This window comes from Mytilus californianus, unplaced genomic scaffold (genome assembly GCF_021869535.1).
Source record: "Mytilus californianus isolate M0D057914Y unplaced genomic scaffold, xbMytCali1.0.p SCAF_6, whole genome shotgun sequence".
NCBI lineage: Eukaryota > Metazoa > Mollusca > Bivalvia > Mytilida > Mytilidae > Mytilus > Mytilus californianus.
This window is the reverse complement of record NW_026262712.1, coordinates 108,638,805-108,756,291: the sequence shown is the minus strand read 5'-3', so window position 1 is coordinate 108,756,291 and position 117,487 is coordinate 108,638,805. Positions and strand designations below refer to the sequence as shown.

At 32.1% G+C, this 117,487-nt stretch overlaps 4 protein-coding genes and 3 long non-coding RNA genes across 11 annotated transcripts; 4 read left to right on the top strand and 3 right to left on the bottom strand.

Moving 5' to 3' along the window:
• The first annotated feature begins 2,938 nt into the window (after positions 1-2,938).
• LOC127704288 (V-type proton ATPase subunit C 1-A-like) lies at positions 2,939-22,527 on the top strand. The gene is made up of 13 exons (XM_052208297.1): positions 2,939-3,106; positions 9,285-9,427; positions 10,343-10,410; positions 11,180-11,265; positions 11,915-12,009; positions 13,517-13,608; positions 13,950-14,048; positions 14,896-14,964; positions 15,517-15,609; positions 17,268-17,361; positions 19,219-19,316; positions 20,034-20,160; positions 21,413-22,527. Exons 2-13 carry the CDS (start codon positions 9,296-9,298, stop codon positions 21,506-21,508), a joined length of 1,149 nt encoding a protein of 382 aa, XP_052064257.1. The 5' UTR covers positions 2,939-3,106; positions 9,285-9,295; the 3' UTR covers positions 21,509-22,527.
• Positions 22,528-26,977: 4,450 nt separating this feature from the next.
• On the top strand, positions 26,978-28,386 carry LOC127704316 (uncharacterized). The gene is made up of 2 exons (XR_007983218.1): positions 26,978-27,414; positions 27,576-28,386. It is a non-coding gene; the product is annotated as an uncharacterized LOC127704316 (long non-coding RNA).
• LOC127704315 (uncharacterized) lies at positions 28,343-30,547 on the bottom strand. Its single transcript, XR_007983217.1, has 2 exons — positions 30,037-30,547; positions 28,343-29,511 (listed from the first exon to the last, which is right to left on the bottom strand). It is a non-coding gene; the product is annotated as an uncharacterized LOC127704315 (long non-coding RNA).
• An 866-nt stretch (positions 30,548-31,413) lies between these two features.
• On the top strand, positions 31,414-32,822 carry LOC127704320 (uncharacterized). The gene is made up of 2 exons (XR_007983224.1): positions 31,414-31,850; positions 32,012-32,822. It is a non-coding gene; the product is annotated as an uncharacterized LOC127704320 (long non-coding RNA).
• LOC127704266 (dynein axonemal assembly factor 1-like) lies at positions 32,779-59,116 on the bottom strand. 2 transcript variants are annotated; one of them, XR_007983207.1, is made up of 15 exons: positions 59,043-59,116; positions 54,813-54,949; positions 51,778-51,874; positions 50,826-50,917; positions 49,152-49,373; positions 48,569-48,735; positions 48,061-48,135; positions 44,504-44,568; positions 43,411-43,496; positions 40,605-40,820; positions 39,950-39,997; positions 37,943-37,971; positions 37,550-37,612; positions 33,669-36,749; positions 32,779-33,346 (listed from the first exon to the last, which is right to left on the bottom strand). XR_007983207.1 is itself a non-coding variant. In XM_052208255.1 (14 exons), exons 2-14 carry the CDS (start codon positions 54,934-54,936, stop codon positions 36,276-36,278), a joined length of 1,758 nt encoding a protein of 585 aa, XP_052064215.1. In that variant the 5' UTR covers positions 54,937-54,949; positions 59,043-59,116; the 3' UTR covers positions 32,779-36,275. The 2 variants fall into 2 exon arrangements, 1 of the variants encoding a protein (XP_052064215.1); XM_052208255.1 differs by having other exon boundaries at positions 32,779-36,749.
• A 9,973-nt stretch (positions 59,117-69,089) lies between these two features.
• LOC127704259 (sulfate transporter-like) lies at positions 69,090-90,690 on the top strand. 4 transcript variants are annotated; one of them, XM_052208226.1, is made up of 3 exons: positions 69,090-69,233; positions 86,022-86,071; positions 87,615-90,690. In XM_052208226.1, exon 3 carries the CDS (start codon positions 87,650-87,652, stop codon positions 89,732-89,734), a length of 2,085 nt encoding a protein of 694 aa, XP_052064186.1. In that variant the 5' UTR covers positions 69,090-69,233; positions 86,022-86,071; positions 87,615-87,649; the 3' UTR covers positions 89,735-90,690. The 4 variants fall into 4 exon arrangements, with proteins under 4 accessions (XP_052064186.1, XP_052064185.1, XP_052064187.1 ...); XM_052208225.1 differs by lacking the exon at positions 69,090-69,233 and adding an exon at positions 84,602-84,690; XM_052208227.1 differs by lacking the exon at positions 69,090-69,233 and adding an exon at positions 84,602-84,690 and having other exon boundaries at positions 86,022-86,123.
• Positions 69,241-75,748, bottom strand: LOC127706718 (prestin-like). The gene is made up of 4 exons (XM_052211376.1): positions 74,439-75,748; positions 74,226-74,239; positions 69,449-69,481; positions 69,241-69,287 (listed from the first exon to the last, which is right to left on the bottom strand). Exons 1-4 carry the CDS (start codon positions 75,527-75,529, stop codon positions 69,241-69,243), a joined length of 1,185 nt encoding a protein of 394 aa, XP_052067336.1. The 5' UTR covers positions 75,530-75,748.
• Positions 90,691-117,487: the final 26,797 nt, after the last annotated feature.

Sequence of the window (117,487 nt, the reverse complement as noted above, 5' to 3'; positions counted from 1 at the left end):
AAAATGTGATTAATTTCAATGAAAAAATATCAAGTATATAGGGTCAAAGTTTAAATGATCATATTTAGTGATTCAATACATGACAGAATGCTAGATTAACTGTATACCGCCACTTGGATTGTAAAATAGAAGTCAAACAATCGGTCTAGTTCTTTGCTTAAATCTGCAAATATTTAGACAGATTGACAATCAATGTGTAAGACTGTTAGTATAAATAAAGACAAATAAGTAATTTATTGAACTATTTATACTGTTTTAAAATACAATTTTTTTTTTGATCGATGCAATTTTTCAAAGCCATATAAGGGGAGATAACTCTTATAGCGACATTTTTATACTGGAATGATAGTGAAATTTTCATTTTTTTACTTGTAGCAAGAAAATAAGTTCGGTGACCCCATCTTTTCTTTTTATTTTCTTAAAGCAAATTATAAAACCTATCTTTTCATATTTCATTTCAAAATTGTATCTCATAGATTTCTTTTTATTCGCAAAAAAAGTGTTTTTTCATGACTACTCTATGCAAAATTGGGCAATTTTGGACGACTTGTAGCTTGAAAAATAGCACGGTGACCCACACTTTTGGTTATATTTAAAAAAAAAAGTATGGCAAAGTATTCATTTTGGCAAAGTATAAGAAAATTCTATCTGAGGAAATATATAGTGATGATCACCCTTAACATCTACAAAAAGAATACTAGAAAAAAATATGAAGATATATAGATCCTATATCATGGTTATCCTCTTCGCCCTGTAAATCATCTATGATTTTATAAGAGCAGTATATGGCAATAATGTCCAGATCGAAAACCTGATTGATTTTTGTAAATTTGATTATATGTAAGAAGATGTTCATACAACTTAGAATGCACTGTGCCACACCTAAAAAAAAAATGATGATAAGGAAAAAGTACTTATATTGGTCTAGTTATAGTTCTCATGCCTACAACATCTCCTGTTCACCTGGGACTATAATATTAACTAATTACTATAATACCGGTAGTCCCAGTGTTCATCCACGGTTTTTGACGGGGTTCGTGCTTTATTTCAAATTTTCTGTGTCATGCCAGTTTCGTTGACTGCATGTTATTGTCTGTTAGTCTTTTTTTCTTGTGGCCATGGTGTTTTTTGTCGATGTTTTCGATTTTTGGTGTTTGTTTGCCCATTTTGTATATTCTCCACTTTTATAAACAGGGGTAACTCTGATGCATTCGATCTCATAAGATCTCATAAGGAAAGACTAATTTTTAAATGGAATTTTCTGCTTGTCATTAAAGAATATTTGGACTCTTTAAGGCATATTGATTTGTTGACGTTTACTCGTTTTTAAATAGTAGTTAATTATAAACGAATGAGTAATAGTCAGTACACCGAGACTGAAATAAAATTCAGTTTCGTCAACTTTGTTATCTACAACGTGAACAATATTTTGTCACAAATTCTCCTGATATGTTAAGAATTTAATTACTGTTATTTTTTTTCATTCTTGGTAATAGCAACCGAAGAAAGGATGGTACTAATTAACCCACATATTTCTGCAATAAAAGCTGTGATTCAAGTACAATGTGCAGTTCATTTCAAAGGGCCCAACCATCACTATTTGTCACGTTTATTTTTATGGCAGTGGCTATTTTGCCGGCACCGGCAAAATAGAAAATATGCTATTCTGCCGGCTCTGATTAAAATGTCTTAATTTGAGCCAGTAAAACAGCATATTTCTGTAGCAATGGCTATTTTGTCGGCTCTAGGTAAGCGGAAGCCATTTTTGCCATTTTTGCTAGTAAAAAGATTGTGTTTACAGTATGTAATTCAAAGAACTGACTATTATTTCAAAAGGAAATGTTATTAAACATTTTTGGTTTTGAAGCGATGTGATGTATTTTTTTTTACACCATACAGTTCAAAATCTGAGATTTTATTCTAATGTAATATAAGACTGTGAGTGATTAAATTTGAAGTAATTCTAACTACATGTTTCGATATGATTTCATTGCCGCGAGTACAAATGGATGCTCAATATTTTTATTTTTATGTTTTTGTTTTACAAATTCCTATTTTCACTTGGACTCATGTTTATAAACGATTATGTGTATCTCAAATATTGTTACTGCTATCTTATTCTACTATATGGGTAATAATTTGATTCTTTGAAATTGGCAATGCACATATTCGTAGTACTTTTCAAAAGTAAATATTAAAATTGACTTTTTACAAAGAACCGGCAAAATAACAAATTCGATCACTATATTGCCGGTACTGGAAACATAGCCTTTGCTATACAAATATGCTATTTTGCCGGCTAAAATTAAGATATTTTAATCAAAGCCGACAAAATAGCATATTTTCTATTTTGCTGGTGCCGGCAAAATAGCCACTGCAATAAAAATAAACGTGACAAATAGTGATGGTTGGGCCCTTTGAAATGAACTGAACATTGAACTTGAATCACAGCTTTTATTAAAGAAATATGTGGGTTACTCATTAATTAATATCATCCTTTCTTCGGTTGCTATCACCAAGAAAGAAAAAAAAACTGTAATTAAATTTCTTCACATATCAGGAGAATTTGTGACAAAATATTGTACACGTTGTAGATAACAAAGTTGCCGGCAAAATAGCCACTGCCTTATTTTATATGTGATTTGATAACATATTTTGATTTTTTGACAATTATAAGTGTTTTTGATTAAAATTTAGATATTTTACTTTCAAGCCAAACCTGTATAAAGATTTGAAACCCCAACAAAAACATCCCCTGGCCTCCCCCCCCCCCCCCCCAAAAAAAACCCAAACAAAAAACATATAAAAGCAACAACAAAAAAACTAACAAAAAAGACGTAATGACATCCCAATCATATCCGTAATTTGTTTTGTAGTTTAGCCACAGCTGTTTCGGAATACTTCGAAAGATACGTTCCAATCAATGATAAAGTCAATCATAATATTATTCCGAACATATCTTCACGTGAGAGGAATATGTTTCGAAGAATTTCTTAACCTCTAACATTTGATTTTCATGTAATTAACCTACTTGAATTGGACATTTTTCTCCAGAAGACTTTTTATTTCTTTGAAATCCGCGGAACTGTGTTAGTGTATAGCCCAGGTGAGTGTCAAAGTCAATTTATCACAATTATGCCGAAGCGGATCGGAATTTGTAGTCTTCTCGACAGGGTAGTGCATATCTTTAAAAACTGCTGCAGACAAAAGATATAGCAAGGATTGGAATATAGTGGATCTGATATTAGGTTTAGTGGTTTTGGTTCTAAATTGCATAGAATCAAGGGGATAAATTGGCGGCATACCGGTCAGCTTTGCCAATTTCTAACTTTCTGATGAGTGATGTTCTCTGCCTCTGGTGGTAACATGCAAAGTTTTTGTGTCAAAGAGACAACAACCCGACCATAGAGCAGACAACAGCTGAAGGCCACCAATGGGTCTTCAATGCAGCGAGAAACTCCCCCACCCGGAGTCGTCCTTCAGCTGGCCCCATAACAAATAAGTATACTAGTTCAGTGATAATGGACGTCATACTAAACTCCAAATTATACTCAGGAAACTAAAATTAGAAATGATACAAGACTAACAAAGGCCAGAGGGACAGGCGCAAAAATGCGGCGGGGTTAAACATGTTTTTTGAGATCTCAACCCTCCCCCTATACCTCTAGCCAATGTAGAAAAAACAAACGCACAACAGTATGCACAGTAAAACTCAGTATAAGAGAAGTCTGAGTCTGATATCAGAATAGGAAACAAAAGAAAATAAACAAAAGATACACATCTTTCAACATACATTGTAGCTAAATATATTTAAATATACACAAACCGGTCACATTATATATCAACAGATGATGGACCCAGTGATAAAAGTAAAATCTATGTAAAAGGAAACATCCACGAAAAGTCAACTATAGAAATGAGTACTTAAAATTTGTTACAAGCATTTATTTCTTACAAAATGCAAGTATAGATTTACAGTCCACTGGAGTAAGCATTGACTATTGTCAAATTGTTCTTAAGATATGGAGAAATAAAACAAAACATCAGTTATTTGTTATTACGGATGTGAAGTTGAGCATGTATTCAATTTAGGTACGCTTCATTTCTGAATCTTGTGTCGTTTAAAGGTCGGTTTGAAAAACCAATTTTTCTATGATTCAGTATGGATTAAAAATTGAATTTGTGGTACTGTCATGACTACATTTATAGGAAGAAAGGATTCATTTACAAAATAAACATAGAATGGAAACTTTTGTCTGTTTCTAAAATGTTTATAGGCAAAAAAATCCATCAAAATAGGTGCAATTTGGGTATACTCACGATATAAATATTACCATGATTACAACTAGGTGAGGGAAGTACAGTATGTTTGTGTCTCGAGCAGAAATGATCATGAAACAAACATCATGAACATAAATATGTAATTCATGAATCATACAATTATATTTATTATCAAGCCAAATATATCTTTTAACAATCACTGAATAAAATATTTTTTGTCAATAATACATTATGAGTTTGTAATTATTGTAAAAATGTGCACAGAGGACTTAGTTTAGAGCAAATGTTTAACTTTTACAAATATTTTCTCCTCTGAAACTACTGGTCCAAATTTGACCAAACTTGGCCACAATCATCATTGGGGTATCTAGTTTAAAAATTGTGTCAGATGATTCCATCCGCCAATCAAGATGGCCACCATGGCTAAAAATAGAACATAGGGGTAAAATTTCTGAAACTAAAGCATTTAGAGCAAATCTGACATGGGGTAAAATTGTTCATCAGGTCAAGATCTATCTGCCAGGAAATTATCAGACAAATCAGACAACCCGTTGTTGGGTTACTGCCCTGAATTGGTAATTTTAAGGAAATTTTGCAGTTTTTATACGACCGCAAAAAAATTTTTGTGGTCGTATATTGGTATGACGTTGGCGTCGTCGTCGTCGTCCGGCGTCGTCCGAAGACACATTGGTTTTCGCACTCTTAATTTAGTTTAAGTGAATGGATCTTTATGAAATTTTACCACAAGGTTCAATACCACAAAAGGAAGGTTGGGATTGATTTTGGGGGTTATGGTAATAACAGTAAAGGAATTAGGGGCCAAAAAGGGGCCAAAAATAAGCATTTTTGTAACTTCCAGACATAACTTGTGTGTTAGTGTATGGATCTCTCTGACATTGTACCACAAGGTTCCATATCACTAAAGGAATGCTGGGATTGATTTTGGGGGTAATTGCCTCCAAATTTTAGGAATTAGGGGCCAAAAAAGGGGCAAAAAACAAGCATTTTTCTAGTTTCATGACAATAACTTGTGTGTAAGTGTATGGATCTTTCTGAAATTGTACTACAAGGTTCCATATCACAAAGGGAAAGCTGGGTTTGAGTTTGGGGGTAATTGCCCTAAACGTTTAGGAATTTGGGGCCAAAAAGGGGCCAAAAAACACATTTTTTTCTAGTTTCCAGACAATAACTTGTGGTCAAGTGTATGGATCTCTCTGAAATTGTACTGCAAGGTACCATACCACAAAGGGAAGGCTGGGATTGAGTTTGGGGGTGATGAATCATAATGGGGGTTCACAAAATTTTGGGGGGGGATTTATTTTTTTTTCCTTTTTTTTCTTTTTTTCCTTTTTTGTTTCTTTTAAAATTTTCCATTTTAAGTTGGTTATTTCTGATTTATATTTAAAATCAAATAATAATGATATGGTAGGAGATACACACCAAACAGGATGTGTAAATTATTATATAATAAGTACATGTATTGTGCAATAGCAAGAAATTTTCAATTGCACAGTATTGCACAATAGCAAGAAATCTTCAATTGCACAGTATTGCGCAATAGCAAGAAATCTTCAATTGCACAGTATTGCGCAATAGCAAGAAATATCCAATAGCACAATATTGCGCAATAGCAAGAAATTGTCAATTGTACAGTATTGCGCAATAGCAAGAAATATTTAATAGCACAGGATTGTGCAAAAGAAGATACTTCCTATAAATTGCTTATTTCTTGACCAATTTCAATGGGGTTTTATTCTTGATTTCATGGGGTTCTTTAATATGCTGAATCTAACCGTGTATTTAGTTTTTGGATTTTGGGCCCCGTTTTTAAATTGGTCCACATTGAGGTCCAAAGGGTCCAAAATTAAACTTTGTTTGATTTCATCAAAAATTGAATTATTGGGGTTCTTTGATATGCCGAATCTAACTGTGTATTTAGATTCTTAAATTTTGGTTCCGTTTTCAAATTGGTCTACATTAAGGTCCAAAGGGTCCAAAATTAAACTTAGTTTGATTTTAACAAAAATTGAATTATTAGGGTTCTTTGATATGCTGAATCTAAACATGTATTTAGATTTTTGATTATGGGCCCAGTTTTCAAGTTGGTCCAAATCGGGGTCCAAAATTAAACTTTGTTTGATTTCAACAAAAATTGAATATATGGGGTTCTTTGATATGCTGAATCTAACCATGTATTTAGATTTTTGATTTTTGGGCCCCGTTATCAACTTTGTCCACATTGAGGTCAAAAGGGTCCAAAATTAAACTTTGTTTGATTTCATCAAAAATTGAATTATTGGGGTTCTTTGATATGCCGAATCTAACCGTGTATTTAGATTCTTAATTTTTTGGTTCCGTTTTCAAATTGGTCTACATTAAGGTCCAAAGGGTCCAAAATTAAACTTAGTTTGATTTTAACAAAAATTGAATTCTTAGGGTTCTTTGATATGCTGAATCTAAACATGTATTTAGATTTTTGATTATGGGCCCAGTTTTCAAGTTGGTCCAAATCGGGGTCCAAAATTAAACTTTGTTTGATTTCAACAAAAATTGAATATATGGGGTTCTTTGATATGCTGAATCTAACCATGTATTTAGATTTTTGATTTTTGGGCCCTGTTATCAACTTTGTCCACATTGAGGTCAAAAGGGTCCAAAATTAAACTTTGTTTGATTTCATCAAAAATTGAATTCTTGGGGTTCTTTGATATGCTGAATCTAACCATGTATTTAGATTTTGGATATTGGACCATAATAGGTGAATGTCCAATTTAAAATTTTTAAGTTCTTAGACCACATTCAATCTGTGTTAGAAACCTATGCTGTGTCAAATATTTAATCACAATCCAAATCCAAAGCTGTATCAAGCTTGAATGTTGTGTCCATACTTCCCCCAACTGTTCAGGGTTCGACCTCTGCGGTCGTATCAAGCTGCGCCCTGCGGAGCATTTTATTGGTTATTGTCTCGCCTTGACGGAGTCAAAAAGTGAGACATAGGTATGCTGTTTCCGGCGGCAGCAGCGTCAACAATGTATTAGTTTGTGATTAGGTCTAGTTTGAGGTGAACCACTAGTGGTTGGTTAATGATATTCGGTATGCAGTTGTATTAGCACTGGCACATCTCATTTCAATGGAGATTATTTGGCCCTGCCCCCTCAGTCGTGGTCTATTGACTGAAACTTTTGCTTAGTTTACATGTATTAGTTTGTGATTAGGTCAGTTTATGGGGAACCACTAGTGGTAAGTCAATGATATTTGGTATGCAGTTGTATAAGCATTGGCATATCTCATTTCCATGGAGAATATTTGGTCCCGCCCCCGCAGTCATGGTCTATTGCATTGAGTGAAACTTTTGCTTAGTTTGTGATTATGTCAGTTCAAGGGGAACCATTAGTGGTAGGCCAATGTTAATTGGTATGCAATTGTATAAGCATTAGCATATCTCATTTCCATGGAGAGTATTTGGTCCCACCCCCTCAGTCATGGTCTATTGACTTTGAAACTGTTGCGAAGTTTACATGTATTAGTTTGTGATTAGATCAATTTAAGATGAACTGCTAATGTTAAGTCAATGATATTTGGTATGCAAATTTATTGGCATTTGCAACTCTTGTTTCCATGGAGATTATGTAGCCCCACCCCCTCATCATGGTTCATTGACTTTGAAACTTTTACATAGTTTACAAGTCAATGTTTGTGTTTAGGTTTGTTGAAAGGGAACGACTTATAAGTCTATGGTATTTGGTATGCAGTTGTATTAGCATTGGCACATCTCATTTCCATGGAGATTGTTTTGCCCTGTACCTTCAGTCATGGTTCATTGACTTTGAATATTTGCATAACCTACATGTTAAAGAATTGCTATTTTAATTTCAACTATTGCATTATCAAAAGTACAAAAAGGCGAGACATATCTCTGTGTTAACAGTTTATTATCTTGAATATTATTATAGATGGAGATAAACTGTAAACAGCAATAATGTTCAGAAAAGTAAGATCTACAAATAAGTCAACATGACCAAAATGGTCAATTGACCCCTTATGGAGTTATTGCCCTTTATAGTCAATTTTTAACAATTTTTTGTCAATTTTTGTAATCTTTTACCAAAATCTTCTCCTGAAACTACAGAGACAAATTTTACCAAACTTGGCCACAATCATCATTAAAGTATCTAGTTTAAAAAATGTGTCTGATGAGTGATGACCCCGCCTACCAACCAACATGGCAGACATGGCTAAAAATAGAACATAGGGGTAAAATGCAAGTATATTTTTTTTTTAACCATTATGAATAGAGAAAATCTCAAAGGAGCAAAATGTTCAGAATAATGAGCTCTACCAATTGTCCATATACGTTGAAACTGTTAGACAAATTCTTATAGGAGTTATTGCCCATAAATGACAAATTTTACCATTTTTTTTCATTTTTGCGTATTATCATGAAAACTATGATATTTTAATAGAGAGAAACCTTTTTTTTTCCGTTATGCCTTATATGATTTAAATTATAATAGATAAATAAACGCTTTTAATCACAAAAATGATCAGCAAGGCAAGATCTATTAAAAAGTCAAATTTTGCCGATATAGTTAGTAGACTGTCACTCTTCATAGGAGTGATTACCCTTAAATGAGGATTTTTTTTACCCTCTTTTGTGTTTTGAGCAAAAACTAAAGAAGATAGAGAGAAACTAAACAGACTAAAAGATCAGTAATACAAGATCAACAAGATAGAGATTTTTGTCATGAAGTCTATTCTCGTCTACAATGTTGGAGCATGTCCATTGTTTGATATGCACATAGACCAAGGTGAGCGACACAGGCTCTTTAGAGCCTCTAGTTTATATTACAAATACATTGTGTAAGGGTTATTACAACTTATATCAACAAAAGAGAAAAGGAGATAACAGAAAAATATTCTTTTAATAAGTAACAAATAATTCCTGATATTGTCGTAATAATTTTCATTACAGATCGTTAGAAATTTTTTTTTTACTTTTTCAGTTGAGTGAACCATGGCAGAGTTTTGGTTGGTATCAGCCCCTGGAGATAAAACATGTCAACAAACTTTTGACAAATTATGCATGGCAACAGCTAATCAGAATATGCTATCTACAAACTATAAATTTGCTATTCCTGATCTAAAGGTATAATATTATAAATTGCATTAAATAAATGTACATTTGTAGGGACAACTCGCTGTATTTTTAATCCTTCAGTGTTCTCAGGACAGTGGGAGGTGTTTGGTTGACTGCATGGCTGTATTACATGTACACCAATGAGTTATCTCCCTGCAAAATACATTATACATATCTGCATGGTCAGTTAAAGGAAAGAGCAAAGACTGATCTGATTTGTTACCTTGTGACCTACCTTGTGGCATAATAACCTAGTTAGTTAGTCTAGTAAAAAGCGGGTTATATAAGGTTATGTGGTTTTTGATACTCTCAAATGTTTTGCATGGCATGTATTTGAATTTCCAAATTTTTAATTTCCAATGTTCCAGATTTCAGTTACTCCTGAAATATGTGTCATATGAAAATAAGAAGATTGGGTATGATTGCCAATGAGAGAACGCTCCACAAGAGACCAAATGACATAGAGGTTAACAAGTAATAACAACTATGCAGTTGTGGGTCACCGTACGGCCAACAACAATGAGAAAAAACCCATACCGCATAGTAAGCTATAAAGGTGTCATGCACACTGAGATTAGTATTATACAATTATATCAGTATAAGCAATACCCTTGAGTCTTATAGATATACTCAAAGCTCTGAAAACAACACTTATAAGAAAGCCAATTACATTGTTTTCTATTCTAAATGCTAAGTAGAAAATATTAATACATAGATTAAAAGTCATTGTTGCATGTACATGATATACATTGTAATTATATTCAGCAGTTTGAAAAAGTGTCACTTATTCTAAATGGTTGACACTTTCCATATACATATAATCCTTTCATCATAAATATTTAATCTCTTTGAATTTTTTAATAATTTTATTTAATTTGTTGTCAACTCAAATTTATTCTTTTTAATAGTTTTTTTTCTCAACAGGTTGGTACTTTAGACATATTAGTTGGTTTATCAGATGACCTTGGAAAGTTGGATGCCTACTGTGAAAGGTGATTTTTTTTTATTAAACATTGTATTGACACCTTCAGCATGCTCTGTACTTTTCACTATTATAACTTCCATTCATCAATGTTAGAATTAAACTGCTGGTGTACTGTTAATCCTGAAGTGTTATTTACTGTGTTCTTATTATATATTTATATACTATATTCAATCTAGGTGATGATAAATTTTCCAAGGTAGCGTTTCAGTACCTTATAAACATAGGTGTAAGACTTTCAAATTTAAAAACAAAAAGATCTCCCTCTTAGGAAAATTTAAATTGGGAGATTGTCTTTGGATCCTATTTCATATTTTTATCAATTATAAATTTATATTCGAAGCCATTCAGTAATTAATATATAAGAATTTTTTAATCAGCATTGATTTGATTGAAATAATCTATTGATTACACACAAAAAAAAACTCTGTATAGTGTAATAAGGCAAATGTTTGAACAGTGATTTGTCAATTTTTACAGGAAAAACAACTTTTTAAAGATATATTTTACAAAGTGGTAAATTTAACCTTCTTCCTAAAAAAATGGTCACCATAGAATAATTTAATTTAAAAGAAATGAACAGCGACAGATATGATAGTTGGAGTAAATACTTATAGCAAAAGACCTAAGTCTCAACACAAATATTTGTTCCTGACATGTCTCCAAACTTTGTTTTATTCGACAAAATAACAAAGCTTATATTTTGATTTTTTTATTGAAAAATTTTAAGCTAAAATTTTAACCATTTTCAGTACATGTCTTTACTGTTTGTTTTACAGTGTAACCAAGAAAATAGCACAGTATTTAGGAGAAGTATTGGAAGCACAGAGAGACAAACTTCAGGAAAATTTAGTAGCAAATGGAGGTCAGTGGCTGATGATCAATAAAGATAGCATAGCATGAACTACATGTATTCTTCTAATGATATGAAATTCAAAGCTTTCAAGAACAAAATATTTCGCAAAGTATAACATTTCAACAAATATTGATCAATAATGGGTGGTAAAGGGAGACACATGTGCATGGCATAATGTGAAATAAATGATTAATTTCACAATGAATGGAAAATAATTTTTAACCTTGAACTCTACATTTTCTATTTTCATGAAACATAGCAAATACTGATCTTTCAGCACGAAAAGTTGTAAAAAAAAAAGTGACTAACAAATTGAACAAAATGTACCCTTTACATCCTTAATAGTCATAAGTTAATACTGCTGATCGACTAAATGATCAGGTATTATGTTTATTAGTTTTACAGTGTAACTAGGAAGCTAACTACTAACCCTATATGGGATATATATCATCAGGTCATACACTCATTTTAATGATAAGCAAATAAGAAAAAAGTCATTCTTTGAATATATACAAAATGTATAATTGACTTAAGAGTTGTAAATGATTTGAAATTAACATGACTATTTCTAAGCAAGTATATTTAGTATATTTGCATGTCTTAAATTTGCCTTTAAGAGTTAAAATATTATGTTGACATTTGCATTTCTTAATTACAGTTGACCTTGTAACTTATTTGACAAGATTTCAGTGGGATCTAGCCAAATATCCCATTAAACAGTCACTAAAGAATATTGCAGAAATTATTGGAAAGGTATGTAATGAACTACATTTGCCATAGGTCATTTGTGAAGAAACCAAGCATGAATCGGTAAGGTATGTAACGATCTACATTTGCCATAGGTCACTTGTGAAGAAACCAAGCATGACTTGGTAAGGAATGTAACGAACTACCTTTGCCATAGGTCATTTGTGAAGAAAACAAGCATGACTAGGTACTAATTGGTTGCTAAGTAAAATGGTAAGACAAAAGTTAAAGTGGTTTTTTTTTAAGACCAAGGACAGAAAAAGAGCAGTGGTGAAGTTTCATTTTAGCTTGCTTGTTGAATTATTAGCTATAACCCACACTTGTACTCTTATGTTTTTGGTTTTCTGTTGACTCTGCATATTATCCTCTTTTCCTTTGAAAGTGCTCTGACAGCCATATTTGAATCAAAATTTGGCAATAATAATTATGAATGTCTTATATGAAATTATTTTTCTCACCAATCTTGCAAAAACTGATTTATATACATTAATTCAAGTTTTGAGGGACGGTTTATATATATTAAAGGGGCACTAGCTACGAGATATATAAAAAATCTAATATATGATTTTTTTTTTTGTTCAATCATTAATGAAAGTGAAATAGTGAAATAATTATTCACTTTTAGCCACCAGTATGGTTCAATTTTGTCAAAATAAGCTAAGAAACATTGATGATGAATTATTCACTTGCAAGTGAATAATTTGACCTCATTGAATCCGTATTCATGTGAACTTCAATTTAACCCCTTAGCTAGAGATGGATAACACGTGAATTGTATGTGTAAAGTTATTTAAAGGAAAAGAATGTCAACATTGAAAGTGAAACAAAGGTAAATCATTTGATACAGGTAAAAACGATGATAAACATATATTTTTAATCTATAATATGAAATCAATTAGACCTAGAAAAATCCAATAGCACGAGTTTATATCTTTATTTATGTTTACATCCCTTATATGGTCATCGAATGAATTTGGAGGTCAACTCGATAGTTAATTAGATGGCGTTGAGACTAAAATACACACGAAACGAAGCTGCGTGTTATCATGCCCATAACCTGTAAACTGTTTATTTTAGACTTTTAATATTTTGGATACATGTTTTACATTGTTATAAATCAAATATCAGAATTTGAGTCAAATCGGTGAACATGAATTTGACAGCTAATGCCCCTTTAATTCATGTTTTGGGGGACATCATTTTGGGGAAAAAGATGGCTTTTAAGAATATATTTATAGAATTTCAAGTTAACATGAAGTAAACTTACCAAACACTAAACCAAATATGATAGGAAGAAAAAAGTTACTGATTATATGATTGCTTCATGATCAAGATCTCATTTATTTAAAAAAATGAATTGACACATGTAGAATAACTTATTTTATATAAACCAAATATGCATGCAACAGTAAGAAAATGATTGCTGATTATATGATTGCTTCATGATCAAGCCTCATTTATTTAAAAAAGGAATTTACACATCTAGAATAACTTTTGTTATATATATTGACAGCAAGTGTCCCAGATAGAAACAGATCTTAGAACCAAATCCCAGGCATACAACAGTTTAAAGGGAAATCTACAGAACTTAGAAAGAAAAGCGACGTAAGTAAAACTATCTTTATATTAGGAGAGATTGTCTCTTGAAAGTATATGTATTTTGTTGTAGTAATGATGAGGCTTTTATGTGAATGTATAAGGCCAAAGCAAATCTTTTTTTTAGCCAAAATATTACATTGCTTAATCTTAACAACTGCTGATTAAATGAAGCGTAAAAAATTGTTTGTTTTCTGAATAAATCTCAATTACAAGCATATGTTTTGTACAAAAGTTAAACAAGTTATATGTGGAATTTTGGAAATGCAATTAACTATACTGAATTGAAGTAATGCTTTATACACTTTTTTTTAAAAAAAGGTCTGACACTTTCTATGGTATTGTTTCAGTGGAAGTTTACTAACCAGAAACTTGGGAGACTTGGTGAAGAAGGAGGACTTTGTACTAGACTCTGAATATTTACAGACACTATTGGTGGTAGTTCCAAAGTAAGATATTGTACAAAGCTTAAAGTATAGGTCATTCCCATAATATTTCAATGGACAATGAAATGATAGGGCACTTTAATATGAGACACTGACAGACATGGTTGTTCCGAGATCATGATATGTAAAGGATAACTTTACTATTTCATTAGAGTGAAGATAGCTGTATTTTGTTATACAGTTATGATTATGTTACCTGTATGGACAAAAATCCAAGGTTGATTGTTGTGACTTTAAGAAATTCAGCATAAAAGTAATGCTATCAAAGTTTTAAATAAATGTCAGTTTTTTTTTATTCTTGCAAAATCTATCCCATTGGTACTTTTGCAATTATGAAAACCTGTCAATAAATTCTTTATTTACTGTATATGACTAAAAATTTAATAACCAAGAAATTTATTAAAATTAATATATTATCTATTTCTTTCATCTATCTTAGAACTTGTCAAGACTATAACCCTGTTGTGAACAACATCCTTAAGAAGAATTATGTCTCAGTCATGTAACGTCATTGTTTACACAGGTTCATTGGAAAGTTTGCTTCACATTTGACTTGGTGTCAAAAATTTAATTTTTTTAGTTAGAATTGATCACAAATTAACATTAATTTTGTTGTTGGTCTGATGCTTTTAATATTTCCATAACATAACAAAAAAGAAGTTTCCTGATATCACAAAATTTAATTTCGGATTTTATCCTTTCTTGAAAAATCGCAATAATAAATGCATGCAATAATTTCTGAATTTACAGTAGAACTATATATAGACTGGAGTGGTAAAACCTTTAGAATTAGTTCATCATACATGATATAATAAGGAATATTTAGTAAACATGTCACTATTTTTTTCAGATCATTTCACCATGAATGGGCAGCTAAATATGAGCAGCTGACTGACATGGTGGTACCAAGATCATCCAGGTAAAACTACCTTTTTCCTTGCTTGGATGTTATGCACTTTTGGCTGTTGCACGCAAAATTGCTTTTCTGTATATTGTTGGCATGAAGAAATATTAACTGATCCAGAATAGTTTCCACTGACAGCAATATCCTTATTCAGTAATTATTAAATGATTAAGTAGCTAATTTTACCAAGATATAATTGTATGTGCCTGTCCCAAATGAAGGTTTTAATCAGTGGTTAAAATTTAATAAAACATCAATAACCTTATCAAATCTTTATGGCATTTTATGAAAATTAGAAACTTTTTATGATCAAAAGACACTGTCAAAAGCAAAATTTTTAAAATATTTAATTTTTTTTTTTCTTTTTTCATTTTCCTGTATTTTGTTGATAAATGTACTTTATACTTTTTGGCAGCCAACATTACCCTTTACTCTGACAGCAGCAATAGCAGTTGACACCCAGGGTTCCATGGAGACCTTTGCACATTTATATGATGTGATGTGTAGCTTCAAGAAAGACCTAAGCATATGTTCCATGTTCATTCAGTTGATATTTATTTTTTACAGGGTTCTATATGAGGATGATGAGAATTGCTTAGTATCTGTAACTTTGTTCAGAAGAGTTGTTGATGAATTCAGACACAAATGCAGAGAAAACAAGTAAATATAGACAAAATACTAAAACATTGAATCACTATTTAGAGTCCTTTTGTGAGCAATGTTTGTTTATTTGTTCTTCCCTCCATTTGCTCTTTGTATGCTCCTAAACTAGTTATTTTATATCATTGAAACTTAATAATATCTTCACTATTTGATAATACTGCGTTTTTCATATTTTAAAATTGGATTCCAGTGATTTTGGGGTTTCTCATGGCAAAAAACAATAAAATGCTCCACTTGGGCGCAGCTTGATACAACCGCAGAGGTCGAACCCTGAACAGTTGGGGCAAGTATGGACACAACATTCAAGCTTGATACAGCACTGAATTTGGATTGTAATTAAATATTTGACACAGCATAGGTTTCTGACACAGAATGAAAGTGGTCTAAGAACTTAAAAATTTTTAATTTACCTATTCAAACCATATCATTATTATTTGCTTTTATATATAAATCAGAAATAACCAATTTAAAATGGAAAATTTTAAAGAAAAAAAAAGGGAAAAAAAATCCCCCCCCCAAATTTTTTGAACCCCCTTATGATTCATCACCCCCAAACTCAATCCCAGCCTTCCCTTTGTGGTATGGTACCTTGCAGTACAATTTCAGAGAGATCCATACACTTGAACACAAGTTATTGTCTGGAAACTAGAAAAACGCTTGTGTTTTGGCCCTTTTTTGGCCCCAAATTCCTAAATGTTTAGAGCAATTACCCCCGAACTCAAACCCAGCTTTCCCTTTGTGATATGGAACCTTGTAGTACAATTTCATAAAGATCATACACTTACACACAAGTTATTGTCATGAAACTAGAAAAATGCTTGTTTTTTGCCCCTTTTTGGCCCCTTATTCCTAAAATTTGGAGGCAATTACCCTCAAAATCAATCCCAGCATTCCCTTTGTGATATGGAACCTTGTGATACAATGTCAGAGAGATCCATACACTTACACACAAGTTATTGTCATGAAACTAGAAAAATGCTTCTTTTTGGCCCCTAATTCCTAAAATTTGGAGGCAATTACCCCCAAAATCAATCCCAGCATTCCCTTTGTGACATGGAACCTTGTGGTTCAATGTCAGAGAGATCCATACACTTACACACAAGTTATGTCTGGAAGTTACAAAAATGCTTATTTTTTGCCCCTTTTTGGCCCCTAATTCCTTAACTGTTGGTACCATAACCCCCAAAATCAATCCCCACCTTCCTTTTGTGGTATTGAACCTTATGGTAAAATTTCATTGAGATCCATTCACTTAAACTAAAGTTAAAGTGCGAAAACTAATGTGTTTTCGGACGACGCCAACATCATACCAATATACGACCACAAAAATTTTTTTGTGGTCGTATATAAACCACCAAAAGACGAACAATAATCTACAAGAGACCTGGTGGAAAGGTGATATAAAACTTTAAGTTGATGGTCTTTTGCTTAGGCTAGTTTATGTTTTTTTCACAGTATCGAGGGTTAAAATTAGACATCAGATGTATTAATGGATTAAGATGGACACTTTGTAGACAGGAGTTGATGTAAGGGTACTTCAGTATGCAAATTCAACTATTATCTTAAGCATAACCTCCTTGCGTTGATTTGAAATCATGAAAATCAATCTCATTTGCTTTAAGTCTTTTCATTGATACAGAAATATTTACTTGCAGATTTAATGTTCGTGATTTTCAGTACAGTGAGACTGAAATGGCTGCTGGTAAAACTGAAATCAATAAATTAGAAGCTGATAAGAAAAAGCAATATGTAAGTTTAAAATAATGATATCATCATGCACTATAATTTGAGTATAAATTTCTGTTCTGTATTGAATACAATGAAATCATCACAATTAGCAGGAGCTTGTCCTACAAAAATTCTGTTGGAATTTTCCATTGCTCAAAAGGTACGCGTGTTTATGAAAACATTTCGATCTTCTCGGCGTTTATCCAATTAGCGTTTGTCTTGTAGTCATATTTTTTTCGAAATTGCTCGGGATTTATCATAACATACAATGAATTAAAACCAAAGTAAATATCCGATAAAAATATTGAATAGAAGCATGTTTTCAGCTTCTTTTTGATACTTTAGGGAAAGTTATTATGATGATAACAAGACCTGTTTGCGTACCTTAACGAGAACATTGCTAGAACGATAAACACGGGGTTTTGTCAAGAACGAAATCAGTTGGAAAAAGTGAAAGGCCAAATCAATTATGAAATGATATATGTAGTTGGAAAGCATCAGAAACCAAAAGTTCTAATCAGTTGGGACAACTTAACCCAGATTTATGTAAATTAAATTAAACAAAAACATTCAAGTATAATTTTAGTTTATATATTATTTTTTTCATTTTAGTTCATGAGTGAATACGCATATCCATTTTTTACGTCCATGCATTTTGACACTTTCTTTGTTTTGGTCTTATTGTTCTGTATGCTTATGATAGTTGTCTTATTGGCAAGTGCAGTTTAACATTGTCATTTATTTATTTGATGTTGCAGAATTATTTGTAAATTTAACTCTGTAAATTTAAGTTGAATGTGGTCTCCGTCATTAAACCTATAAAGCTGGTCAAGGTTTTGGGGTATATCTTAAATCTGTGAACTACTTATTATTTTTATTTAAAAGTAGATCTGGCAAATAGGTTAAAGGACTGGCAAAACTTTCTTACAGCACCTAAATTTCACATATATTACATAAAAATCTAAACACTTAGCCACGCCTACCCCAACTAAACAGTAGGGTGATCATATGGGATCTAGAAAGGTAATTAGTAACTGTCCAACTAGTGACACCAGCTGCAGTTTATATAAGTTGTGAGAAAATACAAAACTGGCAGAACGTTTAAAATCGGACACAAATTAAACGTACAATTGCTCGTCAGTGAATAAACCAAATAAAACAGCTAGCATATATACAAAGAAAGAAACACATTTAAGATGGAAAAACATCTGCATGGGGTTGATATAATGTGATTATAACATGCCTAAACATTCAATATTGTGTTGATGAAAAAACCCAATACATTAAGGAGCTTGGTGGTGAAAAACCCAATTTGATATTTGCTTGAGGGGTGAATTGGAATTGATAATGCAATTTAAAAACTTTATCACCCAATTACATAAAAAAATGGTGGGTAAAAACCCCAATTTGTGAATTCTTATCTGGAGCTCTGACGAACCCCACCAAAAACTGGGGTGATCTCAGTAACATGTCAACCTTATTTTGAACCCTAGGTAACAAACATGGTCCAGAAGGTCAATAACTTGTGCTTCCTTTGTGTTATCTTTAAAGGAATCATGGTAAAGGTCCTGTAAAGAAAATCAAGAATAAGCAAATATATCTATGATATCCCAAAGAAGTTGTTTAGTTTGTGTGTTTCTTTTAACTTTATGTAATATTTACAGAATTTAAAAACTCTGTTTATACTTTTATGAATAAGGACAATGCTATATTGATTGTAGCTTTTTATCAAGGGCTGTTCAGTTATAATGTAATAATGGAACCTTGGAAAATTGTTTTGAATATTGAGTTGAAATTTCATTTTTTTTTGCAGATTTTCAATTGTAAATAACATAAGCATTTGAAAAAAGTAATGATTTTAACTGGTTATTTTTGCAGGGACCATTGGTTAAGTGGTTGAAAGTAAACTTTGGAGAATGTTTTACTGCTTGGATACATGTCAAATCTTTAAGATTGTTTGTAGAATCGGTCTTAAGGTAATATATGATTATCTTAAAAATATAAGCAGATTGTGCATTGTCACAAAAATACAAGCAGATTGTGCATTGTCACAAAAATACAAGCAGATTGTGCATTGTCCCAAAAATACAGCAGATTGTGCATTGTCACAAAAATACAAGCAGATTGTGCAGATTGTTTTATATCAAATTCTGTTTAAAAAAAACATTCTTCCACTGCAAAACATAGATTAAAATAAAACTGATATGTTAGTGCTAATATGAAATCCAAGATGGATGTCACTGCCAAAAATAGTTAAATATTGGACCTCACAGATACATGATTACTTTTTTGAAAACCATTCCTGGTATTTAAGTAAGATGATACAATGGTTTTTCCTCAAAGATTGTATGATCATGATTTTAATCCTAGATAGTGTTTGTTCATGAAGCATGGTTTAAATAAATTTTACGATAAAATACTAGTCAGAAACCTTAATATCATCAGCATATGAGAGAACCTTCATTATGTGAAAATAAGGAATTTTCATTTCACTTAAAACATGTCTTCAAAGTGATTGATACATGCTCAGTTTTAGTTATTTCTATTACAGGACAAATACCATTCCACAATCTTACTAAGTCTAACATCTTAACGTTTCTTTAAGTGCAACTTTAACATTTTTTTTTAGTTTCTTATTATGTATCTAAGACTTGAAAAGGTTATAACTAATTAATATGTTTATTTATTATAAGATATGGTTTACCAGTGAATTTCCAAGCTATGTTATTATTACCACATAAGAAATCAGTGAGAAAGTTACGAGAAGTTTTAAATGATTTATATAGTCATCTTGATAACAGTGCAATGTCAGGGGATATGGTAAGTGAAATATTTAAAATTATCTGTTTAACTGCATTGATCTAAAGTAAATTTCCATTCAATCCTAAAAACTTACAAAAGAATGCTCAAGTGTTTGAGCTGGTCTATTCAAACTTGGATAATATATAAAATCTTTAAAAAAAAACCAACAGTACCAACAAATCTTTATTTTTCAGTGATGAAATTTTGATAATTTACTTATGTAGAAGCCAATGTATTTTTTTATGCCCCTGCCGTAGTCGACGAGGGCATTAAGTGTTACCCTTGACCATCCCATTTTCTTTTGTTTGAAGCTTGAGCGGTGGCTTCTTGTCTTCAAACACATTCTTTTTTTTTAGTAGTTAACTTGAGATTGATTTTCTTCAGAATAAAAAATAAACAAGTTTGTTGTTAACAACACATTTTGATTTGTTAACTCTGTTAACACCTATAGAAAAATGATTGCTGTTTTTTTATATACTCTGACTTCTATCCAATATAAAAAAATATATTATACCAATGCTGAATGGTTTGAAGAAGAATAATACAGAGAAATGTTGATTGTTACTATAAATACATTTTATTTCTATTTCATCATAATAGTATATTATTAGTAGTCAAGTTTTGTAAAAAGTGTGCTTGATATTTTTAAATCTGTAATGTGAAAGGGAACTAGCAAAAGCATAATCACAACTCATTTTTGGGTGAAGATTGCATGTAATGCAATCAAAACCATATGGTACTGACTTGATATTTAAATCTTCCATGGTTTATCACTACCTTTGGTGAGTATCCAGTCAATGTCAAGCAATTTGTTAATGATATGATATAATTAGACAATCAAGTTACAATATGATGTGTATTTGAATTACTGTATTTGTCAAGAAAACATTTCTTTATTGAAAATTGCATAAGTAATGCATTGCCTATGAATCTGTTATAAAAATAGAATCAACTACAATGTACACTCATGAACAAAGGAAGATAACTCCAACTCAAATTTATCATTTGCCTAGCCAAATACATTATATACAATTCAATGTTTTATTTTAAATTGCAAAATGAAAGCAATCTTTACCCTTTCAGTGCTCTCAAGCACTTTGATTTTAATAGAGCAGTATTTTATTATACTTAAGAGGAATCATTTGGTGGTATAGTTAGGCATATAACCGTAAATAACATCGGAATTTAGAATTTTTGCAAAATTTAAAAAATTTATACTTTTTTAAGATCAATTATGTAGAAAATAACTTATACTTGTTGATATTTTCAGGCTGGACATATGGACATCCCAGGACTTATGATGGGAAATGTAGACTATTATCCTTATGTATTTTACAAAATTACTACTGACCTTATAGAGAAATAGGCTAGCAGATATCAGTTTACATACAGTTTAGAACATTCCACATTATTTATGTAAATGTTGTACATTGCAATAAATTAGGAACTCCATATGTATTTAATGTTGGATATATTTAGTGGTATAATTTGCTGACATTTTATTCAAAAGGAGGAAGTTATATTATTGATAGCATAGTCGTGTACGAAAGTAGGACATGAAAGGTTAAAGTTCAAAGATTGCTGATATTTCAAATATTAATCAGATATGTGTTCTTTCATGTGATGTCATAAAGTATTGTAGCATATATTTAGTTTTCAAAAACCAAATTTTATGAATAAACCTTCAAGATATTCATTTCTGATAGGATCAGGCTAAATCATTACAGGGTCAGCTTAACCTCATGGGAATTCACCTTTCTTTATCAATCTATAGCCATCTGGGTAATATTTTTAAAAGTGCACACTAAAACGCTGAGATTGGTTAAAAACATCCTATACAATGAAAATTCAACCAATGGGTGAAGTTATCATAACTTTGGTGTAGGACCATTAATGAAATTACCCATGATCCTTTAGATTCTGAAGAGGTGAATTGTCCTAGGGAGAATTCTAATTTAAAATATTCTGCTATGTGGAAACTGCTGTTTAAATTATGCTAATCTCAACTTATGATATAATTCCAAAATGAAGGAGAAAAAAAAGATTTATAAAAATAAGAAAAAAAAAGATGATGGCACTTAAGTTGATGTAATGGAATGAATTGTTTAACAGCAATGTTGCTTTCTCATTTACTGAAAAACACGAAGAAAGATTGGAATTTTGACAGTATGTTGTTTTAATCACGACATATTTTCTACTGTAAATTTTTTGAGTTTCACAATTTAAGGAGTTTAAATAGAATATTTTAACAGTGTACAAATGTGTATATAAGATTTTTGAATAACCAAGACCATGCTAGTCAATATTGTGAGAAAAGTGTGATATGCAGATGTAGATAGGCAGTTTAAGACTGTAATTGTATAAATAAAATATTATCTATTATAACAGTTGTACATTTTTCAGCATCGACCAGTTTTTAGACAACCGCAAAAAGTATGTTGGTATGACATTGGCGTTGTCGTCGTCCAAAGACACATTGGTTTTCGCACAATAACTTTAGTTTAAGTGAATGGATCTCTATGAAATTTTACCATAAGGTTTAATACCACAAAAGGAAGGTTGGGATTGATTTTGGGGGTTATGGTACCAACAGTTAAGGAATTAGGGGCCAAAAATAAGCATTTTTCTAGTTTCCAGACAATAACTTGTGGAGTGGTGTATGGATCTCTCTGAAATTATACCACAAGTTTCCATACCACAAAGGGATGGTTAGGATTTGCTTTGGGGGGTTATGGCTCAAACCGTTTTGGAATTAAGGACAAAAAAGGGGGAAAAACAAGGGTGTCCTGGTTAATGGACAAATACTTTAGTACAAAACATAATTTAAAGCAGTGCAAGGGAGGTAATAATTACCTATGGTTAATGAACAATTAAGACAATTTAAAAGCAGTGTAAGGGAAGTAATCCAAATACAACGTTTTGATTACCTCCCTTACACTGCTTTCAAATTATGTTTAAAGAAATGCATATTTATAAAGGAAGACCAGTAAAAATATCTGCAAATGTTGCATCTTTTTTTTTTACAAAAAAATCCATATGAAAGATTTGACACCATATTTTAAATTCTATTATTAAATAGATTAAGTTAGCACTATGGTAAATTTAAATGGGTAATTATGGTTGCAAACTCCATTGGAAATTTGAATTGAGATTATGACCATATCTTGAGGGAAAGAATTTTTTTTGGGGGGGGGGGAAAAGAAATTGTGGGGGTTCAATTTTTTCTCATTTCAGATTTCAGAAGTTAAAAAGAAATTTTCTTGAAATATTTTTTTTGCAAAAAAAGTGTGTGTGTGTGTGTTTGGGGGGGGGGGGGGGGGGGTTTAATACGCAACAGCATAGTGTATTGCACAAATGCAAAAAAAAAATTGAATATAAATTCAAATCATATAACCAATTCTAAGTTATTTGACTACAGTTATTCTGTGTCAGAAACCTTTTATGTGTCAAATATTTAATTACAATCCAAATTCAGACCTGTATCAAGCATGAATATTGCGTCCATTTTTGCCCTAACTGTTCAGGGTTGGACGTCTGCGGTCGTATCCAGCTGCGCTCGGCGAAGCAATTTATTTAGAAAAGCAGTAAATAAGTAAATCCTACAACAGTCATTGTTAGACTTAAGATTTTTGTAATGCCTGCTACAAAATTTGTTAGTATGCTTGACATAGGGATGCTATTCCTGCATTAGCGTAAACTATTTATTTACTTCATACCTTGTATACAAATGCTTTATATGTTTATATGAAGTTTGAGTCTGTCATATGTTCATATTCCTTGACCTCCTTTTCTTGTTTCAAGGATTGCTTCAAAAACTTTTTTTTTATCACATTAATTTCTCACTTATTATGAGAGATAGGATAACTCATTTGGCAAATTGAATCCATGTAAGGTCTACCTGTTTTTCAGGCTGGACTCACCTGACCGTGACATTATTTTTATGGTTCATTGTTAGTAGTTTCAGAGGGTTGTTTCGCCAATACTGTAAGCAAAAGGTCAAATTATTTGGTGTTTGGAATGATTGTATTTTTGGGTGTGAATGTCCTGACATACAAGGTCAGACTGAAATCAAGGTTATAGGAATAATGTCAACAAAAAGACTTAGTTAATGCCCATAAGAAGATGATGAATGGTTGTTTAACATCCAATAGCCAATTAATGCATATTCAGGACGAGGACATGTTATAAAACATGAAACGAATATAAAGTGTGCCTTGTAAATTTTACTAGACCGACTCACTGAGCTAGATTTAAACCCTGCTAGTTCACAAGGTAACAGTCTGGAGGAAGACATTTCACCCTATCAGAACACATTATTCTGACTGAGCCAACCAGTCTTTGAATATACTTCAAAATGGATTGTTCTCGGAAGAGAAGAAGCAATTACCAATTTTCAATTCTTTAGTTTGACATATTCAGAAATCGAACCACCCACCTCCTGCATTCATGGAGACCACAAGACAGATGTTGATTCTGTTATGCCCATAAGATAGAATAAAATGCTTCGCTGGGGCGCAGCTTGATACGACCGCAGAGGTCGAACCCTGAACAGTTGGGGCAAGTATGGACACAACATTCAAGCTTGATACAGCTCTGAATTTGGATTGTTATTAAATATTTGACACAGCATAGGTTTCTGACACAGAAAGAATGTGGTCTAAGAACTTGATTTTTTTTAATTTACCTATTATGGTCTAATGTCCAAAATCAAAATACATGGTTAGATTCAGCATATCAAAGAACCCCATATATTCAATTTTTGCTAAAATCAAACAAAGTTTAATTTTGGACCCTTTGGACCTCAATGAAGACCAATTTAAAAAACAGGACCCAAATTAAAAATCTTAAAACACCGTTAGATTTGGCATATCAAAGAACCCCAATAATTCAATTTTTGATGAAATCAAACAAAGTTTAATTTTGGACCCTTTTGACCTCAAAATGAACCAATTTGATAGCGGGGCCCACAAATAAAAAATATAAATACATGGTTAGATTCGGCATATCAAAGAACCTCATATATTCAATTTTTGTTGAAATCAAACAAAGTTTAATTTTGGACCCCAATTTGGACCAACTTGAAAACTGGGCCCATAATCAAAAATCTAAATACATGTTTAGATTCAGCATATCAAAGAACCCCATATATTCAATTTTTGTTGAAATCAAACAAAGTTTAAATACTGGACCCTATCTTGGACCAACTTGAAAACTGGGCCCATAATCAAAAATCTAAACACATGTTTAGATTCAGCATATCAAAGAACCCCAAGAATTCAATTTTTGTTAAAATCAAACTAAGTTTAATTTTGGACCCTTTGGACCTTAATGTAGACCAATTTAAAAAACAGGACCCAAAATTAAAAATCTAAATACACGGTTAGATTTGGAATATCAAAGAACCCCAATAATTCAATTTTAGATGAAATCAAACAAAGTTTAATTTTGGACCCTTTTGACCTCAATATGAACCAATTTGATAACGTGGTCCACAAATAAAAAATCTAAATACATGGTTAGATTCAGCATATCAAAGAACCCCATATATTCAATTTTTGTTGAAATCAAACAAAGTTTAATTTTGGACCCCAATTTGGACCAACTTGAAAACTGGGCCAAAAATCAAAAATCTAAATACATGTTTAGATTCAGCATATCAAAGAACCTCATATATTCAATTTTTGCTAAAATCAAACAAAGTTTAATTTTGGACCCTTTGGACCTTAATGTAGACCAATTTGAAAACTGGACCGAAAATTAAAAATCTAAATACACTGTTAGATTCGGCATTACAAATAAATAAATGTGATCAAAGATTTTACAAATCTAATGCGCCATACTGTGCAATTAAAGATTACTTCTTGAAATTTTTCAATATTTGAAATTTGAAAAAAAAAAAAAATTTGAAGAATAATTCTTTTTTATTTCTGAAATCTGAAATGAGAAAAAATTGACCCCCACAATTTCTTTTTACCCCCCCCCCCCCCCTTTTTTCCCCCCAAAAAATTCTTTCCCTCAAGATATGGTCATAATCTCAATTCAAATTTCCAATGGAGTTTGCAACCATAATTACCCATTTAAATTTACCATAGTGCTAACTTAATCTATTTTATAATAGAATTTAAAATATAGTGTCAAATCTTTCATATGGATTTTTTTGTAAAAAAAAAAGATGCAACATTTGCAGATATTTTTACTGGTCTTCCTTTATAAATATGCATTTCTTTAAACATAATTTAAAAGCAGTGTAAGGGAAGTAACCAAAACGTTGTATTTGGATTACCTCCCTTACACTGTTTCAAATTATCTTTATTGTTCATTAACCATTACTTTATACATAATTTAAAAGCAGTGTAAGGGAGATAATTTCAATGATGTATTTGATTTATCTCCCTTACACTGCTTTAAATTATGTTTTGTACTAAAGTATTTGTCCATTAACCAGGACAACCTTGTTTTCCCCCTTTTTTTGCCCCTAATTCCTAAACGGTTTGAGCCATAACCCCCCAAAGCAAATCCTAACCATCCCTTTGTGGTATGGAAACTTGTAGTATAATTTCAGAGAGATCCATACACCGTTCCACAGTTATTGTCTGGAAACTAGAAAATGCTTATTTTTGGCCCCTTTTTGGCCCCTAATTCCTTAACTGTTGGTACCATAACCCCCAAAATCAATCCCAACCTTCCTTTTGTGGTATTTAACCTTATGGTCAAATTTCAAAAAGATCCATTAACTTAAACTTAAGTTAGAGTACGAAAACCAATGTGTCTTCGGACGACGACGCCAACGTCATACCAATATACGACCCACAAAATTTTTTTGCGGTAGTAAAAAAACCAACTTATTATTATTTCTCAGCATTTGAAGACTGTAATTTACTTTTGTGGCATACTTCCAACACAGTAGTATTAAGTCATTTCAATATTGTGGGACTGCAAAGGATGCTCTTCTGTGTAGTGTTACTATTTATGAATTAAAGACAAAATGGCTTAAAAAATAAACTATGTCATGACTAGGATGCTTATTTATTTTAAAGAAGGATGTGAGTTAGAGCGTAGGATAATATCAAACTATATCTGCTACTTCTTCACTAAGCAATGTAATTTAAGGGGTGAAAGCAAAAATAAGTGACATGAAATTAGATTTATATAATTATGATACTAATGTGTTCTTGTACAGATTCAATCTTAAAAACAGACGATGAAGTAAAATCAGTCACTACTTTCATAATGAAGTCTTGTTGGTTTTACAAAGCTTTGATTAGTGTTACAGTCTTCACGATTATTTTTAAAATCTACAGGCCCGGAGCTCAATTTTTGGAAAATCTTAGTTAGATTCGGTTGGCCTTTAGATATGATTTGTATAGGCCCGAGAGCAATTTTACAAGCCTGGGCTGCTGGGCCTGTGGTTCAGCGTGAAGACTGGTGTTAAGAGCACCTCGTCCTCAAGATTGTGGCCTTTGATCAAGATTTGTCCTGTTTATGGAAAATAGATTAATAAACATTGTTCAAATACATAATAGTAAACTGAAATGTCAATAAAACTTGTGTGTTTCTTAGGTTTTACATAATGGGATACATTCACTGATCCCAAGCAGTAGTCTTTGAAATTTCATTACAAAAAATTCAACAAAGTGTGAAAGAAGTGCAATAGTAAGCATGCTTGTCTTCAAAGCAAGTCAACTGTCTAATCCTGACTGGTTCCTCTATAGACTTACTATGGTATGTAATTACTGCTAATCCTGACTGGTTCCTCTATAGACTTACTATGGTATGTAATTACTGCTAATCCTGACTGGTTCCTCTATAGACTTACTAATTGGTATGTAATTACTGCTAATCCTGACTGGTTCCTCTATAGACTTACTAATTGGTATGTAATTACTGCTAATCCTGACTGGTTCCTCTATAGACTTACTAATTGGTATGTAATTACTGCTAATCCTGACTGGTTCCTCTATAGACTTACTAATTGGCATGCAATTACTGTAATTTCAAAACCATGAAAAAACCTGAAAATTACTAAAAGGCGCTATGCTATTCCTAGCCAATTATAAACTTAAAATAGTTGTGCATATACTCAATATGTAAATTGTGTCTATGGTTGGTGTTGTTGGCTGACAAAGACTGTTTTGATACAGAGAATAAATAATCAATGTAATATCCATGATTTCACACAACTTCAAATATTTGAAGAAACTACTTTCTGAATACTTTATTTTTACATTTTTCAATAAATAAACATTATATCTTTAAAGAATTCTTAATAGTACAATAATAAAATGTTTTTCATTAGCAATAAAAGTCTCACTATCAAAACAAAAAAGATACACAATGCTGCAGTCAACAAAGTTATACCCAAACACAAGATATAAATTTATTTGGTTATTACTGCAGAATAAAAATAAAATGCTCCGCTGGGGTACAGCTTGATACGACCACAGAGGTCGAACCCTGAACAGTTGGGGCAAGTATGGACACAACATTCAAGCTTGATACAGCTCTGAATTTGGATTGTTATTAAATATTTGACACAGCATAGGTTTCTGACACAGAAAGAATGTGGTCTAAGAACTTGATTTTTTTTAATTTACCTATTATGGTCTAATGTCCAAAATCAAAATACATGGTTAGATTCAGCATATCAAAGAACCCCATATATTCAATTTTTGCTAAAATCAAACAAAGTTAAATTTTGGACCCCAACTTGGACAAACTTAAAAACTAAGCCCATAATCAAAAATCTAAACACATGTTTAGATTCAGCATATCAAAAAACCCCAAGAATTCAATTTTTGCTAAAATCAAACTAAGTTTAACTTTGGACCCTTTGGACCTTAATGTAGACCAATTTAAAAAACGGGACTTAAAATTAAAAATCTAAATACACAGTTAGATTTGGAATATCAAAGAACCCCAATAATTCAATTTTTGATGAAATCAAACAAAGTTTAATTTTGGACCCTTTTGACCTCAATATGAACCAATTTGATAGCGGGGCCCACAAATAAAAAATCTAAATTCATGGTGAGATTCAGCATATCAAAGAACCCCATATATTCAATTTTTGTTGAAATCAAAAAAAGTTTAATTTTGGACCCCAACTTGGACCAACTTGAAAACTGGGCCCAAAATCAAAAATCTAAACACATGTTTAGATTCAGCATATCAAAGAACCCCAAGAATTCAATTTTTGTTAAAATCAAACTAAGTTTAATTTTGGACCCTTTGGACCTCAATGAAGACCAATTTAAAAAACGGGACCCAAATTAAAAATCTTAAAACACCGTTAGATTTGGCATATCAAAGAACCCCAATAATTCAATTTTTGATGAAATCAAACAAAGTTTAATTTTGGACCCTTTTGACCTCAAAATGAACCAATTTGATAGCGGGGCCCACAAATAAAAAATATAAATACATGGTTAGATTCGGCATATCAAAGAACCTCATATATTCAATTTTTGTTGAAATCAAACAAAGTTTAATTTTGGACCCCAATTTGGACCAACTTGAAAACTGGGCCCATAATCAAAAATCTAAATACATGTTTAGATTCAGCATATCAAAGAACCCCATATATTCAATTTTTGTTGAAATCAAACAAAGTTTAAATACTGGACCCTATCTTGGACCAACTTGAAAACTGGGCCCATAATCAAAAATCTAAACACATGTTTAGATTCAGCATATCAAAGAACCCCAAGAATTCAATTTTTGTTAAAATCAAACTAAGTTTAATTTTGGACCCTTTGGACCTTAATGTAGACCAATTTAAAAAACAGGACCCAAAATTAAAAATCTAAATACACGGTTAGATTTGGAATATCAAAGAACCCCAATAATTCAATTTTAGATGAAATCAAACAAAGTTTAATTTTGGACCCTTTTGACCTCAATATGAACCAATTTGATAACGTGGTCCACAAATAAAAAATCTAAATACATGGTTAGATTCAGCATATCAAAGAACCCCATATATTCAATTTTTGTTGAAATCAAACAAAGTTTAATTTTGGACCCCAATTTGGACCAACTTGAAAACTGGGCCAAAAATCAAAAATCTAAATACATGTTTAGATTCAGCATATCAAAGAACCTCATATATTCAATTTTTGCTAAAATCAAACAAAGTTTAATTTTGGACCCTTTGGACCTTAATGTAGACCAATTTGAAAACTGGACCGAAAATTAAAAATCTAAATACACTGTTAGATTCGGCATTACAAATAAATAAATGTGATCAAAGATTTTACAAATCTAATGCGCCATACTGTGCAATTAAAGATTACTTCTTGAAATTTTTCAATATTTGAAATTTGAAAAAAAAAAAAAATTTGAAGAATAATTCTTTTTTATTTCTGAAATCTGAAATGAGAAAAAATTGACCCCCACAATTTCTTTTTACCCCCCCCCCCCCCCCCTTTTTTCCCCCCAAAAAATTCTTTCCCTCAAGATATGGTCATAATCTCAATTCAAATTTCCAATGGAGTTTGCAACCATAATTACCCATTTAAATTTACCATAGTGCTAACTTAATCTATTTTATAATAGAATTTAAAATATAGTGTCAAATCTTTCATATGGATTTTTTTGTAAAAAAAAAAGATGCAACATTTGCAGATATTTTTACTGGTCTTCCTTTATAAATATGCATTTCTTTAAACATAATTTAAAAGCAGTGTAAGGGAAGTAACCAAAACGTTGTATTTGGATTACCTCCCTTACACTGTTTCAAATTATCTTTATTGTTCATTAACCATTACTTTATACATAATTTAAAAGCAGTGTAAGGGAGATAATTTCAATGATGTATTTGATTTATCTCCCTTACACTGCTTTAAATTATGTTTTGTACTAAAGTATTTGTCCATTAACCAGGACAACCTTGTTTTCCCCCTTTTTTTGCCCCTAATTCCTAAACGGTTTGAGCCATAACCCCCCAAAGCAAATCCTAACCATCCCTTTGTGGTATGGAAACTTGTAGTATAATTTCAGAGAGATCCATACACCGTTCCACAGTTATTGTCTGGAAACTAGAAAATGCTTATTTTTGGCCCCTTTTTGGCCCCTAATTCCTTAACTGTTGGTACCATAACCCCCAAAATCAATCCCAACCTTCCTTTTGTGGTATTTAACCTTATGGTCAAATTTCAAAAAGATCCATTAACTTAAACTTAAGTTAGAGTACGAAAACCAATGTGTCTTCGGACGACGACGCCAACGTCATACCAATATACGACCCACAAAATTTTTTTGCGGTAGTAAAAAAACCAACTTATTATTATTTCTCAGCATTTGAAGACTGTAATTTACTTTTGTGGCATACTTCCAACACAGTAGTATTAAGTCATTTCAATATTGTGGGACTGCAAAGGATGCTCTTCTGTGTAGTGTTACTATTTATGAATTAAAGACAAAATGGCTTAAAAAATAAACTATGTCATGACTAGGATGCTTATTTATTTTAAAGAAGGATGTGAGTTAGAGCGTAGGATAATATCAAACTATATCTGCTACTTCTTCACTAAGCAATGTAATTTAAGGGGTGAAAGCAAAAATAAGTGACATGAAATTAGATTTATATAATTATGATACTAATGTGTTCTTGTACAGATTCAATCTTAAAAACAGACGATGAAGTAAAATCAGTCACTACTTTCATAATGAAGTCTTGTTGGTTTTACAAAGCTTTGATTAGTGTTACAGTCTTCACGATTATTTTTAAAATCTACAGGCCCGGAGCTCAATTTTTGGAAAATCTTAGTTAGATTCGGTTGGCCTTTAGATATGATTTGTATAGGCCCGAGAGCAATTTTACAAGCCTGGGCTGCTGGGCCTGTGGTTCAGCGTGAAGACTGGTGTTAAGAGCACCTCGTCCTCAAGATTGTGGCCTTTGATCAAGATTTGTCCTGTTTATGGAAAATAGATTAATAAACATTGTTCAAATACATAATAGTAAACTGAAATGTCAATAAAACTTGTGTGTTTCTTAGGTTTTACATAATGGGATACATTCACTGATCCCAAGCAGTAGTCTTTGAAATTTCATTACAAAAAATTCAACAAAGTGTGAAAGAAGTGCAATAGTAAGCATGCTTGTCTTCAAAGCAAGTCAACTGTCTAATCCTGACTGGTTCCTCTATAGACTTACTATGGTATGTAATTACTGCTAATCCTGACTGGTTCCTCTATAGACTTACTATGGTATGTAATTACTGCTAATCCTGACTGGTTCCTCTATAGACTTACTAATTGGTATGTAATTACTGCTAATCCTGACTGGTTCCTCTATAGACTTACTAATTGGTATGTAATTACTGCTAATCCTGACTGGTTCCTCTATAGACTTACTAATTGGTATGTAATTACTGCTAATCCTGACTGGTTCCTCTATAGACTTACTAATTGGCATGCAATTACTGTAATTTCAAAACCATGAAAAAACCTGAAAATTACTAAAAGGCGCTATGCTATTCCTAGCCAATTATAAACTTAAAATAGTTGTGCATATACTCAATATGTAAATTGTGTCTATGGTTGGTGTTGTTGGCTGACAAAGACTGTTTTGATACAGAGAATAAATAATCAATGTAATATCCATGATTTCACACAACTTCAAATATTTGAAGAAACTACTTTCTGAATACTTTATTTTTACATTTTTCAATAAATAAACATTATATCTTTAAAGAATTCTTAATAGTACAATAATAAAATGTTTTTCATTAGCAATAAAAGTCTCACTATCAAAACAAAAAAGATACACAATGCTGCAGTCAACAAAGTTATACCCAAACACAAGATATAAATTTATTTGGTTATTACTGCAGAATAAAAATAAAATGCTCCGCTGGGGTACAGCTTGATACGACCACAGAGGTCGAACCCTGAACAGTTGGGGCAAGTATGGACACAACATTCAAGCTTGATACAGCACTGAATTTGGATTGTAATTAAATATTTGACACAGCATAGGTTTCTCACACAGAATGAAAGTGGTCTAAGAACTTAAAAAATTTTAATCTACCTATTCAAACCATATCATTATTATTTGCTTTTATATATAAATCAGAAATAACCAATTTAAAAAAGAAAATTTTAAAGAAAAAAAAGGAAAAAAAAATCCCACCCAATTTTTTGAACCCCCTTATGATTCATCACCCCCAAACTCAATCCCAGCTTTCCCTTTGTGGTATGGTAGCTTGCAGTACAATTTCAGAGAGATCCATACACTTGAACACAAGTTATTGTCTGGAAACTAGAAAAATGCAATTTTTTTGGCCCCTTTTTGGCCCCAAATTCCTAAACGTTTAGGGCAATTACCCCCAAACTCAAACCAAGCTTTCCCTTTGTGATATGGAACCTTGCAGTACAATTTCATAAAGATCCATACACTAACACACAAGTTATTGTCCTGAAACTAGAAAAATGCTTGTTTTTTGCCCTTTTATGGCCCCTAATTACTAAAATTTTGAGGGAATACCCCCAAAATCAATCCCAGCCTTCCCTTTGTGGTATGGTACCTTGCAGTACAATTTCAGAGAGATCCATACATTTGAACACAAGTTATTGTCTGGAAACTAGAAAAATGCTTATTTTTGGCCCCTTTTAGGCCCCTAATTCCTAAACTTTTTGGGCAATTCCCCCCAAACTCAATTCCAGCTTTCCCTTTGTGTTATGGAACCTTGTAGTACAATTTCATAAAGATCCATACACTTACACACAAGTTATTGTCATGAAACTAGAAAAATGTTTCTCTTTTGCCCCTTTTTTGTCCGTAATTTCTAAAATTTGGAGGCAATTACCCCCAAAATCAATCCCAGCATTCCCTTTGTGATATGGAACCTTGTGATACAATGTCAGAGAGATCCATACACTTACACACAAGTTATTGTCATGAAACTAGAAAAATGCTTTTTTTTGCCCCATATTCCTAAAATTTGGAGGCAATTACCCCCAAAATCAATCCCAGCATTCCCTTTGTGATATGGAACCTTGTAGTACAATGTCAGAGAGATCCATACACTTACACACAAGTTATGTCTGGAAGTTACAAAAAAAGCTTATTTTTGGCCCCTAATTCCTTAACTGTTGGTATCATAACCCCCAAAATCAATCCCCACCTTCCTTTTGTGGTATTGAACCTTATGGTAAAATTTCATTGAGATCCATTGACTTAAACTAAAGTTAGAGTGTGAAAACTAATGTGTCTTCGGACGACGACGACGCCAACGTCATACCAATATACGACCACAAAATTTTTTTTGCGGTTGTATAATGAAAGAAAAAATGGAAATAACACGTTTTTTTCTTATTTTCAAGCCACAGGGTGAACAAAGTTCTCCAATATTATTCAAAATGATAATAGAAATAATAAATAATGATAGAAATTTGAAATACAATTTATGTAAAAAAATTTGAATTTTTTGATACAGAAAAAATCTAAATATGGTCAAAATTTATACTGTTTTATTGCTACACAAAAGTATAAGTAAATCTAAATAGTACAATGTATTATCAAGTATGTTTATGGAGAGAGAACTGCAGTAAAATGTCACATGAACAAAGAGTGTATAAAAGTAATTTTAGCAGTAAATGTGTAGGTTTTGTAATAATTGATCAGATCATAAATTTTTACAAATTTGTGATTCATCTTTGTATTGCCTTTTTCAATAAGAAACTTTGGATGGAAAAACAGAAAAGCAAGCAATAATGCCTCTGATCTAAGTATACATTATTCTATATGAAATTTCCTGTGTTAAAAATATAAAGAAATCATAATGAATAAAAAATACATAAGCATTTCATAATTGTTAAAATATTATGTTTATGGAATGATACTGCACCATTTGTGATCCCCAACTTATTGTAACTGTTCTTCTATGGGAATACCATAGAACACCACTACTATAACAAGGTGAAATTGTTTTTAGATCAAATTTATCATAAACAGCATATTCAAATATACCAAAAATGAAGTACAATTAGGTCTATCGATATATATTTATAGAAATCCTATAATGTTTCATCATGTTTCCAATTTCAAACATGTTATAATAGTTTTCCTAGCCTCTACCAATTTTTCCAATATCTTTTTAACCTCCCCCTTCCTTTCTCTTCACTGGTATAGGATATAGAAACTGGAAAAATTGGTAAAAATTGCAGAAGCCAAGGAATGACTTTGCACAATTTAAAATAAATTCCCCCAAGTTTTAAGATAATATCTGACACCCCCCTTTACTTAAAATGAATGGACAGAATGCTTACTGTAAAAAGATAAATAAATATAAATATATCAAACACACTATGAAATAACTATTTACTAGCTGCATGATATTGTAAATGGACGAATTTGATATTTTAATATCACATGAAAGTTTGTATGGATTTTTACCAGTCTGAATGAAACAGTAAATACTATAGTCCATGATCAATAATGTTAAAACTGGTTGTTGACACATTTTATTACAAAAAACTCATTACAAGTGTTAGAGCCAATAGTACGTTTTGGTTTAGATGAATTTAAACTAATAAACTTTAACAAAAAATACATAGTATTTAAAATAAATTGAAATATATGGAAAACATTCTGATTAATAATGTAAGGATGAATTAAATTGACCTTGATTCAAAATATTTTCATTTCGTCAACAAAATTTTAAGTGATTTTTTCCATGTTTGAAAACTACTTCTTTTAATTCATTCAATATACGAGCTCCGTCAGATTGAAATCAACCTTATGCAAATGAATATCAATACATCTGTTATCCTATTTTCGGGTTGAAAAATCTCTATGCAAAGTCTGTAACTGTTTGATAATTGAGTTGTTATAAGAACCCTACAAAACAGACAAATATTCATCTTTCATTTTGTATTTGAATGTTCCTAAATCAATAGTCTTATACATTTACATATATGTGCACTTGCATAAGGTTGATTTCTATCTGAAGCAGTTCATTTATTATATTTCCTTGCAAGATGAAATATTCTTTACTGAATATCTTGGTATAATTTCTTTCATTAATTGATTGGTCTTTTTAAGGTCTTTTTACCTTACGTTTTTTTCAAATTATGAATTTAAAAAATTTCTGAACACATTTAATACCAAAAAGTTTAACTTGCATAAAGCTTCAGTCTAATTCTGAATCATCCCAGTCAGCTAAAGGATGATTGTTTGTTTTTGGAGGTTTAGATTCAATTACTTTACTCGGGTCCATAACACCTGTTTTAATAAAGTTTGTATCGTCCATTGATTTCATTTCCTGTAACAGTTGTGCCGAATGCTCATGTTGGACAGAATCGTATGATGGGGTGAAATCTGGATTTATGTCATTCAAATCTGTTTCCGATGATTCTTCTTCCACTGCATACTCGTTCATTTCATCTATAAGTGATGGTTTATTCTCTTCAATATCTAATGTTAATTCTTCGGCGTTTTGTGAAATTTCTTCAATAAGTGGTTTAGATGATGTTGTAATATCCTGTATCAATGGTTTAGAGGAAGATATCACTTCCTGTATGACTGGTTTTGATGACTGGTTGTCTGTTTCATCCTCTGATTCTGATTCACTGTCATCAAGAATTTCAATCCTTGGTTTGAAAGCCTGAAGGTTAATAAAAAAACTTTTCAGAAGAGCTGCAATGCAATGTTAATTTTTTTATGTGGAAAGTTTTTGTCAAAGGCAAATGCCATTGTATTTAAGTCTCTCACAAACAGGGTGAAATGTTTGAACTACTGTATTTAATTAAGAAGCAGCTAAGACTGAATTTTGACTTGCAACTGTGACCATTTTAATAATCTGACTTCAAGTTTTAAAAACATCACCAAATGATCAGTCAAAGCTCTAGTGACAATTTATTTGTAATTTAAGGTTAATCAAGGTAAAGTGTTCTTCAAGTAAATACTGTATTTATTAAGTCTATCTTGGCAAAGAACATCTTCAGAATCTGTATGAAATACTGTCCAAGGTTACAGGGAGGTCTGAGTTCTCAAAAACAAGATTTATCCTGCCACATTCTGTAGTTGCCTGTCCAAAGCCAGAAACCTGCAGTCCTGTGGTTGTTGTTGGTTGCTGTCTGCTTTTATTTTGATTAATGTAATTGATTGACATTTGGATATCCAGGGACTTTTATGTCTTACTATATGGTATGTTTTTGCTCATAGCTGTAGAAGGGTGTACACTGACCTGTAAATGCGCCCTTGTCGTTTGGTTTTTAGTGGATATTTATCTCATTGGCAAACATACCACAAGTTATTTTCACTTTTTTTGTGTGGTTGCTATCTCATTGACCTTTCCTATTTATTTACTTTTATTCATACTTATTAAAATTAACTCTACTACCAGTCATTAGGGCATAACTGACATGTAAAATAAGGATAGTTTTAGCAAACAAAATAATGTACCTTATCCTGGCTTTGTGAAATGATCTGGTCTGTAACATCTACATCTTCTAAATCTGGTAGATCCTGGAGAAATATACAATTATTTCAATTATTTTCACTTCTAAAACTGTATTTGAAAGAGCAAAAAAATAACATCATGAAGTATTGTGCAATATAAGGCACTGCATATAACACAATTACATCCTCAAATATATAAGAAATGGAACAGCAACATTATATATACATTCATGACCAGAATATAGTTAAGTTACATTTATTTTGTACCAAGTTCATTTTTACTGGTTTTACTGAAGTGTTTTCATACTTATTTAAAATAGAAATAAAATTGTTTTTCCCCGCACAGCTCATTTAAGTCAGTGTAGACAAAATACTGACGCAGGAAAGATAACATACCTCTAATTCATCATCTTCATCTTCTTTTCCTGAAATGTACAAAATTTTAAGTTTTAATGAATACTATATCAAATACCTGTTTAACATTTATTTAACATTTGGGGGGATTTATTGCTTTATTTTTAAAATTTTAAATGTTTAAACTTTATTTGATTCAATTAAAATATCAAGTTAATCTATGTTTTAAATATCACATCTTTAGTTACTTTCATCAAGATCAAGGGTCCGGAAACTGTCATATTTGCCAGTCATGACCTAAACTGAAAGCTATTTGTCCTAAACGGTAGATTGGGATTTAGGACAAAGTTTATTTTTTTACAGAAATAATTTCGGTCATTTCATTGAGATCGGGTTTCTTAATCTCCATTTTGCACTTGTTTTTGTTTTGTAATCCCTTTCCTGTAATTAAACTGCCACTCCAGTATAGTATGATAATCCTGAGTGCCCTCCTAAATAACTTTATTAATGCCTCCGGGAAATATTGGCTAATGACTGCTAATCACTTTTTACCTATGTTTTAAATTCACATCTGACATTGATCACAAGCTCAGACCTAATATCATAAAGAAATTAAAATTCCATGACAACTGTCTTCATTATTACTTACTTTTCAGCAAAGACAATCGTCAATCCTGATTTAAAAGATTAAAAACTTATTTAATTTACGTAGAAAAAAGTAATTTTTCACGAGTTACACATGTGCTTTATTTACTATGTAATATGCATGCGTGGAATTGTCTTCAGCAGATTAGACCCTAATATGCAAAATGATTTAATGCTAAACTAAACGAGTGCAACTATTATCTGTTATATTTAAACACTTTTAATGAATCCGGAATTACTCGTACTTAAGTATTTTCTCAAAACTTCTGGTTTTAATTTCGTCTTTAAAATCGAAAGAAACGTTAGTGATGTCTGATAAATTTACCATTTGGAGTCATTAAAATCATTTCAATTTTAAACTGTTGCCTTCCCAAAACTGTTCTTGAACGTTTTTAGAAAAATGGTAAAAAAATAATGAAGTAAATGCGATGAAACAGTCAATACAAGTTAGATGATATGAATCTAGTGTGATTTCAAAAATTTGGTAAAAGGGCACCAACTTTTAAGTCATCTCAAAAAGATCGAAGTTGTGTGATAAAATTTCTGGATTCTTGATCAAGATGCCAGTATTATGAATTCCAGTCAAGTCTTGTTATAATTTTTAAATTTGCCTCAGTGATAGGTAAGATTTTATCCTCAAGTGACTAAATGTGTTTTTCCTGTGCACAGCCTGTTTTCAGAAAGTATTTGTCTTACAATCATGTAATGAAGTCTGCATTGCATCTGAGACAGTTCTGCTATACATCACAGAATATGAGGTCACATACCTTTACTCAATGGCTTTACTTCAATGGTGTTCTATGCAAGATGAATGTAAGATTTCAGTTATGGTTACTTTTTGAACTCGGATCAGTCTACGGAACATTACAGTAATTTGTAATTGACTTTGAAATTTATTATACCTGTCCTGTTGACAGATTGTAATTGACTACAACAGTCAACTATATATGAAAATCCATGTAGCAAGGATCGACAGATAAACCTTGGTAAAATTTTATGTCAAGTTCATTTTTCCAATGCTTTTCTAAAATTACAGTCCTGACTTTTTTTGAAGTGTTAGTAACCCAAAATTGAGTCATCTTAAAATTTCATGTTTCATAGGCTGAAATTTCACATTCAAGTTCAAATAGTCATTAATCATCTTGTCTGGATGCATCTAGAACACTCATGACAGCATTGCTTAAAACTCGGATCACAATGACCTAGATTTCATGCTTAATTTTGTTGGCTGTTTTACATCAATTTTTTTACTTTTGATGATATCTGACCTCAATCATGAATCACATTACTTAGTACTGTACATTCAGATGTCTGTTTAAGTAGCAAATTCTGTAAAACTTTTAAATTTGCTACTATTTATTACCTTCATTTACATTTCATTTGACTAATAGTTTAGTATCTCACCTGTGTCTGTGATAAATATTCTTGTTGAGTCATCTTTTGTTATATTTTCTAAAAATAAAAAAAAGATAAATGGGACATTAGAATGGATCTTTAAAACCAGAATATAAGAAAATGCTTTATTGATCATGATTAAACTTAATATTAAAAGTCTTTTTAAAAAGAATTTTATGATCAAGGTCATACCAGGTACCACATGAGCTTAACATTTTCACTGATCCATGAATAAAAGGTGAACCCTGTTATATGGACATGTGCCTTTACTTTGATGCTATATGCCAAATATAGTTGACCATATTGCTTATAGTATCTGAGATACATACCTGATCAGGAAAACTGAATGTTCACCAATAGTGAACCATGAAAATGAGGTCAAGTTCAGATGAACCCTACCAAAGGGATATTTATACATAAACATTCTATATACTCCTTAATCAGTTAATCAATGAACCATGAAATGATGTCAAGGTCAGTTTAATCCTGTCTGATGAACATGTAGCCTTGTTATGAATCTATATACTAAATATCAAATTACTTATGATGACTAAAAAGAATAAGCTCAGTCACTGAACCGTGAAAATGAGGTCAAGGACACATTTTAGAAGAAAAAATTACATTTTCAAATACTGTAACACACAATATTTAGAAAGAAACTAACTTCTGGTAGAAAATATTCCATCCTCCTCCTCAGCCTGCTTTCCTGTTATGATTGGCATTTCTTCCTCTGTCTGTTCACTTTCTACATCTGATTTGAGTTTGTAAGAGCCAGTTAACCAATCAACACTCTCTATATCCACCTCTCCCTCTTCTCCTCTTTCTTTCATTTCTTTCTCTATTTTCTGTTTTACTGATTCTTTCCTTATTTTGGTCAATGCTGTAAGATTTTTCAAGACAATTATACTTACTACATAAGAATTTCATTACAAATAAAATGTTAGATGATATTAGTTAAAGAAATGTTTTTGATTATATTAATTGAATTATTCTGAGTTGAAATTGAAATCCCACTTTGTACATATGATAATTATATAATAGTCATTCTACGTATTAATCACTCCCTTTTTGTCTTCTATGTGGCTAGTTTGATCTGATATTGGTCATGATACAGTTTAGGTTCCAGTGTTCACCTTTGAACCAATTTAGGATTCCTTTGTATTACGTACATGGGGGGACATATACTTGCCTCCCCATGCCGCTAAAGTTATATTTGCTTAAGAGCAACAAAAACATCTATTTCCATAGCACGTTTATTTCAAAGAGACAGATAACATCACATCAAATATGCATCATCATCATACAAAGGGACACAACTCTCACGACTTAACTACAAAACACATACGACCATACAATACATATACATGTATATAACATCCCGCCCCCAAAAAGAAAATTTCCCAAATTTTATCAAAAAGGTGTATGTGTTTTATCCATATACAATTTCAAGAAGAAGAAAAATTGCACTATAAATTCAAACTATATAATCACTTCCGTATAAGACTAAAATCAGTTTCCAAATAATCTTTGTAAATACATTTATAATAACTGAAATGTTCGTGGCTGACCAGTTCTCACATCCAGCATCCATTGGCATACACACCAGTATCAACAATGCAGAAAAATCCGAACGTCTGGCATCTCGATCTCCCCCTTAGGACCTTATGCACGCATTACGTCCATTCAACAACACAAAAAAAAAATGCATTTGATACATTTACTCAGTCTACTAAATGGAAAATACTAGAATATTGTCATAAATGTAGCTGTATACAACAAAATGATAGATAATCATCAGAGACCTTTAACCCTTAAAAAAAATGGTAAATATTACATCAATGAAACACTTCATAAGTAACATATGTCAGTAAAAGAAAATACGACTAATTCTCCCTCTCTAACATGTCCAATCTCTCATACTTCACGCTCACAAAAATAAAATAAAGATGAAACAAATGAAAAGCTCCAGAAATGTCAATATCAACCTAGGTTTTATTTATGACTATTATCCCATCGCTACTGACAATCCGCTGTCAAATCAGTCCAACTGTTAACAGAAATGTTGTGTATAAACAATACACTCATACCAGATAATTCATAGAAAAATCCTTGAGACAAAATTGAATTCATAATTAATATTCGAAATAAGTCCGTGTTTGTCCTTGTAACTGGGTAGCGTACGACGAGATAAATCTCACACGTACCGTCTGTAGTAGAATTTAAATAGTTCAAAACTGTAACACATTTTCCCTGCTAAATCCTAAATACATATATAGGTCAAGCTGATTAGTTACTAAAGATAATGCCAATTACTAAGCAACTATTTTCCAAGTACTGTAAGATGATAGGCCGGGACGTCACATGACACATGCTACAGTTTTCTGCACACATAAACATACACAGCTGTATTTCTTGATGTTAGACCAACGCCAAATTGCGGTTAAAAGTTTAATTGTTTGTGTAGAAATTTCGATCGCGTCCAACAGTCCAAATGATAATTAAAGTTCAGATGACAATAAACAATTGCGAAATACTTTTGATATTAATATGCATGTACAATGTAGTTTAAAAACAGTTCCTTAAATTTTACCGTTTTCATTTGTTGACGAAAACTCCCATGGTGACTTCTGAATATTGACTAAATCCAAATTAAAAACATCAAAATTTAACATAAAATCCAAAAATTGGTTCCAGTGTCAACTGCATGGTACTGCTATACTCCACTTAACGAAAATTCCAAGATTTCAACGTGGTCAAAATTTAATAATGGCGCCGCCAGCCTCGTGTTTTAGACTTTTAGAAAGTTGATTCTTCATCTTTGGGGACAGCTCACATAAAATACACTCAAAGGGACCGTTTTGAAGTCCTCCACCATATTACGTACATGGGGGGACATATACTTGCCTCCCCATGCCGCTAAAGTTATATTTGCTTAAGAGCAACAAAAACATCTATTTCCATAGCACGTTTATTTCAAAGAGACAGATAACATCACATCAAATATGCATCATCATCATACAAAGGGACACAACTCTCACGACTTAACTACAAAACACATACGACCATACAATACATATACATGTATATAACATTTGTGACATAAGAATTCTGTTCTTTTATAGACCAAAATATACTTTCTGATTTATTTCTGCCTTGTAAATTATTTTTGATGCCATGCATGACTATCAATCAACTTGTCATTCTACTTTTTTTTGCTCTAAAATGTTTTAAAGTAGTTTCTCATTAAGATAATGGTTTATCTCCCTTTATAGCATTTCTGTGTCAGTGAATTCCTTGCAATTCATTTCTCTTATGGCTGAATCATAGATAAAAATAAAATTCTTGTAAATTTCTTAATATGAATTAGTTTGAAAAATAGCCATTATCTTTTGCATAATTCTTGAGAGGCATTTAAATATATCTTTTGATAGTATTTCTCCTTTATGGTACTTTATAATTTATTTTCTTACCTTCAACACTGTCAGTTATCTTTTGTCTTTCTTTATTTATCCACTTTTCTCTTTCTGCCTTTTCTGCTTCAACACCACCCTCGGCCCTGAAATATAAATGTCCCAAAAATGAAAACAACATGTTATTAATTTCATGCATCCAACATGCTTTTCTGGATTTACCTTCATCAGAACACTCAAAGACAAATATCTGAAAGCCAAGGATATATAAGACCCAAAACAGTTAAGGAGCTGTATGACCAAAAAGAACCTAAAAAAATAGCCAAATCCATCTGAGGTCAACTTTGCCTGAGGGAGTTAGTTTCTTTAAAATTTATAAACAGACAATTTTAGAAAGGTTTGTTATAAATCATGTCAGTACAAAAGTACTGACTACTGAGCTGATGATACTCTCGGGGACTGATAGTCCACCAGCAGAAGGTATCAACCCAGTGCTGTAAAATGAAAACAACACGTTATTTATTTCATGCATCCAAAACAATTTTCTGGATTTATCTTCATCAAGAACGCTCAAAGCCAAATATTTGAAAGAGGAGGATGTATAAGAACCGAAACAGTTGAAGAGCTTTATGACCAAAAAGTACCTAATTTGCTAACAAACGTTTATTGTTCTGAAGTCCTTGTTGAGGTTATAATATGTATTTCAGACCCGCTTTATTTTTAAATGTAGCATTAAAATATATTTTTGGATGTAGTAGCTTTGGAATAATATAAACATATCAGTAATGAATCTCACTTAAATATACTAAATTTGCAGCATTTGAAATGCTTTTATATTGTAATGGAAAACTTGCAAACTAGGAATTCTTTTATGTTAAATATGTATAGTGCATAAAATTGCAACATGCCATTCCAAGTAATATATAAAAGTCTACAAACTCAATTCTTTAACATTTGCAAAAAAAAAATGGTATTGCAAATATGCATTAGATAACAAATTCAAAGAAATCTGTACTTATACTCTAAAGAGGGAAAATTTCCGTGAGAGATTTATTTTTGTTCATCTTGATTTAAGAAATGATCCCTAAAATATCCACTAAATTAAATTTAAAATAATTTTACATTTCATTTTTTTTATCAAAGTGTATCTTACCAAGCTTCAGCACAAGCTCTATCTTTAGGGAAAACTGGTCTGTCATCAAGGTAATTCAAATGTTTCTGTAATGTTAAATCATTGCAACAGTGAGACGTAAGAACTAAGTAACAATGTGATATTATATCATTGCTCAAGATACAAACTAATTTTTACCCCCTTATTATAATGTTTATGTCCTACATAGGATTAATTCTAAAAACCACCTTGTGCAAGGACAACAAGAGAAACTAAAAGCCTTATAACCCAGACGCATCTATTAAATTTTGTTTTATTTCTTATTCTTTCTGGTTAAAAAGACAGCTTGTGTGTTTGCTGACTAATTTAGAGATTGGGTTTTCTCTCTTCAAACAATTATGAAGTATTTAAACAAGAGGCTTTCAAGAGCCTGAATCGCTCACCTGCATTTCTGAAAAGATTTTTAAATGTTAGAAAACTTGATGAACAAATTGTGTAAAATTGTCTTTAAAGGGCAATAACTCCTTAAGGGGTCAATTGACAATTATGGTCATATAAACTTTTTTGTAGATCTTACTTTGCTGAACATTATTGCTGCTTACAGTTTATATATATCTATAATAATATTCAAAATAATAACAAAAAACTGCAAAATTTTGTTAAAACTACCAATTCGGTGGCAGCAACCCAACAATGGGTTGTTCGATTCGTCTGAAAATTTCAGAGCTGATAGATCTTGACCAACTGAACAATTTTATCCCATGTCAGATTTGCTCTAAAAGCTTTAGTTTTTGAGATATTAGCCAAAAACTGCATTTGACCCCTATGTTCTATTTTTAGCCATGGCGGCCATGTTTGTCGATGGATCAAAACTTCGGATACAATTTATAAACTAGATACCCTAAAGAACATTTAGTTAAAGTTTTAAGGTATTTGGCCCAGTAGTTTCAGAGGAGAAGATTTTTGAAATAGTTTACGACGACGACGACAGACGACGACGGACGCCAAGTGATGGCATAAGCTCACATGGGGCCCTTCGGGCCTCGGTGAGCTCAAAAATAGAGGCTCTCAAGAGCCTGTGTCGCTCACCTGATCCTACTTTGGTTTTGGAAATCATGTAAAAATAGATTAAAATCATAACAGATACCCTAATAATGAGTGAGGCCAAATTTGGTTTAATATTGGTCCTGTAATTTAATAAAAAATCCTGGTGGCCATCTTGAACAGTAAATCGGCAACAAAGTAGCAACACTTCATCAGCACCTCATAAGCATTTATGCCATGTTTTGGTTTCATTCCATTCAGTGCACCTCTAGAAGAAGCATTTGTATGTATTTCCCATAAGGTCTTATGTTAAAGGAAGTCCCCCCATTGGCGGCCATCATGGATGAAGGATCAGCTTCAAAGTAACAAAACTTAGTCAGCACCTCATAAGGGACATTCATGCCATGTTTGGTTTCATTCCATTCAGTATGTGGTTCTCTAAAAGAAGACATTTGTATGTATTGTCGATAGGGTCCTTTGTTAAACATTGTCCCCATCTGGCGGCCATCGTGGATGAAGGATCAGCTTCAAAGTAACAACACTTGGTCAGCACCTGAAAAGGAACATGCATGTCATGTTTGGTTTCATTCCATTCAATGGTTCTCTAAAAGAAAACATTTGTATGTATTTCTCATAGGGTCCTATGTTAAACAAGTCCTCCGCTGGCAGCCATCTTAGATTATGGATCGGCTTCATAGTAACAACACATGGTCAGCACCTCATAAGGAACATTCATGCCATGTTTGGTTTCATTCCATTCAGTGGTTCTCTAAAAGAAGACATTTGTATGTATTTCCCATAGGGTCCTATGTTAAACTAAGTCCCCTGCTGGTGGCCATCTTGAATGATGGATCAGCTTCAAATTAACAACACTTGTCAGCACCTCATAAGGGACATTCATGTCATGTTTGGTTTCATTCCATTCAGTGGTTCTCTAAAAGAAGACTTTTGTATGTATTTCCCATAGGGTCCTATGTTAAACTAAGTCCTTGGCTGGCAGCCATCTTGGATTATGGATTGGCTTCATAGTAACAACACTTGGTCAGCACCTCATAAAGAACATTCATGCCATGTTTGGTTTCATTCCATTCAGTGGTTCTCTAAAAGAAGACGTTTGTATGTATTTCCTATAGGGTCCCATGTTAAACTAAGTCCCCTGCTGGCGGCCATCTTGGATTATGGTTCGGCTTCAAAGAAACAAAACTCGGTCAGCACCTCATAAGAAACATTCGTGCCATGTTTGGTTTCATTCCATTCAGTGGTTCTCTAAGAGAGGCATTTGTATGTATTTCCCATAGGGTCAAATGTTAAACTAAGTCCCCTGCTGGCGGCCATCTTGGATTATGGATCGGCTTCAAAGTAACAACACTTGGTCAGCACCTCATAAGGAACATTCATACCATGTTTGATTTCATTCCATTCAGTGGTTCTCTAAAAGAAGACATTTGTATGTATTTCCCATAGGGTCCTATGTTAAACTAAGTCCCCTGCTGGCGGCCATCTTGAATGATGGATCAGCTTCAAAGTAACAACACTTGGTCAGCACCTCATAAGGAACCTTCATGCCATGTTTGGTTTAATTCCATTCAGTGGTTCTCTAAAAGAAGACATTTGTATGTATTTCCCATAGGGTCCTATGTTAAACTAAGTCCCCTGCTGGCGGCCATCTTGGATGATGGATCCGCTACAAAGTAACAACACTTGGTCAGCACCTCATAAGGAACATTCATGCCATGTTTGGTTTCATTCCATTCAGTGGTTCTCCAGAAGAAGTTCAAAATGTAAAAAGTTAACGACGACGACGGACAACGACAGACGATGACGGACGACAGACGCCAAGTGATGAGAAAAACTCACATGGCCCTTCGGGCCAGGTGAGCTAAAAAAGGTGGGTTGCTGTCTTATTGACAATAACCTACATCTCAATTTATTCATACAATTTCAAGGCAAAGTGTTTGTGGTAAATCAATATGCTTTGACAAGTGACTGACATTTATTAACTCTGTCAAGGCAAAGTGTTTGTGGTAAATCAATATGCTTTGACAAGTGACTGAAATTTATTAACTCTGTCAAAGCAAAGTGTTTGTGGTACTCTGTCAAGGCAAAGTGTTTGTGGTAAATCAATATGCTTTGACAAGTGACTGACATTTATTAACTCTGTCAAGGCAAAGTGTTTGTGGTAAATCAATATGCTTTGACAAGTGACTGACATTTATTAACTCTGTCATGGAAAGATAGATTGAATACAAGCAACAACACTCAATTTTTGCAAACAATTGGAACAAGGCTTGAACCCCAAACTCAGTGGTGTTAGGCTGAAGTGAAATATTCCAGTAAAAGTCAAATGGTGTTCATCCAAACTCCTTAAAATCATACATGTAACTTGCTATATAAAGATAAGGAGATGTGGTATGATTGCAAATGAGACAACTAAAGAACTATCCACCAACGTTCAAATGAAGTGGATGTAAGCAATGTATATCAACACACAATTGTATGATTAGATGGATGTAAGCAATGTATATTAACACACAATTGTATGATTAGATACTTACACATTTAACAATGAAATTCTTCCTGTAATTCTTTATATTCCTAATAACAGTATTTCCCATTAAATTTAATACTTTCTGAAAAATAAAAACAGTATTTCCCATTAAATTTAATACTTTCTGAAAAATAGAAAAAAGAAAAAAATATTTAATCAGAATAACAGTCAGATAATACAGTTAAAACCTAAAAGCAAAATTAAAATTAATAAATACTAAGCAATGACTTGTGTTTCAAGTCTTTCTGTTTTGTTAAAAGTGAACATATTTGTGCTGTAAAATATGTACTTATTTTTATTTTTACTGCTGTTTACACCGTTAATTATTTGTTCCTTTAGTTTAATCTGACAACTGATAGTACCTTTATATAGTCACATACAAAATTTACTGTGCCATTGACAATAAAATACAAAATGTTAATTTCGGCAATACTTTTTTCATAGCAAACTAAAAGTTTGACAGACAAGAGGATTACAAAGTACCTGGTAGACCTAACCCTTGTTTTATATCTTACCAGATTTTTCATAGCAGCAAAGACTTCTAGAACTTTGGGATCACTTAATTTGTTATGTGACAAATCCACTACACTCAGTGAATCACATTCTGCTAAGTGTTCAATATCCTCAACATCTTCAATTCTGTTATGTGAGATATACAGAGAATTTATCTTGGGTAAACAGGCTGAAAAAGTAAATTGGTTTATAGTTATTGTACAATAAATATTTGAGTATTACTCTTAGTAACTGAGAAACTAAACAAAGCACAGTCATAATACCTTACAATGATTCTGACCAAATAAGTTTGTTCAAAGTTACTGAGATATTGAATTAAACAAAATCCCTAATACTGACTTAATTAGGTTATTGAACAGTGGAAATGAAATTAAGAAAAAATAACACATGTTAGACCATGAACCAACAATATATAAAATATAGATTGTCTTGCTCTTTTAACTTCTGAAATATTACTGCTGTCAATGGATTTGCATATATTTTTTGCTTTTAGGGATATCATCATGGACAAGACAAAGACAAAATTTGTAACAATAATATTACACCATTTTAATTTGAATTCATAATAATATTTCAAAAACTTACATAAATTTTCAATTTTCTTGACTCTATTGTTGCTAAGATTCAGTGTATCTAACCAAACAAGAGGCTCCAGATTCTCTATTTCTGAGATCAAGTTTTGTTGAAGATACAGACATCTCAGTTCTTTTTGATTTTCTAGGTTTTCTATTTTTCTCAATCCATTACATTCCAACCATAAACATCTCAATCCAGTGTACTCTTCTAGTGCTTCAATCTTGAAAATACCTACAATGATATTTAAAACCATGGATTAATAAAATAACACAAACAAGATCAAGTTCCACTTAAAGATTTAGAAGGCTAGATTTGCTATAAAGTTGTATCGGAAAGGGAACTTGAATCAGTAATTGACAATTTCTATCATAAGTTGGTGTACTTAACAAGTAAATGTTGCAAATAAATAGAAACATGAAACCTTTCTTTGGTGATGACAGACTCTATCTGTGACTACTTGAACTCTTTCTGTATTGGTGACGGGCTCAAGGAATACTTTGCCCCTGTTTGTAATGGTGACAAGCTCAAAGAATAATTGAACCATATCTTTTATATTGATAGCTATATTCTCAAGGAAAACCTGAACTCTTCCTGAAGTAGTGATGGGCTCAAGGAATACTTGAATTCTAACTGTAATGGTAACAGGCTCTAGGAATTCAGGGGATGCCATGGGTCCAAAATAGTTGGAGCCAGAAAAATTCCAGCTTCAAAAACTTGGAACCATGTTAAAAGTCAGCTTGCGTATTGAATTCCACTACCCAAATTTAAACGGTGATTATCTGAAATTTCTTATGCACTGTACATTATTTAAATTCATGTAATGTATTGCCCTATCATTTTATGTTTTTTCTTCTTTTCATGCTTTTCTGTTGAAGAAAAAACTAACAGGTTCACTGACACAGTTGTCTGAAGTTGAGGAACTAAAGCCAAATGTGAATAACTTTGTTCACTTTGCATGAGATGAAGTTTGAAAATTTATTTTTCGTTTCCCTCTTTATAAAGTTTGAGGAGTAATCATTCTTTCTTGACTGCAATATAGTTGATTTTAATTATTTACAAAGCTGATGTGGCAAACAAAATCATACAATTAAGCAGCGTATGCTTACATGTATATCAGAAATCTGAAATTAGAAGTCAAGCAAGATCAGAAGAAAAGGAAACCCCCCCTCAAAAATATAAAGAGCTGTGACCAATAGCAATATTGCTTGAGAGCATTTTTATAGTTTTAATAAGAAAAGTGTAGCCTTTTCATTGACCTCAGTAGTTTCTGTATATGCAAAGTAAAAAAGGGGCCCTTAACAGGTTTTAGTTTGACGAGTGTGTTGTACATGAGCATCATTAACAAAAATAAAATGTTTACTGAATAAAAGTCTTGTAATTTTGATCTCCAGTCATGTCAAAAATAATTGTTTTAAAATACATCCAAAAGTAATCTATGTACAATGTTTGAATTCTAATCCATAACGGACACCTTGTGAGAGTGAGTGGTCTTGTGTTTACAACAATTACCTGTTTGACATAATTATGACCTCAAAGCTTAACCCTTTTCTGTATTAATGTGTATTGGTGACAAGCTCTAGGAATACTAGACTGGGAATATACATGCCCCTACTATTGTAGGTGGGGGGTGGGGGGGATCTCATTTTTTAAACTGAGCAGACCTCTTAATGACAAATTACTTACCTTTATAATGTAGATATAGAACATCATTTAGATGTGGGGTACGATAAAGCTTCATATCTGTACAATGCTGCTTTAGAAATGCCTTTGTCAATCTGTATAAAATACAAAATAGATTAAGGTGGAAGTAAGGATAGTAAGCTTGGCAAACATTTTAAATATCCCAATATAATGTCAAAGCAATATATGATATATATTAGATGGACACATACTTGTCATTTATAATGCACATAGCAAAGATGAATCTGTCATGTACAGATACATAGGAACAAAACTCATATAAAAACTTAACTTGACCACCATGATCAAAGCTTTGTAGAACATTAAGTGAAAGATTCGATATGACAAAAGATTATTAAAACTTTTTAACAGTTCCAAAAAATTGTCACCCAAATATAAATGTTTATCTCACAATGCTGGACTTAAGGAAAGATTAAAATAACAATAGAATAACAGTTTTCCAATATCCTTTGCTGCATGGTGTAATTAATGGTCAAATAAAATGCATAAAATGTAAATTGATGAATACAGAAAGAAATACAATACGTAACGGGGGCAGATCCAGGATTTTTGAAGGAAACAGAATGTCTTTTTTTTGGATGATTGATGCTAGAAAATCATGTAAAATGTGAGAAACATGAGAATTTTTCTATGGCAATCAAATGGGTAGGCATATGACCTCTACTCCAATGGATCAGCCACTGCATTGTTTGTCCTTTCTTATAATCTTCAGTAAATCTATCTATAAGACCACTGACAGTTATTTCTAATATCAGCAATAGGTAGTCAATAACTGTCTGATAATATTCTATTTTTCATCATCTGAGCACTTACATTATTTGCTATAAATATTTTAGGGCCAATCTATTTTATATGATTGAACATTCCGACTTTAGTAAATACAATGTACATTTCTATCATTTTCAATATAACTATTTTTTTAAATTATATTTACCTTGGCCAGTTATCTTTGTCTTTTTTCTCTATCTGATTCGGTTTTTCATTTTTGTTAGGTTCTGTTTTATCACTTGATCCATTAGACTTGGAATTTTCTGGAAAAAAAAAACCCTTTGTACTATTCTGTCTTTTTCAAAAATATTTTTACTGTATATATACATTAAAGTACCAATATCATTGTCAAAATTGTTTCTGCGCACGCACGCCTTTGTGATATATATATATATCCATTTATGCACTGACAAGACATTAAGCCACTTTAGATTAAGCACATTTTATGGACTTTCATCTGTCAAAATGCCAACTTTTCAACTTTTCAAAATAATGAAATAATAATGTAATACATTGTAGTTACATTGATGTATTTAAATTATTAGGAAAAATAATGTTCACCAAATTGTTCTGCAAAATTAATAACTGAATTATGAAGAAAAAAATTACAATCGTATTTATCAAATATTGTAATGCAAAATGCAAATCCAAAGGGTTCAGGGTTTTCACAATATGATTCTACAACATAGTAAATGTAGTTGGGAAATTTATTGCATTTAACCATGAATATGAGCTAAGTCAAATAAAGCATTTGTAAACATTTCAAAAGCAATCTTGTCCATTGAACCAAATTTCTACATTGAAATCAACTGATGTCATTTTATTTTTATTCTTCATCATTAGGTTGATTTCTCATTGATGGGTACATTCATATTTTAGATAAACTCATTACGTCAGAAAGAAGTGTCTAAATGCTCTTGTAGAATAAAAAGAAACAGGGAGACAAACAATAAATGGCTCAATGAGATCATTACTTTGTAATAGATCTACATAGTACATGTATCTATATCAATCTACATGTAATTACTGACATACTGTACATATAGTACTGATATTGTTAGAATTCACTTCCTTCATATATTTTATAATGGCTTTTTTTACCCAGATCAGAAATATTTAATCTTTATTCAGAAAATTTAAGTTTCCTCTAATACAAATTTAAGCCATTATGATGCTGTTTGAAAATTTCCACCTATGTCAAGAAACCATATACATGATATTTATGGAGAGAACAGAAATTTTTCTGGTTTGCTAATTAATTTTTACATTTTATCTCAAGAACTAAGCAAAGAAATCTATTGCCAACGTTATTAAGTAACTGTGCAAGGCCTTCAAAAATTGCTTCCTGTAGGCTTGTAAATGAGCAGTATTTTGAAAATAACAGACAATTGAGAGTTTCATTGTCCATGAAATTATACTTTTATCAATACTGAATAGTGAAGACAACTATTAATGACACACAGTTATCACTCTATAAGGGCAATGTAGTCAAGAGAAATTCAAGAGTAGAAGAAAATAAGACTTATATAAGTAAAAAATATCTGAATGTCCAAGGGATATAACTGGACCTCCAAAATAATTTACCTGTACCAGTAAATTAATAAATGGGGAATTTGTCCATGGGACACAGATGATGCCCCCGCTTGAATATAATGTTATAAAGAGACATAACTTAAGAACGGTAAAAGTGACGCTACCCAAATTTGTACTTGATCTGAGTTTTGTTGTAATAAGCATTGTGTATAATTTTCATAACATTTGGTTGAGGCAAACTTAAGTTAGAAAACAATTACATGCTTCGCTGAGCACAGCCTGATACGACCGCAGAGGTCAAACCCTGAATAGTTGGTACAAATTTGGACACAATATTCAAGCTTGATACTGTCTGAATTTGGATTGTGATCAAATTTTTGACATAATATAGATTTCTGACACAAAATAAATGTGGTCAAAGATCTTACAAATCTATTGCGCAATACTGTGCAACTGAAGATTTCTTCTTGAAACTTTTCAAAAATTCTAAATTTGAAAAATTTTGAAAAACAAATATGAATCCTCTAAAAAGATTGGAAAAAAAATCCCTCCCAACTTCTTGAAACCCACCTTTGAGCAATAACCCCAAAACTTGATCCCAGCCTTTCCTTTGTAGTATGGAACCTTGTATTACAATTTCAGAGAGATCCATACACTTAAACACAAGTTATTGTCTGGAAACTAGAAAAATGCTTGTTTTTGGTCCTTTTTTTGCCCCTAATTCCTACATATTTGGGCAATTAACCCCAAACTCAATCCTAGCCTTCCCTTTGTGATATAAAACCTTGTGGTAGAATGTCAGAGAGATCCATAAACTTACACACAAGTTATTGTCAGGAAACTAGAAAAATGCTTGTTTTTGGCCCCTTTTTGGCCCTTAATTCCTAAACTGTTGGCCCCATAACCCCTAAAATAAATCCCAACCTTCTACTTGTGGTATTAAACATTGTCGTACAATTTCAGAGCAATTGAAATACTTATACACAAGTTATCCTGAAACTAGAAAAATGCTTGTTTTGGGCCCCTAATCCCTAAACCGTTGGGACCATCATCCCCAAAATCAATCCCAACCTTCCTTTTGTGGTATTGAACCTTCTTAAAAAATTTCATAGAGATCCATTCACTTAGACTAAAGTTATTGTCCGGAAACCAATGTGTCTTCGGACGACGACGCAATCATACCATTATACGATCCCAAACATTTTTTTGCGGTCGTATAAAAAAATGAAAAATTCAGCAATTTTTCCATTTGTAAAGGGGCATAACTCAATAACAGTAAAAGTGACCCTACCCAAATTCAAACCTGATCTGTGTTTTGTGGTAATAAGCATTGTGTTTAAGTTTCATAACATTTGGTTGAAGCAAACTAAAGTTAGAAAAAAACGAAAATTTCAGCAATTTTTCTATTTGTAAAAGGGCATAACTCTGGAACAGTAAAAGTGACGCCACCAAAATTCAAACTTGATCTGTGTTATGTGGTAATAAGCATTGTGTATAAGTTTAATAACATTTGGTTGAGACAAACTAAAGTTAGAGAACAGAAACCAATTTTGGGACGGATGTACGGACGGACGTACAGACGAACAAGGGTAAAACTTAATGCCCCCTCCGCCACGGTGGGGGCATAAAAACGCTTGTACAAGTATTACCCCTGACTGTAGTACTTACCTTTGGTATTGTTAACATTTATGTTGTTTTCTTTATCCTCCATGACCTCTATTTTGACCTTTACTGCCTTTTCTTTCTGAGGTATTTCAACATTATCCTCAATTATTTCTTCTATCAGAGGCATTGTATTTTTTTTTCTGAAACAAAATTCAGTCAGTATAAATACTACTTCCTGATCCAGGATTTTTTATGGATTAAATACTAAATAGTTTGATGAATACACAATAATGAAGAAATATAAATTAGTAAATGCCAAAGTTAATTTTTGTGTGGAAAAATGCTAGGTTTTATCACTTGCATACATCATGTACATGTACATAGATCTTTATAATATAAGTAGTAATGTTTTAAGCAGGTAAACTTCAAGAAAATGTTGTCATGAGTGTGTATTAAATATTTTCCACTTGACATATGATTATCCAGCAAATAGCAGTCATCAAGAAATAAGTCTTTATATTATGGATTGTCTCATTTGACAAAGTAGTTATTACTGATATGCAGATTCTTAAAAAGCCTTGAAAATTGTAGCTAGGAAATCTTTAGAACCTGCAGTCACAGCAATATAATACATCTTTGATCACACAATCAAACGGTTGAAACCAATAGCATATATGACTGTGAAATATGGGAGCACAATATAACCATAAAGATTTATATGTAGTATGAGACTTTTCAGCCATAAATCAGTTAGGCCATACACCAGTTCGGCCTTGGTTGTTTCGGTCCATTGTTTTTTTAATGTCAGTGTCTATCAATGTTTTGAATAAAAAAATAAGAGGTAAGTAAATATTTCTTTATACATGTATATGATAAGAATTTCTTAATAAAATACATGTAAGTATGATGCAGTGTATGGAAAATGTCACAGTCAGCAGACCCAGGTAAAGATGAAAATTATCTTATCTTTATCTATCAGTAGGTATGGTGAAGTCTCGATTGAGGCAGATCAAATATATAGCCCAATATCTATTATATATGTATGCCAAATGATCAATAAAATATTGATTTGAATAAAAAAAGAAAATGAAAGTATTTTTTGCTACAAGATATTATAATAATGTTGTAGTGGATTAAATAATAATTAACACAACAGAAAATCAGTTCCACTACAGATACATTTGTGTTTAATGCATATTCATTTGGAAAGCAGGACAAATCGCCCCACTGGCAAATCGCCCCACTTTTTCACCAACTCGCCCCACTTTAAAAAAAATCGCCCCAAACTGGTTTACCAACTCGCCCCACTTGTGAAAAGAGTTGAATCCCGTTAATTTTTCCCCTGCCAACTCTCCCCACTTAATGAAAAAAGGTAAAATCTAGATGAATATATAATTTTCAGGTCTGCCAACTCGCCCCACTTAAAAACGAAAATTTATTAATTTTTTTTTATTGACTATGAGGTGGCATAACTCAATTCATCAGGACTTTTCTATTTTTCATAAGTGGGGCGAGTTGGCAAGACTCAATTCATCAGAACAGTGGCGGATCCAGAACTTTTTATAAGGGGGGCCCGCTGACTGACCTAAAAGAGGGGGGGGGCTCCTGTCATGCTTCAGTGATTCCCTACATGATCAATCAAATTTTCCCACAAAAGGGGGGGGGGGAAGGCAGGCCCCCCAGCCCCCCTGGATCCGTCTATGCAGGATTTTTCTTTTTCTATTTTTCACAAGTGGGGCTAGTTGGCATTCATGTCACAGAAATACTGATACTCACATCTTTATGCTTAATTTCAACAAAAAGAAAAGAACTACAAAAAAGATATAAGAAGATGTGGTATGTAATTCAGTGGCTGTCGTTTGTTTATGTGTTACATATTTGTTTTTCCTTCATTTTTTTATATAACCAGTATACTTCACTTAGAATTACATTTGAGCGCAAGAAAATCTCTATGTGAATCGGCTGAAGGTTACCTCGGCTGAATCCCGGGGTCGAAGTTCAACATATCAACGGAAATTTTTGCGTGTGCTTGCGTTGCTTTAGATCGAGGCCACAGCTTTTAAACCAATCGGGGAATGTTTACTTGGGGCATACATCTATTTTTACTGCAGGTTTCGACATTTTTAAATCGGGATTATAGAAATATGGAATGTTGTTGGTAGATACAAAACAGAAAATGATGAACACTTATAGCAAAAGATAAATTGGATCGGGTGTCTGTGAATTCACATTATTAGTACAACTCTCCTTACTCTTGGGAAGCGTGTGCTTTACATCGAGGCTTGCGTTGCTTTACATCGACGCCATAGTAGTTCAACCAATCGGGGAATGTTTATTTGGGGCATACATCTATTTTTACTGCAGGTTTTGGCATATTTTAATCGAAATTAGAGAAAAATGGAATGATGTTAGGAAATATAAAACAGAAAATGATAAATATTTTTAGCAAAAGATGAATTGGATCGGGGTTCTGTGTATTCACATTATTTGTACAACTCTCCTTACTGATGGCAAAAAATGGAATTTCCGTGACCTAAATGGTTCGAGAAAATTAATATTTTTATATACATATAGTAATTAAGGCCGTTGGTTTTCTCGTTTCAATTGTTTTACATTGTCATTTCGGGGCCTTTTATAGCTGACTATGCGGTATGGGCTTTGCTCATTGTTGAAGGCCGTACAGTGACCTATAGTTGTTAATTTCTGTGTCATTTTGGTCTCTTGTTGAGAGTTGTCTCATTGGCAATCATACCACATCTTCTTTTTTATATGAGTGCCAATGAGACAACTCTCCATCCAAGTCACAATTTGTAAAAGAAAAAACATTATAGGTCAAAGTACGGTCTTCAACACAGAGCCTTGGACGACACCAAACAGGCACAAAGATATATAACGGGATTGCATCTTTTTCATAAGTGGGGTGAGTTGGTAAACAAAAGTGGGGTGATTTTTTAGAAAGTGGGGCGATTAGGTGTGGGGCTATTTGCCAGTGGGGCGATTTGTCATGGATTCTTAATTTGTATACTTAAATAAGTGTCTTAGTGATTGACAAAAATGCCCCTCAGTGGACACATGGAAATAGCTATAGGTACAAACATTCTGACAAAGGGGAATATCAAAGGAATCAGTCAAATATGATTTTAGCATTTTTTATAACAGTGAATGTATGCATAAGCTTTTGCTCAGCTTGGGACTTCAGCACTCTTTAAGACCATTATTCTTTTTTGAAACATGACCAATTACAGATTCAAAGTTAAACATTGTGTACTTACATGTATCACAGCAATTATGAAAAATGATGCTATGTGTTATCTGCAATCAACCTTAATTGACCTTTCAAATACAACTTAATATATATTACATTAACGTGTTCTTTAAATATGATATATAAGTATAGCTGAAACGACTTTATTACATGGCCCAAGTGGTACATGGCTAAAACGAACAAGACTGAACTGGTTCCATAGCTGAAAGGTCTTGTTTCCAAATAGAGACTGAGAATTTGGATATATTCAAGTTTTGTAAATTCCTCCTAGGAGTAAATGAGTGTTCAAATATTAGAGAGTTTTCATAACTGTATTCCATCAGTATCCACCATTTCTATCGTCATTTTTTCAAATGGTATAAATCTAGTAAATTGGCAAAGTAGATGAAATATGCTTTCTCATAGAATTTCCAAGGGAGGTCTATTCCACCTATTTCACGATTATAGCCACCCATTTAATATCAAATGAGGATTGTTTGAAGAAGGTCTTTGATTCATCAATCCCCTTAAGATTCAAAACATTTTCCCTTGTTGTTTTAGAGGTAATTATTCAAATTGACCGAATCAGAATAAAAGATTGCCCATGAAGACAATGTCCTTCAGCCAATCTGAACCAAATGATGATCATTTGTAAGGGAACTCAATACATGTACAATATTTCTCGCAAGTTTGGTAAATATTTGCATGATTTTATCATCAAGTGGAGGACACTAAAAATCAGTCACAACTGAACTGGTACAGACTACAGGTAACATACAAAATTATTGGCAAGTTTTAGCTTTTGAGATTTACACTTAAGAAGTATATGATATTGCTATTTCATATCAACTCCTCTGATATTCTATATTCATTGCCATACGTTCTAGAACAATCCACAACATAATTTCTGATACCGGCTTCAGCAGTTTAGACAGAGTCAGAACATTAAATAAAACCCAGATAAAATAGATAGTTATCGAGACTGACCACATATTTCGTGAAATAAATCTTTGAGGAAATAAACCTTCATTTACAACATTGCTACTTACAAGAATCTTTTAGATTTTGGAGTCTTTGTCAGAACTTGAAAATCACGCGTCGATGTAAACAATAATGGCGGCGTAGTAACAACAGAAAAGGGAGATAATTTTCCGTGCACCTGCTGGTTAAGCTAATTACCAGATAATAATTATAAAGGATATATCACAACAAGGGACTGTAATAACCACACGCAACATTTATTTTTAACTTGCAATATATATATATAACCTCATATCATTCGGTTAAATGCCAAAAACGTCAATATGAATGGATTTTTTCTTAGAAATATTGATAAGCACGTGTTTGCAGTGATGTCATTTCTTAACAAGTTCTATCTTTAAAAAGATATCGGATGCATTCAGATTTGACCATCATTTGTATGACCTTTTGATCATATTTAATTGCTCTTAATTTGACGGTTAAAGCCTGACAATTCTGAAAATTGAACACATGGACTGTCGAGTTAACCTATTCACTGAGATTTGAGATAAATAAAATATTATTGTGGTCTCATGAGTGCCTCATGATAGTGAAAAATGTTTAACACATAAAAACTTAAAATAAACGGGGATTCGAACAGGGAAAATGTCAATCATAACTATAAAATGATAAATTTAACAACAAGAGACGCAAACCCGTCTAAAAACCGTCTAGGATATGTTACTATAACCTGTTTTTTTTATTAAGAAGCTCACATGGTCTCAGTCAGTAGATCCGCTCTCTGGTAACACATTTATCTCGCCCATATAGCAGAGATAAATAGCAATCAGCTTCTCGGTTACAATTTCCATCGAGCCTAAGACGTTTGGGATTAAACGGGATCATAGTTTACCAGTGAAATGTTCCGCTATTTCCCTTTGACGATTGCGATAAGGTGTGTCTTTTCGCTTTAAAGTAATGTAGCTATCATACGAAATTTGTTTATTTTATCGTTTTGTAACTTATACTCTTAACTTATAATTTTACTAGGGAGTTCGCAGACGTAGCTGTCGGATTTTTTTTTTATCATCTTCATTCAAAAGGGAAAAAAAATAAGAGTTACTATGATCCACGGTAAAAATGCAGTATAACTATCACTGTTTGAGAAAAGCAGACTTATAAAGTTGTGAAATATTGAATGAGACATCAAAATACATATAAAGATACACGCATTTCATGAACAACGAACTAGTCTTTACATGACTTTCATGTCGATCCTGTCCCAAGTCGATCCGTCCCAAGTCGTTCCGTCCCAAGTCGATCCGTCCCAAGTCGAACCGGCCCCAATATAAAAAATATTTATAAGGAATAAAAATAAAGATATATATGAATTCAGTGTAATTCATAAATATTTATGAATTTTGATATAATAATATAAAAGATCATAAAGGTGGACGGTAAAAAAGTTGGTCTTTCACGAATCTTTAAATATTAAATTTTCATAAGATGAGACATTTCTTTGAATATTTTTTATTTAAATTGAAAAATTATATTAAGATTTCACATTCGGAATAAAATATTATTTTTATATAAAATATTTGAATTCAAATCAAATTAATACCTTAAATGAATACGGATGATTATGCAGTATAAAACAATTATGTTGATTATGTTTTATATTACAAGTTTTCAAGACTATTGGGTATGCATAATTATAATAAAAACATATATAACGAATACGAATACGAATACTTTATTTCTCATAAAACTACAATTACATAGTTATAGAGAACATACATAAATATAACTATAAAATACAATTTTTGCATGCATGTGCGAACAATACAATAAAATTAACTTGGAGGACTGACTTTCACATTCATAACTTTAATAAATTTACATAGTTTTTCTAATATTACAATATTTGATGAATTAAACAGTTGATCAAATTTATAGATATTAGGGTTTGACAAACAGTATTTCGGTAAAAATTTCTTTATTTCCAAATTAAATGTTCCACAATTCATAATGTAATGATACTCGTCACCAATGTCGTTTGAGTCACAGAGACGGCAGATTCTGTCTTCTTTCGGTATACCCTGCCACCTTCCAGACTCAATCGGCAAGTGGTGACTTCCATATTTATATTTGCAAAATGTATGCATAAATTTGTAAGGCAAAGAAGAAAAATATTTTTCAAATTGAAAATTCTTTTTAAAAACACGATAACATATAGTTTTAGGCGAGTCTGCAACAAAAGCAAAGCATTCTTGTTGGAACTGGTCTTTGAGTTTTTGCTCAATACATTTTGTCACCCATTTATCAACAAACTGTGCATTCCATATATTGGACATACCACAATTATCAAAAATATTTTTAACATATGATATCCACTTAGTTCCTATTCAGTTATCATTATAATATAAAAATACCAGTTTGTATAATATAACAAAAATTTTACTTTCTTTTCCATTAAGAAGTCTACTCCAGAAATTAACCATTCACAATTTTACAGACACGGTAATGGGGTATCTGCCAAGCTCTGCATACACAATGAAATTTGGAGTAGACTGTTTTAAATGTAAAATCATTTTACAAAATTGTAAATGTACACGTTCAAGTATATCTATATTTTCAAAACCCCATATTTCTGATCCATATAACAGTATTGGTAAAACCATTTTGTCAAATAAATCAAGTTGACATCCTATTGACAAATTGTTTTGTCTACCTTTTTTGAAAACACTATACATAGCTTTTGTGGCTTGCTCTTTTAAATATTTTTTATTTGATAAAAAGGATCCACTTCTAGAAAATAAAATACCTAAATATTTGTATTTGTAACAGAATTTAGTACCATCGACATTAATCAGCAGTAATTAGCATTTTTCAATTGACTGTGATATTAACAAGTATTTCAACGGGTGTAATAACAAATAGTTAAATACACAACCCCAAGCTGATGTAGACAAACTTTGTTTTTGTTTAAGGTTATAAAAACTTCTCAAATTTTGTTTGGTTGCCGAATCCTTTCTATAAAAGAGGAGACGAAATGGGGTTTTTCTTTTAATATCACAATTCGACGGTACAAAAAAAAAAGAACACAGAGAAGAAAGTGGTTAAAAGAAATAAAAGTACATTTCTTCTTCATGTTATCTAAAAAAAAAATATAACAATTAATTATTAGAACTTCAAATAAAAGACCTTGTTGCTTAAGTAAATTTTATCAATCATGATTTTGATTGAATTAAGTGATTACGACTGGCGTTAATTATAGACTAATGGTTTGAATTAAACAAGTCATTATGATGATTACATTATTATATGTTCCATTGGATTTTTCTCTTCTATGTGTGAATTAAATAAAAACTTTTTCCCCCATGATATTCCAAGTTATCATGGAAAATAACTTCATATTTATATGCTGATGCAGCTTTACAAACAGTACCAATCATACTTATTTTCATACCGATTTAAAATTATTCATTGTTTTATTTTGGGTCGGATCTACTTGGGGCCGGATCGACGTGGGCCGGATCGACTTTGGACGGATCGACTTTGGACCGGATCGACTTGGGGCCGGATCAGTTTGGGGCCGGAACGACCTGATACCTTTACATGTAAGTATAATGTCATAATTTACTGATTCACATTTAATGTCGGCCTGTCATGAATTGTCAGTTTTCAAGGTGATTTTGTCAGGGTTGTCAAAATGTTTCTTTCAAGGCTTATTCAATTAATCTGGTCTAATTGATATTCTAAATACAAAAGTAAAAGGAATTAAAAACAATTTGATATACCATGTACGCATATGGAAAATTTATATTTCTTATTCAGTGTTGGTCGAAACCAGATATTGGAAATCCAAAAGTATCAAACACTGAAGATATAAAACACAAAATAAAGCAAAATGGACACAAAAGGAATATGACATAACACATTTATACAAAAAATAAAGTGATTTGATTATTGCATGCTGTATGTAAAACAAGAGAAAAGCCACATACACTTTATTTTGAGTATTTATAGTTACAAGGATCATATAAGGGTTGATTAACGATTTAACAAGAGAAAAGCCACATACACTTTATCCTGACTTTTTATAGTTACTTGGATCATATAAGGGTTGATTAACGATTTAACAAGAGAAAAGCCACATACACTTTATTCTGAGTTTTTATAGTTACTTGGATCATATAAGTGTTGATTAACGATTTAACAAGAGAAAAGCCACATACACTTTATTCTGAGTTTTTAAAGTTACATGGATCATATAAGGGTTGATTAACGATTTAGATATTTGGTATCGACTAAGAAAGAGAGAAGCAAATTCTGCAAAAATATCTGTTACAGCTAGTCTTTGGTTATTAAAATATACTCACTGGCACATTTGCTGTCTTTAAACAGAAAAGTTCTTTTTTTGGCTTGTGTATTGTCGCACATTATTATACGTATCTTGATAATACAGCATAACTTTGTTACAGTTATAAATGTCACGAAGATAGAAAATTATAAATATGAATTATTAAAGCATGTTAAAGTTTCACAAGGCGTACAGATGAAGTTGCCATAACTCAGTCAAGAGTAGCCTATAGTAGGCAAGCAGGCATGGTTGATAATTATGTAGCGATTTCATTGCTCATGACACACCTTTTCTGAAATAAATTTCAATAGATACACCCAAAACAGCAAAGTTTGAAACAAAAATACGAAACCATTCAAGAGCATAACCACTTAAAAGGATCTAAACCAATCTGCAAAGTCTTGTTAAAATTAAAAGGAGAGCAGGCAATGGCACGATAAAGAATTAAAAAAAAAATAATAGTAAAATGAATACACTATAAACAACGATACTTATCCCATCGAACTTGAAATAAAGGATACAACAGATACAAAGAAATCTGTCTCATATCTTGACTTACATCTAGAAATTGACAATGAGGGTCGGTTAGAACTAAACTTTACGACAGAAGAGATGATATCAGCTTTCCAATTGTGAACTTTCCATTTCTATGTAGCAACACTCAAACAGCGCCTGCATGTGGAGTATATATCTCCAAGTTGATATTATATTCAAGAGCTTGCATTTCCTATTATGAATTCCTTTATAGAGTGACGCTGCTTACAAGGAAGATATTGAACCAAGAGTTCCAAGTGGTGAAGTTTAAATAATTCCTTCGAAAATTTTACGGACGCCATCACGAGTTGGTTGACCGTTAGGGAATATCTGTTTCACAGATGACGACGGACATATTACAATTGTCGTAACTACAGTCCCGCCTCTTTTCCTCGAATGGGACATACCAATCTAGACTTATCACCGGGTTTGTACTTACATGAGCAACACAACAGGTGCTACATGTGGAGCAGGATCTGCTTACCCTCCCAGAGTACCTGAGATCACCCACGGTTTTTTGTTGGGGTTTGTGTTGCTGTGTTTTTAGTTTTCTATGTTGTGTTTTGTGTACTGTTGTTTGTCTTTTCGTCGTTTTTTGTTTATTTGCCTTGACATTGTCAGTTTGTTTTCGACTTATTAGTCTGAATATCGTTTTGGTATCTTTCGACTCTCTTTTATTAATATAGATAATGAAATACAAAAGTCCACAGTATCCATATCAGGAAAGCTTAATTCAATAGGAAGTCACGACATCACCCACTTTTTAACCAGGAAAATACAAAACATATGTTTCTTTTTCTAATAATTTGCAAATCACTGTTCTTAATATTTAAAGATTACATCTACGGGCGCATGAAAAAGAACTTAAACATAAATTATTGATCTTTCATCTTAAAAATAATACATTATTATGCCTTTACAAATTGCACTTTAAGCTACTGGAAGTGCGTCTACGGTACATTGTGTACGTGTTGACGTTTTTACTTGATACGAAATAGCATTATCATTCCACATTTATTATATAACGTGGGTCTACATTTTAACTCAAATTCAAGTTTATTTGTGATATCATTAAAAAAACCTACATAATTGACGCATTGACGAATAATTATGATATTGTTCATCTAGAAACCATCATGTTATAAATAATATAAGATACGTCAATTTTTAAAGACGATTAGTTTCCAGACGATGTCTAAATACCAAGAAAAAGTTACAGATGTGAGCAGCAGTCATCTTTTAATATGTGATAATCTTCAATTTTTTGTAGACATGAATTTTTAAGGTCGTTCATGCATGCTATTCCATAATAGAAAAGCTAATAGTCTGAAAGATGTAAATCCATTTATCTGGTTTTATGTTTATATCGTGATAAGCTAATGTTCGTTATGATCCTTTTCGTCGAATAAATAATTACAAACAAGTATTTTGTTCAAAGTAACAAATAATGATAAGAGAATATCGAAACAACTAGGTTAAAACGAATAAAATAAAAAAATACATGAATGAGAAAAGGAAAAATACACGACAGGCATACAGTCCATTTAATTACTTCGATACCACGGTGGTAACATGCTCGCCTTCGAATGCGAGAGGTCGTAGGTTCGATTCCCGTCTGGTTCAAACCAAAGACTTGAAAATTAATATTTACTGATTCTCCACTAAGCCCGCAGTATGTAGGAGGTAACCTTGTGGACTAGCAAGTAAAAAAGAAACAGTTTAGCTTGTCGGTCTAGTCAAGTATAAAAGAGGGTTAGATTCATTTTATAATACCAGCTTCTCTTCCTTATATACTATTATTATTGTCACTGGACGTTAAACACCAATCTATCTTAATTCTTAATTTGATGTAATTCTAATGTGTTTTCCTACACAGGGAAATTTGACTTACGTGAATTGAAATCCATGTGGATCTCGCGTGAATTTCACCTTAAACGAGCTTATATGTGAAACTCACGTGAACTGATTTCACGTGAATTTCACGTGAAAATCAGATAAATTTTTTTCATATGAAATTCACATGAATTTTCAAAACAAAGTTACTCAAATAACATTTAAATTTATAAATCTAATTAAAATCATGCAAAATGCCATTTTTTTGTAAAATTCACGCCGGGAAATTCACGTGAAAAATTTCACGTGAGATTCATGTAGATCTCATTTCGAGTGAAACTAACGTGAAAATTTTCATGTGAGTTTCACGTATAAGCTCGTTTGAGTTGAATTTCACACAATTTTCACGTGAATATTTGTCTGTGTATGTGCATTGCATTGAATTTTATTTTGGCCAAACGACCCCTATATTTGACAATGCATTATCAAATGCATTATATATCATTCGGGGTCTTCACAGGGGATGTGAGCCCATATCCCTGTAAAAAATAATTATACGATACTGGATTGTCCTGATTTGAAAGAACTTTCATTCTGATCTCCGTTTTTGTTCACAGCGGATATTGGCCGATAAAAAGAATATTGGCATTTTATTTTTTGAAACTGACTTCATCAGCTCAAATATCAGCTCGCCCTAGCGGGCTCGCTTGATATTCTTACTAATAAAGTCAGTATAAAAAACAAAAATGCCATTATTCTATATATATTATACATCTGGAATACAATTCAGAAAAAAAATATTCTGAATTCTTGTTATTTCACAGATATCGTATGTAAAAATTCAGAAACATCCTTTCCCTTCAGAAAAAAAGTAGTTTTTTTCAGATGCTCGTATTCCAGGAACGAGCACACAGACCAATCAATATGTATACATCATTTGGATACACTGAACATTCTTCATTGAGATTGTTTTTATAATGAAAATGCTAAAAAATGACTTTGAACAAAAATGTTCTTAAATTCTACCAAAATAATCACGATGTTCTAATGCCAGCTTAAAAGAACGATAAAAACTCTTGATATCATTACCAAGCGGGAGCAAAAGAAGATGACCACACGTGACTGCACCTGGTAGAGTATCATCTGGGCTATGTTGATAAAGCTCAATATCCTTATCCGAGCGGTAATTCTCTCATTCCAGTCATAACTCCAAAGAGGCCAGCAGCCTGGTCACCTACAATACATGAACAAAATTGATATGTAGACATTTGTGTAATTTTTGTTGCCAAACATGTTGTCTATACCATAGGTAACAAAATATTCTTTTGTAAAATAAATATCGCATAAATATAACTTTATTTTGCAAAATGGAAATTCCATAGTAAGGTTGTTTTAGTTTTAACGTCAATTTTGTTGCTACATGAATGTACAAACCTTTTAAAGCCAAAAGTAAAGTTGCTGCCAAATACTTGATTTTAACTACCTTCTCATTTCTAGTTGATAATTCTCCAGTCGTGACTTCATAAACTTCTCATTAAGCGTAAAATTAGTACCAAGAACAAGACAGGGTTTCAAACGTGGACATAACTTTTATCAAGAAAGTTAATAGTGTTTAAGCCTTCCTTAAGTTGATCTAGAGCACTTTTTCGTTTGTCGACTAGGAACCATTTTGTTACTGTTTGGACGAACAATATCTTGTCAGTCATCTGAAAAAAAAACAATTATAGATGCTTTCTTTTATTCACTCACTCCGTCGGTTTTCGTTTTTTTTTCGATGTTTCGTGCCGTGACAGGATTGGTTGATAGGTGTCTGATCCCAATATGGCGGACACAAATTCAGGTAAATTTATAAGGCCGATTTCTCCAATATAACAGCTTATTTTCAGATTTGTATTATGTCAAGAAACATCTTTATAAGCATTGTCATTGAATGTTTTTTTCCTTAATGGTGGAAAAGCAACCAGAAGAACGAAAATCGAGATGCAAAAAAAAAACACGATGATGATCGTAACTTTTATTTATTTTTATCACGATGATCGTAATTTTTACTTAAGGTGATCGTAGCTGTCTGTTCCAACGAAGCATTTTCTGATAAATATATACCGGTATGTCAGATTGAGCTCTCCTTTTGCATGATATTTTTCTGGTTTGGCAGTTTATATGGATTAACTACCCATCATCAAAGTGTGATGTTTAAGATTTTAATAACTAAGCAATTATAGTTTTAAAAAAATATGGAATTTATTTAATCTAATATGAACGCGTATACCATTTATTTCAGCTTTTCCTTCATTACATAAAGAACCTACGCATGGTAAATATAGGCAACAGTAGTCTACCAATGTTTAATAGTCATAGTTCGATTAAGAAAATACAAAACCAGGCAACAAGCTAAAACCGAGGGAAACACATCAAAATAATGTAACTTCATGCCTACCATTACTTATTTCTAAAATATTTGATTAATATTCAGTGAAAGTTTTGCCCTGCAATCTTAGACTGTATCATGAGGATGATATTTATATTTACATCATATAAACGTATTCCATTTTGAATGTTAACTAAATTACTAATTAGAACAAAAATATTGATAACATTTACAAATAAGGTAAAGCCGGCTAATTCCCCCTTATGTCATTTCTTTTTGACAAATTGCGGTGTTCATTAACGCTCATTTTGTTCAGTTTTAAAATCTTACTATTTTTAGTGATACCAATATATCGTGACCGCTAAATAGGATGTTCATTTAAAGAAGAAACACATAGTAAATTTTGAGTTACGATCATCTTTTTATAAAAACAATTCCAAGTTACGATCATCCATACACGAAGTTACGATCATCATCATGTTTTTTTGTATCTCAATTTTTGTACTTCTGGTTGCTTTTCCATCATTTAGGGGAAAAAAACATTCAATGGCAATGCTTATAAAGATTTTTCTTGACATAATACAAATCTGAGAATAAGCTGTTAAAGTGGAGAAATCGGCCTTATAAAATTTACCTGAATTTGTGTCCGCCATATGCATATTGGGATGATCGTAATTGCAGTTACGATCATCACGTTGACACCAGTGATATATCATCACAAGACATATTACATTGTTGATAACTTAGATGTTATACAAAGTGACATATTAAACATAATAAATTACTTTCTGAACATACCAAAAAGTATGCGGTTTACGAAAATGAATAATTGACGGGCCATATTGCTTAAAAATGATACATGTACATCAAGTGCGGGGGAACTTTCTGTCGTTATGTAAAAAAATCGCTCGTTTTTCTTCCGATTATTGCGATTGATTGTTTTTTTGCTTGACACCAAGTGGCAATCTATCATATATATTCAGAACGAAAACAGATTTTAACACCATTATATATCTTATGTATTCAGAACGAGAACATATTACTAACTAATTCGATAGAAGACTGCAAAGTAGATACGCAGGGATGAAGGACATGGAAACTAGACTGTCACTTTGAAAGGAAAAACGGCTGTAGGCATAATTTTGCCTTGCAACAGGCCACATACGGACCCATTAAAGAGAGGTATTGGTCAACATATTTTCTTTAATATTACAAAAGTGTCAATACAATGTAGCAAATTTTATATTATGCAAGTCTGAAAAGATTGTTAATGGATTTAACAGTCTACTACAGTTCTGCCAACATTGAACTATGTCAGGAATATTACAGTTACATAGGTCACCGCGGTTTTGATTACTTTCAAAATTGTCTGTTACAAATTCTATTTTCTTGGACTGTGGTAAAATTTAATATGATTTTCTTAGGAAATACTGCGTGTCGAGTGTACTTAAGAAAACCATAATCCGGGTTCATCTTTATTATATCCTTGCAATTAGAATTAATCTGTTGCATCAGGTTGTTGAATTGTTCCTGATTTGATATCGATTTGACATCCGTTTCCCGGGCAGACTGTTTTACCAATAATAAACCACAGAACGAATATTTTGTAAGTATTTGTGTTTTTGATTGTTGTCATAAAGCATACGCACACTGATAAAATTTAAGTCATAACGTTTTAAAATTTGTTTGGTTTAATAACACGCACGAATAATAAAAAGTCATCGAATTTCTTAGCTAGTAGAGATTTAAGTTTTATGTGCCTGTGTGAATATATAATAAATATAAAAATGTAAAACGTGTGTCAATAACTATAGATGAGTATTTGTCCAACGCAGCTCATTAACTTAGTGGAGCGATGCATGGTTTCTAAATAAAAATCGATATCTTTATCACCATTGGAAGAGATACACTAGTGAAATCAGAAATAATGATTTAAATACACATATTTCAAAGGATAAATGTATTTCTTGTTTCGTTGTATTGTTTGGTTGCTACCTTATTAATGTATAACTTATATCTCGTTATATTTATATCAAACGGATTTTTAATATCTCAAACCTACAAACATACATCACACTTGTTGGTACAAATCGTTGTCCTAAACAGAACATACAATTTATTGGTTTCTGTGTTTTTGATTTGTTTCTTTCCTTGAAGTCCATACAAAAGAGACGATTTTTCATTCCCTTTTGTTAATTTTCCTTTTTTTAGACGGCGATGTTCCTTTGGCTTCATCATACGGTGATTACATATCCCAACTCGTTCGTTATGTCCGTGTGTGTAGTGATGTCATAGATTTTAACGAACGTAATCAATGCATCACTGATAAATTATTAAGTCAGGGATTTCGTTACCATAAATTACTTAAAACTTTTACTAAATTCTTTCATAGATACAAAGATTTGATTAGTAAATTTGGCTGTACCTGTAGAAAACTTATTAAAAACGGTATTAAACATCCTAATTTTTACGGTAATATTGTACTTAAAGCGCGGAAATCGCTATGTGATCCATGTAGACTCATCGAACCTTTAAACAAACTTATTAGTAAAGGTTATCGTATTAATGTTGTAATAGGATCTTTCAATATTGTTTACATTGGCACAACTATCGATTTTGTCATCAACAAATTAAAACATAACTAAATTTGTATTCTTTTCGAATTGTTTTTTGGATGTATAAATACACATCCACGTTCATTTTCTATATAGAGATTGCTTTATCTATATATAACATTATAGACTGGACGTTAAGCAACCAACAATCAATATAACATTATATATATTTATTATAAGGTTAAATCCAAACTATCCTACTGCCTGTCGATATTTTTATTTTGGCATTTCACAAGTCATGTCTTCTTTGACTGTCCATGGCGTTAAAACACTAAATCCCTGGGATGTGTTTTAGTTGATTTTAGTCTCTGATGCATGATTTTTTATTATTAATTGTTTTTGTCTTTTAACTAGCTTTCAGTAACTGCGAGTACTCTCAAATCGTACTTTCGTGTTAATTTGACCTGTTAGACACAATTTGTAATGCATTTTTGTAATTCAATGTTTACTTATCTTATGTTATATCTCGTCTCACTATTTTTAATATGTACCACCTTTGATAAGTATTTAATATGACGATAAATATTCACTGCTGTTCTCGTACTATGAACAACAAATTTATTTATTTTGTAAAAAATATCTCCGTACTCCTAACAACAAAATTATTATACCTATATTTACCTGTGTACGTTATTTTATTTAACGCCATTTTGTCCAAGGTTATAGTTGTCTTTTTGACATTGTGTTTTACATCCCCCCTTTTTTATTTAATATTGTATTTATATTGTGTCATAGATCAAATTTATTCGTTCACTGTAAGTTTACTTGTTTTTGTTAATATGTCTTTTTGATTGAGTTAAGCCATTTCAATTGATATTTTATAGTGTGTCTTTCTATGTTGTAATGTTACACTACTATTTCAGGTTTCTTAAGTGTTTCTCGTTTCTCGTTTCTCGTTTTTTATATAGATTAGACCGTTGGTTTTCCTGTTTGAATTGTTTTACACTAGTCATTTTGGGGCTCTTTATAGCTTGCTGTTTGGTGTGAGCCAAGGCTCCGTGCTGAAGGCCGTACTTTGACCTATAATTGTTTACTTTTTACATATTGTGACTTGAATGGAGAGTTTTCTCATTGGCACTCATACCACACCTTCTTATTTCTAATTAGGGACCGTGCAATATGTATCAGGCAGGTGGGACCGGTGCAAATTCTGGTTGTGACAAAAAAACGTGAATGTCCTATACTGATTTGGGTTGTAAAAACTCAATGTCCTATATGACTTGCATGCAGAAAAAAAGTATGTGTCCCATTAACTTTATCTGAATTAATCTGGCACTAAGTGATAGGATGTCATTAATAATGGTTATTTTTACTGTAGTAATAAATGAAAACTGTTTTTGAATATTGATGTTTAAGTATGTGCATGATCAATAATACAATAAACAAGACATTTAAGATTGTACTTAAGTGAAATTTTAAAAATCTGGAATTTAAAATTGATACTATAAATCAGAACAGCAAAAGTTTAAAAGGAACAGATGAGCTAAAAATATTGATAGGATATGGAACTCCTTTTCGAAATATTTTATGTTTAAAAAATGGGGAGAAAAGCTTTCTTGGCATTATTATCGTAAGAAAGGAATTCTAGAATCTGTTTTAATCTTGTCAAATGACTTTTATGACTTATTGAAGTCTTCTATGAAAAGAAAAGTTTCAAATACAAATTTTGATCCTAATATATTTATTTTAATGTAGACCTTCAAAAAAATAAAAGTATTTCTATTGTAGATGTGATGTTAAATTTGCAAAAATACAAATTAAAGAAAACATGTATTAGCTCCCTTTAAAGAAATATACTCTTTTACACATGTTAAATTTGAAGAATAGAAGAGTTTTGAATTTTGTATGCAAGAACGGTTCTTACATTTATGAAAACATTAAAGTGGGAAGTTTAATAGGGTATGAATTACATCTGATAAAATATATGTATATGTTGTTCAACTTTGACTATTTACCGTGATCAACTTTGACTATTTACCATGAATAAAGACAAAAAAAAAAACTTTGACTATTTACCTTGAAAGAGGTTTCTTCATTTAATTTGTTCATTTGATGATTATTACTTGCTTTTTAATGTTCATGATTATTTTGTCTGCAAATTGTTAAAAATGAGTTAATTCATATGAATATGAAAATATCATGTATTTCCATGATAATATATTAAAGATGATGATTTAAGTAAAAAAATAAAGAGCCGATATGTCAAACTTGAATATTAATAAAATTTGCCAATCAAACAATTTCTACAGTAAATATCATTTAAGTGTGTTTCCTTTCATAAAGCACATGTATACAGAGAAAAAAAGTTTAGCAACATATATTTTTAATTTCATTTAGTTTAACATACAAACTATACTTTTAAATATAACAAATAAATATAAGTTTACATTGTCTTTTTTGTTATAATATAAACTATTTTATTGACTGTACAAATGTTTCTTGTTTGGATATTTAGTTAATAAAAAATTTTGTTTGATAGCCATAGTTTGAATAAATCTTCATGTCCTATGGTAACCAAAGGTGAAAAAAGTGGAGACCCTATGCCTAAAGTGGATGAAAAATGTGCTTGTCCAACTGTGGTCTGCACCGGTCCCACCTGCCTAATAGATATTGCAAGGTCCCTTAATTAAGACTGTAAGAAATTAACGGCTAAACATTTTACAAAGTGAAAGTACGTCGCTGAAAAGCGAGATTGGTGGAAATATTTACGTACAGATATAATGTAAACAAATTAGTATTTATCCTGCAATCAGCTAGCTATTGTACAAATAACAGGTACACAAATAAATTTTTGCTTTATCATGTTTATTTGTACTTGTAGAAATAAAGTCTCCTGTTACCCCTCTTCCATGTTGAGCAAGCCGTAATGTGGATATTTCTTTTTGCGTACCAGTTCATTTTGGGGTCCTCTTCGCGGTCCGCGTTTAAACTATGGCGATTTCTTTGAAAAATTAGAGACAATGATTTAGATTTTAACAACTAAAGTTTCAAGTGTTGGGTGTAAATTTCAGAATAAAAACAATATATGTACATTGTCGGAAAATATAAAATTTATTTGTACTCGCTGCGAAACAGGAGAAAAGCTCGGCGAGCCTCGCTTTTCGTCCTGTTTCTAAAGCTCATACAAATAAATTTTATATTTTCCGACAATGTACATATATTGTATATTTATCACCTTTTATTATTAGCATTAATATACTACTATAACAATATAGATTCACGAGAAAGTGACAACAATGTATTTGAAATACAAAAAGCTTTCTATTTTTAAAATTGTTCGTCTGTGAAAATTATATAACAGACTTGGCAGGTGATCCATTTTTTGAGATTTTTACTGTCATTTATCACATACAAGCAACCTTGAATTAGAATTTGAAATAGTAACACTTTTAGCAAATTTTGAAAAAGTCAAATATCAACAAGACGTTTTCGAAAATTAGCGGAACTCCTGTGCCTTATACAGAAATAATAGGATGACAATGTTGCTTCAAATTAGGATATTCTTTTGTATTTAAGAAATGAAATACTTCATTAAAGAGACTTAAATACACTTACTAACCATGATAATTAACCCTGAAAAATCAAAACGTTAATAATTATAGTAAAGTAATATACGAAAAATATTTCAACACTTCATAGAAATGTTTATAAATTATCCAAACATTTTTTTCTGATCATATCTACGACGCAGTTTCACAAACATAAAACTTTTGAAGATTTTGATAAGTGACCCATAACAGAAACCGATCTCTTTGAAAATCTTTTTCATAGCTTTGTCATCTCTTCAACCGTTGAAATGTCCAGCGCGGTTCTTAGGAAAGAATTGTCAATTGCAAAAATAGCATCAAATACATCGTAGAAAATGTGATCTTTCGGAAATGTTGTGAAGAAACCAGCAGCTTTTAGTGCATCTCTGACTCTCATCGAGCAGTTAACAAAATAAACATTGATCCCAACTTCCTTGTATTCTCTGATTACTTCAGTAAGAACATCTACTCCAGAAATATCAACATAATTGACTTTTTGGCAGTCAATAACCAAGTGTTGCAACTTGGCCACTGAACAAATCTTAGCGTTCTTTACCTGCACGTGACCATTTACGTTTAAGGCATCACAGTAATCGCTTTCAGTGGTTCTGCTCCCAACAGAATCACTGGATGGTAAACGGACAGCTTCCGTCTTGATTCGAGGTTTAGGGACTTGTCGATAAAGTTTATCTTTGAATATTTCTGCATTTGCAAAAATAATTGGTGCATCAAACATAAATACTTTAACCGATGGAAATTCTTTTACGTGAATTCTTCTCTTTTCGTCAAAAGTGACACTTTCTTTATCGGAAAACCCAATTGTGCGTCCTTTTGCAATTTGGTGTTGGATAACAACAGATGCGAACGAAAAAACGATTCCAGTAACTGCTCCATAATCTAAATCAGCAAATATTGATACCAGGAAAGTGATCATCCACGTGAAGAAATCGAACTTGTTAACTTTCCAGTACTTTGGTAATTCGGAGAACTGAGTAAACAAATCTGTCATTGATGCAACAACGATGGCTCCTATCATTGCCATAGGTAAGGATTCAAAAATCCGCCCAATCCATAAAATGACTAAAACCATTATGAGTACAGTTACTATTGCATGAAAAGTTGTCCTAGCGCGCAAGTTCTTGAGAAGCATGGATCTTGGTGGTGAAGTGGCTTGTGGAAAACAAGAAAAGAAAGAAGAAAAAACATGACAGAGTCCATATGCTATCAGCTCTTGGTTGTAGTCCGTATACTGGTTTTCTTTTTTTCCTGCTGTTCTTGCTGTTGAAACGCTTATGATAAATATCAAAAGCGCCATAATTAAGCAATCAGTTATCATGTTAGATCCTCGTCGTAATGTAGGCACTGAGGGTATCGGAAATCCAACTGGTACCTCGCCAATTACCGCAATGTCGTAAACGCGCTCCAGTTTTCCAAAATAAGAAGCTATAATACCGATTGCTACTATAAGCAGTTCGAAAGGTAAAGAAAATTTTAGATGTTCTTTGTATTTATTTGCTATAATTATATATGTCAAGATGATAACGAGTGTTACCAAGGCAACTGTGAGGTCACCAAGAACGGTCATCCTTACTTGAGTAAATAGGTCAACATACAGATAGATTAACCTTCCTGCACCAAAACGAGGTAAAACTTGTATACCAAGCATGGTTGGAATTTCTAATGATGCAATGTGAATGGCCAATGCAGTTGTGAAACCACCGATGAAACTAGTTGACAAGTACTTCGAAATCCAACCCAATCGTAATATTCCAAATCCTGTCAACCAAATACCAGTCATCATACAAGCAATAACACCGATTTCTCCTTTTAGCTGAAAATAGTCATCATCATGGTTTGCTGGTTCTCTTTTCGTAGTAGTAGTAGTAGTGTAATTAACAGGATAGTATGACGTGTTTTCAGTTATTTTCTCTGATGACATCATAGTGGACTCTGTTATAAAGGTAATGTAATCATCACTTGTATAGACAGAAGTTGTTGTGTTCAAATAATGTCCTACTCTATGTAGTTCAACTTCTCTCTGTATGACATTTCTTGTTAAAATAGCCAACACTGCGTTTGATCCAAAGGAAATGTGCGGAGACGTTCCGAAGATAAAGTATATTGCAACGGGAAATATTGATGTATATAACCCATGTTGCGGTTTGAGACCGGCCAAAATTGCGAAGCTTATTCCTTGTGCTATGTGCAGCATTGAGACCGTCAATCCACTGATGAAATCACAAACAATATTACTAACTTTGTATTCTGCAACAAATTTCAAAACCGGAAGAACAGTTGTTAGAATATTCCATGCTCGTTTTTTGGAACAAAAACATTGAGATTTGAAATTTTTCAAAAGAGACCTCCTGTGTGGTTTTACTCGGCGGTATGTTTCGTCCAATTTCTCTGTCGAATAAAATCTTCTTTTTATAGATATTTGATCTGTTTCTTCTATTAGCATCTGAAGAAATGGATAACAGAACAATGATAAAATGTTGCAATTTAATAAGAAAAAAATGAACATCTGCGTTTTACTTATAAATTGAAACGTTTAGAAGAACGTATATTGCAAACAAATGTATATTTGTCTAGAACAAAATCTTATTATCCGACTTATATCGAAAAAGCATGTATGAAATTCAATAATGACAATGTGTACAACCACATTCTTTATAATTATTGTACTTATGATGGATTTTCTTTGTGAATATTCAAATCATATTATAGAGAACTAGAAAACTCTGTTGTTTCTGGTTTGGTGTCTGGTTTTAAGTCAGAAAATCAAAAATTCTTACCTTTGATGTTGTAAATTGCTTGTCTGTTGTTGAATAATAACGGAATATTAACCCTTAAACCACAGGTATGTTTAAGGAGATGTCACAAGCCATCGGTATAATTATACATCGTGAAAAGAGATATACGATATTTCAAAGAAAAAAAAAACGGTTTCCATAGAAACAGTATGGAAACGTTCTGAATTCAATTGAACAACGAAATATATATGGATTTGTTAGATAAGCTAATTGAGTTCTATATTCTCGAAAGGTATGATAGGCAATCAGGATATTTCTTTTATGATACTTAAGTTAATTAGGTTTAACAATGGCTCTCTATATTATATACAATATTATAGGTATTGAAATCCAACACAAGGTATACTATGACAAAGGTGACGACCGTAATAAATTGTGGATTTTGTCTAAATAAGGTCTGAAAATATGATAGTTTAGGCAGGTGTCTGTGGTACTCTTTCATGTAACAATTGATTTAGATTTTTAATAAATGATATTTTCAATGATACTGCAAAACCATAAATATCCTGCAATCATACGCAAATAAAGCGGTATTTTTTTTGAAATGAAATATTGGGTCAACAAGATTATTCTAGGGTATTCTACATTGCTGAGTTTTAAACCCCGTCACTCATGCATTAATTATAAATCGCCTCTCTGTTTGTAGTTTTGCTGTTAGTCTTTTATCATTAGTGAATTTTATTTTTTGTTGTTGCATCTTTTAGTAGATTTTTTTAGTAAATGCCCTGTTAAATCAATAAAAAAATATTTTTTTATAAACTATTTTATATACGTACAAGCAAATTAAACAGAAGAACTTAGTTATGTTGCTTAAAATATGTGTAATAGATTATTTACTAGTAAAAATAACACTATAACCCAAAACGAACAGTATCTTACCTTCAATGAAATATAAACTGCAAGTTTGCCGCCTCTTTTCTAAATAGTATTGAAAACTATTTTGAGTTAAACTCTCCACAAGAGACCAAATGACATAGAAATTAAAAACTATAGGTCACCGTACGGCCTTCAACAATGAGCAAAACCCAATAGGTTAATTAAAACATATGACTTATGCTGAACAAAAAGAACATCAGAGGACAAACACATGTAGTTCAATTTGATGAAGAAAAGGTTATTTTTGAAATGGTGAAAAATCTGAATCTATCAAACCAAAATAATTAAATTCAGGATTATTTTATGTGTTTACAACATGCAGAAGTCTCGTAAATCGTATGTTCCGTAGAACAGAATGAGCGCATTACTTCGAACAATTATAACCTTACACCTTTTTGTCTTTTAAGGTAACTACGGCCCCAACTTCCTCAGGCAAAGTTGACCTTAGATGGATTTGTTTATTAATTCATGCCCTATTTGATCATATAGCTTTCACGTGTTTAGGTAGTTATACAGCCTTTCACGTGTTTAGGTAGTTATACAGCTTTTCATGTGTTTAGGTAGTTATACAGCCTTTCACGTGTTTAGGTAGTTATACAGCCTTTCACGTGTTTAGGTAGTTATACAGCCTTTCACGTGTTTAGGTAGGTATACAGCCTTGCACGTGTTTGGGTAGTTATACAGCCTTTCACGTGTTTAGGTAGTTATACAGCCTTTCACGTGTTTAGGTAGTTATACAGCTTTTCACGTGTTTAAGTAGTTATACAGCCTTGCACGTGTTTAGGTAGTTATACAGCCTTTCACGTGTCTAGATAGTTATACAACCTTTCAATTGTTTAGTATTGGCGTTCCTAATGAAGGTAAATCCATAAAAGCTCTTCGGACTCAGCAAAGTTATAAAGTATTATTTTTACATTTCTACACATAATTTAGTTCGACCTGTTATATTCGAGAAGGGAACCATTGGGGATCATTGAATAACTGACTACTGTATACAAACCACAATATAAGTGTTAAAGTCGGACAAAACCAGTCATTCAAAACTCTTTCAGAATTAAAAACCAATTGTTCAGAGAACAATTGAAGGTCTTTCCACAAAAAAAAATGTATTCTAATATGAAAATAGTAAAATTCGTTTTAAAATGTCATTTCCGACTTCAAATGATAGCTTATTGTACGCTGATTCCAAAAATATATGGTTTCTATACAATATTTTTTAAATAAGGGAGATAATTTATTACTTCCGATTTGAAAAATGTTACTTCCGGTATTATTCAAACGTTTAATTGACACTGATACCAAAAATATCTGGTTTTATAAACTTTTACATTAGTTAAGTACAAAAAAAGCTACTTCCGGTTTACACAAGGTCACTTCCGGTTGGCATTTCTAAGGTTAAATGGTTTGAAACCTAATGCAAAAAGTCCCATGGATTTATCATGTATACATATGAGGTAAAAGCAAGGGTCAAAATCTAGAATGTGAATTTAACCTATGACCTTGAGCTCAATTTCAAGGTCATCAACCAAGGACCTAAAATCAAAAGACCCTAGGACTTAATTATATTTGGTTCATGAGTTATATCACCATATGCATATTTTTAAATAAAAGAGGGGAGAAAACTCTAATTTGATGTAAGCGTACCCTTTATACCGATATGTATGTGTTACGACATGTCGCAACTAACAATTAAGTAAAACTATGTTGTCGATATCTTATATCGTGTTTGAAAAGGGGTGAAAATAAGCCAAAATCCAAATTTAAAAATGACCTTGACCTTTGACCTTGACCCTATTTTCCTTTTTTTTGGACCAAGGACCTCAAATCAAAAGACCCTAGGTCCCTATCACTTATGGTTTATCAATTACAATTACATTTTACTTAATTTAAATACAGATGGGGAAATAACTCTCATATGGAGTTTCTGAACCGCTTCGGTCAAAATTATTCTTAAGATCCTGAGGATATAACGAACAAATTGGAGACATAAATTTGTCATAATCCTTTACGGTTGCGAAGGAGATGTGTACACAAGAAAAACAGTGTTTGGGGAGATAACTCTTACAATAAAAAGTATTCGGCTAAATAGGGTCAGTTTCAAAATCGCAATAACTGTTCGATATCATACACAAAAAATCTAAGCGACATCTTGCGAAACAAAAAAGCACCGTCAGAAAAAAACTGGCGGAAGAAGAAAAAAATAATAATCAGAAGAAAACCAATAGGTCTTTCCACAGAAAAGTGGAAAGACCTAATTAAAGGTTTTTCTAACATTCAGAATACAGATCTAATTTAGAGTTGTACTTACAGAGCCTCAATGATTTTTTTGATACTGACACTGACTTATAATCTTATTTGTATAATTTTATTTACACTTCTATAAAATGTATATACCGGCAGGCATTCTCAATGTTATGTAATAAGAATAAGAATAAGAATATTTATTATTCCAATCAAGGGCCCTTGATGTGCAGCATGACATGTAATCATAAAACAATACATCATGATGTAATACTAGAAAATGATTTTATGATATAGTGACCTATTTGACAAGTTCCTTTCATATATCCTACATAATTAGGTTTCGTGTGATAAATTATGTATCAATTGCGTGATAAATGAAGTTGTGATTCATGAATGGAGATAGCGTAAAATTAACTTATAAATGTCACTGTTGCATACTATTTGTTCACAAAATTAGGATGTTTCCATAATAACATGACACTTCTTGCAAAAAAGGGAACAAAAGAATAAAGATTTGACATCACTAAAAGACCACTTTATTAACATTACATCTTTATTCTCATACAGCCAATGCATTTCATCTTTATTCTCATACAGCCAATGCATTTCATCTATATTCTCATACAGCCAATGCATTTCATCTTTATTCTCATACAGCCAATGCATTTCATCTATATTCTCATACAGCCAATGCATTTCATCTTTATTCTCATACAGCCAATGCATTTCATCTTTATTCCCATACAGCCAATGCATTTCATCTATATTCTCATACAGCCAATGCATTGGCTGCATTTCATCTTTATTCTCATACAGCCAATGCATTTCATCTTTATTCTCATACAGCCAATGCATTTCATCTTTATTCTCATACAGCCAATGCATATCATCTATATTCTCATACAGCCAATGCATTTCATCTTTATTCTCATACAGCCAATGCATTTCATCTATATTCGGATATACCCAATGCATTCTTTCATTATTCTTATACAGCCAATGCATTTCATCTATATTCGGATATAGCCAATGCATTCTTTCATTATTCTCACACAGCCAGTGCATTCCTTCATTATTCTCATACAGCCAATGAATTTCATCTTTATTCTCATACAGCCAATGAATTTCATCCTTATTCTCATACAGCCAATGAATTTCATCTTTATTCTCGTCCAGCCAATGCATTTCATCCTTATTCTCATACAGCCAATGCATTTCATCTTTATTCTCATACAGCCAATGCATTTCATCTTTATTCTCATACAGCCAATGCATTTCATCTTTATTCTCATACATCCAATGCATTACATCAGTGCAGAGGAACCAATTGCATGTACAGTAAACTAAATATCAATATATACACTGATGATAGAGGCACACTGAAACAAATAACATCTAATGTAACAAAGCTTAAGCAAGGAGGACAAACACAATCATTATACATTTGATATATATACAAAGTTTTTCAGAATTGCTTAATGGTTACATGACATCAGTTCCTAAAACTGTTAGTGAGGTAAATTTCGTTCTTGGGTTCATGCATTCCAATATATATGAAGTCCTCAATGTTCTTCAACTTCGTACTTTATTTGGCCATTTAAACTTTTTTATTCAAATGTCACTGATGAGTTTATTGTAAACTGAACACTCGTCTGACATACACAATTTTAAGCCTGGTATCTAATAAGGTTGAACATTGTGATATTAAAGAAAACATAATTTTAAAGCTTTATACTCTAACGTAGAATGTAGAGTGCGTATAAATGGTTATATGACTGAATCGTTTATTGAGATTTTGAGTTAAGCAGAAGTTGTGTTTATCATCTATAATGTTTAATATATATATATATATGTTAATAATTTGATTGATGGTATTGATGCTTTGAGTATTGGTAATAGCATAGACGAAGAAAAAATAGCTACTAGTATATTTTTTTATGCTGATGATGTTATTTTTATGGCTGAGAATGAAGAAGATTTACAAAAAATGCTGGATGTGCTTAGTACATGGTGTCTCAATAATTAGCTGATAGTTAATATCAATAGATCATGCATTTTAGAAATCCATCTGTTGCACAAACTAATTTTGATTTTTCTATTAGTGGTAAAGTTATAGAGTATGTGAAAAATTATCAATATTTTGGCTTACTGTTGACCAAATATTTAGATCATCGGTTAATGGCTAAAGCAGTAGCAAAATCAGCTAGTAGAGCATTTGGATAAAGAGTAGAACGCATGGAGTTTTCCAGCACAATTGTTTTCTTCAAAACTGTACTATACTATAGTATGGTCTGTTATTAGTTATGATGCATGTATTTTGGGAACCAGGGACTTATTCTGCATAAAAACAGACAAAAGCAGGACAATGAAATTTATTTTTCATGTTGCTAAATACACGCCAAAGGATGCCATAGCTGGTGATATGGACTGGAACCTACCATGCGTTAAACAATGGACAAATGTCTTAAGACATTAAGCAAGGAGTTCCATAATGGACCGACATAAAATAACTTTTTTTTCATTTTTAAATGGTCCATATGAAGTGTAATACTAGAATTAAGAATTGGAACTTTAAAGTTCAAGAGAAGTTATAAATATATAATTATCAGCAACACTGTGATTTGAGATAAATATATTAAACAAAAATAGTAGTAAAACAATTAAGGAACATGTATTTTAAAATAAGTTTAAGGCAGATTGGTGTGAAAGAGTTGCTGCTTATGTAGAGGGAAGTCAATTGGGTACTTATACGTTGTTTAAAAATGATTATTGTACTGAAATGTATTTGAAAAATATTCTGTCAATTAAACACAGAAGTGGTCTTGCCCGCTTTGGATGTGGGGTAGCTCCATTTAAAATAAAATACTGGAAGGTATGAAAGAAAAGAGGTTCATGAAAGGGCATGTTTTAACTGTAATTCTAATATCGAAGATGAAGTTCATGTCATTTTATAATGCCCACTATATGAAGATTTAAGACAAATCATGATACTTGAAGCTATACGTTTTGATGAACGTTAAAATTACTATCAGATAGTTAAACAATTTTTTTTATTTAATAATGAAAATGTTGCTACTCTAGTTGCCAAAACCTGCAACAACATGTCGTTGAGGAGAAACACTATAATAAATATTTCACAAGTTTTAAAAGAAACAAAATGTTTTACGTATCTAAAATTAACACTCAGTCTGCAAATTTTATATGTAAATGTGTAAAAAGGTATATATATATATATATTGTGTCTTAAACGTCTCTCATAAGATTGGTGCATACATTGCAAATGTTTTAATGTTTTATATCCTGTGAATCCTATTATATGTTTGTATGTGGTGAGACCCTAATACAATATTGAATCTCAATCTCATTCAATCGATGATTGAATATTTGGTAAGAGAAATAATGCCTTAAAATGTTGATTACCTTAATTTCGAATTTGTCTATAGTAAAATAACAAGTAGTTATCAATCAAATGCATTAAAATCAGTTATTTACTTTACAGCATTTTGAAATCTCGATAAAAAAAAAATACCACGGTATTTGAAAATGAATACACGTTTTGTTTTACAGAAAACTGCAAATATTAAAATGTAAACTGTAGGAGGATTTGATTACACAAATCTTGTACCCTCTTCATAAATTTTACAGAAAAAATACTAAGTTCCCAAGTCTGCAAAAATGAGAAACAATTCCTCAAACAATTCCATAATAGCAGGTGCATAACTTCAATATATGTGTAATCTTCCTGTGAAGCTTCAGGGATCTTGGTTGAGCAATGTACGACCCACCTGCCCACCAATGCATCCGCCCTACATCACTATACTACAAGCCGGTTTCGAACTTCGTCAATTAACGGCTATGGTTTTCTTACCCTGTTGGTTTGTGAAACTATACGATTTTTTTTTTTACTAAATTAATATTTAAACTCTAATATAATTTTAAATGGTGAAACTGTATTAAGACTTTTATAACAAGACGGGAGTGGGAAATTATCCCATGGGTAACTTCTTTTTGGACGATATATAAAAACATTTCGTTTCCAACGTTAATCACAAGCATTATTTCAAGGTAAGGAGAATATACGTTTGTATAGTTTTTATATGATTTTAAACGCAATATTAAATTTTTAGGTGTTGAAATTAATTTTTAAAATAAAATAATAGAAGCGTTATACGCATAGATGAATGCATATATATACAATTTCCGAATTTCTTAACTCGCAACTCGACTTTTTAAAATTTACAACCTTTTAACTTGAAACTCGACTTTTGTAACTCGCAACTCGACTTTTGTAACTCTCAACTCGACTTTGTTAACTCGCAACTCGACTTTTATATCTCGCAACTCTACTTTCTTAACTCGTAACTCGATACTCTACAAGTAAATCTCAATATTAACCATCTGATTTAAACCCTAAGATTATTGAATTTAACCTGTGTGTATTATTGCTTTTATTACATAATTTACATAAATGAACGTCAAAGTATCCCATGTGTAACTTCTTTTCTTAGACGATATATAAATGCATTTCGTATCAAACTTTTGTCAAATGTTGTTTAACTTCAAGGTAAGGCGAATGAATATACTTCTTAATAGATTTTGAATGTAGAACTTGCAATATTTTTCGAATATGAATTATATTTTAAACAAAGGATGTATACAAACACATATAGATACTTATAGAGTCTCAACAATTATCGCAACGTAGAAACTATAGTTTCCAGAAATATAATCTCTAGCAAATCTACTATGCCGACACACAGAAGTAAAGAAACAATGATCATAAATAAGATGAGAATTTGAATGTTTGTGACCACGAGAGAGGGGATTACGACCTTTAGCCCTTTACCCAAATAACAATTAGATCTTCCAATCGTCTATCTTAAAATTTAATCTGTGAACAAAATATTTAAGTTTCCTTTGCTACAGTTAAACAATTGGGTGTGGTGAAAAAAGGGGTGGGGGGGCAATATAAACCCCGCAGTATACTTTTACATTTAAATGATACATATGTTTGTAAAATTGTTGGAAAATCTTTAAAGTAAATTACACAAACTTTTTACTATTTAATTCAACCTAGTTTCATCAACTTCCCAATTTAGGAAACTCTTGAGTGAAATAGATATATATGGATGCATTTCTTACTTCTTTTTTAAAAATATGCAGCACAAATTGCGATTATCCAAAGACGTACCACCAGAAAGTGTAGTTGGAATTGAAGATTTATTACCACAGAAAAAATATCTAGTATTTTTACAGGTTTTGCTGTTGACTAATTTTACCAAAACTACGTTTTTCCTTAATGTACGTTTACCCGTTACTGTTGACCTTTCAACAACCTTGGAAAAAATCAAATAACACAATGATAAATCAAATATTTAAATCTGTTTTATAACATTTATTGTTTAGGGGTTCCACTAAAATTGTAAAATACCAATTATCAATTCATTCACTCAATCTTACATAAACTAAGAATTTCATCAATAGTCAAGTATGTTATATTTTTCATCAAAATTCACATCAAATTCTATTGAATTTGTAAGTTTCATTTATTTTGAGTATTTTAGTCTTACCCTTCCTTGCTAAAATGAGCGTGCTGTTGGAACTTTTTTGAATTTCTTTTTAACAAACTTTATGTTAAATAGCGTTTGACAGATTTACTTCTTTCTGTGGATCATTAATTTTAAGTACCTAAGATATATTTTGTTCTTTTTTTAAGGAATTCGATTCATTCACGCATTTAATTCAAGTTTAAATTACATCACTTTTCAGTTGTTGCTATATTTAAAATATTGATCTTTATACTGCCGGAAGTGTATTCTTTATCTCAAGATTAAATTGTAAACCACATTGGTTCGCAACTCTTGATAATAAAAACGAACCATATATTTATTTTAGGAGCACAGGCACACAAACCTGATGAAAATGGAGCCATAACTTAGAAAATAGTAAGTTCTCTTTATATTTCCTCGTGTCAAACTTTACCAACAGTTCTCCAAGGTATGTTGTCTTTATACTGAGTTTACATTCCATTCTCACTAATATAAATATCAAATTTTTCAGTCGGTTAGTGTGGATAGTATACTTTGTATTAATTCTACTCAAACTGGGTTTTACATCTATGATGTTTTATAAAGTAAATATAATTACAAACATTTCTAATCTACTTTTTGCAATTAAATTACAAGTCAAAATATATGTCTACCCATTATCCTTTCTTTCTATTTGAATACTGAATCTAAATATGTTCTCTTGATACCGCGTAAACAGTGCAATATTTATGAAGGCGCTATTCAGACATACTTACATAGATATATACATTACAATTTTATAAACATACATCTTGTCTATTCATAAGTATATATGACTGACCAATATGGACTTCATGCACTTTCACCATTCTAAAGATTGCTTCATATAGATAACGACAGTGGACAAAATATCTTTATCTGAATTGAAGATAATTTTTAACTTTGAGAATGTGTTAATCTGCTTAAAGTTAGGATGATAAATTTCAATATAATCAATCGATATTACTTCTAATACTATTACTGCTACATTACTTTTTATGTTATTACTGTTACGACAATGAAGAAAAAAGTGCACTTCATCATCATCACAAACTTTACACGGTCTTATTTCTTCATTAATAGATAATAAGTGTTTTTTGGTCCTATATAGAAGTTGGTTTTAGTGGCAAATCTTTGATAATCTCTGTTTTCCCCCACATTTCTAGACTGGGTCGATCAAGAGGTTGACATTATACCCACTTGTCTTTTATTGACGACCTATGTTGACATCTAGTGTCATTATTTTTTATAGGCTTTTTAATAATTAGGTTTAAATTTCATCGACTTATACCCACCATATCCTTTTAACTATGTTGTCAAAGATTTAATATGAAGATGACCATATCATTTTTGGACGCAACTCCTCCTACGTGCTTACATGCTTCATCAGATGTTCATGAAACTTTGTTCATTGTAAGATCCTAACATGAAGAATTTTCCGCTTTACCATTATACATCTATGGTACTATCCAGTGTGAACTTTGTTGCAACAACTTTAGGGTTTATCCGATGCTCATTAAACTTTATTCATTGTAAGATTCTTATATGAAGATGTGTATATAAGTAGAATATCCTTGTCGGTAACACTTCTAAGAGTTATGTCCCAGTTTGAATTGATTTTTTGATACGAAAAGTGGAAACGAGGATGGGTGCCTTGTTTTGAGACAGTTATTATTATTATTTGGAATTTGTGAATGAAACAAGTTTCGTTAAAACTTTTGTATTTTATCAACGAAACGGATATCAATAAAATTTGGATAATACCTATTCACAGAGAGAATTATTTACATTCTTTAACTTACATATACATTTTCATAGTAAATTTCCATGGTTGGTTTGTCGGATTTCGGTTACCTTATATGGTTAAGTTATGTAATCAGTGAAAAAAGAGAAGAATAATTTGTTATTTCTCTATTTTTAGGTAATAATTCAGCCTGGTTTCCAATTTTGATTATCATGATTATCAACGGCGGAGAAATGTCGTCTGACGTTGTACAGCTTTCCAGATCTCTTAAAACACAGTCTGAGTTGTATGATTTTTATGGCAAACCAAAGCGTTCATCTAGGTCATTTTCAGAAAACATTAAGAACAAATGCTCCCTTTCTAAATTATGTGCGTTTCTATTAGCACTATTCCCAGTAATAAACGTTATAAGAACATATAAGGTTCGGAATTACATCTTAGATGATATAATAAGTGGTTTATCTGTGGCATGCCTTCATTTTCCTCAAGGACTTGCGTTCGGAATATTAGCATCATTATCGCCGGCATATGGGTTGTATACATCATTTTTTCCTGTGCTTCTGTATGTTATTTTCGGAACATCTCAACATGTTTCTTTCGGAACAAATGCTGTGATTGCAATTTTCACAGCAGAACTGGTAGAATCACAGTTAGAACAGTTTGATTTGCATGGTCATCACCAAGCCGTTAACGGTTCCATGGTTAATAACATAACAACAGTTTCACCGAGAATGGACAATGCAGTGTTAGATTACAAAGTGTCTGTAGCAGCAGGTTCGTCATTTATCGTTGGATTGTTGTTGCTAATCATGGGATTGTGTCGAATGGGTTTCATTACATCTTATTTGTCATCTTCTTTCATTGCAGCTTTTACCACAACCGGTGCTATTCACATCATTTCCAGCCAAGTCCCTAATGCACTTGGCATAACAATCCAACCTGTCAACAAACCAGGAAAGCTGATATATGTATATATTGAAATATTCAAAGCATTTCCAAAGATTCATGTTGCTACATTATTGGTCTCTATCATATGCTTGATAATACTTGTTTTGGTAAAAGATGTTATTAATGAGAGATTCAAAAACAAAATGAAAATGCCAATACCAATCGATATCATTTTAGTTGTCATAGCAACAATTATTTCGTACTTTGCAAAGTTACATGACACCTTCGATGTAGGTGTAGTAGGAGAAATACCTGCTGGACTACCAACGCCGCAACTACCTCGAGTGTCTGTAGATATAATAGGACATAGTATTGTTGTCGGTTTAATCGTGTTTGTGCTCACGATTTCGATGGCCCGACTTTGTGAAGTGAAGCACGGATATTCAGTTAACGACAATCAAGAACTGGTTGCATACGGCATTGCTAATTTAGGTGGGTCTTTTTTCTCCTGCTTTCCAGCTTGCGTTGCACCACCTCGTACAGTCGTTTTAAGTACAATGGGCGCAAAGACAACATTGAATGGAATAGTATCAGCTATTTTTGTCTTGCTTGTAATAATGTTCATAGGAAAATACTTGGAATCAGCTCCTAAAGCTGTTCTTGCAGTAATGATCATAGTAGCTGTTAAAAATCTATTATACCAGTTCAAGGAACTACCGAAACTTTGGCGGGTAAACCGTTATGATTTTGTTATATTTGTTGGAACGGTATTGTGCGGTGTTCTTATTGATTTTCCTTACGCTTTGTATGTAGGAGTGCTACTTTGTCTTTTAACAGTTGTCGTGCAAAGTCAGAATTCATCTTCGTATACCATTAGAAAGGTTGAACAAGAAGATCGTCTTCTGGAGCAAAAGAATCATGATGTTCCATTATGTAATTCGACAATTGCGATATTCCGAATGGAATCATCTCTTTACTTTGCAACAGCTGATCAATTCATAAAGGAATTATACAAAGCAACATTTAATCCGAAAGCCTATCGAAAACTACAAGACAAAAAATTAAATACTAATGCTGAAATTAACATAAATCAAAGTGAAAATAGCGGGAACAATGATGAAAGGATGTCGCTGTCCAAGACAAATCATGAAAACGAAATACCCGTGGTACCTCTTACGCACATTATTATCGACTGTTCGTCTATGAATTATATTGACATGAATGGTATGAAGGCTTTAATACAGATCAACTCCGAATACAAACAAGTTGGTGTTAACGTCATGTTTGGAAATTGTACTAATTTCATGAAAACGTTCACGGAGAAATCGGATTTATCAGAGGCAATAGACATGAAAAATGTGTATGCTGATATTTTAGATGCTTATTTTGCAGCAACTCATAAAAAATAAAAGAAATGCTACACATAAAGTAAAGAATAACTATATTATATAACTGTAACTTAAGTCCCTATTGAAGTGGTCCTATTTAGAAAAAAAGCTAGATAGATAGATACATATAGATTCTACCACTGCATCGAGTGTGATACGATATTTATCCACTCGAGACAGTTAAATTTTTAAATTTAAAACGCGAGGCTGGCCGAGCGTTTTAAATATTTAAAATTTAACTGTCGAGAGTGGATAAATATCGTATTACACGAGATTTGGTGGTGGAATCTGTTTCTCTAATGATTTTCAAACAATACGCAGGCAAATTTATTCCTTCTTTTCGAATGATCTGCAAAAAGATGTGTTCTTTCTATGTGACGTCATCAGGCATGGTCGCCTTTTTTCATGCCGTCACAATAGGAAATTCAGAGGAAAGCAAGAAAATTCGACGTCATAATCGGATTTTAACCAATGAAGAACTGAGATCAAACGAACCACACGTTGATTAAATTTTTTTTTATACAATGGGTGCAGAAAGGGATAAATTGACGAAGAATTAGAGAAATATATTTATACAGTGTCAACTATAAGGAACTAGTGTGCATACTTATCATTAAAGGAGATTTTAAACCTGATTAAACTTGAAATGAAGAGAGTATTCCATTCAGATGAAAGCTTGATTTATAAGTATAAAAATGCGCCATAATCCTCATATTGCGTCGAATTTTATTTAATTCGGATTTTAAATCCTATTTTATTACAGTTTATTGAGGTTATTTCTGTTGTATTACAATACAATATAAAGAATGTAACGGTATTTAATTACATCCTATCCACATTGTCATACGATAGTTTAAATTCTGTTTTGGGATGATGTTCTATTTTTTATTATATTGATAATTTTTAATATATTAGATGTCAAGGATTGAATATAATATGGCCATGCACTCTAGGAAATAAATTACGTTATATCATTTTTTAGTCATTTACGTCTTATTTTTTACAAGCAAATTATAAAATAAAAGTAATAATATTTTAACAAATATGAAAATTCACTCATATCTTTACACAGAGTTACTGGGAGACCAGATTCATATAGGGACTTCCCGTCCCAGTTTTCTAACGAGTTTTATCGCTTTTTGTAGGCTTAAAAAGTGTGAATGCTTCATATCATTCTAAAATTCTGCGTTGATAAATTTAAAAATCATTGAGAAAATAATGTTCCAACTCTCTCAGGCAAAGTTGACCTCAGGTGGAATTGGCTTTTCTTTTGAGATCCATTTTAATCGTATAGAATTATTTGTTTTTCTAAGCGCTTCGGACTCACTAAATTTATAGGATGCTTTTCATTTTTGAATTGAGCAAATATTTGGTATGTTCGGGTTTATTTGTGTTTAGAGATATAGATACAAGGAGATGTATGATGGCCAATGAGCCAACTAACCACTAAAATGTACAATGATACAAACAACTACAAGTCACAGTACGACCTTAAATAATGAGCAAAAACAATTACCGTATATAATAAACTATAAAAGACCCTGGATAACAAAATGTGAAATAGTACGACAACAAAAACTAAAGTTCTGATTAAAGCTAAGAGTATTAATCGAAAAACAATTATGACAGACCACAACGAACAACTAATCGATCAAATGTTTCTGGCTTGGGACACGCACATAAAGAATGTGTCGAGGTTTAACATGTCTGTGAAGTCTCAACCGTCGTCCTAACCTTTGACAAAGGTGTAAACAACACAACATTAGAACAAGCATAAAATGATTTAGAAAAAAAAAAATGAAAACACCACGTTATAAATTCCATGCGTCTGAAGCGCTTTTCTGGATTTACCTTCATCAGGAACGCTCAAAGTTTAATTTGAAAGCCAAGGATGTATAAGAGCCGAAACAGTTGAAGAGCTATATAATAAAAAAGGACCTAAATTAATAGCCAAATCCTTCTAAGGCAAACTTTGCCTGAGGGAGCTGAAACCTTAGTTTCTTAATAATTTCAAAATTCATAAAACGGACAAATTTAGAAAGGTGTGTTTCAAATCATGTCAGTACCGAAATACTGACTACTGAGCTGATGATACCCTCGGGGACTGATAGTCCACCAGCAGCAGTTGAAGAGCTATATAATAAAAAGGACCTAAATTAATAGCCAAATCCTTCTAAGGCCAACTTTGCCTGAGAAAGGGCTTGACTCACCAGATCGATATTTAGCACCCACAAAAAAAACCCAAAACAAAGTGACAAAAGACAAATTATTGACCTTAGAGTACTCACAGTTACAGAAAACTAGTTCAAAGATAATAAGTTTATCCAAGGTACATAAATTCCAGATGGATTGCATCTCAATTAACTAGCTGCATAAACAACGTCGCCATAAAAATTAAATGAGCATAATTAATGTTGAACGAGAAACATCTCTTGTAAATTAAAGTATTATAGAATTCCTCTTGAGAAACTGAAATGTGTCATTCAACTGCAATGTGTAATAAATGTGTGCTATTAAAGGGGTCATGGGAATAATTATAACCTGTTGATAAACTTTATTGCCGAAACGTACATGAATGTTGTCAAAGAGAAAAACAACAGCTTTTATCTTCTCATGACAGTTCTATTATCTTATATATTTATATTTCCAAAGAAGGCTTTGTATGGGTTATAGCAAATGTATTTCAGATGTTTCGAAAGGTAATTTGATTCTATTAGAAAACTTCTGTTAGATAATATTGAGAAGAGGTGTTTCGTGGAGAGAAACAAGTAAAATATCAAAGGGGCACATATGTGCCATGGGAATACATGCAACCTACTGCTAAAATGTTATCAAGGAGAAAAGTGAAAGTCCTTTGTTTTCGTGAAAAATATAAAATTTGATCAAACATGAACATTAACTTAAAGCGAAATTGTCGCGTTACGGAATTTAGACAGGAAAGAGGTTTTATGGCTTGTTTTACAAGATAGGATTCAATTTTCAATATAAACATTAGAAGATGTGGTTTGATTGCCAAAGAGATAACTATCCACCAGAGACCAAAGACCAAGTATGGGAATTTAATTCATTTTAAATGTTTTCAAGTGTTTACCAAAATCTCTAAATTTGCACATGATTGTCACTTATCACAAGTGAGAAGAAACCAAGGGTGTTATAAAAAACATAATTGAAATAACCATTGCCAAAAAAGACACGACAGTTCACAAAAACTACACAGGAAACTGAAGACTGAACAACACGAACCTCAACAAAAACTGGCATTAACTGGGAATTGGAAGTTGTTCCTTCTCCACCAGTAGCACCTGTCGTGCAACTAATAGCAAGTAACAAAAATCGAATACAAGTAGGTTCCAATAAAGGAAAAGAAGACGGAATTGTGGCTACGACAACTGGAAGATGATAGTCATATGTGACACAGCTATGCGGTAACAGTCAAAATTTTAATGATGATGCTGTCCACAAAACAGTCCAAAGGATGACTTCAACCTTACCACGTTTAGGATTCAAAGTTTCAACTTTAAAGACATCTTTGTCTCGCCTATGACGAAAGTTGCAGAATAGGAGTCATAAGGATGCCAATTTGACGGGGTAAAATCGGCGTAAACAATTTGTACTCATCTTGATATTTAAGAAGGTAAAAGACTTGGATGCATACTAAAGTGTATACAGATGTACAGATGTTATGAAGTTTTTGACTGTCATATGTCCATTGCCTTCGTTTCATGTTCATAGTTGGCGACTGCTTAAACAGCTACAATTCTTATATGATTTGCATATTAGGGAATACGTTTATATGATTGGTCGAGAGGGCTTCCGGTAGTGGCTCTAAAAGTTATTAATTTTGGATAAACGACGTTGACGGAACTATTTGTTTCCAATGTAAACAAGATGGCGGCGATAATAACACTTTATATTTATTTTCACTTCGCTTTCATCGTTGAATTAAATAATAAACACAAAACATTCATTTGAATGATAAAAAGATGTTTTTGTAGTTTATATTTTATGAGATAGCAAATTTCATGGAGTTCATTTTGTTGCGCTAACCAAAAATATATTCATGCGCCAGGGCAATTCAGTGACACAAATATACAATTTACGTGTGATAGAGATTACGAGTGGGGAAATTAAATTCCTTATCTCCAATTTTAAAGAATTATAAGAGTAAAACGCATTTTTAAAGGAATTTATTGGTGTATAAACTGGACAAAGTCACTCACAAACATCATAAAAGTCCTTCGGACTTTTATTTGTATGTGAGTGAATTTGTCTAGTTTATACACCAATAAATTTCTTTAAAAAGACGTTTAATCCTATAATAGTATTTTGTCACGTAAATTGTTCACTTATTATGAAAAATACAAAAACTATATTTAGTATATTGGTCCTCAAAGAAAGGGTTCATTTGACAATGACCTCACGATTACGTTTTCGTGGTCGATCCGTATTTTTAAAAGATTCTATAAGTAATTGGTCAACTATATTTGTTGTACACAATGATTGTAAGGTATACGTGTATTTTGAATATTATTGTATAAATATTTTTCGAAAGTGAATTGTCAAAAAAAAACATTTCTGTAATGTAAATAGACGTGTTACGAAAAGGTATATACTCGACGCTGAGGTTGACAAATTAGACTTTAAATGTGGGGACTGTGTCAAAACATTGATTAACGATTAAAACAGGTGAAATTCAATTTGCGTGATATTAACCAGGTATCCTACACACTTCTTTCGTTCATTTGAAATTATATTAATTTAGAAAGATTATTTTCTGATACCATTGCTTATGACTATAGGACGGGAAAGGTGTACGTGTGTACGGGGGAGGGGGTTGATGGTAATTCAAGTATGCACTTCTAGATTTGAAAAAAATCACATAATAAGCCAGTTTGATTTTTTTATATTAATTACTGTTCTTCAAGCATAATTATCAATCTGACCCTCTACTACTTAATCTCGTTCTGAAAATGAATGAAATATTTGTCAGTGGACGAACAACAAACAACAATCAATCGTTCTCTACTAAACCCGCACAAAGCTCTAAAGTCTGGTCGGGTTGATTTTGAGTTTGAAAGTTTTTAGCGGCTAGTAGCGTGTTCAACATATACCCGAAATCCCGAACGATAATCGCAAGTTCACTTTTTACATTATATTCTTTCTGTTCTTGGTCTACATGTAGCTCTAAGTTTACGACGCCTATAGAGGGTAACGAGTGGAGAACAACATGCGGTATATTTTATTACCTAAAACGACAAAATCCTGTGGGAAATCTAATTCCATACCTGGTCAATTGAAGGCAGTAAATTAAACTGTTGAGCATCATCCTGTTGTCCTATGAAACTACTGGTTGTGAATTTTACAAAAACAATGTACATGATTCCTATTTATTGTCCACAAAAACATGCGTATGTATGCAATGCCGGTATCTGGAATAAAACTGTGCCCGAGGTTCCGTGTGTGGTCTGTAACTGGCATGACAATTGCTGTTAATTGGCCCTAACGCTGCGGGCATTTTATGCCACCAGCCACGTAGTTGTCGCAATTATTCTACGGTCGACTAAAAGGTATTTATATTTGTATCTAATAGATATAAGAAGATGTGGTATGAGTGATAATGAGACAACTCTCCATCCAAGTCAAAATTTATAAAAGTAAACCATTATAGGTCACAGTACGGTCTTCAACACGGAGCCTTGGCTCACACCGAACAGTAAGCTATAAAGGGCCCCAAAAAAATTACTAGTGTAAAACCATTCAAACGGGAAAACCAACGGTCTAATCTATATAAAAAACGAGAAATGAGAAACACTTATGAACCACATCAACAAACGACAACTACTGAACATCAGATTCCTGACTTAGGACAGGTGCAAACAAATGCAGCGGGTTTAAACGTTTTAATGGTACCAAACCTTCACCCTTTTTTCTGAAACAGTAGTGTAACATCACAACATAGAAAGACACACTATAAAATATCAACTGAAATAGATTAACTCAATCAAAGGACATATAAACACCATTGAACATACACTGAACAAATAAATTTGCCCTATGACACAATGTAAATACAAAATAAATAAACTAAGGGAAGAATAATAAAAGTAACATGTAAGTATGTATTTGTGCACTTGAAGCATGAACAGAAATATGCTGAAATGTGTATTTAAGATGTCAAACAGGCGAAAAACGAGTAACATTTGACATAGAACCCTTACAAGAGAAATTACAATGTCAGTTTTAACTGTTTTATCCTAAGACTTAGTTAAAAGTTAAAGTTAAAGAAATGAACAAAGAAACACCATGCCTGAGACTTTTCGGAAAGTTTGAAAGGTGGTCAAACGGGTAAGACAATTTCAGACCTCAAAACTACAATTCGAAATGTTTTAAAACTGTGCATGAATATGTATAGGATGTCTTTTTCTAAAGTTTCTCATTTCGTTGGGTCGAACCAGTAACATTTTAAATGAAAATAATATAAGGGAAATTAAGCTTTTCCTGAGTAGGCATTAACAGATTATTATATTATAAAATCATTCCCAAGGTCTAATAAGGGCAAGCGAGGATATAGAGGTGTCATGTTGGTCATATGCATGATATGTACAATTGCCAAAAATTCACGAAGGTTCAAACTCCGAAAAAAAAAGAAGACTATATCCAAATAAATCAATAAAAAGAGTTGCACATTTTCTATGTATAGAAATACCGTGGCATTGTACAAAGTACCCTCTTCTCCCGCTCGCCTGCACGTCCGAGCACCCGCCAGCTGGACTCACATCATATTATAAAATAAGTCGGTTCTTCATTGTTTGCAACAAATAATCAAATAATCAAAAAAGCAAGTAAATGTGTAATAAGGGTTGGTGGTCGGAGGGTGGGAGGGATTGTTTCTCTCATCTATTTCTTCTTTTTCTCGGCTTTCCTTCTCTCTTTTCTTCTGGATTTCATATCCTTTCTGCAATACTCTTTCCTCCTGTCAGTGTTCCAAAAGGAAGAAATATTATGGGATTCATAATTTTTATTCCTCAAGGAATTATTGTTATGGACATTTTTAGTTCCATTATGAATATTTATAATGAAATGTCCATCATAAAGAGATCAAAGGGAAGTCTGTTATAAGGAACAAATTTACGTGGACATCAGTACTATGCAGTCAGAGAGATATAATACAATTATATTCTCTGATGCAGTTTAAACACAAGATTCAATTGGTACACAGGTAATTTAAATATTGAAATCACTTTTGTGTTTTGATACGATACCGGCATTTAAAGTCTAATTTGTCAACCTCAGCGTCGAGTATATACTATTTCGTAACACGTCTAATATTAAATCTTGTTTTAAACTACCATAAAATCATTTAAACTATAATCAATTTTTACTACAATAACAAATAAGAAAATGCGGTATGATTGCCAATGAAACAAATATCCATCAGAGGTCAAACGAAGTGAATGTACGCAACTTAATGTAACCGCATGACCTTCAACAATGAGCAAAAACACAAACCAAAGTCATGTTTAAAATACCCCAACAAGACAAAATATGAACAATTCAAATGAGAAAACCAATGATCTGCTTTAAGACCAAACAATAAACGAAAAATAAATATGACAGACTGCAACGAACGACAGCCATTGAATTACAGGGACAAGAACATAAATAATGTGGCGGGTTTGAACATATTTTCAAGCGCTCATCTCTTTTTTTTTAACAACAAATAAATTATCTTTATTCTTCAGAATGCTTGTTACAATTTTACTTCACTGTCCAAGCTCCAATAAAGTATCCCTGTGAAATACTTTCTGAGTATCCAGGACAATACTCAGAATATAATAAAATATAAACGTTTTTTTCTATCATATCAATCTTTTTAAATTAATGAAAAATACATTTTGAGATACTGTAGTGTTCTCATTCATAACCCTTTGTATTTCTTTTATAAACATATCATACACATTTAAAAATTTAATTTTTTCCTTTACGACTTGTAAATACAAAAACCTAAAACTGTCAAAAAATAGTTAAAACCATAATACCCCTGGTCTGATATTTTGTATCCAAATACTATATGTTTTGCTAATACCTTGTTATGAAAATTCATTTTTGCTAGAAGATAATGTACCCTCTCCCAAAAATCTTTCAAAAACGAACATGTAATAAAGAAATGCAAGTAATCTTCTTCTTCTGTTTTACAAAAATTGCATTTATCATTCTCAGATATTTCCATCTTAATAGTTACTGCTTTGTAGGAATAATATACTGAAGTAGTTTCCATCTGAAAATTTTCAATTGTTTTCTGTTAAAATTTTGAATATAAAATCGTATACAAATGACATATGTGGTGTGTATTCTAATTTTAAATATCTTGTCCAAATATTAATATCGATTGGCTTTGTATATTTTTTATCTATTAAAGTATTATAGAGTATTTTATTGTTGATATATTTTGCTTCAATTTGTTTATTTTACCATCTCAATTCATCTTTACAAATATTGATTATACTCTTAACGGAGTTTTCTTTTTTTAAAACTTGCAGCCATTCTTTTGGAATGCAAGATTTTAACATCTTAAACTCTGCAATCCAGTTTGATTTATTCTTTAACTTTTTTAAAATAAAGCTTTCGGATAATTTTCCCTCACTATCCAGTATGTCGTTAATATACACCAATCCACTTTTAACCCAGTTCGGGAAGAACAAACTTTTATTGCGATTTTTAATATATCTATTTCCCCAAATAATCTGTTTTCTGATACCCGAAAAGTGATCAGAAAATTTTGTTAAACCTCCTCCTGTTTTCACCCAACTTGAAATTACTTGTAAATAAAAATTAGGTATGTTTCAAAGTTCATTTAGTGATTTTATGTTATCTAAATTCATGTTAAAGACAAGAAAGTTTTTACCAAGAGTGTTAAAAGATTTAGTAGGAATAATCTTCCAGTTCGGCAGTTCGGTTGTTGTTAATTTGGACACCCATGAAGCTTTCAGTGCTGTAAAATAACTGTTAAAGTCAATCATTTTTAATCCCCCTTTTTGGTATTCTCCGATAAGTGTGTTTCTTTTTACTTTGTCATTTTTCCCTCCCAAATATATTTGAAACAGCAGCTATCAATTTCTTTTAGGTAAATATCTGGAACATTGCTCGAAGTAGCCAAAAATGTAAATTTTGGTAATATTAAAGATTTTATGATCAATATTTTCCCAATCATTATTAATTTTCTTTTTTCCCAAGTTTTAATTAATGATTTCATGTTATCTATTTTAGGTTCCCAATTTAATTTTCACATTGGTGTTTGTCGTGACCAAAATAAATGCCTAAAGCTTTAACGGGTTTGTCTGTCCAGCGTATGCATTCAATTTTATCTATGCTATTTTTAAGCTCCCCAATCCAAATTCCTTCTGTTTTATTACGGTTAAACTTCAGACCTGAGAAAGAACCAAATGTTTCAATTATATTCATAGCTTTTGATATATCTGATTTTGAACTAAAAAAAAGTGTTGTATCATCAGCCAATTGTGATATTTTGATGCTGTGTGTTTTATTACCTATAGTAATACGAATACCTTTAATGTCTGAGGTTTGCCTTAATCGCTCGGCCATAATTTCGACTGATAAAACAAAAAGTAAAGCCGATAAAGGACAACCTTGACGAATTCCTCTAGTGTTTTCAAATATTTCGGATACCCATCCATTATTTATCACACACGTCTGTATTCCCTAATACAGGGTTTCCACCCATGATATGAATGATTCATTAAAACCAAACATGCTTTAGAACGCTTAACACGAATTCCCATTCCAAAGAATCGAAAGCTTTTGTAAAATCAACAAATATAATAACTCCATCTATTCCGTTTGATTCTGCATAGTCCATTATATCTTGGATTTGCCTTAAATAAAATCCAATAAAACGATTTTTTACATATCCGGTTTGATCCTCATTAATCAGTTTAAGAAGAAGCTCATCTCACTCAATAACCTAGGACAATGGAATAACAGCACAACATAAGAAGAAACTAAATATCAGCTGAAAATGGTTTGACTCATCAGGAAGGCCAGTAGCGCAAAAATGAATAACAATAAGGCAAAAGACTCGTATGTACCGACCTAAAAAGTATAAGTCTGTCCCAACCAATCTCCATTTTGCAGATGTGAGACCCAGGGAGCTGTGTCTTAAAAAAATAACATAAATACCACCATGGAGGGGAAATCTTTAATAATTTTCTAGGGGTTTTAGTTTGTTTTGTAACGATGTATGTTTAATTCACAAAATCCCAGCAGCATAACCATTCTAAAATAAAAGGAGGGAAATGTTTGCAAGAAATGAACATAGTTCTATCTTTATCAAATATTCTATATTATTGTTATTTAAAATATACTTAGTAGTAAATACAGTTGAATTGTATGTGTAATACCATCAATAGCAATCGTGCTGTATCAGCCAACCGTGATGATATCTATATCAGTCAAGATTACAAAGGCTTTATCACAATCCTACCCGGTATGACGTCACGTCATCGATACCAGTCACGGTTGCAAAGATTTTATCAAACCCATAATCTGTATTACGTCATGTAACGTAAAAAAATCTACATGAGGTATATAGCAAAACCGTATATATATATATATATGATATGGTTTTTTTTAATATCACACACCGTATCAACCCTCAACCAATGTAATCCCTCGAGCAGATCTCTTGGGATTATATTGGTGTCTCGGGTTGATACGTATGGTATATACTCTATATTTTCATGTTTTTATGTGTGTATATTAGAAAAAAGAGGGAACAGACTTATGTTGATCTTTTCCTCGATATTGACACATATGAACGACTTCAAACTAGAATCTTTGACAAATGTAATGATTTCAACTTTCCAATTGTCAACTTCCTCTTTTGCTTCATCGAATTGCGTTTGCATATTTCAATTGATACGTTACGCTCGTACATGTTTACAATTTACAGACTTCATTAGCAAGGATGTCATGACAAAAAACTGCTCCAACAGAGTTATGAGGAAGAACGACTGAAACCAATACTACATAAGTTTTACCTTCAACATCAGACATTGGTTGACAAATGCAATGCATCTGTGTCTCAACTCACTGGCAATATGTTTCCGCGGCCAGTTCTTTTACCGAATATGTTATATAGCCATTCTGACATTTTGACTGAGTCTTGATTCGCATGGTTGGTGATGCCTGCATAGCAGGAGACGCTTACCCCGTCGACGCACCTGGTATCGTTCCTTTTAGAGTTCATGCAATTCCCTCAATTTTTGGTTTATTAATTCTATTTGTATCTTTTTATTCCATTTATGAACATCAGAAATCTACTGTTGCCTTTGTTTAGCCATGGCAGATTGGCCAAAAAAACCTGACTCTTAAGACCATTCGCTCAAGTGTGGTTGAATTTGGTCCAGTGGTGTCAGAGAGATTTTGATAAAAGTATACAGCGTCAGTTACAGGCGGACTACGTACGATGGACACAGACGTCGCACGCGAAGTAATGGCAATAGCTTACCAAAAGTTTAGCTTATAATCAGGCCTGGGGTAATGGTAATTTGTAATTGTAATGCATTGTAATATTACATTTTTTTGATGTAATGCAAAGTAATTTGCAATGCACATTTTCTGCATTACAATTACATGTAATGTAATGATTACTTTAGTTAAAAATCAATGTAATGCCTCCATTACTGTACATTACTTTTCATTACAAATTGGTAAAATACATAAAATTGAAGAATATAGTAAAATAAAAATAAAATATTAACAAAAACAGAAGAAAATATTGAATAACATTATTGTCACAGTTAATTACTGTATTAAATCATTATAGATAGTTTGCCCTTAAAAAATCTTCTAAAAATAATTATTAAACTAAATAGATGAATGGACAAAATATGAAGATGAAATTTTCATAATTCTATACACACCTTACATGCATATGTATTTCAATGAAAGATTGAATATGTCAATCAACATTTTTACACCAAACTGTGGTTGTTATTTTACCTAATTATTATCAAAATGTTTTTATTGCAATCAAATCTTCTCAACTTATGTTTGTCCTCACAGAGCCCTTAGGCATTTAACAAGATAATCCTTTAATGACACATTTATTATATTCCTTTAATGATTAAGTGATCAATGTTAGAAACAAAATTATATAATAATTTATTTATTTTTCAAGTATTTGAAGTCTATGTCACTAACACTGTATATAAATGTATACCCCAGTAATATTTATAAATTTCTTATAAAAATCTGTTTCTTAAATGTTTTTATATTGAAAAAGTAATGTGTAATGTAATGCATTACACAGGCAAAGTAATTGTAATGTAATGCATTACATGTGAGAAAAAATGTAATTGTAATTGTAATTGTAATGGAAGAATCACAAAGTAATTGTAATGTAATGCATTACATTGCAATGTAATGCATTACATTGCAATGTAATGGCCCCAGGCCTGCTTATAATTTACTTAACTCAAAACGTAACTGCATGAAAAAGCAAGATAAGCTTCTCCTGTCATCCCAGCACCATCCGCTATGTGAATCCAAATCAGTAAAATAAACTCTGTATCAGTCTATACTGTATTTATTTTCCTTAAAGGTAGTGCAATTCAATATAGGAATTTAAATTAAAATTTTTATTAGAAATTTCTTTAGCGATATCTCACATACGAAAAACAGATAATTGAAAAATGAAAATAGCACGTTAAAAATTTCATGCGTCCGAAGCTCTTATCGTTAATTTACCTTCACCAGGAACGCTAAAAGCCGAATATTTGAAAGCCAATGATGTATAAGAACCGAAACAGTTGAAGAGGCTTATATGACCAAAAACAAACCCAAATAAGAGCAAAATCCCTTTTAGATCAACTTTGCCTAGTATATTTTGACAATCCGTAAATCTTTTAAAAAATGTATTACTTATCCATGAACTAGATCTTTGACTAAGATGTTGATTTTCATAGTGGAGCATTTTATCTAAATCAGATACTAGTAACTGATTATCTTTACGGTTTCTCTTATTTAAGACGTTCCAGTATTGTAGTATTTTACCATTCCTACCATTTAGATATTTTTGTATTCCTACCATTGGGAACACCTTACCGCAAAACATTTTGAAGTTAGTTGATATGAATATTTTAGGTTATTTTCTACGTACATTTTTTTAATAAAAATTTATCTAATTATATTTGACAAAATACTTTATAGCTGATGTATTTTGCTTCTGTGTTTATAATAGTGTTCACAGGCTTATATATATTTTATTAACCTATATTCCACTAAATTGAAATAATAAATATTTATTCATTTTATGCATTTAATTATTTTTTTAACCATTTGTTTTATATGCTTTTTTAGGTTAACATTTATATGAAAAGATTAGAATCTATTCAACTTATTTTACTTTTGAATTGTGGATATATTTTGATGGGCGCAAGACATTTGGGCTAAAACACGAGCGTGACCATGGTATAATTTAAGCTAAAAATTTTGGAGTCAAGTTTACATTTGAGCTTATTATTTTTTAACCTGTACCGGTAAGTTACAGGTACAATATTTAATATAGAATATATAAGATGTTGAATACAAAAAAAAAAAAAAAAAAAAATAGAATAAAAAAAAACCTCTGTAAAAATCCGGTCATTGTCAAACCATGCTAGTTTGAAAAGAAAAGACTTCAATATTTACACCATGTAATTGAAATGAGATTACAGTGAAGATCAGACAATATCACAGTATCACAATATTACAGTGTTAAACGGCTGTTAAAAAATGTTAGATTTAAATATAAAGACCAAAAACCAATCTGTTGGATTTACTTTTTACTGCTTTTTACCTTCACTTTGTATAATGTTTAAACGGTATTTAGCGCTATGACGTCTTGTCTTACTCAAAACTCAACTGTCACAATCCTGCGGTGAGCAGGGAGCATACACTGTTTGGCAAACGGAATGGGTACATAAAACAATATTTATTGATTGATTGTTGGTTGCTTAACGTCCAGTGGTATATAAAAATAAGAAATGGTATTATAAATAGAATGTCATTTATTGCATATAGCATATTAGTATATAATAAAGATATATAGATACTTTACATGAAATTTACCTTTACATGAGAGGATTTAAAATTTAGCCCAAACGTGCATCTCCCACTTTGATATTACTGACGGAATTGTATTCTATTTATAAAATGCTACGCAACTCTGGATAATAAATCATAATTATTTTCATTTTTAAGCTAGTGTATACACAGCTGGTGAAGTGAATTGTAACTAAGATGTAACCCGCGAGATGTAACCACACGTAAAAAAGTAAGTACTTTAATTTCCTTAAAAATCAATACGTTTATGTCAATCTCCTCAATTATATAAATTTTATAATACAGATGCAGACGTATCTATAGACATTATAACAATTAAATACGTTAAATTGAAACAGAATTTTCACATGCATCTCGTCTTTATATACGGAGTTTACAATACAACCCCACTCACTTGAATTATCTAAAAGTATTGATTTGTTTATAAATTGATACCACACAAAATTGTACACGTGTGCCAAAACAGTAGGGTTTCTGTATATATAAAGTGTATGTATCTATGATGATGTTTTATTAGGCATGTATGTTTACAGATGACAATTGGAAGTCGAGAGTCTACAGTTAAGACATTTTATAAATAAAGGATTATCTCAAAAGTAATTAATTCAATCATTGATTAACTCGTCACAACAATCACTTTTTTAATATTGCTTCCAATAAATTATAAAAATACATAAAAGTGAAGTCTTTCCAACTTTTCTAACATGATAATTGGTTGATTGGTTGTTTGATAAAAGTTTTGAATAACATCACTTGCATGTTCTTCATATGAATTGGTTGGTTTGAATAGGTGGTACAATTTAGGTAGGTTAATTGATTGACTGATAGATTGATTGAAATTTTGCATAATGTCATACTTGATGGATGAATATTGCGTTCGTTACTCGTTTGAATTGCTTTGTTCGTTTGTTAGATTGAATGATTTATTGATTGATTGATAGTTTCATAATGTTAAGCGTTATTCCATAATTGTGTTTCATTTCAATTTATTGCTACTGTGACATCCAGTGACAATATTTAAGGCACATTATGTACTCGCAGAATAATAAATGCCCCCTCCTCCAAATAAAGAGACAGGTTGGGAACCAATTCATCGATTCAAAAAAAAAAAAAAACCCCCGATATTGGGTTCCTAGGAACAAGCGAAAAAGAAGTAGGACCTAGATCCCCTTAAACTACATTTTTTCATGTTTTATAATTCCGTCGTATTTTCTTTTTCGCATATTCCAAGAGAATCGTCCCGTGTAGTCAAAAGGAGAGGCGAAAGATACCAAAGTGATATTCAAACTCATAAGTCGACGACAACGCCATGATAAAAGGAAAAACGACCCTAAGAAAAACAACACTATACAAAACACAGCATAGAAAAATAAAGACTGAGCAACACGAACCCCACCAGAAAAGGGGTGATCACACGTGCTCCAGAATATCGAGGAAGTGGTCCCCGTCCTGTATATATCACTGTTATAGGAGGAAAATATTTAACATGTTTATCTGAGTAAAGAATTTTCGTTAGATATTCGTCACTGGACGTCACACAAACAATCAATCAATCAATGAAATATGCGTCGCATTACGTTAAGCAAAGTGTCAATTAATCAATCAATAAATAATTCCATCGATCAATCAACTAATCAATCGACCAATACATCCAGCGACCAACCAACCCATCGATATGTAGAACTTTTCACTTGATGGAATGCAAACATTTTATCAACCAAAAATCAACTTAAAAAAATATGGAATGACATTAATCACCAATTGTTTGCTAAAGCAGTTATTTGCTAAAACAATTATTATATATGTTTTGTATGCAATATTATTAAAGCTGATAATGTACTGCTAATTATGAGATTCATACTTTTGAGATGTTCCTTATATAAATGTCTCGACTCTAGACTGTCGACTCTCACTTGTAAACATTTATCTAACATGTCTAATTAAGTTGATATAAAAACAAGCACTTTGTGTGTCCTGAGATGTAATAACCGTGATGACAGATTAAATGAAAAATGTAGCTAACTATTTTCTGTTGATGCACAGGTAAACAGTGCACTATTTATTTATGTGTGCGAGAAAAGCAAGACATAAGCAGAACCACTTAGTAAAATATAAATAGATAATGGACTTTTTTTGTCAAATAGAGAAGTTGGTGTTAGTAGCAGATCGTTTTTTACGGTTAGTGTAAACAATATTTTATTATGGATTTAATACATCTTGTACAATAATATCAATTCACATTATGGCAAATAGGATTCATAAGCAAGCAAATGTTGCTTATAGTAATCTGTCTCCTTGTTGAATTGGATGATACAATATACAAACATAAATGAAAACTATACAAGTAAGTAAGTAAATTTTATTTAAAGTCGGCATATATGTACACAATAATAGAGAAAACATGAGCTTTAACGAGCCAACTATCATATGAAACCATGCAGCTTCATGCAAATATTAATAAACCAAAACAAAAAAGCATGCGAATATAATGAACACAAATTATTTTTGATTTCTGAACCCCCAGGGTCAATACTCAAGCAGACAAACACCTCTATGTGCACTGAATGGGGGAACCAGCAATCCCTGACATATCATAAAATACTAAAAAACTAAAAATCATAAATAATAAATTAATTAAGCAGTGGCATTTAATAGCAGCTACTTATGATAATGCATAAAAAAGTAGAGCAAAAGGCCAGAAATAAAAGGAAGAAATTGCAGCTATGATGCAGCAATGGTTAGAAACGGCATGAACTGCAATTACATTTTTGACCCCCACACTAGGAATTTATATAATTCCTAAATTGGTCAAAAGAGGTCATAGTTCTGGCCTCATTGGGAAGGGAATTCCATACTTGTGCTGCCTCAAATCTAAAAGATCTTTTACCATAACTTGAGGTCCTTGGTCTAGGTACCTCAGCAGTGTTCACATACCTGAAATTATATGAATTGTTTTTTACGACCGCAAAATTTTAGCGTTCGTATTATGTTATGGCGATGTCTACGTCGTCGTCCGAAGACATTTTGGTTTCCAGACAATAACTTGAGTATAAGTTTATGGATCTCTATGAAATTGTAGCACAAGGTTCCATACCACAATAGGAAGGTTTGGATTGGTTTTTGGGGTTGATGTCCTATACAAACCGTTTAGGAATTAGGGGCCGAAAAGGGGAAAAACTAGTATTATCTGGTTCTGGACAATAATTAAGTATAAGTCTATGGATCGCTTTGAAATTATACCACAAGGTTTCATATCATAAAAGAAAAGTTTGGATTGATTTTTTGGGTTATGACCATAACCGTTTAGGAAAAAGGGGCCAAAAACAATACTTTGTAATACTTTGTATAAATTGATTATTTCTTGACCATTTAAGAAAATCAACCCCAATTGCAATGGGGTTAAGTTCAAAGTTTTGAATTCTTGGGGTTCTTTAATATGCTGAATCTAACTGTGTATTTAGATTTTTTATTTTGGAAGCAGTTTTCAAATTGGTCTACATTAAAGTCTAAAAGGTCCAAAATTAAACTTTGTTTGATTTTAACATAAATTGAGTTGAAGGGGTTCTTTGATATGCTAAATCCAAACATGTTTTAAGATTTTTGATTTTGAGTCCAATTTTCAAGTTGGTCCAAAAAGGGGTCCAAAATTAAACTTTGTTTGATTTCAACAAAAAATGAATATATGAGGTTCTTTCATATGGTGAATCTAAACGTGTATTTAGATTATTGGTTTTGGGCCCAGCCTTCAATTTGGTCCAAATCGGGGTCCAAAATTAAACTTTGTTTGATTTCAACAAAAAATTAATACCGGGTTCTTTGATATGCTGAGTCTAGCCGTGTATTTAGATTTTCGATTTTGGGCCCTGTTATCAAATTGGTCCAATTCGGGATCCAAAATTAAACTTTGTTTAATTTCAACAAAAATTGAATATATTGGTATTTTTTATATGGTGAATCTAACCGTGTATTTAGATTTTGGATTTTAGGGCCTGTCTTCAAATTGGTCCACACTGTGGTCCATAGGATCCAAAATTAAACTTTGTTTGATTTCATCAAAAATAAATTCTTGGGGTTCTATGATATGTTGAATCCAACCGTGTATTTAGATTTTGGATATTGGACCATAATACGCAATAGTCCAAGTTCAAAATGTTCAGTTCATTGACCACATTTATTCTGTGTCAGAAACCTATGATGTGTCAAAAAAAGAGAGGCGAAGGATACCAAAGGCACATTCAAAATCATAAGTCGAAAAATAAACTGACAACGCCATGGCTATAAAAGAAAAAGACAAACAGACAAACAACAGTACACAAAACAACATAGAAAACCAAAGACTGAGCAACAATAACCCCACCAAAAACTGGGGGTGATCTCAGGTGCTCCGGAAGGGTAAGCAGATCCTGCTCCACATGTGGCATCAAATATTTAATCACAATTCAAATTCAGAGCTGTATCAAGTTTGAATGTAGTGTCCATACTTGCCCCAACTGCTCAGGGTCAACCTCTGCGGTCGTATCAAGCTGAGCCCCGCGGAGCATTTTATTCTTTATATTGTATATGCTCTATTACTTGAAAAAATGCACTTAAGGTTTAGTAAAGATAATTTTGTTATTTCTTTTTTCTTAGGTAATAATTTCTCCTGGTTCAAATTCCATTAACGACGGAGGAGAGATGTCGTCAGGCGTTTTTCAGCTTTCCAGATATCTGAAAACACAGTCTGAGTTGTATAAATTGTATGGCAAACCACAGCGTTCGTCTAAGTCTTTTTCGGAGAATATGAAAAACAAATGCACACTTTCCAAATTATGCTCATTTTTACTATCATTATTTCCAGTCATAAATGTCTTAAGAACTTATAAGTTCCGGATGTACATCTTAGATGATATAATAAGTGGCTTATCTGTAGCTTGCCTTCATGTACCTCTGGGACTTGCATTGGGCATATTAGCATCATTATCGCCGGCGTATGGGTTGTACACGTCATTCTTTCCAGTGCTTCTGTATGCTATTTTTGGAACGTCTCAACACGTTTCGATTGGAACAAATGCTGTGATTGCTATGTTGACAGCAGAACTGGTAGAATCACAGTTAGAACAGTTTGATTTGCCAGGTAATCACACAGCTGTTAACGGTTCCACGATTAAAAATATAACAGTTTCACCGGAAGTGGACAATGCAGTGTTAGGGTACAAAGTGTCGGTAGCAGCAGGTTCATCATTTATCCTCGGATTATTGCTGTTTATCATGGGGTTGTGTCAAATGGGATTTATTACATCTTATTTGTCATCTTCTTTCATTGCAGCTTTTACCACAACCGGTGCTATTCATATAATTTCCAGTCAAATTCCTAATGCACTTGGCATAACAATCCAACCTGTCAACAAACCAGGAAAGCTGATATATGTATATATTGAAATATTCAAAGCATTTCCAAAGATTCATGTTGCTACATTATTGGTCTCTATCATATGCTTTATAATACTTGTATTGGTAAAAGATGTCATTAATGAGAGATTCAAAAACAACATGAAAATGCCAATACCAATCGATATCCTTTTAGTTGTCGTAGCAACAATTATTTCGTACTTTGCAAAATTACATGACACCTTCGGTATAGGTGTAGTAGGAGAAATACCTGCTGGACTGCCAACGCTGCAAATACCTCGAGTGTCTGTAGATATAATAGGACATAGTGCTGTTGTCGGTTTAATCGTGTTTGTTCTCACGATTTCGATGGCCCGACTGTGTGAAGTTAAACACGGATATTCAGTCGACGACAATCAAGAACTCGTCGCATACGGCCTTGCTAATTTAGGTGGATCTTTTTTCTCCTGCTTTCCAGCTTGTGTTGCACCACCTCGTACAATGATTTTGAGTACAATGGGAGCAAAGACAACATTTAGTGGTATGGTATCAGCTTTTTTTGTATTGCTTGTAATAATGTTCATAGGAAAATATGTAGAATCATTACCTAAAGCTGTTCTTGCCGCTATGATTATCGTAGCGATTAAAAACCTCTTATACCAGTTCAAGGACCTACCGATGCTGTGGCGAGTAAACCGTTATGATTTTATCATCTTTGTGGGTACAGTACTGTGTGGTGTCGTTATTGATTTTCCTTACGCTTTGTATGTAGGAGTGCTACTTTGTCTTTTAACAGTTGTTGTGCAAAGTCAAAAATCATCTTCGTATACCATTGGAAAAGTTGAGCAAGAAGATCGTCTTCTAGACCAAAAGACGCACGATGTTCCATTATGCAACCCGAAAATTGCAATATTCCGAATGGAATCATCTCTTTACTTTGCTACAGCTGATAGATTCATAAATGAATTATACAAAGCAACATTTAATCCGAAAGCCTATCGAAAACAACCGGATTTAAATATTGAAATTATTGTTAATAAAAGCGAAAATAGCAGTAGCTGTGATGAAAGAATTTCGCTGTCAAAAACAAATCATGAAAACGAAATACCCGTCGTACCTCTCACGCATATAATTATCGACTGTTCATCTATGAACTATATCGACATGAATGGTATGAAGGCTTTAATACAGATCAACTCCGAATACAAACAAGTTGGTGTTACCGTCATGTTTGGAAACTGTACTCTTTTCATGAAAACGTTCACGGAGAAATCGGATTTATCACAGGAAATAGACATGAAAAATGTGTATGCTGATATTTTAGATGCTTATTTTGCAGCAACTCATAACAAATAAAGGATAACTACACTAAACGACTTTAACTTAAGTCCATATTGGTTAGTGGTGCTATTTATAACAACAGCTATATATATATATTTATACTGTGTCGACAAAAATTAACTATGGTGCATAATTATGCATTCATGAAAAATTATCATTAATTGGTATTTAAAACCTGATTAAATTTGAAATGAACAAGAAGAGAATATTGAATTCAGATGAAGACTTGTTTTATAAATATTAAAATGCGCCATAATCCTCATATTGCGTCGAATTTTATTTAAAAAAAGATATATCTTTTTTTACAGTTCCGTGAGGTTATTTCTGTTGTATTACAATACAATATAAAGAATGTAATGGTATCCACATTGTGATACCATTATTTATATATTCTGTTTTGGGCATGGAGCTATTTTTATTATTATTTTATATTATTTTAATATATTATACATTTTTTTAATATGGCCACGCATTCAAAGAAATAAATTACTTCACATCATTTTTTATTTATTTCAGTCTCATCTTTCACAAGCAAATTATAAAATATAATTAATAATATGTTTGAAAATATGAAAATTCAGTCAAGTTTTACACGGAGTTATTAGGGAGACCAGATTCATATAGGGACCTCCTGTCCTAGTTTTTTGTACGAATTTTACCGCTTTTTGCAGGTTTAAAAGGTGTGAATGCTTCATATCATTCTTAAATTCTCCGTTGATAAACTAAGAAATCATTGAGAAACCCTCTCAGGTGGAATTGGCTTTTCCAATTTAGTCTTATAGCTTTTCAAGTATATAAGTATGTATGCATCAAAATTTGCTTTCAAACTTTGTGTTTGAGCGTTCCTGATGAAGGTGGGTTTGATCCTTCATCACTTATCGACGATACCAGGATCAGAATTTTTACGTGCGTTTTGTCTACAAAGAACTCATCAGTGAAACTGAAATAAAAAAAGTTAAAAGATCAAATAAGATACGAAGTTGAAGAGCACTGAGGACTCCAAAATTCCAAAAGGTTTTGACAAATACAGCGAAGTTAAACTATTCCTTCATTTGTGTTTCTAAGCGCTTCGGACTTCAAATTTATAGGGTTATTATCATTTTCGAATTGAGCAAATATTTGGTATGTTTGGTTTTATTTGTGTTTAGAGATATAGATACAAGGAGATGTATGATGGCCAATGAGCCAACTATCCACTAAAATGTACAAGGATACAAACAACTACAAGTCACAGTACGACCTTTAATAATGAGCAAAATCACTTACCGTATATAATAAACTACAAAAGACCCTGGATAACAAAATGTGAAACAGTACAACAAAAACTAACGACCTGATTTAAGCTAAGAATATCAATCGAAAAACAATTATGACAGACAACAACTAACAACAACCAATCGACCAAATGTTCCTGGCTTGGGACACGCACATAAAGAATGTGGCAAGGTTTAACATGTCTGTGAACGCACAACCGTCGTCCTAACCTTGGACAAAGGTGTAAATAGCACAACATTAGAATAAACTTAAAATGATTTAGAAAGTGTTTGACTCATCAGATCGTTATTTAACACACACAAAATACCAAATAAAGTGACAAAAGACACAAATTACCGACCTAAGAGTACTCACAGTTACCGAAAACAAGTTCAAAGCCAAAATTCAACTAAAAGTGTTATTTTCGAAGACTTAAGTATCAGTCAGGGAAAAGCATTACTAGTGTATATCTTGTTCAATGCCTAAACACAAAGCATCAACATGATGCTGGACAACAGGTGTCAACAAATGGATAGCAACACATACCCAGTTGTGATTAAACTTGGGAAGACAAACAAAAATAAAGGTCAACTGCTTTTACATTGTCAAGCCAATAACTTTCAATGATCAGTTTATCCAAGGTACATAATTTCCACTTGGATTGCATCTCAATTGACTAGCTGTATAAACAACGTCGCCATAAAAATTAAATGAGAAAAATTAATGTGGAACGAAAATCATCTTTTATCTTCTCATGACATTTCCATTATCTTATATATTTACCATTACCAAAGAAGGCTATGTATGGGTTTCAGCAAATTTATTTCAGATGTTTCATAAGGTAATTTGATTATATTAGAAAACTTCTGTTAAACATTATTGCGTAGAGGTGTAGCGTAGAGAGAAACAAATAACATATCAAACGGGCACATACATGCAAGCAACTGCCAAAATGTTATCTTGGAAAAAAGTGTAAAATTTTATCAAACATAAGCATTAACTTCAAGTGAAATTGTCGCGTTACGGAATTTAAATAGAATAGAGGTTTTCTGGCTTTTACTGTGGATTCATTTTTATTCGTGGTATACCAATTTTCGTGGGTTTCGTGGGTCACAGCGAACCACGAATTTAAGAATTCAACGAAGAATAATCCCGAGAAATGTGTATGGAGTCGGATGTTTATTTCCAGTTATGTTATGCAGCTAGTTCTAGTATAGTGTTGACTAACGATAAACATTGTAACATAACACGTGTTTTTCTTGAAAGAAGATACAAGTATTTTGATTAAATCAATAATAAATATATCGAATATCAGTGACAATTTACTTTTTAAAATTGATTTAAACTGTTCATGGAAAATAAATGCAAGTTGTTAATTACCGTGTCATAGTTTGGTTTACTGGTGATTAAAAATCAATAGGATTAACGGTGCGGGGATATTGCCCGTAGGTAATATTATTTATGACAGGAACATTTATTTTCACACCTTTTACTTATACTTATATATTATATCGTGATTAGGGAAATGAGCTTTCGATCATAGAGTTTTAAATGCCTTATAAAATTCCGACAAGAATTTATAAATTGTAAAACAAACAAATAATTAGTTGTCTCTGTCCATTATTGTAATAGAAGTTTTCAATGAACACTTTAACCTAGAATGACCAAGCGAGGATTTTGACAATTCAAAACCTTTTCAATGAATTCTTTCTTTTTTGTTTGTTTTATTATTGATCAAACCAAGGAGGGTATATGATCTCCTAAATTAAAAAGAAATCCACGAATTACGTATCGGATTTTTTTTTTTTTTGTTATCAGCGATCCACGAATTTACGTATACCACGAAACGTCTTTTTTTCTCTATCCACGAAAATTGATACCCACGAAAATAAATGAATCCACAGTATTACAAGATAGCATTCAATTTTCATTATAAACATTATGAGTTTTATTGGCAAAGCGAAAACTATCCACCAGAGACCAAAGACCAAGTATGAGACATCAGTTCATTTTAAATGATTTCAAGTGTTTACCAAATCATGACATTACACACGATTGTCACTTTGTAAAATACGAAATTATCAAGAGGAAACCCAGGGGATAATGAAAACATAATTCAAATACCCATGTCCAAAAAGACACAACAGCTCACAAAAAACTAAAAATACTAAACAGAAAACTGAAGATTGAACAACACGAACCTCTACAACAACATAAGAACAAACTAAAAATCTGCTGAAAATGGTTTGACTCACCAGAAAGGCAACAAGCACAAAAGCAACTAACAAATAGACAAAAGTTACATTAGAGTACCCAGAGTTACTGATAATTTGCTCAAAGCTAAATTTCAACTAATATTTACTCTAAGAATGTAAGTCGGTCCCAACTAATCTCTATTTTGTAGATAAGAGACACAGGAAACAGTGTCTAAAGATAACGACATGAATACTATCATGTAAGGAAATCTCTAATACACATTTTCGAAGGCTTCTATGTTGTTTTAATCCCACAGAATTCATGCAGGATAGTCATTCAATAATAAAAAAAGTGAAATGTGTGCAAGAAATGTACCTATTTTTATCATATATTATATTAGTCCAGTCGATTTGTGAAACAATTGTTCAGATTGTGATAAAAGTATCAAACTTGGCAGAGTTTTAGTTGAGGTCCTAGCAAATATTAATAGCTATGGACCAAATTCAGAAAAACAAAATGGCTGCTCTGGGAGGCCATTTTAAAATGGCCTCATAAAAATTAATAATAATTATTAAAAAAATATATGAAAAATAAATGACGTTACTAATTTTGATAACCTTTGATATATTTTGACACTAATGACAAAGAAAATCATGTGAGGACTTCATATATTGAAGTATTGGTGGCCACCTTGAATGGTGGCCATTTTGAAAACATAAATTTTCAACATTATTTGCTATTCTTATTAGTTCGCTATTTGCATTTATACTCATGTTTTTATGCATTTACAACTACTTTTGCAAATTATATGACTGCTGCTATTTATATAGGATATTCGCAAGTGGTCAAATAAGGCATGCATATGTTGACACAATAAATAATTTCTTTTACTCGCAGGCTTGCCTAAGAGGTTTTTTTCTCAGAAAATAAAGTATATACAATATAATTTATGACCACTCAGTGTCGAAAAGGAAAAAAATGTTGGTATTGAAATCACTGGAGCTGAAAATCCCAATGAATTTTGAATGGCCCGGAAAGAATTTCGAGACGCAAAGCGAGGACACGTGAGGATTTACAATGCCAAGCAGATACAAACAGAGCAGACATAGACATTTGACCTGGTAATCAGTCCTTTGTTGTAAGCATACAAAGATGCTGCATATTGAATTAATAGTTTCTCTCATCATTCAACTTGGAACAGTTGAATATGGCCAAAAACACTCCAGAATCACAAGGTAAAAGGTACTAATCCTGTCAAAAGAAACCCCAAAAACAGACACAGTTGCGATGAATCAACAAGAACAATGACTGTAGGGAGTGTTTTTTTTTCTTTTTGTTCATTTTCGTGGTGAGGTATTTGACGATCATCATGAAGCATCGACAATTATGATCGAAAACATTTTCGACAAAAAAGTATGTGACTGTCCACTTGAACTACAACCTATAGTTCTCTTAGCCAGACTCAGTGCTTGAGATTTAATATCACAGGACCAGATATCATGCTAAATGTTTGTTAAAATTGCACAACAAGGCAATAAAACAATAATTCAAAGGCACAGAAAGAAAGACAGGGATCTGCTAACCATATATGGAATGGCGCTTGCCGAATTGATAGAATACATTGACAGCTCACAATCTGGAACAGATATTGTTCTGATATTTGAGCTTGCTGATATCGGTACAATGTATTCCTTGAGCAAATCGGAGTTGTCATTGTAGGAATGATTAATACAACGCTTCTAAAAAATTGGATACTAACTGCTATAGAAGATATGCAAGCACACAAGAAAGGTAGCGTCGTTCTCTTGATTTTTAACGAATGTATTGGAGAAGTTCCGAAACAGGCCATGTCTCCTAGGCCTTATCTTAGCCAAAGTAAATAGAATAGTTTGAAGAGACTAACTTGCTACTATAAAAAGATTTACAGAAGAATTTAATGAAGCCGTTCAACATGAATCATTTCAACAAACACAGAGACACGTGGCTCTCTATCTGAGGAGTGATAAGTTGCAGTTGTATCCTTTCGACGACGAGTTTCACAATTGAACTATAATAGCTGAGAAATGGTAAGTGCTGTCTTGGACTCAACTATATTACTGGACTGTGTTTCGATGTTTGGCCATCCTAGTATCATTCATACTAAGCAATCAATGTCTGTTGAACTGATTCATGTTGGCAGCTGTTATTGAATGTCCCTGTAAAGCTATTCTTAGTATCAAGCATATATCTTAAAACTATTTTGCCTGCTTTGGCTATGATGATGCCTTCATTTTTACGCTTTAAAGATGTGGCTTGCTTCAGAGCTTCACGAACACCTTCGTTGAAAATCAAGAGAACTAATCTACCTCGTTTGTAAGCTTGCAGATCTTCTATGGCAGCTACATTCCAATTTTTTAGATACGTTGTACCATTTCTGACTTCCATGACAACTCCAAGATGTTCAAGGCGTGTACTGTCCAATTCAGAGTGATCGGCAAGCCCAGACCGTGTGTCATTGATTTATTTTATTATATCGGAAAGCACAATTCCATGGAAAAGAACTCCTGGCTTTCTTACTGTGTCTTTTATTCTACCTATTTGCGATGTTGTCAAGTTTTATCAAACATTATTAGGCATGATACTTGGCCTCCTGTAATATTACATCTTCAGCATTAATTTGGCTAAGAGAACATTGTCTTGTAGTTCAAGTGCACAGTCATGCACTATTTCTGATTATAAATGACGATGCATCGTGGAGATCGTCAGATACATCATCAAAGAAACAATACACTGCAGTCATTGTTCTTGTTGATCCAGAACCACTTTACTGTGACTGGTTGTTTACTTATTTCTTCCAACTGTCAACTTATCTTCAACTTCAGAAGTATGTTTTCGCTTTTACTGATGAAATATTTTGAGAACTGGAAATTTGTTTCGTCAGGATTTGTGACATTTTGCCTTGTGATTCTGGAGTGTTTCTACAGTTCCATAGCCTTCATTCAACTGTTTCAAATTGAGCGACTGGACAACCAATTCAATGTGCAAAATATTTGTATGCTTGCATCAAAGGACTGATTACCAGCTCAAATGTCTATGCCTGTTCTTTTTGTATCTGCTTGGCTTTGCAAATCCTCTCATGTCTTCTCTTGCCGTTTTTCACATTATATCCAGTCTATTTGTCCATAAGCTATAAGTTATTCAGCTTTAGTGATTTCAATATCTAGCTCTGGTGTTTTTGAAATCTACAATTTTGATCCTTTTCGGCAAAGTTCAGTCATAAACAATATCATTGATACGTAAATTCTGTTGTAAAAAAATACTTAGTCAAGCATGTAAGTAAACAGGTTTATGCCTATCTGACCACTTGGTGAATATCCAATGTAAATTAGCAAAAGAAAGTATAAATGCAAACAGTGAATTATGAAAATAGTGAATAATGATATATTGGAAATTCAGGTTTCAAAAGGGCCGTCATTCAATATGGCCCCCAAAATATCAATACCTGAAGTCCTA

Coding starts and splice junctions, on each gene's coding strand:
- LOC127704288 (XM_052208297.1), top strand. CDS start 9,296: ATGGCAGAGTTTTGGTTGGTATCAGCCCCTGGAGATAAAACATGTCAA. Junction 9,428..10,342: donor TTGCTATTCCTGATCTAAAG/GTATAATATTAT, acceptor TTTTCTCAACAG/GTTGGTACTTTAGACATATT. Junction 14,049..14,895: donor CTATTGGTGGTAGTTCCAAA/GTAAGATATTGT, acceptor TATTTTTTTCAG/ATCATTTCACCATGAATGGG.
- LOC127704266 (XM_052208255.1), bottom strand. CDS start 54,936: ATGCCTCTGATAGAAGAAATAATTGAGGATAATGTTGAAATACCTCAG. Junction 49,374..50,825: donor TCTATATCTACATTATAAAG/GTAAGTAATTTG, acceptor ATATCATTGTAG/GTATTTTCAAGATTGAAGCA. Junction 48,136..48,568: donor TTGCTGCTATGAAAAATCTG/GTAAGATATAAA, acceptor TTTATTTTTCAG/AAAGTATTAAATTTAATGGG.
- LOC127706718 (XM_052211376.1), bottom strand. CDS start 75,529: ATGATAACTGATTGCTTAATTATGGCGCTTTTGATATTTATCATAAGC. Junction 69,288..69,448: donor AATCATATTAAATTTTACCA/CAGTCCAAGAAA, acceptor TAATATAAAATT/TGCTACATTGTATTGACACT.
- LOC127704259 (XM_052208226.1), top strand. CDS start 87,650: ATGATTATCAACGGCGGAGAAATGTCGTCTGACGTTGTACAGCTTTCC.